Consider the following 144,179-nt stretch of genomic DNA (forward strand, 5'->3'; position numbering starts at 1 on the left):
CCTTTAGCTCTAACCAAAGCACTTCACTTGGGGAAAGGGAAGACTGTAAATATACGCACTGATAGAAGATATTCTTTTGCCATGGCCCATGTTATTGGGGGCTCTATACAGGTAGAGAGGACTACCTTCATTAGAAAAAAGTAAAAAATAAGAATAATCTTAGCCATATTAGAAGTTTTCTGGTTACCTAAGAGGGTTGTCATTGACCATTGCAAAGACATCAAAAAGTCAGAGACAAAAAAGTCGTCTTAGTCACCCTTAACACAAGTTTTGGTAACCTTGCAGCACCCTAACTTACCCTACTCCCCAAAATGAAGGAATGTAACCCCAGGTCAAGACAAGAACTGCTCAAACAGGAGACAAAGGGATGATAGATCCTGCTGGAGGACAGACCCATCTTTAACTGAGTTTTGAAAGTCAATTGGTTAGGCATTTTCACCAAGCCACCTATCTAGGGAGGGCCCAAGAGAATTACTTTACTTCTCAGACAAAGGTATTATATTCCAAATTTGAAAAGCCAATTAAAGACAACATTAAGATGTGCCACATGTGCTCAGGCAAACCCCCAAAGGGGAAGGAAGATCCCAAAGAGACCCAAGCTAGAGGAAATAGGTCTGAGCAATATTGAGAGCTGGAATTTACCAAAAGTCTGTCTATTAGGAAGTATGGCCTTGTAGGTGTTGGTGTGACCTTGTTTGAAGAAGCGCGTCACTGTATGAGCAGGCTTTGAGGTCTCGTACATGCTCAAACTATGCCCAGTGTGGCAGTTTTTCCTTCTTACACTTGTGGGTCAAGATGCAGAACTCTCAGCTCCTTCTCCAGCACCATATCTGCCTTCTCATTGCCTTGCTTCATGTCATGATGATAATAGACTAAAACTCTGAAACTGTAAGCCACCCTCAACTAAATGCTTTCCTTTATAAGAGTTACCATGGTCAACAGTATCACTTCACATTGATAACACTAACTGAGACAGTAAGAAAAACAATCTCCATAGCTGCTACTCACAGACTTACTGCCAAGAAATTGCCATTATTAAAGACGAGATCATGGTAATGTAAATTAGGGTGGGTCGTCTTCTGTGGAATCTAAATAGTAAACAAGAAAGTTTAGCTATTGTGAAGGGTTTGAAAGGATGACAAAAAGATGAACTTTTGCTCTGCATTTGCAAATACACACACACACACACACACACACAGAGAGAGAGAGAGAGAGAGAGAGAGAGAGAGAGAGAGAGAGAGAGACAGACAGACAGACAGACAGTCACGAAGCAATGTGAAAGTAGCAAGACTGAGTCTAGGTAGAGTAAAAGGTAGACTCAGAAGCCCTTAGTGGTGGCAGTGGCTCTGGAAATGTTCAAGAACACACACAACCAAGTGAAGCTTAATGTTAACAAAGTGTGGTGTAACTAACTAACAACATCTCTGCCCTATGCAAATCTTATGTTATTGGTTTAGTTTAAAAAGAAGAGATAAGGCACCACAGTGATGCTTTAATGTCATGAGACGATGAAGGAATGACAAGATATCAGTAGCCGCCACTGTCCCTTCTACCCAGTAACCTGTAGAGAATATCTAATGCTGGTTTGGATTAAGTTTGTGTATGTACCCCAAAGGACTCAGACGATAACTGACACAAAGACTAGAAGACATACGATGAAAAGTTTGAAATTATTTCTATTTGTTCTATAAACCAGAAGACATTTTAGAATGGTTCTTATTGACTACTACAACCCATTGATTTTCTTAATGCACTTACATGTTTATTTACATTAGAAATAAAAAAAATGAATAAATGGTCAGCCAGGATAATTTATGCCTGTAATCCAGCACTTGAGAGACTGAGTCGGGAGGATTGCCATAGGTTTTGCAGAAACAAGCTGCAATGCCAAATGAAACAAAAGCCAGCCAGTATCCCATTTATATGTTCTATCAGCATTAGAAATCATGGTATAGATCTGTGAGGTGAAATGTTTTTGGGAGAAAGTAGCTTGTCCTGATGATTCTGTATACTGATTGACTAATTAGAACTTTCTGCTTGTGGAGGTTAGAGTGTTGCAAATTGAGAGCCATATTATTTTGTACTATCTTCCAGTTACCTTGTTGCTCTAATTTTTTAAATAGGGGCTCACTTTCTATCTCATATTGGCTAAGAACTTATTATATAGCCTTGGCTGGCTTGCAGATTAAGGTGATCCTTTTGCTTTAGCCTTCTGCGTAAGCGCTGGGACTGAGATTGGGAACAACCAAGTGTATTTGGGTTATAGTGATACACATTTGTAAGTCACCTTTGTATCGGACCTCATGCTGTTGAGTATCAGGTAAAAAGCTTACAATTTATTCTTAGACCACTAGCTTACAGTGAACAAAACTTCCAAGGATTTTATCAGATAGTCTCTGACGCTGTAACAGTTTTCCTTGACTTGCTGTAACTGCTGTCCCCACTCACGCTTCTTTGTAAATGCATTTGTGCATGAGTGTCTTTTGTTCTGAGATTACAAAAGTTTATGCAACCACTTCCATGGTGGAACATGTCATTCTGGTTACCTGAACACATATCCCCTATTGTGTTTCATCTCATTTGATTCAAAACACTATGTCTTCTTTATTTGTTTCTGGGTGAGAGTTGTTTGAAGTTGTTGACACTTTCACAGTTTTCTAAGAAGTTTCTGAAAACCTTTTAAGGCTTTTAAACCTAACAGCACAGATGGGGCTGATGAACACAGAGCTTTGTATGGGAAGTAGAAATTTACCCTGTAAATGTCGGGAACATCTGGGGAGACTCAGTTGGAAAGAGAATGCCACCGTCAGCTTATAACACAAGCTAGTGCAAATGGAAAGAGGCGAATCTCAAAAAGGAAACCCATTTTGAGAATAAAAGCATACTAAAAACCTACAATTTATTCCTAATGGTGCTTCATTTTTCATTTTTTTTTCATGGCTGTGTTCCAGCCAGGGGCAAATACTGACAGACTATTCCTTACTCCCTTAATTTTAGCTGTCCCCTTTATGATGACTCTGGGGCTAGAATGCACAAAGAGAACAATAAATCATACTTAACATAGATGGGAAATGCTGAAAACGTATGCTGAACAAAGTCTCCATACCTCCTTAATAATTAATAAAATGTATTTCATTTTCTGAATCCAGTAATATAATTTTCAAGGCACATATATTTTTTCCCGTGCTTTTCCTTGCTTCTCTTTTAGAATAGGCAGTAGTATACTTCATGAAGTCATGCTGATGCTATTCTCTCGTCAATTTATTTAGAATGGGAATGAAATGGATTTGGTTTTAGAACTTCAGGCGATGAAAGGAGACAGAGACAGAGACCCACATTGGAGCACCGGACTGAAATCCCAAGGTCCAAATCAGGAGCAGAAGGAGAGAGAGCACGAGCAAGGAACTCAGGACCGCGAGGGGTGCGCCCACACACTGAGACAATGGGGATGTTCTACTGGGAACTCACCAAGACCAGCTGGCCTGGGTCTGGAAAAGCCTGGGATAAAACCGGACTCTCTGAACATAGCGGACAATGAGGACTACTGAGAACTCAAGAACAATGGCAATGGATTTTTGATCCTACTGCACGCACTGGCTTTGTGGGAGCCTAGGCAGTTTGGATGCTCAACTTACTAGACCTGGATGGAGGTGGGGGTTCCTTGGACTTCCCACAGGACAGGGAACCCTGATTGCTTTTCGGGCTGAAGGGGGGGGGGGACTTAATTGGGGGAGGGGGAGGGAAATGGGAGGCGGTAGCGGGGAAGAGACAGAAATCTTTAATAATTATATAAATTTAAAGAAAAGAAAAAAAAGAACTATTCATGCTTGCTATGTCCTCTGCACATTGGAAACAACGCATGACTTGCTAGACTTGAAGCAAGTCCTGCACTGCTGCATTAGCCAATAAGATTGTGAACTTCAGATTCCTGGCTGGATAAATCTGTAATTTTTAAGGAAAGCTTCATTCACCTTCTCTGACATCATCGTTTTTTTTTTTTCAGATTCTTGGATTACTTTGGGTTATATCTCTCTTAATTTTTTTTATATCGAAAGGCAAAATTGTAACCTATTTAGTTTAAAAACTCTTAATTAATTTAGACCCACAGTTCTAGAATAGAACAGTCTTTGTATCATTTGTCCAGATTCAAACACCTCTAGGGCTAAGAGGTCACGTGATATTTTAGACAGTCGATAAAAATGACATGTCCTCAGCATAATTGCCTACACATGGGTGTGTGCTCTGTTGAAATCAATCTAAGGTGGGTCCACGCTCAGCTACTATGACTAACACTCAACTCTGTGTGCCATTACTTTGCAGTCTAATATGTATCCATGCAGTCTGTCTACATAGTTACACAGGGAACTTGAGGCTTCAACTTAATATCTTTCTTAAATGTTTGATACTTTAACTGGAGAATCATGTCTTATATTTGGACAATGTCTTTCACATAAGTAGAAAGCGACCTTTTACCTAACAGTAGAACCCAATATAGGTAAGTTAGATACCAGGCATAGAAGCACTTATTACTGGACATTTTATTTCTGTTTTTCTATTTCTGTTAATTTTATTTATTTAAAAGTTAAGTCATAAAGAAAGCACCAGTGGGAGCTACCTAACAAGGTTTGAACTCACAAACTGGTCTGGTAGTTTCTTTTCTCATGTATCAGTATATTTATATGCCTTTGGTTTGGATTAAGCTTCTGTCTAACAGATAGTAGCAGAATGGAGTTCCCTGCTGAAGGTTTCTCCACCAAGCGGTACCCATTTGTTTGAGTTTCTAAAACATCAGGAGAGAGAAGGAGCTTGTAAAACATGTGTTTCCATGTGGTGATTTGCAAACTTTGAGACTTCATCTCACCTCAGTAGAATGGCCAAGATGAACAAAGTAGTGGTCAACAAGTTCTGGTGAGGTTGTGGAGGGAACAATTCCTGAGCTCACTACTGGGGAATGCAAACTGATACAGTCACTCTGGAAATCAGGATGGAGGACTCTCAAAAACTAAAAATAAATCTATGCATGACCCAGTTCTACCACTTCTTGGCATATGACAAAACAACTCAACATTCTACTCCACAGACACTTGCTCAGCCATGTTCATTGCTCCCTTATTCACAAGAGCTAGCAAATGGAAACAACCTAAATGCCCTTCAACTGAAGAATGGACAAAGAAAATGTGTACAAATACACAATGGGTTACCATTAGGCTGTAAATAAAATGAAGTCATGAAATTTTCAGGTAAATGCATGGACCTAGAGAATATTACACTGCGTGAGGTAAACTAGACCTAGAAAGACAAACAATACATGCTATTTTTTTGTTGTTGTTGTTCCTTGCTCCAAATCATGAGGTAGGAGTGTATAAGGTGGGGTAACTTCTGTTTTTCTTAATTTTCTTAGAAGGTAACTCATAATTTTTTAACTTTACTCATATCCTGTTAATATTGTAGCACTTATATATTAATAAATAATAAAAATATACGGAATAAGGAATGTATTTTTATTATCATCATTCATATTTTCTTTGAGCAAAATGAAAAAAAGTTATTTCAGAAATTTCCCTGTCATCTGTCTGTATTATTTCCTTTCTGAAAGCTTCTGATCACATTTTGCAGTCACGAAACATTTTTCTTTTTCTGTAATCAGTTTCCCCATCTTCACTCAACAATGGCCATTCTGTTTCCAGATGTGGTGCCTCAAAAGAGAATTGCTCTGCCTCTCATTTAGAGTGGGAAGAGTTTATTTATCTTTAACAGTTTCGAGGCAACTTCAAATGAAACACCGATGATGGGTATGGTAATTGAAAAGTGAAGCAAAGATGTTTTCTCTTTTCTCATCTATGTAGGCATTGGCCATGATTCTGCAGAATTTAACCTGGCCGTATTTCAGGTAAAGTACTCTCTGTGTCTTTCATATATTAAAAAAATAGATCACAGCTTCCCAATGAAGTACATGCTAACTCGTAACATACACATGGTTAAGGAAAGGACTAAGGAGTCTGACACATCTCTTCCTGACCTTGTCCCTGGAGATGCTGACACCTACTGTTCCCATCTCACCAGGAAGCACAGCTGAGGTTCTCTGGAAAATCCGTCTGCAGAGCCCAGAAGCAGGTGGAGTGGGCAGTGTGTTCACATGGCTGAACCCAGCACAGATGGGCCAAATATAACAACAGGCACAGCTTGAAAATGATGAGGAGTTTAAAAAAGAGTTGTAAAGAAATTGTCCAGCCAATGTGCAGAGTGAGATTTTGGTGCATTTTATTTTATTTGGAATGTCTTCATCAAACCCCTCCCCTCATGACTTGGGAATCCATGTAAAAGAGGAAAATAAAAGTTTATAATATCAAGAGTACTAATACATATGAACCCAGAGTCTGTGACAGTGTGCTGTTGAAGACCTGTACAAGTTCAAACCAGACAAAGTCTCATTACTGTAAAGGGTCAGTAAACAAAAGCCCCACCACTAACCAAGAGGCTATTTGCAATTGATAGTTGCTGGGAAAGGAAAAGTCTTTTTTTCTCCAAAAGAGTGTCACTGAGTATATAAACCCCACTCCAGGGCAGGTCCCAGGCCCAGAAGTAGATAGCCAGCACAAAACAAACTCCATGAGTTTTTTATGTGTGCATGCCTTTTCTTCATTGTTGTTCTGTTCATAAGAGCCAGAAATTAGATGCTCCTCAACAGAAGAGTGGATAATGAAAATGTGATGCATTTACACAATGGACTATTACTTAATTCTTTAAAAAATGACATCATGAAATTTTCAGGCAAATGGAAAGCACTAGAAAAAAATCATCCTGGATGAGGTAACCCAGACTCAGAATGATAGATATGATATGTATTCACTTATATCTTGATATTAGCCATTAAATAAATGATAACTAAGCTACCATACATAGATTTAGAGGGGTTAGGCATAGAGGAAGGGATCAGGGGACACTCATGGATCTTCCTTGGACAGGGAAGAAAAGTAGATTTTATACGTGAACTGGAACTGGGACAAGAGTCATGATAAAGGAGGGCAGGTAGGAAGGAAGAGGGAAGATGTGGTTGGGGGAGAGAATATGGGCACAGACAGCTAGATTGGAAAAGCATTTCAAGGGAGATATAGAAACCTTGTGCAGTAGAAACTTCCTATAATATGTGAAGGCAATACTAAAGAAATCTCCAAATAATGAAGGAGACAGAATGTCTATTGGCCATCATTTGTCACCAAAGCTTCGAGAGCCAGGATTGAGATGCTGGCCAAGAGGGTTCCATGGAAGTCTCAAAACAACCCAGGCTGCTACCAAGACAATAGATTGAACAAGGAGAGGTCAAACTGGTGCCTACATAGAATCTTCACCTCCATGTTCTAGTGTCTATAAAATGGAAAGGTACTCCGCAAGCTACAAAAACTAAACACTAACACAACTGTAAAACCCTTGATTTATAATCCATCCTGCCTGCAAAATATGCTGGGGGCAAAAGTGGCACAAATATTATGGGAGTAACCAATCAATATTTGATTTGACTTAAGGCCCACTCCATGAGATTGAACACATACCTGACACTTCTCGGTTGACCAAGAACCAGAGACTGGATATGATAGAAACCTAGGATAAAAACCAAATACTACTGGTTTAAAAGGAAAAGATTATTATAATGACTCCTAAGGATACTCTGCTGCATTCATAGCTCAGTGTCTTATTCAACTATCATCAGAGAAGCTTTCTCCTGCAGGAGACAGAGTGAGATACAGAATATAGAGACCTGGAGCCAGACATTTTGTGGAGAGAGACGGAGACCTTAGAACCCACAGTTCTAAATGATATTTCTCCATCAATCTTGTTTTCCCATCCCCTGCAGAGCTCAGGAAACCCAAGGAAGAGGAGGCAGAAGAACTGGGGAAGACAGAGGGAGAGGAGGCAGAAGAACTGGGGAAGACAGAGGGGATGGAGAAGACCAGGAGAAAAAAGGCCCTCTAAAATAGTTGAGCAAAGCTCATATAAGCTCAAAGAGACTGAAGCAGCACACATAGGACCTATGCAGGTCTGCACTAAGCCCTCCATATATGTACCATAGCTTTCAGTTTAGTACTATTATGGGACTCCTGAATGTGTAAACAATTGGATCTTGATTCTTGTGCTGTTTTCTTGGACTGCTCTAAATTTTGTTGGCTTGGCTTGTCTAATTTCAATATGATGATTTTGGTTTTATCCTATTATGTTATTTTTGTTATGTTTTGCTGTTATCTCCTAGGTGCCTGTTCTTTTCTAATGAGAGGAAGGAAAGTACATCCATATGTTAGAGGTGGAGAAGAACCGAAAGGAGCAGAGGGAAAGTAAGCTGTATTCAGATTATATTTTAGGAGAAAAGGATATCTGCTTTATGAACGGGAGGGGGGAATGGGAAGAAAGATTGCTTCCCAAAGACTTGTTCTTACTATGAGTTGATGATCATATATCATCTGGTTTGTTGGTCTCCAAGAATGTTGCTTTATTCCAGAATACTGCACACAGCTCAAATAAACTTAATAGTGCATTTTAATTCTGCCACTTAAGTGAAAAAAATATTGATTAATATTGCCATATTAGTGGCTCAGTCCTTTGAATGCCTTAGAATTTTCAGTGAAAGATGCTCTTCAAGCTTAATAAAAATGCTAGCTGTGTTTTTATTTATGCCCATAAGTTTATATAGATATGAGCTTTCTGCTTGAATTGTTCAGCTATATTATTAATTATGTAATAAAGGAGAACTTTAAACACTAAAACTAATGCATGCAAAACCATGTCATTTTGATTCCAAAGTCTATATATTTTTCTCCTACCAATTATCTGTTCTAATGATATCAGAAATATAGCTTAATGATGTTCGTCATGGTTAAAAAAAATACCAGCCTGTAACTGATACTTGTCTAGTTTGGCCCCACAGGAAAACCAAGTAATTAATCTCTGGGTTTATTAGCAACTTCTTTTCATTTAAATAGCACAGTTCCTAAGCTTAAGACTTTAAGAAAACTAGTGTCTTTATGTTTGAATATAATTTTACCCATCTCAAACTAAAATTTTATACAAATAACATTAATATATAATATCCATTGTTTCCATTAAGTAAAGCAGTGTAGTTTGTTTTTCTGTTTTATTTGGTTTGTTTGCTTTTCAATTCATCTTATTCAGAATGTTTCTAATTTTATAATTTCATAAAGACTCTGCTGAAGCTATAGTCACTTTAGAAGGGGGACCCTCAGTTGAGAAAATGCTCCCACTGTATTGGTCTATGGGCAAGCCTGTGGTAAGTTTTCTTTCTTGATTGATTGATATGGATGGGCACACCCCACAAGGTGTGGTACCAATCTTGTTTGGGTGGTCCTAAATGGTGTAAGAAAACAGACTAAGCAGTCCAGAAGGAGAAAGCTAGTAATCAAGACCCCTCAATGGCTTCTGTTTCAACTGAAGCCTTTAACTCCCTTTAAGTTTCTACCCTCTATGAGTTCTTGCCCTGACTCCCTTCAGTGGTGGCCTAAGAAGTGAAACTGCAAGCTGAAATTAACTCTTTCCTCCCAGATTCCTTTTGGGTATGCTGTTTTATCATAGCAACCAAACACCAATCAAAAGTGTAGTTGTTACTAAAGACCCCGGGGTTGGGGTCAGAGGACAAAGAGAAAGAAAAAGTGCAAAACTAATTTAAGACCCTGGTAAGATTAGAGCTATAACTCAGTGATGTGTCTGCTTCCTGGAACACAATGCTTTGAGCTCAATGCCCTCTCCTTCCATATGTATATATGTATATATATATATATATATATATATATATATATATATATCTCCCAGCTAAGTTCCACCCAAAATACCCACACAGAAATTGTATTTATTAAATAACTGCCTGGCTCTTTAGCTCTAGCCTTTTATTGGCTAACTCTCACATGTTGATTTAACTCATTTCTACCAATCTGTGTAGAACCACGAGGTCGTGGCTTACCGGGAAAAATTCTAACCAGCATCAGTCTCAGGCAGAAGCTTCATGGCATCTGCCACTCTGCACTTCTTTCCAGCATTCAGTTCTGTCTACTCCACCTACCTAAGTGGTACCTATCAAAAGGCCAAGGCAGTTTCTTTATTCAAACAATAAAAGCAACACATAGACAAAAGGACCTCCTACACCACTACATTATTTATAAACTTGTTTGCCTATTAGCCCAGTTTTCTTATTAGCTAACCCTTACTTCTGAATCCACAGTTCTTGTCTGTTTTAGCCATTTGGCTTGGCACCTTTTATCAGTGAGGCATTCTCATCTTCCTTCCTCTCTTTCTGGGTGACAATTGCACACTGAACTTTTCCTCTTCCCAGAGTATTTCTGTTCTGGTGGCCCCACCAATACTTTCTGCCTGACTACTGGCCAACCAGCATTTTATTAAAATAATACAAGTGACAAATCTTTACAGGGTACAAGACCACTGTCCCACAGCAAGTTGTTCTCACTGTGGACCTGAATTTCATTCACAGAAACCATACTGTAGCTTTCAGCATCTGTAACTTCAAACTCATGGGATCTGATGGATTTTTCTGACTTCTCACACACCAGGCACCATCATAATGCACACACATACACACAGGCAAAACATTCATATAGATAAAATGATTTTAAAAATTAATAAGCAATACAGCTACATATAAAGTAGTAAGTGAAGTCTTCCCCATTTTCCATTGTCTCACAGTCCTATTCTCTTGAGATAGCCAACTTTAAAAGTTAACTATCCAGCCAGGCAATAGTGGCACACACCTTTAATTCCAGTACTCTTAGGAGGCAGAGGTAGGTGAATCTCTGTGAGCTCAAAGCCATTCTGTTATACAAGAGCTAGATCCAAGACAGCTAGGGCTGTTATAAAGAGAAACCCCAATCAATTGTGTTATAATTTGTGGTACTAGAAATTAAAGTTGGGTCCTTACACATACTTAAAATTTTTTGTTTCCTCACTAATGGTGAAAGTTTCCACGGATTGGAAACTGCACGGCATTGACAGCACTGAACCCAAATTGGATATGGACCTAAACTGGTCCACAATAAAAAATTACAAATCTTGAATTTAGTTTTCAGTTGTTAGCTCAATACTGGTAAATGTTAGATGAAGGATTTATAATATTATGACAGTTTTAATTCAAACAGCTGAATACTGACATTAAATAAATCTTATAAATAGTTCAGCCCAGAAATTGTAATATGGCAGCTTAAGTGTGCTTACTTTTCATGTACACATAATAAAAAATTTACTCAGTTTTCTTTTTAAAAAGTAATGAGTGGCAGTCATTTTAATTAACCGCAATGTGGCTTTTAAGAATAACTTGGGGCCTAATTAGCTAGAGGTGTACATGTATATTTTCATCATGAATGTTCTGTGGGATGCTACAAACTGGCTATTCATTTTTGCTTCGAGCGTGCTTGTCATGTTAGCAGTCCCTGAGGGAGGAAAGAGAGCATCTTCCTAGCAAGTCCTCTCACTGGTGCTTAGTAATAGAGACTGGCAGGGTTGTGTCTGCATTCACAAAGGACTCTCACAATGATTTGGAAATTCAATGCTTATTCACCTGGAAAGCAATGATAATGTAGAAAATTATTACAAATAACTGTAAGATTGTCTCATTTGAGTAGGACTGATAGGGACAGCTCTTGACTCTGTGTTCTTATAAGACTAACCCTTCAGACCTATGTTTGAAAGTTTTTATACCTATATTGAACATCTGCATTTGACTGTGGTCCATCTTCCTTCTTCTCTGTCCCCATGCTTTTCTTGATGCAACCTCACGGCTTTAGAGTACCCCATTCTTAGTGAACAGAGTCAAGCACACAACTCAATGACTATCTCAAAATGACCAATTTATGTGGGTAGTGCAAATTTACATCTTTTACAGCTTTTTTTGTCATTTATAGTGAGGGACTGAAAATGAAAGTGTTTCAAAACGTTTGCCTAGGAGTCAAAATTTTCTCAGCAAGCTCTGTGGTTGCATCATTGTTTTCTCCTAACTTAAATCAATCACCCTCAGTTCCTCTGAGCAAACTGCTTCCTACCATAGATGGAACAATCAGACTGTAAACTCATTGATATCATCTTTTTCATCTGTAATTATAATGTTTTGATAAGGTATTTATGCTTTATATAGAGAGACGGGTTTCAGTTGAAATCCAAAGAAAGTACTGACCTGTCTCAAGAAGAGATTTCAATTTTTTTCCTCTCACATCCCATAGTCCCCAGAAAATTCTAGTCATCAGAGGATCAACAGTGAGGACTGGTAGGGCACAGAACAGTCAGACAGTAGAGTTAAAGCATAACCCTTCTATTAATTCGGTCAATAAAGAACTGGCTACATGAATTAATTGACAGTTCTTGTTCCCTGATGATCCAAATTTGGTCCCTAGAATGTGAATTCAGCCAAGAATGTGCCTTTAGAAGTCATCAGAGCTGTAACCCAGGAAAGGACTTTAGCTTGAACAACGTGGAGACAAGACACTAAAGGAATAGCAGGAGTTTATGCTAAGTTCACAAAATAAAAAAGCAAAGTAGACAATTACAATAGCTTTTTACCATACTAGACAAGATGTATCACTGATGTGGTGAGGACAATTTAATTTGATACCATAACTTTTCACATATTTTATCTAGATCTATCATCACTTAAGTTGAAGAACAATGGATGAAGGTTTGGCTTGGTAAGCAAGGCCTTTTTAGCAGGTGTTAGACCTGCTGTGTGCCTAAAAATGGGGCTTTGAGCATGGTTCACACTAAACAGACCTCTGCCCTGCCATGTTGGACTGGGTGGAGCCAAAAAGCAAAGCAGACTTAAAAGTGCTTAACATTCACATTTCTGTCTCCTTGACAGAAAAGAATTACAGATGCACAATAGGACAGATTCAGACATAAAAGATTTAAAATGTTTCAAAAATTTAGGACTTTTCATGACAATGAGACACATCTGTCCTTGGCACCATCAATTACTTCAAGAGGATGATGTGCATTGAAGAGGCTCTTCATGGAGTTTGCTACCCATTTGGGCAAGAAAATGCTCTTGCCTGTACTGCTTGATGATATGCTATGTGAACTGGATATGCAGGACCCACAGAGAAATGACTGCTAAACTTGCCTAAAGGTGAGATGATCTTCTGGGGTTTCTGCTTTTATGAAAAGCTCTGCTAGACATTCTGCAGGATACAGAAGAAAGTGACTGACAAACTGCCAATACAGGCAGAACTGTCTTTGAAATTTCCTGTTTCATGGAAAAGTCTGATGGATACTATGGGCCTGTAGGCTGAAGGTTGGCTGTCCTAAAGATACAGAAGAATTTTGAGTTACTGTCCAGCAGTGAGATGTCTCTGTCAATTCTAGAGATTTGGAAGTTGCTTAAAATGCACTTCCTGTTTACTTAGGTAATATTATATCCTTCTGGAGTTTTTGGTGGAGTTGAAGAATATATAGTTATAGTTATAGTTTTCTTTAGCTATGATAAAATATAAAGTGCATATAAATATTATAATCACATTCTTACTTGATACCTGTTTTGTTATATGCAATTTTACTGTGGTAAAGCTTTCCTTTTTGCTTAAACAGAAAAAGGGGAGGTGACATGGAATTCCCCTCTTATGCTGTGATTACCATTGGTTAATAAAGAAACTGACTTGGCCTGATAGGGTAGAACAGAGCTAGGTGGGGAAATTTAAACTGAATGCTGGGAGAAAGGAGGTAAAGTCAAAGAGAAGCCATGCAGCCACCACCAGAGACAGACATATTGTAACTTTGCTGCCTTGTGGTAAAATATAAAATATTGAAGATGGGTTAATTCTAGATATAAGAGCTTGCTAGCAATATGTTTAAGTAATTAACCAAGCAGTGACTTAAATAATATAGTTTCTGTGTGATTGTTTTGGGAGTCTGGGCAGCCAGGAAACAAATAAGTGGCCTCTTTACTACAGATTATAATCTTTTTCAATGGCACCAGAAAATATGCATATTCTCAACTGTCTGGAGAATTGTCTGTTTTCTTTGATCAACATTTCCAAATTGACAAGACTGTGTAAGCCTCTGGTCATTTCAGCACATCACCGCATCTTTACATGAATGCAGTATCCCTTACTAGCACAATTGGAATTGTTAATTGCCAAAGCCTACAATTATCAGATAATCACTAGCTGTAATGGAGAAGACTAGGCTTGTAAATGATTTTCGTATTGAAAAATGTCATGTTTGCATTAAATGTTATTATCAAAGAGGTTGCCTTGTCCCTAGGATGCATACTGTGAGAACCGAGGTTCTGTAGCACCATCTGCAGGTCAAGTCTGCTAATTTCACTTCAACATAGAAACTACTTAAGGTTACAATGAAGATTTAAATGGTTTTAGAATGAGAGACATTGCTTTCTGTCTCTGTCTCAGTCTAGGTTTCTCTCTCTCTCTCTCTCTCTCTCCCTCCCTCCCTCCCTCCCTCCCTCTCTCACACACAAATTGGAATAACATCTAGTTTTCTCTTCTTTTTATCATATTGAAATATCTTCAGTGGATATTTAAAGAGTACTATGCAGAAAGGGCTTGAGTGTGTGACCACCTTAAACTTTGAGACACTTCCCAGAAAAATAACACACCACAACACCAAACAAAAGCTGCACAGTCTATGAAGCCATGTGCATAAGTCTACCTCAATCTTGCAGCAAGGCCCATCCTGATCAGCAGAGAGGAGCAGCATCTGTCACCCATGATTCTTTAAAGGGCCTTGGGAAGTAGAAGAATCGAACTTTAGGTGTGGTCTTCTAACATAACACTGATACACTCATTTTTATATCAACCTGACTCTAAAACTTAATTTTGTTTACTTTTGGTGCTGGGAATTAGAACCACATGATCCTGAATGGTAAGTATGTACACTCCCTTTGAGCCCCCGACCCAGGATTAATATTTAATCTTTTTAAATAGAGAACACATGTTCACCAAATGTGCTAAAGGCCCAGTAAGCCGCACAGGCCTTGCAGTTCAAATACTAGATGCTGAGAAGCTACACAGGAAGCCTCATGGTTCCATCAACTGAACACTTGTCAACTACACAGAACAGCTCAGTACACATTGAGTTCTACAGTTTTCCTCCTTATATGCCAGCCCTTGTTAGCCTCTTTTGCCATCTAGTTCCTAAGAACTATTGTGGGGAAATCCTTCTGTACACTTTAAAGATGTGTCTCTGCCTAAGGCACCTTCTGATTGGTTTAAGCAGGATTTCCAGGCAGAGAGAGAGGAACTCTGGGAAGATGACCAGAGGAAAGACACCAGCAAGATGCAGAACAAGTAGGACGTACAGAATGGGAGACAGGTAAAAGCCACATGGCCAAATATAGATTAATAGAAACAGAGCAATTTAAGTTATAAGAGCTAGTTGGTAACAGGCCTAAGCAAAAGGCCAATATTTCATATTAATAATAAGTCTCTGTGTCACTGTTTGGGACCTGGAAACTGACTAACAAGAAAGACTAGCTACAAAGAATTGTATGTTTGAGTTGAGTTAAAGTTTATGTTATCTGGTTTTACTTGCTTAACTCACACATTGCTGACTTGGTGCTTTTAATGAGTAAATACTTAAACATGGCAACAAACCAGATCTACCAAATGTAGTAATCACTGGAAAATATAAAACCAGATATGGCATCTACTGATGCCCCAGCTTGTTTATCTGATACATTCCAGTAGTAATAGTATCAATAACAGACTAAGATTCATATTCTAGGCTTTGTTTTTCCTTTTTAGTGCTGAGGATTGAACCACGAGGTCCATGAATGATAGACCAGAGTTTTCTCCTGAGCTATACTCTAGCACTATGCTCGGTCTTTGTTCAGTTAAAGAATGTTAGTCCCTTTAAAAATTTACAATTACCACAATTTAATTTTAAAATTACCCAGCAGTCCTGGAAAATAAGTATGCTCAAAATTATGCTATAAATGAAGGGATTCAGGAACATAAGGAGGTAACATTTTCTGCATAAGTCTACATGCATGGAATGAGGTAGAGCCAGGATTTGGAGCTGAATTGCAACTGTGGTTTGCCTGTCTCAGGCTTCAGCTGGGTGTGTGTCTTTCACGGCTCTCTTGTCTCAGCCCCGTGCCTACACTGTGCTCTTATTAATACCTCTCCAGGTGTGCAAAGGTATTCTGCATCTACCCCCACTTAGACTTTCCAACTCCCAACATTCTTCCAAAAAAGCTCCCCCAACAACTTTCCATCTTCTTGTTTGTTTTGGATAGCCCAATCTACTTAGCACTACCGGTGTGTTCTCGAGTCTGGAACCATCCAGCAGGAGACCGGTGATGATATCCATGGAAAAAAAAATGATTCCCTAGCAACTATCTACTGCCAATAGCTAAACAGAGGTGGGGTCCAGAAACCACCCAGTCCATTCATGCTGGAATTTGGGCTATCTTGTTCTTATGTAGCTTGTGTGCAGTGACTGCAGTTGCTCTGAGTTCACAGATGTGATACCAATGTCATGTCCAGAAGGCAGCATTGGACATCCTCCCCAGGCTACAGCTTTTGTGTTCTTTTCCACCACCCTTTCCCTGGTGTTCCATGATCCAAGCTACAATTTTTTCCACTGATATTTATACCTGAGTGATGGATCATTGAAAGCCTGGTGGCAGCATTATAGTATATGTTTAAGAATAACCTACTGTATCTGAGAATTGTTGCTAGAGTTTGAGGAGTATTTAAGACTGAAACAGCAACAGCAACGCTTCTGGAAATGACTGGGTTGGTGCTTTATGCTGAAATCTTCTGTATCAACCTCGCAGACCATCGGTAGATGCTTTTCCAAACTCTCACTCCCTGTCTTCATGTGCAGTTCTTATAAAAAGCTTTGACAATTTCCAATTGTGTATTAAATATTGTGCATCTGGGAGACATCAAATGGCATGTCATTCTGACTGGCCTCTGATGCAGACATAGTCACAGCTGGAACTGAGAAAAACACAATTGCAAATATGACATAGTATCAGAAATCCCAACTTAATGTGTAAAGGTCAAACCACACTCCAAAGCCAGATTCAATTACTGAAAGTTCTTATTTTGCTTTTCTCTAGTACTGATAACTTAGATCATTCCATATTTTATTAGTTATTTCAGTCTTGATAATATTTTTAAGCAATGTTCAAATAAACTTTATTTAAACTTCACCATTTTCTGAATCAACTTTCATCTCCAATGACAGAGGCGTGTAAGCAGCGCTTATACCTCAGTGATGTTTCATCTGGAATAGAAAAAAAAAGTCAAGTTCCTGTAAACAGTTTGACCTTTATTAGCTTTTTATTTTTTCTTCTCTGACCTGACACAAAACGCCCTTTCAGTTCTGCTAGCTGCTATATTCAACACTGCTTTCATAAAATAGATGTAAACATGATCAGATGTAAAGCCAAGCTGACATACATAATGTGACCAGTTCTAAAACAGTATACTATTAAAACACTCAATGTCCAGTAAAGATGACTTTTATATCATTTGGGAAGGACTACATATTCAGAATATTTTACACATTTCTCTCAAGCCTCATTCCACAAACTTTTCTTTCCCCACCACCCTTCTCGCCTCTATTCAAGGTCATATACAATAGTGGACTCACATAGTCCACATACTCATATCTACCAGCTCAGCACTGAACAACTTCGCTTTCTGAATTTCGCATGATGGCTCTATTTTGCCCCTCCTCTTTTCAAGATGGGACCATATTCTGGTGCCAGGAGAAGAGCATACAGAAATTGATTTTTCACCCAACACAGACTGATTCAATTTCAAATTTCAAGAATAAAATTTCATATCATGTAAAGCATTATAATATTTCAGCATATTTAGATCTTCATGACCTCTAGCCTATTTTGTTTTGATATAGTTTCTCAGTTCACTACGAAGCTAAAGATGAACTTGAACCTCTGATCCTCACACCCTCACATCTTGAGTGTTTTCCCCTCCAGCCTTTTGAAGTGCTAAGTAGCATATGATAGCTTTATATTAAAAATCATACTGTAAGGTATTTGGGGGGCATACATATATGTGTATACCTGTGTTTTGTCACTATACATCTCTAATATGTATATAAATCAGATCCAAACATCTTGATAATCTGGAATTTGAGAGGTGACTGAAGAGGAATAATGCAAACTTTCACAGAGAAGCTTGGAACAAATGTGTTACAGAACCTGCCTTACAAGTCAGTGTGAGGTCAGTCTTCATATTGCAAGGAACCCTGTCTGTCCATGCCTTGGCTCTTTGGCTTTCAAAACACAAATTTCAGTGACTCTCGAATGTCAGATTATAGTGATAGGCATATTTCTTTTCCTAGAAGTGAATTTTAATAAACAACAAAAAAAGAGAAAGAATTTTGGTCAGGGAAAATTATGAAAATGTATTTTTTGTGGTATGCGGCCATGAAAAATGTATAGGGCTGTACTTTAATCAGTGAGGTAATGACAACTTAATTTAAAGTGATGGTTATGTTGAGAGAGGTGAGGCTGGCTTTTCGACTGCATTTGACCAGAGCATAAGTTGGTTGTATCCTATGCCTTACTGTGGAGTAGCTGCACTCTGGTGTCTTGGAACCCAGCATCCCGCTGTACAATGGGACATAAACATTGCATTCAATTAGGTGTACATAAGACATTTGTGTAAGTGTAAAATGATTTAAGCTATAGTTTGGAGGCAAATGTTGAATCCATGTATGTTCCCCTTTGGAAATAAATATTAACAGTAGTCAGTTGCCAAGGAGAAGCCTTTACACACAGGGAAGCCTGTATCTATTATTTGTACTATCGGGTACCTGTATCTTCTTTTCACATTTTACTCCAGAGTATCCAGAGCGGCAAGAGCATACACCGGGAAATGCACATCTTCCTCCATGAAGACACTTCTGGGTGCAGACGGCTGCAAAATGCAAATGATTTCATTCACGTCGGCTTGGAATAGAATCCTGCCATGCACAGTATTCCATTGGCCTGGAGCTATTTTTTGATTGGAGCCTTTACTGTGATTCTCGGAGCCATTACTTCCTATCACACACACATATGAACTGAAATACCACACAAAGGTATGTACAGTATCTGTGACATATGAAAATAAGTTATAATTGACCATAGGAAAGAAGGGCCATGGAAACAAATGCGAAACTTAAATTTTCTGGTAGTTGCATTAGAGTAGAAAAGAAGCAGGTAATAGAAAGAATCTGCCAGTGATCCGCCTATGGGCAGATCTCATCTCTGTGCTCTCATACTTTAGAATCCACACACCCAACTCAATGCATAATTTATTAAACTAAAAATGTATTCATTATGTTTTAAGCTATTCGATGTACATATTTTTAAAGGATTCCATATCTCATCTATGTGCTCTCGTACTTTAGAATCCACATACCCAACTCAATGGATAATTTATTAAATTAAACTAAAATTGTATTCGTTATGTTTTAAGCTATTCGAAGTACATATTTTTTAAAGGATTCCAAAGAGACCACTGGTTGTGGCATGTTTGTGAAGCAATTTATATCCTACTTTGGACAGTCTCTAATTGGAAACCCACTGACTCCTTCCCTTCCATTTCTGTTCTTTATGGAGACAGGAACTCGCCAAGAGCCCTGAGTAGCACTGTGTTCCCTGTGTAGCTTGCACTGGCTCAAACTCTTTGCTGTCCTCCCAGGCCAGTCTTTTAAGTACTTAGATTATGGATGTGCACCACCATGCCCAGCTCATTTAGGAACTTCCTAAACATATTTTCTCTGTCCATATCAGAAAGATTTTCATAGAAATACATCTCAAGGTAATCTAAAATAATCTAAATGTATCTCAGTAACTATTTGTGCATCGTCATCTGTAAAAAATGCTTGTAATAAAATAATTATTTGTTACTACATAAAATGGCCACCGCAGGGGAAAGGCCATTGCATTAAATATAAATATCGTGCAGCGGCATTACAAAATTTAATGTAATACTTAAAATAATGTTTTAAGGGCAGGTCATATGTTTTTAAGTAATACCGAGTGAAAATAAGCATACCATATAATTTTATATATGTAGTTATTTTTCACAGTAATCACATTGGTGTAGCATATAATTTTGAAAGTTCATATAATTCAAGAATTGACAAGCTATGTTTTTTTTATCAGGTCTGCTATATGTGGTTGGCTGGGAATATAACACTCACAGCTTCTAGACTAAGAAAATTCTATTATCTAGATATAATAAAATTGATTGAGCATTATCAGCATTTCCCTTTAGATAGCAGTAACATTTATGTTCAGTTGGCATTGTCAGTACATTAGATAGTTTCTGGACAATAGGAAAGAAAGCACTTTGAGGAAGAAGGTTTGCTTTTTGATTCACATAAAGGTCCTTCAGGGTGCAGAAACCGTATTTCCAGCTTCAGGCTATATTTAGAGAACATCAGGCTACAACTATGGGAGAAACTTCCAAGTTCATGGCAGATCATGAGGCACAGAGGAGATGAATGGAGGTGAATATGATCAGAAGATATTACACATGTGTGAAAATCTCTTAATGAAACCACTATTTGTATAATAAGTATACTATTTTAAAACTTTAAAAGAAATTAAGAGAAATAAACCATCAAATGAACTTCTCACTTTTTTGAAATGTGCAAAAAATTGGCTAACATTTATTTTTACTTGTAAATTCGTAAGTATATTTATTTATATTTATTTTATTTAACTATATTTATTTATTTTTATGTGGGAAAGTTTTTAATGTCACTCTGACACAGCCTAGGACCGCTTTGGAAGGAAGCTATAATGAAATTTTGCTTAGATCAGGTTGTCTTTTATACATTTCTATAGGGGGGTTGTCCTGAAGACATCTTTATGATGTGAGAACAATCAGCCTGACTGAAAGCAGATGGCACCATTCCCAGATTTAGGGCCCTAGAATGTAGAAGAGTGAAGAAAGTTATCCACGTACTGGAGTATTGATTTCTCTCTTTTATTTACTGTGGATGGATACAATCTTAAAGCTCCTGTCATTGTGACTACCAGATAACAATAAAACATGGCTTGTAATTGTAAATTAAGACAAATTATTCCTTCCTTCAGTAGCTTTTTATCAGGATATTTTTTAGAGTGATACAATAAGATTAGGAGAGTAGATGGGGAGGGGCAGGACACACCCATGCCATGGCACATATGTGGAAGTCTTCTAGTGTTCTCTTCGGTCTTGGGGAGAAGCATCTTGACTCACTGAGCCGTCTTGTGGATCCATCTTTTCATTTACAAAGGGATCAATAATCTATAATTCTATTTTACTGTGGATTTCTCAATGAGCTACAGGTCAATTATTTCCACAGGTTCATACTCAGGCCATCAAGTAGAGAAAGGCTCCTTACGTTTCTCGCACTGTACCCCTTCCCAGGAGGAAGGGCAATGGCACATGCTGGGAGCTACGCATTCACCGCCATTCATACATTTCTGAAGGCAGATTGCTGCAAGCACAAGGATGAACAAATTAACATTTTAAACTGCTAGTCAAAGTTTAACATAAACCACACAAAGCAATTTTCAAAAAGGAAAATCGGTAAATCAAGAATTAAAAGATCTTTCCTCAGCTGGGAAAAATGAAACACATCTGTAATCCCACCATTTTGGAGTCTAAGGCAGTAGGATCAGAAGTTCAAATCCATCCTCAGCCACACAGCAAGTTCAAAGACAACCTGGGTGATATGAGACCCTGACTCAAGTAAAAGAAAATAAAATTAGAAGGAAAAGAAAACATTTTATCAATTAATCATATTCTTGAAAAAAGTGTCACCAACATGTCTAGCTAAACAAAAACTGAAAAAGGAAATAATTGACATGCCGAACTAGATGGGAGAAAGACCTGGGGCCTGAACTGTACGTAAAAAGCTATAGTCAACTAAGGAATGTGGAATTTCTCTGGGAGAAATAGTCTTCCCCAGAGAAGAGCACACCAATTTGTTATCAATAGTAAATGGCCATTCATTGAAAACATACATAAAAGAAACATTATATAGACAGAACAGGTTGTATTTAGAAATCTATCTATCTATCTATCTATCTATCTATCTATCTATCATCTATCATCTATCTATCATCTATCTATCTATCTATCTATCTGTCTGTCTGTCTATGTCTATCTGTCTGTCTACACACACATACATACACACACACAGAGAGAGGGGGAGATAATCAATGAAAAACGTCATGAATTTGAAAAAAAGCAAGGAGCATACATATGGGAGAGTTTGCAGGGAGGAAAGAGGAGAGAAATGATACAATTATATTCTCAAAAATGGGGAAGAAAAAGAAAAATCATGATTTTAATGATTTTCAGAGCATCATGGGTCATCCTAACTTCTTACCCAACTGTTGAGGTTCTACAATTATTTTCATGTTAAGCAATATACTATAATAGCTGTTAATACAAAAAAATATTTTAGTTTTTTAGTTTTTTAGGGAGAGAGTCTCATTATGTAGTCCTGCCTAGCCTGAAACTCATTATTCACAGATTCACAGATATCTGCCTGCCTCTGTTTCTGTTTCTGTGCTGAGATTAAAGGCATGTATCATACCCAGATTAAATAACAGTTTTATACAAAGAATAAAGAAAACATTTGAGTGAAAGGAGTCAACACCATCTCTGCAGTTAATCTGTTGGAATGGAGTATCCCACCCTGGAAAGGTCTGAACTCCTGAACTCAAAAGGAGCAAAGAAATCAGTGCTTCTTTTCATACCTTCCTTTGAACCTAACTTCAGATTACAAATCCAGATTTGGAGTTTGTGCTAGCATTTGTGGTTGCCAAACTGAAAAACACTGCACACTCTCTTCAGATGACTGTCTTTCACTATTTCCAAATGGTACCTCCTAAAGCAGGAATGAATCAGCAGAAGTGAAATAGAAAGAATGAAAACAAAGAGACTCTCTTTGTCTTAAATTTTGCTGTACACCTTCAGGAAGGCAGACCTTCACACTCTGAGAGTCATAGTCTTTGCTTTACTTACGTGTGTTACACTGTTTCCCACTCCAACCAGAAGCACAGGAGCAAATATTTGGTCCAACACATTTTCCTCCATTCATGCACATAGGTTCACAGATGCCTTAAGGTTAAAATAAAAGAAAAAAAAAATAGATGTGTTACAAAGCAAAGATTCAGTTTTACCTGTAGGATGCAAAAATTTTACTGGTGTCTTACTTTTTTGGCATCTTTTTCCGGTGTACCCACCACGACAGGTGCACACATTATTTCTCATACAGTGGCCACCATTCTTGCAGGGAGGGTGACAAACAGCTAAAAGAATACATGAGAGTAATGTGTGAACAGTACATATTCAATTATTATATATTACATATTGCTTTATAAGCTTGTTATCTATGGGGCCATAAGATAGAGAAATGTGCTACAAAAATAAAAGATCAAAACTGCAAGTCATTGCTACTGTCCTTTCTAAATAATAAAATGCAGAACTCAGAGCCATCCGTTGCTAGCAGGTTAACAGCCTTGGAGTCTTCATTATAATCCTGCATGATTATGAACCTTAACTTACATTTCCCTTGCATGCAAAGCAAATCATGAATTGATGTAGACAGAACCAGGAAAGTGAGTCAAAGTTTAGCTCAAGTTTATAATATATTCCCTTCTGTGCAAATTAGAATGACCCTTATTATTTGCTACGTTAATTCATAAAATTATGAGGAAATACTTTAAAATGGCTTCAATATGGTCATGAGGCAACTTTATATGACTAGTTCCTATGAATGCTGGGTAAAAATCTTTCACTCGATGTCTTTTGCTTTATTGGGAAATTTTGTTAGCTGTTTGGTGTTCATTTTCCTGGTATTGACCACACAGGGGTGTCTATTCTAGGAAACAAACCGGAATGTTTGTCATTTTAATGAGATGATGGTTATTGCTTTGTGTTTCTTCCATATATTAAAATTTAATGATATTTTATTTCTTATCCACTGCTGAGGATTAAGATGGGGCTCTGTAAATGCTAACCCAGCTACACTATAGACATTAAATATTGGGTTTTCTTTTGCTGTTTAATTGTTTTGTTTAATTGTGCCCAAGCTAGCTTGTGCGGAAATTTTAAAATTTAATTCCTCACTTCACACACTTCCTGCCACAAGGCCATACCTACTCCAACAAAGCCACACCTCCTAATAGTGCCACTCCTTTTGGGAGCCATTTTCTTTCAAACAACATTCCACTCCTTGGCTGCCAAAGGCTTGTAGCCATATTCCAATGCAAAAATAAATTCAGTCCAATTTCAAAAGTCACCATAGTCTATAACAGTCTTAAACTTATTGGAAAGTCTAAATTTCAATGTCTTTTCTAAGATTCATGCAATCCCTTAACTGTAATTTGCTGTAAAATCAAAATGAAAAAGAAGATCATAAACTTCTGACATATAATGGCACAGGATATACATTACCATTCCAAAAGGGAGGAAAAGGAGGATATTAAGGAAATACTGGACTAAAGAAAGACAGAAAAATGACCTGGGCAAACTTCAAACTCTGCTTCACCATATCTGATGTCAAAATACTCTTCCAATCTCAAACTTATTTCATCTTTTTTGACTGCAACATGCTTCTCTTTCTTGGGCTGGTCCTGCACCTTGATCCAGTTTTCCTTGAGAGGTGTCCCACCACTTTGGCATCTCCATCATCTTGGGGTCTCCAAGACAATCCAGGCTTCAACTTCACAGCTTCAAAATGGCCTCACTAGGCCTCCATTTAGGGACATTTCTAATACAGGCCTGATCTCAGCAGCTTACCTTAGTCACAAAGGAAGATTCTATAACCCTTTTCTTCTATCCTTGATTCTAAAGCCAGAACCATTTGACCAAAGCTGCCAAATCTTACTGTTTCTTGGGGCTGGAACATCAGCTAAATGTTCACCCAACTAAAATTTCACCAGTTTTCTATTTTCAATAATTTTCTTCACTGACTAAGCTTGTATGTCCTGAAACTGGATCTAAAGAGTAGGCTGGCCTCATACTCAGAGCTCTTCTTGCCTCTGTCTCTGGAGTACTAGGATTAAAGGTGTCTACCACCACACCTGGTACTATTCTATAATTCCTTTTCAAAAGTTGGAATCATGGCTTAGTGGTATCTAGCCTTGAGGTCACCACTCCCTTTATTCCAATTCTTAATCTGTTTATTTCCTTGAAAATAGGACTTAGTTCCATTCTCCTTTCAGGGGCTCCTTTTCTCATCAAATTGTACATTTTGTATTTTTTTCCTTATTCACTTTGCTCCTTTTCACTATAAATCTTCACTAAAGTTACCACAAACAGAATCTAAACCAGTTTGTTTCGAAATTTCCTCTGACTACAGGATTAATCTAAATCCCTCCACTTTAGTTTCAGGCAGACCTTTTGAACAAGGGTAAAAAGCAGCCACATTTGTTACCAAAATATCACAAGAATGATCTTTAGGCATCATACTAAAATTCTTCTTTGAAATCTGTTTGGGGAAGGGTCACTTGTTTGTTCCTGGCCTCCCAGAACCAAAATAATCACACAGAAAGTATATTAAATAAAACACTGCTTGGCCCATTAGCTCTAGCTTCTTTTTGGCCAACTCTTACATCTTAATTTAACCCATGTCCATTAATCTGTTTATCAGCACGAGGTCGTGGCCTATGAGCAAAGTTTCAGCACATCTATCTCCAGCGGCAGATCCATGGCATCCCCACACTCTGCCTTCCTTCTCCCAGCATTCAGTCCAATTTTTCCCGCCTACCTAAAGTCTGCCCTATCAACAGGCCAAGGTAGTTTCTTTATTCATTAACCAATAAAAGCAACACATAGGCAGAAAAACCTCCCATACCATTTCCCTTTTTCTGTTTAAACAGAAAGGAAGGTTTTAACACAGTAAAATTACATATAACAAAACAGTTATCGCTGGGCAGTGGTGGTGCACGCCTTTAATCCCAGCACTCAGGAGGCAGAGGCAGGCAGATCTCTGTGAGTTCGAGGTCAGCCTGGTCTACAAGAGCTAGTTACAGGACAGGAACCAAAAGCTACAAAGAAACCCTGTCTCGAAAATTCAAAAAAAAAAAACAGTTATCAAGCAACAATTACAATTACAATATTTATATCTGCTTTATCATAATTGAGGAAAACTATAATAATATCTATTCTTCAACTCCACCAATGACTCCAGAAGGATATAATATTATGTAAGTAAACAAGAAGTGCATTATAAGCAACTTCTAAACCTCTAAAATTGACAGACATTTTGCTGCCTGGATAGTTACCCAAAGATTTTTGTACTTTTGGGGCATCCATCTTCAGCCTACAGGCCCATAGTATCCAGCAGACATTTCTATAAAGCAGAAAATTTTAAAGACAGTTCTGTCCATATTGGCAGTTTGCCAGTCACTTTCTTTTGTATTCTGCAGAATGTCTAGTAGAGTCTTTTATGAAGCCGAAACCCAGAAGGACCATCTCAGCTTTAGGCAATTTCAGCAGTCGTTTTTCTGTGGGTGCTGCATGTCCAGGTAAGCAGTCCAGGCAAGAGCATTTTTTTTTTTGGCAAAATGTCTAGCAAACTCTATAAGGAGCCTCTTTGATGCCCATCTTCCTCTTGAAATAGCTTATGCTCCCAGGAGCAGATGTGTCTTACTGTTATGAAAAGTTTTAAGTTCTTAAACATTTTAAATGCCATATTCTGAAGGTCTCTGAGTTATTTGAATACCTATCTAAATGAAATATATCTCTATGCATCTAGAAAATCTAACTAACATGACTACAAGCTTTACAATTATAGATGAGTATCTATTAACCTATATTTCTAAATTATACATTACATTTTTAAATGAGGCACACAAACACAGTACCTTAATCAAGATCAGAAATAATATACATATAACAAAATTGACCTTAAATTTGTATCAATAAACCAAGGTTCATACAAATACAAATCTCTATAGCATATCCCCCTTTAAATGTAAAGAAATATTTACAAACAATATTTGGCAATATGGGCATAGTTTTTCTCCAAATTTTTTCCTGCTGTTTATTGGGTGAAGAATTTTCTTTGTAGGGGTGTTTACAACAACCTTTCAGGGGGTCTTGTTCCATAAAACCATATTGGTCTAGAAGCAATTCACAGGTTCTCATTGTCTGTGAAACAAAAGAAGAAACTCTTTCCAAAGCAACATATCCTTACACTCAAATTTTTGAATCAAGAAACCTTTATGTTGGTTTAACTTAGTAGTCCTTACTATGAAATGTGTCTCTGTACTTAGCTCCTTTACAATCAAAAAATTCAAATATAACACATTAATATATATTATCCAGACTATCTGTGAATTTTCCATTTTCATGTGGGTTATTTTTCTTTACTTTTTTAATCTATGACTATCTATACTCTGTCTCTTTAAAGACTCTACCCTTTTTTAAAGCATTAACTTTATTTTCTGACTCTTTATAATCTTTTTCTTCTCTCTCCCAAGGCTATGTATATTTATCCAACACTATGGCTCATCTGGATTTGTCTTAATTGCATATCTGTAATTATTTACTGTCCAGGAACAATTTTATAATGGTAAGCCTTTTTAAAACTTAAGTTGCACCATTATTAGGGTTTATATGGTACTTTCGGGTTGCCCACCCAGTCTAAAACTTAAACTCCACCACTATTATGATATATATATATATATATATATGGTATTCTGGCTTGTTTCTCACAGTTCAGTATGGCAGAGCCACTTGCTACCTCTGAGTGCCACCATGCACACTGCTCAACTTCCAGGCACATAGCTGGTCCACGTTGCCATCAAGCAAGCCACAACACTCTGCTCACAAACCCCATTCAAATACTTGGTCTTCTGAAAGAGCCGGAGGTCACGCTGGCAGAACGTCCCAGAAAGCCTACATTTCAAAATGGCACAGCTATTTTTTCTGGTGCTGTTGTTGAGTCAGGAGAACCTATCTTAAAGGAGTTGCAACACACTGCCAGCAAACGGCAAAAAAGCTGTGTTAAACTCTGTACTTTTTTTTTTTGTCTAGAATTCCTTTTCAAGCCCTCTCAATTTTTACATGGATTTAGTTGGCCATGTGGGCACCAGAAATCTTGATCCCGGCCCCCACAGTTTATCAGATCACACTCAGCATCACTCTCTTCCATGCTGCTACTAGGATGGCCCAATAGACAGTACTGAAAGTATTCCACTGCTTTCCTAGTCCAAACATCTAGATTCCAAATTCCTCCAAACAAAAAGCATGGTCAGGCCTATCACAGTAATACTTGAATCCCTGGTACAAATTCTGTCTTATGGTTTCTATTGCTGTGAAGTGACACCATGACCACAGCAATTCTTTTAAAGAACATATAATTGGGGCTAACTTATAGTTCAGAGGTTTAGTTCATTATCAGGCCAGGTGGCATATAGGCAGTCATGGTGCTGGAAAAGGAGTTGAGAGTTCTATATCCTGATCCTCAGACAATAGGAAGAAAACTGTGACACCGGACATGGCTTGAGCTTTTATGAGGCCTGAAAATCTGCCTCCACAGTGACATACTTACTCTATCAAGGTCATACAAACTTCAACAAAGCCACAACTCCTAATAGTGCCATGCCCCATGGGAGCCATTTTCATTCAAACTACACTGGTTGATAGATTATGAAGTGAACTTTAGTTTGTATCAAAAATTAATTTCAAATAATGTGTTTGGGGGAAAGAACTGTGTATCCTGCCAGTATTAGATCCCCATTAACAACTGCTTTCTATATTTCCAGCCCCTCTAAAAACAGAATTGTTTTTAACAAGATTGAAAAATGAAAATAGCACTTTCAGTACAAAAGCTGAAACTGGATATTTTAGTGAATAGACAGCTTATACTACACTAGGTTGAACCTCTTCTGGTTCATGCTGAGTCTACTCTTTGATCCATGCACACATGTATATGTGTGTGTGTGTGTGATGTGTGTGCTTGTGTATGTGCATGAATTTGCAGGGTATGCATGTTGTAGGGCATGCAGATCAGAGAAGACAAGTTTCAGGAGGCAGTTGTCTCCTTCCACTATGTAAACTCTGAAAATTGAACTCTGTTGTGAGGTTGGATAGCAAGCACCTGTACTCTGAGATCCATCTTATTGGCCCTACTGATAAATTATCTTCTAAATATGTACCCAACATAATTTGTTTGTTATGGAAAAGAAAGTTATAAATTATGCTTGTACATCTGTAGTGGTTTTAAAAAAATGACCCACTTAGGCTTGTATATTTGAATGCTTCATCATCAGGGAGTGGAACTCTTTGGTGGGATTAGAAGGATTAGGAGGTGTGGTCTTGTTGGAGGAAGTGTTCCACAAGGGGTGGGCTTTGAGGTTTCAAGAGCTCATGACAGTTCCCCCCCTCCCCGGATTAGAATGTAGCTCCTAACTTCTTCTCGAGCACCATGGTTATTGCCTGTGTGCCACCATGCTCCCTACTATAATATATAATAGATATTATGAAATGGTAAGCAAGGCCCAGTTAAAAGATTTCTTTTAAAAAGTTGCCTTCAGCATGATGTTTCCTCACAGCAATAGAACAGTGACTAAGATGATATCTCTCCCACCATATATTTGAAACCATGCTTATTAAGAAAGTAATTTTATGAGATATTTACTGTGGTGAAATTTTGTTTGTTATCTAACAAAGTTTGTGTAACAATCAGAGTACAGAGCTAGCCACATTAGTTAATCATAGAGGCCAGGCCATGCTGGCACAAACTTTTATTTTATTTATTTATTTTTTTTTACATTTCTTTTAATTTATTTATTTATTAAAGATTTCTGCCTCCTCCCTGCCACCGCCTCCCATTTCCCTCCCTCTCTCCCGACAAAGTCCCCCTCCCTCATCAATTCGAAGAGCAATCAGGGTTCCCTGACCTGTGGGAAGTCCAAGGACCACCCACCTCCATCTAGTAAGTTGAGCATCCAAACTGCCTAGGCTCCCCCAAAGCCAGTACGTGCAGTAGGATCAAAAACCCATTGCCATTGTTCTTGAGTTCTCAGTAGTCCTCATTGTCCGCTATATTCAGCAAGTCCGGTTTTATCCCATGCTTTTTCAGACCCAGGCCAGCTGGCCTTAGTGGGTTACCGATAGAACATCCCCATCGTCTCAGTGTGTGGGTGCACCCCTCGCGGTCCTGAGATCCTTGCTCGTGCTCTCTCTCCTTCTGCTCCTGATTTGGACCTTGAGATTTCAGTCCTGTGCTCCAATGTGGGTCTCTGTCTCTTTCTCCTTTCATCTCCTGATGAAGGTTAATATTCCGGAGGATGCCTATATGTTTGTCTTTGGATTCACCTTCTTATTTAGCTTCTCTAGGATCACGAATTATAAGCTCAATGTCCTTTATTTATGGCTAGAAACCAAATATGAGTGAGTACATCCCATGTTCCTCTTTTTGGGTCTGGCTTACCTCACTCAGGATAGTGTTTTCTATTTCCATCCATTTGTATGCAAAATTCAAAAAGTCCTTGTTTTTTACTGCTGAGTAATACTCTAATATGCATATATTCCATACTTTCTTCATCCATTCTTCCATTGAAGGGCATCCAGGTTGTTTCCGGTTCTGGCTATTACAAACAATGCTGCTATGAACATAGTTGAGCATATACTTTTGTTGTTCAAACTCTATTACAGAGCTACAGTATTGAAAACAGCTTGGTATTGGCATAAAAACAGAGAAGTCGACCAATGGAATCGTATAGAAGACCCTGACTTTAACCCACAAACCTATGAACACCTGATTTTCAATAAAGGAGCTAAAAGTATACAATGGAAAAAAGAGAGCATCTTTGAAGTCAGGGATGGTAATGCCTCCAGACAATCCTTTATTGTATATGATTGTTTTGGCTATCCTGGAGGTTCTTTACCACCCAGCATTTTATCAGGGCATTTTCTTTTCTTTTATGGGATTTCTGTGTGTGTCTGCATCTATGTGTATTTATTGTCCTTTTTTAAAAAAAAAACTCTTTTCCTTTTATTTTTTGTTTATTTTGTTCCATTCAAGTTTATTTTTATTTTATAATTATGCTTTAGATACCTGTTTGTTTTCTAATAAGAGAAAAAAGTATGAATTTGGGTGTGAGGGGAAATAGGGAGGACCAGGAGGAGATGGGGAAGGAAAACTGTAATCAGAATATATTGAATCAAAATACTATTTTCTTCAAAAATAAATCAAATTGTATCACATAATAGTGTTAATTTTGTAAATCTAATTATGAAGATGTTCAAACATGTTCTAAAATATATTTGGTATAGTTCTAAGAATAAAGATACAGGTAATATTTCATGCATTTAATTTGCTGGAATTAGTTCCTAGTTCTTATCAATAAGCTCATGTCTGAGATATTTCTATTAATCTCTAAGAGAGAGAGGGAGGGAGGGAGGGAAGGGATGGAGGGAGAAAGAGAGAGAGAGAGAGAGAGAGAGAGAGAGAGAGAGGAGAAATTGCTATAGCAGTGGTTCTAAACCTGTGGGTCACAGCCCCTATTGTGTCAAATGACACTTTTACAGAGAGTGCATGTCAGATTTCCTGCATCAGATATTTACATTACAATTCATAACAGTAGTAATGTGTATTTATGAAGGAGTAACAAAAATAATTTTATGGTTGAGGGTCACCACAGCATGAAGAACTGTTTGTATTAAAGGGCCACAGCATTACAAAGGTTGAGAAACACTGCCCTAATAGAGTTAACTACATGGGGAAAGATATTAAAACATGGTGCAGAAAAGGAAAATGATGCTTGTGTCTCCACATCATCTTGCATAGAGTTGTACCCAGGTGCACTTCCCAAATGTTTAAGGAAACTAAAGTTAAGAAAGATCATGGGAAAACATTAGATGACATTAAATAAAATGTCTCTAGTCATTGAACTGAAAGCAATGGGAACACCACCATTCATTATGATCTCCACTAGCATGTTATACAATTTACATCTTGCCTTGACAAAACTTCACAAATAGTGCCCATGCTGTTGACCTAACATACGTTGATTGACAACTCTGGTACATTTGTATGAGTTAGATTTTGTGGCCATATCTACATAATCATAAGAAACAGATCGGAAACAATCTTTTTTTTTTTTTGCCATTTCGAACACTTTAATTAGTACATTTGCCAGAAGAGCAGAGGCCTTATTCAGAACAAATCAGCAGCACCATTTACTTCCCCTGCGCTCCTTCACGCGGCTGTTCTCAAGGCTTCGTGCTTTCTTTTTTTTTTATTTTTATTTTTTAAATTTATTTATTTATTAAGGATTTCTGCCTCGTCCCTGCCACTGCTTCCCATTTCCCTCCCCCTCCCCCGATCAAGTCCCCCTCCCTCATCTGCTCGAAGAGCAATCAGGGTTCCCTGACCTGTGGGAAGTCCAAGGACTGCCCACCTCTATCCAGGTCTCGTAAGGTGAGCATCGAAACTGCCTAGGCTCCCACAAAGCCAGTACGTGCAGTAGGATCAAAAACCCGCTGCAATTGTTCTTGAATTCTCAGTATTCTTCATTGTCCGCTATGTTCAGCTAGTCCGGATAATGAGGAATACTGGGAAACAATCTTTTTCTGAAACTTGATATGTTTCTACAAAGCTCACTTTCCTAACTTGTATTCCTAGTTTCCCAGTAGCCTTTTTCATTATGCAGAAAGAAGACTTACCATTCTGGCACTGTGCACCAAAGAATCCATCAGGGCAGAGACAAGTATTTGGTTTATAACAGGAACCACCATTGAGGCAAACAGGCTCACACAGAGCTAATACGCAACAGGAAAAAGGGATCACAAAGTATGGTTATTTTAAACTGAATGTGGCACAGATGTCTGGAAGGAAACACAATGATATATTTTAACAACAAGTAAAAATAGCCTATATTTTAGGCTTCAAAAAACAAAAATTAGCAAAATAACTTTGTAATTGCTTTGAAAGTATTTTCATTTGTTCCATTCGTAATATTAATAATAAAGCTGAGAATGTGGAGTGACTGTGATTAAAATTCAGAATGTTTTAGTTAATTATCACAGGCTAAGAAAGGGCAACGCAACTCAACAACATTGACCGCTGGATGTGGCTATGCATAGACCTTTATCCCTTTGCAAATAAAATAGGGCTGCTTTACTCAAGCCCTTCCATGTCCAAAATGGCTGATGTTTCATCACTGCTTTGATTTTACTTCTAACTCTATTTTCAGCCTAGATTTCATCCAGTCTCCAAAGTATACTACAAATAGTTTTCATCCAAATTCAACTTGCTGGAATTAATTGGTGTTTTTACTTCTTGTAATATGTGGTTTATTTACATTTTATATCATAAAACAACTTGCTTTATGGTCTTATTTTTTTACAAAATAATTGTATCCCATGTCTTTTTCACTAATGATATTAAACCTGAAATAAGGGAAAAAATCAACTTAATCTTTGTTTTCCTTTGTAGCAGGCTTCACGTATAACTAGCACATTATTAATGGTGTGCTATTTTTATTGAGAAAAGTCATTTGATCAGAGTAAATTAGAATAAACAAACTGCAAACATTTCTGCTGAGGTAGCATGCTGTGGGACAATGGTCTTGTACCCTGTAAAGATTTTTCACTTGGGGCTGGAGAGATGGCTCAGTGGTTAAGAGCACTGACTGCTCTTCCAGAGGTCCTGAGTTCAATTCCCAGCCACCACATGGTGGCTCACAGCCATATATAATGTGACCCGGCGCCCCCTTCTAGCATGCGGGCACACATGGAAGGCTGTACACATAATAAATAAATCAAAAAAAAATTTTCTTTTGTACTTCTTTAATAAAACATTGATTCCCCAGTAGCCAGGCTGGAAGTACAGGTGGGGCAACTAGAATAGGAGTATTCTGGGAAGAGTAAAAGCTCAGTCTGCAGTGGTCACCCAGACACAGAGAAAGAAAGATGAGAATGCCTTGGTGATAAAAGGTACCAAGCCACATGACTAAGACAGACAAGAATTATGGATTAGTGTATAATGTAAAAGTTAATAAGAAACCTTTGCTAATAGGCCAACCAGTTTATAATTAATGTAGACCTCTGTGTGTTTCTTTGGGATTGAATGGCCGTGGAACCTGGTGGGGTAGAAGCCTCTGTCATCAGAAGCACATCTGATACTGATAAATGCATTGATGTGGTGGCTGTGCTTAACATCCAGAATTGAATAGATGTTTAATAAAGTAGAATGTCTATATCCTGATGAGAGAAAAGAGAGAAAAATTTAAATGGAGAAATTAAAACAAAGACGGGTATTCTGTGTCCATACCAGGTAAGTGAATGATGGACATACAAAAGGAAGGCAATACCGAATAGGAAACATCACATGTAAGGCAGCATAAGATTCCAGATAACAGAAAAACATGAAGACAAAGGTAAGAATTTTTAAAATGTATTATATGTAACTATCTCATATCTTTCTCATCAGTTCAATTTTGTTTTTTTAGGTGTGACTTTCTGGGATATTTGAGTATTTTGTTGTTATTGTTGATACGTTTATTGTACACAGTTCTGAATTTTACCTGTACTACAGGTGGGTCCATACCAGCCAGACTTGCACTGGCAAATATCTGGTGCAACACATTTGCCTCCGTTTTCACAGTGCTTGTTACAGACCACTAAGATCACAGAACAAAGACAAAAGAAAGTCAAATTTAGCTCATAACGGTCAAATACTGCTGGTAATAAGTTCTACCAGAGAAGGACCAGGATGATTCACACTCTGGCTTATATGCACTTCAGTTCTCATGTTCAGTTATTTTCTTACTGATAAAGATGACAAAAGTAGAAAATTATTAACATTGGATGAGGATTAGTTACTAATGAAATTATTAGTAACTGGTGAACATAATAAAAAATAAATAAAATAAACTTATGCGCAAATTAATACGTATTATTCTCACTTATTTCAAAGAACAGATAAGTTACTATTGAAACTTCTATATCCACTTTTTCATGAGACAGGGTTTCACTGTATGTAACTCAGACTACTTCTCAATTCATGATTCTTCTGTCTCATCTTCCCAAACAGCAGGATTACAACCATGTCCATTTGAACTTCTTTACCTCATTTCTGGACACTCCTAGTTCCTCTAGTGCATCAACTTTTTTTAGGGGTGGGTTTGTTTTATTTATCACTAAACCATCAACTCATCAAAGGAGAAGCTTATTACAGCAGATCACACGGGAGCTGTACTTACATGTTTCACACCTTGGGCCTACAAATCCATAAGCGCAAGTGCAGAGATTGCCAGGCAAGCATGTGCCCCCATGTTGGCAAGGAGGGCTACAACGTTCTGCAGACACAGATACTATTAAGTCAGGTTTAATAATCCATACATATGCACTCATAAAGAATGGCTACAATAAAGCCCCCCATAAGAACAATTTGGGATAAACTCTATTCCCTCTTACTGTGTAGTTACTTTTCTGTGGGAATTTACCACATGATTCACTAATACAAAGCAAACATCAATCAGCACCATGTTTTGGTTTATGAATGAAATTCATAAAACACAATGTAGGTGGCTGAAAAGTTTGTTAAAGCTTCAGTTAATTGGATGACAATACTTGACCTTCAGCTTTTTCTAAAATGTGAGCATAGACTTATGAATTACTGTCCTCCTAAAAACAGGTTTTTTTTTACTTCCATAATTATTTTCATTTGTTATTAGTGTTGAAGATTTCTGTTAGTTCCGGATTTATTTTGTTACTTTGTGGCTTTCTTGGTTTTTAGGCAATTAACATGGCTCTTAGATCCTTCAAAATTATATGTATCACTTGCTCAAATTTAGTGTCAAAAACGTTTTAAAATAGCAAATTAATTTTAAAAATTATTACTTACTTTTATCAATTCTATCTTGTAGATTCTTTCTTCACTTAATATTTCAGCCTAAACCATGCAATGTGTATATGGCTACAGGTATGTTTTTAAAACAACTTTTTATGTTTCTTCTTACTACACAAAAGTCATTTAATAATTATCTTTTGCCAAAAATATTTGAAGGGATGTGTTACCTTGTACCTAACTCTCAAAAACAAAAATTTTGGAAGACAAACATTTGTTTTTTGGATCTCTAATTTCTGAAGTTTGAGAGTTTAAAATTCCAAAATTAAGGGCTGAAGAGGTGGCTCAACGGTTAAGAGCCAGCCACCGACTGCTTTCTAGATAACCCGAATACTGGATATCCCAGTACACCTGGCACCTTATAACGGTCTACAAATCTAGTCCTAAGGTATATGTCACCATCTTCTGGCTTTTATGGGAACTGCATGTACATGGTGCCCAAACACACATTCTGGCAAAACACTAGGCGGTTAAAACTCTGAAATGAATTATTATAGTGAATATTTTTAAAACGGTAAACTTTTATCCAAGCATTGGTAAGTACTCATTAGCATAAACAGCAAAAAATTATCTTTTAAAATATTTTCAAGGAAATAACACTGTATTTAGGCTCATTTTTGATATTTTAATTGGAATTATCACCTTCATCACAGGTTGCTCCATCCTGCCCTGGAGGACATTCACAGATGTTAGGCTTAATGCATTTTCCATGTTTTTTGCAAATAGGGTGACAGATGGCTACATAAAAATAAAGCCCATGGCTTAGAAATATTGATTATCAAAGAAAATTTATTATATGAAATAATGAATCGTGTACCTACCAGTTTGGCAGTTGGAACCAGTGTAACCGGGTTTACATTTGCATATATTTGGTGCAACACATTCCCTGTTTCTTCCACATGAGTGTCTACAAAATGCTGCAAAAATCAAGGAAGAATGTCAGAACTGGAGATGTACTAAAATTTATATATATATATATATATATATATATATACACACACACACACAAACACACACACACACATATATGGCATTTTATATAAATGACTTCAGATTTATATAAAAAAATAAAGTTTTTAAAAACTTCCCTAGTGTGAACATTTTAATGAATTCTTAAACCACAGCTACTATATCTACTATCTTTAATTCTAATTCTTTTTTTTTTTTTGATTTTTCGAGACAGGGTTTCTCTGTACTCTTTCAAGATTAGAGTGATTGAGAAAAATTATTACGAGACTAAGAAAGTATACTGTGTGGCATTTATTCCAATAGCACTAGCTCACAGCGTAGGAAGCAGGCAGCCATGCACTCATGTTACAGAGTGTGAGGTTTCTGATGCTGTACAGCTAAATGTTCATAATAGCACAGTGATGGTCAGAATCCCAAAGAGCAAGGTTCCAGGAAGTCAAAAGATAATGCGGCTGGATTCCTTGAGCATCTTCAGCTACCTGACATATTCCAGTGGGCACATAACACCTCTTGTGTAGCCATATTACGTGAGATGGCTGCATTTTATTTGTTAATAATAAGCAATTTGGGGTTATATACATACAGGCACTGAAACTTTATATTCTTACAGAAAAAGAGTGCTCATTTTTTATTTTGCTTTTGTTTTTTTTTTGTTGTTGTTGTTATATTTTGTTGTTGTAATACCAAGAACATAGAAGTACTAAAATGTTTCTTTTGCTTAATTTTATTCTCAATCCAAAATGCACAACAACAATAAAAGTAACAAAGATATAGCAGGAACATTGAAAAAAGACCTAAAAAACAGTTTCTCAGTTTTAGGACTAAAATTTTTATTTTTATTAAACAAAAACAATGACTATACAGGGAAAAGATATAAACAACACTTGTAAAACTGACAGAAAAAAAAACTGTTTAAATGCTGAAAGAATTTGAGGAATTACAGAAAATCACAGTTTGTGAAAATAAGCAAGTATGTCAGAGTCAGTAATTTGAGGTGTTAACTGCCAACTGTGTTCTGAAAAGAAACTGGGCCACAATACTGACCAGGTTTGCATTCACAGCTGTGACTCGTCTCTTTAGCCGCTTGATTCTAGACAACCAGACTCACAAAGCTCTGCTCCCTCGTCTGTACACACAGAAAATAATACTAAATATGTGAGGTTGTTGTGCACTATAGGATGGTTAAAATAGAATGTTGTGTAGAACTTAGACTAGAGCAGGTATCACTGTATTAATAATTCTTATGGAGCAATGATATTTTCTAGCAGTAACAGTATTTCAAAAAGAGCATTTCAGAAAATCCACTTTTCGAAACTGTATTAAGCAGAATGAATATAAATCATCAGATAGAGAAGTATAACTGTTTAATTGTCTATGCTCTATATTTTCACTCTATGTTCCAAAATATTTCACAGTACCTCTGCAGTTGGTCCCATCTCCATAATTCCCAATGGGGCAGGGTCCACACTTGAAGTGACCATCGATGGTTGGCACGCAGGAAACACCCAGGAAACAAGATGATTCTGTGCAATTCGATATTTTGGTTGATCCATAGCTCTCTGGCAAGACAGTGCTCTCTTCAGTAGTCAATGATGCAAACTCATACGGAGTAAAACCTTGGAAAGGTTTGCTAATTTGAGCATTACCCCTTCTCACGTCTGTTTGAACAGTGCCCTGGATATCATCTCTTATTTGCCCAAGAGATCGGCTAGGATTGTTACTTAAAGAAGCACCACTTTTTGCAGAAACTTGTGACTCATTGAGAGTAAGATTTGTACTGAGAATGTGATCCGCATGCTCATAAGCAGGTGTCTGATGAGAAATGGCCTTCTTTGTATTATCCATTTGAGTTGTAACTGATTTTATAGACAAGTGAGAAGTGCCTGTTGAGTTTAGGAATTCATTGGTAGTTGTTCCAGGACTTTCAGTAAAGCTTGGCCTTGAAAGTAAGCGCTCCTCTGATGGTGATTGAAAACTCAAATCTAGAAAACAACAAAAAATGAATAGAAATGTGCATCACAATTAAATATTTGTTATCAATCAATTAATAATAAATTAATAATCAAGTATAATGATTTAATTAATAATAAATTAAAATTTCATTAAGAAATAATTCATTATTAATGTTCTGTAATATTCACAGTTTGGTGCCAAGGTATTCATTCTTTTATGTGGGGTTTACAATATGTAAGACTAAGAATCATAAAGTAATGAAAAGTCGTAATAGTGTTACAGCCTTCAAGGACATTGTAGCCTATTTGACTACACAAGGTAACACAGAAAATAAGCTAACTTGAAAGTGAACATTCACTAATAAGCATCCCTGAAATTCCTTTTGTTCATTTTTCTATAATAGATATCCAAGAATTAAGAAGATTAGCAAGGATAATGTATTACAAGTTGCATTATATAACCCTTTTGTTATCTTTCTAAAAGTAAAAATGCCTGAGGTGCAACTTGTTAGTCTTAGCAAAAACAATTGGGAAGTATTCTACATTAGACTTGAACCAAGACCATGACCTACTAGGGGATATTTCCATCTATTGGCCTAGCAAGATTTTTATGTGTTTGGCAGTTTTACCAACCTTTTCTTCAAGTGACGCTTTTATCAAGCCTCGTGAGAATCATAATTTTTGTAGTAAAGTCATTGAAAAAACTGTTTCAACTGTAAATCAGTACAAGAAAGTTCAACTACTGCAAACCAAACTCAATGAATCATTATCTAGGATTCAAAAGTTACTTGAAATTAATTCTTTTTAAATTAGATCAAAGATTCAATTAAGATATTCTTTTTTTTTTCACCAAATACTCAGATACAGAGTAACCTGTGTTTCTGAAAATTTATCTGTAAAAGTGTAAATCCTAACGATGTCTATCTTTGGAGAGGGGGTCTTTGTTAAAGGAATTCTGGATGTGTTCGGTGAGAAGAGTTATCTCTGATCTCAGAAGATGAAGACAGTCATCCTAAGGGGGGGTGAGGATACCAGGAGAGTTCATGCACACACACAGACACACACACACACACACACACACACACACACACACACACACACACGCGCGCGCAACGCAAGGCCCAGTGATGATACTGCTGTCTACCAGCCAAGAAGACCAGTTTCCCTAAAGCCAGCCAGACTAGGTCCTTGCTCTTGAGCTTCCTGATGCCAGAATTAAAATTATCATGAAATTTTGTGTGACATTATACAATCCTTACTATTCCACAGAATAAAAATACCCCAGGAGTAATTATTTCAGTCTTATGGAAAACCAGTTGGTTGGTACTTACTCACTTGTTACCCTGAAAGAGAGGCCCAGGATGATATAGTGACCGAGTGATCAAATTTCCATCAAAAGCATATCTTTATTCACCTAATTGTACCACAAAAATCATTCTTTGATGCTGTTTTCTGGAGCTCACTTTTAAAATACTAATGTCCCTCAGTTTCTTTAGTCCCCTTTCCTCTAAAATCTCTGTGTCCCTGGATAATAACCATAAGAGTTGCGTCTGTCACTCACTCCTCCCTCAGTCTTTACACAGATATTATGTAGCCTCTTTCTATCTAGACGAGAAGTGTGATAGAAAGACTTTAAATGTCTTCCATTGTTCTGCCTGGGAGGAAAGAGGCCCTGCATAGCAATCTTGTGTCCCTCAGGCACATCTATCAAAATACAAAAAACGTCTTTTCGGCACCATGGAGCTCTACCACATGGTGATCTATTAAGTGGAAAACAGATGTGGCACACTTCTGTATGCTGTGCTTCTAGTACTCCATGCAGCGTGATGCATAGATACTGAAGGAACAAGTGAATAGAAGATCATGCAAGGAAGTGACCCGAATTAGTTAAATGCAACACAAAGCATAGCAACAAGCAGGAGCTTTTTACCATGGCATATGTTCCCATCCCCATGAAATCCTTTTGGACATGAGCCACAATGGTAGGAGCCAAAGACATTGATGCACTCCACACCTGGGACACAGGGCCAAGATTCACACTCATCAACATCTTCCTCACAGTTCTTGCCTATAGGAAAAACAGACCAATCAATCAAATTATTTATTTTGAAATCCAGTATATGTTTAACATCCCACTCTTTGGTTACTTACACTCCCATTTTATTTTGCTGAAAATTTAGACAGAGCTTAGTATGTGTATCTCATGTTAACCTAAAATGTGTGATACTCCTGCTTCTTGGGTTCTGGGATTGCAAACACATGCCACCACTCCTGTAAGGTTCTCCTACTCTTTCTTTAGAGAATCCAAGCATCTGCCAAGGAAATAATTCACTCTTTTTTTAAAAACTGCTATGAAATCTAGTATAAACCCATTCACACTTCTTTTAATAGCAAACTCAGGTATTCATACAAACAAATTTGTTTTTCTATACAAAAGACAAGTATTCTCATCACGAGAGAAGACCAGGTAGGTGGACCCGGAATGGTTAGCATAAGTAACATAACCAGATGGGTCTCAAGAAACAGTCTATTAATATTTGAGCTAAGAATTACAGTATATAACATAATTCTATACTATATATACTTTTCTTTTAAAACTCTAACTTTTGGAACATTGCTCACTTAGGCTAAAAATATCTTATTCAGTCAAATGACAGAATTTTGAAATTTTTAATTATACATGCTAAAATGTAAAAAGTTTCTCAATGAGGTATTTTGAAATGATATAGTGCCCTCTGATAAGCTTAACATCTTATTTGAATGAATAAATCCATATTATGAGTAGATACAATCCCTTGTTACACATATATTTCTGAGACAATATTTGAACATTTTCAAATACAGTCTGTAACAAAACACAAAAGAAATATCTACTTTCATATGTCTAAGTGATAATTTTTAAATTATAAAAAATTAAAAGACAAGTAAATATTTTGCTCTTTTCATATAGTTTAAAACTGATATATTTTGGAAAAATCAGTTTAATGACTATATTAATCTAGTAATTACATCTACATAAATGCAAAGCTATTTATATAAGTAAGACCTTTGGCTATTTGATAAAATAAAGGCTTATTAAGTTTATGTGTTATTTCTGGAACCAGACATTTTAGGACAAGTAAAGAATTAGGGGATATGCTAGCATTTCATTTGTTTCCATTTCTGATTTAACCATGATATCTCTAAGTAAGTTATTAATGGAGCATTTGTTACATGATAATATTTGTATTCTCCATGAAATAATTGTTATTAACAAAATAAATTACAATAAGATAAAACAAAACCCTATAAGCAGTGTGTCTTATGTGATACTTTTGGCCAGACTTTAAAAATATGCATCAAAATCTTAAGAACATAGATTTGCATGGCTCCACAAATAATATTCCAAGGAGCGTGTCCTTCATTCACATTTTCATTTGGTTCACAATGAACCCACACTGACCTGTGAGCCCAGGAGGACAGACACACGAGTAACTGTTTAAGTCTCTAATACATTTGCCAGGGCCACAGGGGTTTGGCTGGCACCCACTGGCATCAACTTCACAAAGGCGGCCATGGAAACCAGGCAAGCAGACACACAGGTATGCTCCACTTCCTGGAGGAAATTTCCTATCAGACTCACAGGAGCCTCCATTCACGCAGTTGCAAGGCTTCACAGTCACCTATAAAAGACAAATAACAAATGCTTTATTTCTAGTGGAATTATGTTTAGCTAATGCTAAACATAAAATCATGACAGGCATGAGGGCCTATGTACAGGTATAATCAAATTACATATTTCTGCAAAATGCTTGTTTAAAAGTTATGTCCACTCTTGAGAGTACAACTAAAATATATGTGCCGGGGGGAGTACTTTTAGAAAATTCCAAGTAGAACAATTTATTTTTACTTTCTAATTTTTCAGAGTGACCTTTAACCTCCTTCCTCAGCTTTCCAAGTACAGATATTTTTAGGCATGTAATAGCATACTCCATAGCTAGAATGATCAGTTTCTATAATGCAAACAGAACTCTAGGAAACAAAATCAGAAACATTAAAGACAGTTAGCACCCACGTATATCCAGTTTAAGAGCAGACCATAACTTCAGTTTCCAAGTTACTATGACCAAACACAATTACTTTTCATCACGTGTCTATGTGAAAGTGTACATGACAAACTTCAAACCCACATGCACAAGACAAAGAGTTTATAAGCCTTATGACTGGAATTCTACATATATCAATAAAAAAAGTTGTCAATTAGTTCTTTCATGCATTTTTTCTATATCTTTGGTTTCTAAATCAGCGTCCAAGAATCTTTCTTTTGAAGGAAAAAAGTATAATTATCAATCTCATTTTATTCAGGACTTTTCTGGGAGTGGCAATGAGTGAGATTCTCATCCTTGTCTATCATGGACAGAGTACAATGTCTGCTTTCAGTTTAGACCCATAAGAATGTCTCTAAGATGCTATGCTGGTACAAGCAACACTCAAAGATGCACCATTTAGTGATTTCATTGCTCTTTGACATTAAGACTATGTCTTAGGTTTGAATTTAAGATGAAATGGTGGTATTTGTAAAAGAGGCAGTGACGTATATAATTACGGCATGACCTCCATTGTGACAGTAGTTTCAGCCTCGCAGTCATCCTTAAGATGGACAGTGAATCTCTGAGGAGTCAGTGCCTCTGTTTTCCATGTAAGAAGTCCTTCGGAGGAGATGCTTGCTCCATCAGGACCAGAATCCAGTGTAAAATGTATCTCAGAACCTTCCGGATCCCAGGCCATGAACTGGTATTCAAAGTCTTCTCCGTAAAATACCTGTAATGTGCCTTGCAGTTCCTGTATCACAGGGGGCTGGTTATCTGCAACAGAGAAAGTCAGAAGGGAAAGAAGCTTGATTGTGATCGTTCCCACAGAGACAAGTATCTAATAAGATACTTAACTCTGGTTAAAGTTTTATTAACTGCTCTGTTGGTGATGTTGTTATTTAAATGTTATTCCATTCTTTGTAAATATAAAAGTAACCAGCAGGTTTATGGTCAGTTTAGCAAAGAAAATCTGTAAATACGTTGGATACTGCATAAGACATACAGGCAGCTTTCCACTCTTTCGGTTGGAGACATTCCTCTTTTGTCTTAAATAACTCTGTGTTGACCGTTCCACTCTTTAGGGATCCCGGGTGCTCTTAGACCGTCACTCTGTGTGCATTCACTCTTTCAACTTCACTTTCTCTCTTGGCACCGCCCATTACTTCCTGTGATTATATCCTTCAATCTGGACCTTAAGTTTTCTTTATTCTCCATGCTACCCTACTTGTAACCATTGGGAGCAAACAGTCAGACTAAACTCCTGTTCCTCTGAGCCTCTTCTAGTGGCCTAACTCACACTCCAGTGGAGTTGTGTCAGGAATAGGGAATGTTTCCTTTACATGCTGAAAAAAAATCTCAAAATGTTGTTTAAGCTGTCTTATATTTTAGTGTGTGTACTTTCCTCATCTGCTAGCTAAGCAGAAGTAAGAGAGCAACTTCACCATGGCATCTGGGTTTGCAAGCACATCATGTGTACACAGGACACACCGATGCCAAGAAACCCCAGTTCCGACTCCCCATCTTTCCCTGTATTCTTCAAAAGCAGCCTCATAGTGATCTTATTCCCCTCATCCTCCACATGAGATTTATTTTAAGACTCCTTATGTCATTGAACACTATGGCTTATTCACAAATCTGTCATTAAAAGCCATTAAAAGACAGTCTCCAACTCAGAAGGTTGTCTCCATTTTCTTTATCTCTTTCACCATTTTCCCTCAAATTTTCATTGGCTTTGGCTTTAAATCATGTTCCTAGGTGGTGAATATGATGTTATCTAACAAAGCAATGAGGTTTACATTTATAGTGACATGTATAATATCACAGACTACTGTGTAAATATAAAGTTTATTACCTATATAAAAAGCATATGGTCTCTGAGAATCTTGTCTTACTACATCTTACTAATAATTTCTGATCACCACATGAGGAAAGAACTCACTGATACAGAACTACCATAGTACTTGGTAGAGTGAAGAAGCTGTGCCATATGACTACAATTTGAACGGAAGAGTGTACTCTAAATGTATCTGTACACAGGACTATAGTCGTAGAATCACATAAGAAGGGCACTGAAAGGCACGCTACAGAGGACTGAGTCTAAATACCATAAATAATAAAAGATAAATTCATATATGTTGGAACTGAAATAGCTGAATTCCTTGTCTTAAAACTGAAGAGAGGGGCTGGAGGAATGGCTCAGCGGTTAAGAGCACTGACTGCTCTTCCAGAGGTCCTGAGTTCAATTCCCAGCAACCACATGGTGGCTCACAACCATCTATGATGAGACCTGGCGCCCCCTTCTGGCCTGCGGGCACACATGGAAGGAATGCTGTACACATAATAAATAAATAAATAAATATTTAAAAAACACAAAAAAAAACTGAACAGAGTAAAGCCAGACTTAGAGAATGTTGTGTACCTGAAATAAAAATTCCCATTTCTTTCTTCCGTGAACAATTATTGCTTCACTATTAAACATTAAAATATTTCATATAATATACAACATGATATAAATTATATATCGTCATGTATCATTTAACATTAAAACAAGTTCTAAGAAATACATTGTTAATCAGTTTTATCGTGGTACCATCACGGAATGTATAGTCACAAATTATGACAGCTATGAAATCACTTGGTGATATAAACACATGTCAACTCTATTGTTAACAAAGATAATATTTGGTGTTTGGGGTCTCATATAAAAACATACTCCTGCCTTTTGTTTTCTTAAAGCAAAGAAATCTATAAAGTAACAAAAGATGTTAAATTAAATACATTGTTCGTCTATCTGAAATCCATCAGTATCTATTATGGTCGAAAATCACCTTTAAACTTTTGGGTAAGAAATAGTAGAATTAATAAAGAACTTACTTTCCAAAAATGACCAGGTTGAATTTGATATTTGGGGTCTACAAACCAAACAAGAGCTGGTAGGGTTTTTATCCCCTTCATTGTAGCAGAGACCATTAATAACACAAACATTATCCTAGTGGAATTTGAAAAAAGAAAATATTAATAAGACATCCCATGGCTAACACATAGAAACTAGAAACAGAAAGACAGCAGCATGTATATTTGGATTAGGAAAGAGTTTTCATAAACTCAACACAAACACATCTTCGAAAATTGTTCATTGTATTAAAAAACAATGGAACTGATTAATTTAAAGGAATAAGAAAATGCAGGCAAGCCAGGCAGTGGTGGCTCACACCTTAAATCATAGTATTCAGTAAGCAGAGGCAGGCAGATCTCTCTCTCTATGAGTTCGAGGCCAGCGTGGTCTACAAGAGCTAATTCCACGACATGCTCCAAAGCTACAGAGAAACCCAGTCTTGAAAAACAAACAAACAAAAAAAAAAAAGAAAAGAAAAAAAGAAAAGAAAAAGAAAAAATGCAGGTAAGCCATGAAATACTATCACAAGGCTTATAAGTAACAAACAGGGAGTACAGTCACCACTTTTGTCTATCAGCTCCTCCTGGCAGTATTTTATTATTAAAGATGGCATTTTTCTGTACATCTGAAAACAGTTCTCTTCTGTTTCCCTTTGTAGCCAACTTTGTCCTTTAAATTCTACTATTAGCCCAGATTCATGGCATAATTACCTCCACTTCATAATAGATACATACAGGTCAAGACATCCCTGAAAGGGAACCTGCCACAGGGAGAAAACAGGAGGTGCAGTCATCCCTTAACTCAGTCAAAAGATTCATATAAAAATGATTACTTATCAGTTTTGCTCATTTTGTACCAATTCTATTGATACTACTTACAATGCTGTACAAAACAGAACAAATAGCTGAAAGGACATGACAATCTTGAAAGTCATCATTGAAAGCACTTTCAAACAAGCAGAGACAAAATATTTTAGATAAAATAAAAAATATTCACTTTTCTACAACTAAAATTTTTGTTGGCATAATCTGAATGCTTATCTCAAGAAAAAATAAAATGTATAAATTATTTTATCTTCGTATGTGTGGTTACTAGTTTTATGTTCTTTGATTTTGAAGAGGTGAATGATATTAGGTCAATGGTGTTCATTAAGTCATCTATTTTTATGTGAGAAAGCCTTCTAGGCAATGAAAGGGGAAAAAACAGAAAACAAACAAAAACAGCACAACTTTTGGTAAAAGCATTAGATATATTTTATAAACCCTTTTCAAATATTTGCTACAATAAGGACTAGCTAATCACAAAGACAAATCTTACTGAAAAAATATTATTACTACAGTGGAAATGATGTATATAGGACCACATTAGTCAATGATTCAACATGACTTTCCTTCTCTGATTCTTTGTGAGAAGTACAGAGAAGAGGGGCTGGGACTCATGCAGTCCAGGCTTTTCTCCTTGATGGGACAACCTTAAACTTCTGATATTCCCACCTCCATCTCCCAAGTGATAGAGTTACAGCTATTTGCTACTCGCACATAACTTCTTTAGTGTTTCATGGAGAAAATATTCTGCCATTTAAGATGCTAAAAGAAGCAACATTTTCCTTGTTACATCTACAAGAGTTATGGGAAGATATCAATTTCAGTTAGACTCATGCAAATGTGAGGTAGGAATTTTCTGATGCCATTCTAGCAGAAAGTTGGAAAGGTACCATATTATGCCAAACACATGTGAATGCATGCATTATATACTATGAAAATAAGACATATACCTTCATAATGCATGAGTCATTCTCCTGGAGTTCACAAATTTGACAAGCACCATCATATATAGTCATTATCTTGGGATTACTGAATGCATAACCATCGTTAGATACCTGTGGGATATAGTTTTACAGTAAGATTAATTCTTCTTCTAAACATTGCCTCATCAATCCACCAGGAAATTTTGTTTATACATAAATGACAACTTGTATTTGTTACCTTTAATTGCAACTTTGCAAAGAACTTCTCCCCCATGAGATCCATAGTATCAAAATGCTGGCTATCAGTGGGTAGTTGACAATCAACTGTACTGCTGTCTTGAAAGATTGTCTGTGTGTAGACACTTGCTCCAAGCACCCATTCACTGCCTTTATACTGAAGGTGTAATGAAAAGTCAATTAACTGCTTCTAAATCGTAGAAGTACTTTTGTTACTAAATTACATATGGTCAACATAGAAATTGAAATATATATATACACATATACAATGGGATATATAATTAGAAAATCATCACATTAAAATAAGTTTTTCAGAATAGTAAAAATATATACATCATATAATTTGATAAATGAAAAAACCTTCCCTAGTATTTTATGTACTGTAAAATGTTTTTGTGTGTGAAGAGGAAGAGACAGAATAATTTTCTGAACACTGATAACTATACTAAAATCTAGAAGGATGTATTTTGTTGACAATACCTGAATTCATATTTATAAAATACATTTTGATTGCATGAAGATTTTCAAACATGTGGTATTGGTTGCACAACTTAATAGTGCCTCAGCATTTAGGTCTGAAGAAAAGGACAAGGACAGAGACAATACCCCAGTTTGTGTGAAATAGTCTACCTAGGTTTGAAGACTTGGTGATTGACTTGAAGTTGTACAGATATCTATAGTCATGGAGGAACAGTCTGTTAGTTCTGTCAGTGGTTCCTCTAGCAGAGGAAGAATGAAAGGAATGTCTCAAGACTGTCATTCTAGCTATCCTTAAGGAATGTAAGCAACACAGAGAAACCCTGTCTGAGGAGGGGGGATTGTAGAATATCTTGATTTCTTGTGTGAAACCAGGCTGCAGCCAATGACTCATCCTTAAGATAAAAGTTCTACCCCTCTACAAAAAATGTAGACCCAAAGTGATGACTAAATATGCTTCTACATACTTCATATTCTATATTTTGTGTCTATTATGTGCTGAGGATATTCTTTTTAATTTAAATAGTTTAACTTTTGAGACTTTCTTGCATGTGTACTGTATTTAAACCATATCCATCCAATCCTATGTGTTAAACTCTATACATATACACATAAACACACTGGTATTCTAATGAAGAAAAACACAACAGAAAAGACATAGAATATAACATTTTGTAATGATAACTGAGATTGAAATAAGGTATACTAAAAAAGCCCCACATCTAATCTAGTCAAGGATGACAAAATAGGTTTATATATTGGGGATGTAAAACTGGGTTTTATTTGTGAAGAAAAAATAGGTAGGGAAAGGGTACTAGAGTGAACCCATGCTATTCCATTAGGATCAGAGACACTACTGTCAGCTCCTGAACATGGTAGATTAAAGAGATGCTAAGTAGATAGATGGAGATGATGAAGGTAGATGATAGATACATAGATGACAGACAAATAGATGGATAGATGATAAAAAGATGATAGATGATTGAAAGATATGTGTGCATGCTCTATACATTGGCAGCATTTAGGAGCAGTGACTAGCAGTAACAAAGGAGAAGACATCAGCTTAGGGGAAACATAATATCATCCATTCAAATGAAGCCTGCAGCTTTCAACAAATCCCAAAGACTATAGCTGCATGATTTTTCAATTGTTCCAAATTATGCCGGATAAACAGTAAGTCAAGAAAGCCTTTAAAACCTACTTTGGACAGGATTTATGCTTGGAGGTTAAGATAAGGTCTAGTTAGTTGTTTTCCAGCACCCAGTGGTCAACCATATAAACATATATGTACAAGCAACATTAAATGAACTCTTATTTGATTGCTATGTAACAACAGTTATTAAAAATAAGAGACGAGAAATTTGAGGAACAGAGAGAGTCATATAGGAAAGGTTTAATATAGGAGAAGGAGAGCAAAGCTATGTAACTATATTTCAATTTTTAAAATTAGGGAGAGCAGAGACTGATTCAACTTCAGTATAACATAAATATTTCTTACATAGGACAACCTTGGGTTTGACAATTAAATTTACTTCTTTTCTCCTACAAGCTACTATAATGTTTAGGGAATTCAAAAATTCCATGTCAGATGTTTGAAAGGGAATGACATGAAAATCATAGCACATAAAATACATCTCAAAGTAAGCACAAGAAGTACTTTCCAAGAGACTATAAATTTGTAAAGTTTTCTGTTCAATCATTATGGTTACATGATCTCATGTTATCAATTCTGTCAAGGCCATGTGTTACTCCTCTGGTACTGAAACCCTAGAGGAGCTATGCATGACAGAATGGCGTGAGCATCCTTGTGCAATAACTACGTAAGTAAAACATATGCAACAATTGTTTCCTTCAGTAAATTCTCAGTGTCAGATACACTTCACTTTAGCACCTTAGAGATAAGGTAAGAATGCAAAAATATGATGGACTCTTTTATGTTTTCAACTTGTCCAAATGAACACCCAAATTTAAAAACATGTCCTTATCATGAGTTTTACTTGAATAAAGAAGAGGAAGATCATATAATTCACAAAAAGTTGCATAAGGATATGCTCGCATTCAACAGAATAATGTTCTGCTTCTGTAGCCTTGAGAAACAAACACTGATGGGGGATGGACTGGGAGTATGGTAAAGTCTGAAATCCATAGTGAGGGATATGAGCAGTGAGCATAGTTATCCCCATGTCCGTATTGTAAAGGCATATTCAGGGAGCTCCATTGCCTACACGCCCTGCCAGATACAGTGCCTGAAAACCATGGCCCTCCACTGTGTTTTCCAGCTCAAAAAAGGAAGACACTTCCATAGAACAAATTTGATATTCTTTTAGTTTTTATCAATCATTACTGAAAATCATGACTCAATGCCCCCCCCCAAAGATATAAAACACTTAGTAAAGTGCTCAGGGTAGTTTTTCTGAAAAAGCAACTTAGCCATTTTCCCAATTTTTTTCCCAGTGGGTTGAACACCCTGGGATCATGTTGGTATTTTGTAAACAAAAATTAACCTAAAGAAATCATAACTAAATTATTTTAAACACTGCACCTGTAGTCTGTGCTTATCATACCTCTAGCTTAGTAACTTCACACTTGATGTAGGGTGATTCTTTGAAGCCTTGACCCAAAACTCTCACTGTAACACAATTCTGCTTCTGAATATCACAGAATCCGGCATTCTCAAGCTCTGTAATTTCAGGAGCTATATCTTTAGAAAAGAAAATGACAATAAGCAGTGCTTGCTTTGTGAATTACAGTAAAAAACCTCTGCATTATTATCTTGAAAGTCTAAATTAAAAGCATTGGTCAAATAACATTTCAAAATAAACTCAAAACATTATTTATAGTAATTAATTACTTAAACATTTAATAACATTGTTTTAAAGAGCTATCATTAACCATTGAAAGAATAGAATTTTCATACTGATAACTCTTAGACACAAATTTCACTGGTTCAATCATATTTGTTATCAATAAAAGGTGGATGTTAATAAATTACTACTATCATAAAATAGACCTCCTGGTTTTGTCACATTGGTTTGCGAGAAATAGATGGATTGCACGAAAAAACATGGTGCTGTAATAAAATAGCTTAGTTAGTGAAGCAATATTTACATTTCGAAAATTATTTCAGTATTAGAAAAAATACCAAAGGGTGTATACACTCCTATTCCAGTATCACCCATATTTTTTGTTGTCTGATGAACATACCTGTGAGTTTATTAATCACTGGCAGGGAATACCTCTCTTAGCACTCAGAGGTCATTGGATTTCATGTGGCCTTTCTCTGACTGTGGCCTTAGGGAACACATCTCACCAGCCTCAGACAGAGCTGCTTGTTAAAATGGAAGTGTGCATGGGAAGCAGCTCAGTCTTCTGCCTAAGTCCTGGCAAAACCTACGTGAATCTAACAGCTAGCCGTAGGGGACAAATTGTAAGCATATGAACTCAGAATTGTCAAAATCCTCATAAAAATTGCATTAGTTTATTCTGTCACATCTGTAACAAATGTCTATTGACTGATATATTTGCATACAGTGTCATTACATGAAGCACGGGAATAAACCAAATGAAGCCCCTATATAACTTAAATTTTATCATGGAAAGATTGTTCTAAAAAGTAAAAAAAAAAATAAAATGTATAAATGTGTGTTTTCAGTAATGTACAGAAATTTTGTATTAACTGTATTGTAGGAGATTTAAAATATGCGGCTGTGTGAGAAAAACTTCTAGGAATTTTTTTAAAGTAAATACTGAGACAAAAGAGGTCCCAAAATGGATCTAAAGAAAAACAATTTTAAGAAAATTAATATACTTAGTAGAACAACATAAAACAGTGCTTAGGATATACTAAATGATGAAGTCTAGGAAAAAGGTTATTCTCTGAAGACAGGAGCACCTTCTGTGTACAAAGACCCTGCGCCTGGGTGGGCCTGGCGGTTTCGGGGAATAGCAACGGAGATGAAAGTGGTTGCAAAGGATCAAGAGCTGTCAGAAGAGGCCATCAAATGGCAGGGTGCTGGTGGAGCAGTTGCAGGGACATCTGCCTTGACTTTGAATAGGATGAACCACTTGGGGGAAATCATTAAGATATTAACTGACATACTTTTCACTGTAGACAAAGACACTTCCATAATCAGATGCCCACTTCAGTATCAAAGCTTCAGAGCATTTGCCTACCGTAGGAGTCACTGCAGTCGTAGGAACTGTAGCCTGGGAAGCAGGCACAGCCCCAGTCCGTACACTGGCCATGGCCGCTGCATAGATTGGGGCATTTTAACACTTCGAGAATGCCTCCTATTGACTTCCTGTATTCTTCTGTGCCGTGATTTCCTTCCTCTAGAACCCTTCTCTCACATTCATTCTCTAACAAGGCCACTCCTGCTTCTGCCCACCTCACGTCGTCCTTCAGCAGAATGTCATTCACACACATGTCTATAGCACGGTTTAGTGTACTGCCAAGAAAGGGAAGGCAGAGCCTCCCGATGCTGGAGTTGACTAGAGTCTGCTGACAGAGAGCCAAGATGCTCAGTTCAGTGAGGCCCGAGGCTGTGGGCCATGAGGGCACAAATTCCTGCTGGCTGCCCTCAGTGTGGTCCTCGGGGAAAAAGTAAGAAAACTCTTCCAAGTTGGTTTGTCCGAGACCCTGGAAATCGAACATGGGAAACAAGTCCTTCAAGTTTCGTCGTTTCCGTCTGTTTTGTGGATTGCTCCTGATCTCCCAGGCCTCTGTGTGCCTCTCATTACTGAAAAATTTCAGTGGGATTTGTGTCTCATTTTCAGGATGCTGCAAATGTAACTCCAGTTTGGTTAGGTTTGTATGGGCTTTTTCTTGGAGTAAGAAATTCAAATTATTTTCTTCCTCGGGTGCATGAGTGCTTTTTTTTCTAACAAGAGCTTCTGTGTCGATATATTCAGAGGTGATATCTAGGCCTGGTATCAAGGAAGAGAACTGGATGTCCTTGTGGTCTTTGCAGCTGGAAGCCATTTCTAAGAAAGAGCCGCTGCCCAGATGCTGCGAGGCGGTACCCACCAAGCAGCTACAGTAGGATAGTTTCGCCAGAAACTGCTGGGAAGCTGGGCTTTTGTCAAACATGCTTCTTCCTGGTAAAAGCCTTCCAGATGAAAAACAGGATAGTTATTTGAACAAGAATATTTTCTCCACAAATATATTGTGGAAAAGGCAGAATGTTGAGTGACCACTGTTCAAACTTCATAGTAACAGAATAATAAATGAAAAAATAGCGTAATTCTCACCTCCATTCATTGATAAAAGCAAGAAAATTGTTGGCGTCATGACCAATTGTGATGCCGTTTTTGTCATGGAAATCGTTTTCTGGGTTTTCATCGAAAGTTCCACAGAGCCCTAGTGTGTTTCCGTAGTCTAAACTAGGGGCCCTAAGTGTTAGACTCATACCCCACACACTGAGGTCAGCACGGATGAATGCTCCCGAGGTGAACCAAACCTGAAAGCAATGAAACGGATACTGGAATGGAAGATGCTGAATTCAGTGGGTTGAGATGTACATAAGATATAAGAGGGCTGGAGAGATGGCTCAGAACACTGGCTGCTCTTACAAACACCCTGAGTTCAATCCCAGCAACCATATGGTAGGGGAAAAAAAGATATAAGAAAGTTATTTGTCCATACATACAAAGAAAGAAACACTGGTATTATTTTACATGAAAACTTTCATTTAATATTACATTTCAAAGCAATGTATTTTTATAATATGCTGATTTGAAATTTGGTCAAAATTTTAATTTTTTTAAAATTTTATTTTCATGAACATGTATGTTTTGCCAGCGTGTGTCTGTGCACCATGTGTGTGCCTGGTACCCTCACAGGAAAAATAGGGTGTCAGATCCTCTGAGACTGGACTTGTAGACAGTTGTGACCTGTAGGGGCTGGGAGTTGAATCTGGGTCCTCTGGAAGTGCAGCCAGTGCTCTTAACTATGGAGCCCTCTCTCCAGAGCACATCATTGGAACAAATGATTGGTGACTTCTTTAATAATTTAAATGTGATATTTTATGTGATCAAAGCAGTTAAAACTAGTCAGGGTAAAGTTCCTATATTTCAGAGAATAGGAATGTAATATAGAACAGCATTGCCAAGTCATTCATTCACAGTAATAAGCATACTTGAGAGGAACACAAGGCCTTGCAGCAAATCAACATTCTTTTGCTGCCTGTAAGTTACAAAGGTTACCAGGGAAAGTGGCAACAGAGCAAGCAGAGATCAAATGATCCTAAGAGCCTGTGCCATCTGATTATGAACAACTGTTCCTGGACCCAACAGTGTCTTGAGGGCAACCACCTGGAAGAATAACTGACAAAATGACTTTTTTAAAAAGCACTGAAGATACATAACCCATGTTTCTTTTTCAGTTTAAACATACTCCTTGTCCCCTTATAAAAATAATGCGGGCAGTGGTGGCACACACCTTTAATCCTAGCACTTTGGAGGCAGAGGCAGGTGAATCTCCATGAGTTCGAGGCCAATCTGTTCTACAAGAGCTAGTTCCAGGACAGGCTCCAAAAGATATAGAGAAACCCCATCTCGAAAAAACAAATCAAATAATAATAATAATAATAATGTGCACGCATTATGAAAATTTCTCTTAAAGTATAAACAAATTTTCCATTCCTACTCACTAAGATAGTTAAAATTATTCTAAATTCTGCACTTTGCATTTTTGCCTAACAATCAACAAATGCCCACTCCCTCATTTTCTTGATCATAATGTTTTCAACTACGTGTCTCATTTGATTTAGCTTTCGTTAAATTCTCCTCACAGGGAGAGATGCAATGAGCATCACTGGAGTTGACCACATCCTGAACAACAAGCTCCCAGAGTGGAAATTTGATCAGATACACATAGAGTCCCTCAGAAAGGATGAAATTCTCTTTCATTATCTCTACTCTTGAAAATATTATAGAAAAGGTAGAGCTATTTATTTATTCAAATGCTGATGACATATGTTAATGTTTTGTTGATTTTTGTACATTTAGGCATATCTTCAGTGTTATTCTTCTGTAAATTATCTTTTTGTTTTTATTTCCTTATTTCCTTGAGACTGAGTTTTGCTACGGAAACCAGACTCATTTTGAGTTCACCTTACCTTCTCTTACCTTGGCTTCCAAAGTGTTGGGATAAGAGGCATGTGCCACACCTCATGTTTTTTGATGTTATTCAGCTTTCTAATTGACTACTGATTTTATACACACACACACACACACACACACAAACATATATAATACAAATGTTCTACATACTTACTGTGCTATACGTATAGCAAATGTTTTTCTGATCCCTGATTCACATTTGGTTTTGAATGACAGAATTCAGTTAATTAATGCTTTGTTTGCAAGTTATTATTCAGTAAGTATTATAAAATTTTAACACATTTAAATTTTTATTTAAATTCAAATATAGTTACCAAGAATTTACTTTTTGAGAGATGAGAAAGTGAGCATGACCTTAAGATATAAATATCTTGCTCTCTGGTCTGAAATAATATCTTTGTAAATACTAGTGATAAAACATTTATAAAACAAAATTTGGGGCCTTTTGCCTGGTCATTTTTATGATTATCTCTTTCATTTATCTACCAGCTTCTGGAGTAGTAACAGACTGTATTCATCCAAAAATCACTTAACTCTTCTTGAATATTGATTTTTAATTGTCATTTTACCTAACATACATCTATCAGACACTGCCAAATAGTTTTGTGAATCAATCCACAAAACTGTAACATTAATATGTTTTAAAGGGCCAATTTAGAACTGTTAAAAATGTGTACCATTCTGAATAGCACGTTAGAAAAGAAGGTTTCTTCCAATATCTGAGTTAATTTAAAGTTGTTTTCTTTCCTTTTTCATATCAGTGAGCAAGATATTCTCATATATCTTGTATATATATACATGTATATACTGTGTTTTAGCCATACTCATCCATTACCTCTGTATGCTGTTTTCTTCAACAAACTAATATTAAAACATAACAGTGCTTGATTTGTAAATGATAAAGAGAAAACTATTTTGAATATTAAACTTTGACCTTTGTTCACATACCGTGATTTTTCTTCGTAAATAAGATTCAGTTATTCTAATGTTGCTTGATGATGAATCTTGGCTCTTTACAAATAAATATTGTGGAGATTCATACAAGTGGGCACTGCACATATCAAAAGTAACGATGTCAGCTTCTTCTTTTGCAACAAAACCACAGTTACATGACCCAGGATACTGAAGACTCCCGCAGTCCCACTGCCGTACGTGTATTTCAAAATCACGTGACACACTCTTATAAAGTACAAATGTTCCCATCTTGAAGTTATCATATACCCTAGTATGAATAAAAGTCAACTACATTAAAAATCAGGATAAAGTATTATAATGATATAAACGTAACATAAAAAGTTCTTAAATGTATAAGTAGTCAATATATTTGATATGAGACTAAAAAATTTGTATTTTCAGCACCTTCATAATTCTGTAGATTGATTTGTGTTCATGAATAACACAAAGTGACCATACATAACTTAATTCTTTCCAACAACTTTTTTTCTCTCTGCCCACCCATCAGACTTCCTAATTAAAGGCAAACATGTTTGCTGTGTATGCATACATTTAACTGTTTTTCTTACCAGAAACATTTGTCCAACATGAGCACTACTTAATGGCTTTTGATAATCAGACTCTTTTAATTAAGCATGCACTCTACCTCCATTCTTTTCTACCTGTTTTAATTTTCTTCCTGGCCTGTATTTGCTTCCAACACTGCTTTATTACTGTTGTTATTATTGCTCATTTTTGTATTTCTTCTTCTATCCAAAGTTCATCACCAGGGCAGAGAGCATTACTCTTCATTCACTTCCTAACTTCATTCACTGCCTAACCCTCAGCACTCAGAACATGCTTGTTACCTGGATCTTTTACAACTAATATTATGGAATGAACACAGATCAAGTACATCACACTGTGCTTTCTTGAGGATTCCTCACTGAGGCTGTAACTCTCCAAAGACAGCCATGAAAGATTTCTGCATACAATATCAGTCCTGACAGTTTTAAATACTCACCGAAATTTGTGCAGTGCTATTTATAATAGAGGGTTCTACAACTCTTCACTCAGGAATCATTTCACTGACAACTATCATAGTAAGTTTAAAACACCTGTCAGCATGAAGAAAGTTTTACTAGACAAGGAATTGTCTTCTTCTTAAAAATACCTTAGCTTCATGAGTTCCTCAGAGGAGCATCCCCATATTTAAATCTTTCTATTCAGACATTAAAAGCAGTATCATCTTGATCCCTTTTTCATTATTTTTGCCATTTACTACAAAGTCCAGAAATAACTATAAAGAATTTATCATCAATTAAGAGGAATTAATATTAAGAAAAATAATTTAAAGATTATTCTGCTATTATTTAAACATACAGCACAGTAAATATTCTCAGTGAAAAGTGATTCATTATCAAATATAAGTAGATGGCCAAACAAAAAAGATTATAGATTATATAGTTGTAACTATGGTCATTCCATCTGCACTTGTAATAGTCCAAATATCCAGGCTCACTAGTTGTGTACATTATTCACCCAGGACTGAAGTTAAGGCAAAATTATTTAACACAAATACAATAATGTCTAGAGGCAAATCACTGAATGTGCAAATCACAGACAAAGACAAAGAAGTGATAAAGAGTGTGACATTTAAAACAAAACAGCATAACTAAAGAAAATAAAGCGTATGAAAAGAGAAAAATTAGAACATTACCTGCCATCAAAGGTAATTATGTGTGGGTCAGTAAATGAATAGCAGTAAGCTGATGGGACATCCTTGACTTTTATCTTCAGAAGAAAAATATGTTTAAAAGTTAACATTGGTTATTGGTTAGTAATATGCAGTAAATTATTGAGCAAGTGCAATTAATGATAAATTAATTCTTACTTTTATTGTTTCTAAAAATGAAATTATTTTAAAAATAAAAATATCAAGTAATTTTAAAAGGTTTATTTATATATGTAATCAGAATGTATATATACATGTATATATATGCCAAGTAGGAATAGGTGATGACAGAGACCAGAAGGAGATGTCACAGGCAGTTGTTAGATGTCCTGCATGGTGCTATGAACCAAATTTGGGCCTGCTAGGAGAAAATAGAGCTCTTGAGCCATCCCTTCAGCCCCACCAAACAATTAAAGAAAACATCGTGGCACAAACATATCTTTTAAAATATTAAGTTATGAAGGTTATTTTTCTGATTAGTCACCTGGATGCTGTCTGGAATGTATTTGTCCCACAGGAAATGCTCACTGACTATGGGTTCCACAGTGATGTCTGTGACTCTGTCTCCATCCCGGGAGAAGTCTGTCATAGCAGTGTAGTACACGGTAGCATGGCTACATATTCCATTGCTACAAGAAGAATTCTGGTGAAGGTCCACATGGCAGGAAGATAACGCCAAATTTAAGCCTAGATGTTCTTTACCTACTTAGGGAAAAAAACATTTAATTTTTTTTGCAGATATGTACAAATCAAATTCAGTTACTTGATTAATACGAAACATTAAGATTAAAATAATATTCTTAAATAATTTAACAAATATGTTGCAATGTTAGTCTAAATTAAAATAAAGCTACTGAATTTGCTTAATCTTTATAGATAAATATTAGTTTTAAATATGTTTACACATATATAAACACAATTATTTTCAATAAGTTATTAATATATGTGTATTAGATAAAATTCAAAAGCAATTAATAATAAAGTCAGGATAAGTTAATAAATATGTTAGTACTATGGCTTCATCAACATTAGTTGTATACATATCCTGATCTATAAATATGCATATTAGGAAGAACACGATATGGGTTTGTTGATCATGAGTTATAATCTTATTCCTCTCATAGGTATCTAATATATTCAGAAACTCAAAATGATCCTGTGCTTAAGTAACAAAGAAAAAGGAAAAGAATTTTGAGAAGAAATAGTTACAGAAAATGAAAACAGAACTTTAAAAAGAGAGATGGCAATCAATCAGGCAGTGGTGGTGCATACTTTTAAGTGCAAGACTCAGGAGAATTCTGCAAGTTTCAGGCCAGCCTGGTCTACAAAGCAAGTTCCAAGACAGCCAGAGCTGTTACATAGAGAAAAACTCTCTCAAAAAACAAAACAAACAAATACAAGTTATAGTTAACTTGCGTAATTTCTATTCTTAACAAAAAAAAAAAAAAACAGTCCCAAAGTCAATATAAAGAAGGGGGTTTTCAAATCCAACTCAGAACAGAAAAGCCATCCTGAGACTCAAGAAGAAATGAATTCTTAGAATTGTCTTGTCACCCACATAGACTCTACAAGTATGAAATTACAGTAGTCACATAAAAGTAAACTGTGCTCAATTCAAAATCTTGGGGAAAATGTTTTCCTTTTTATTTTCCTGGTAACACATTTTTCTCATACACATTAAAAAAAAAAGTGGAAACATCCAAATTCCTTAGCCAGCTCTCTGAGGGGAAGGTGGAATATGGCTCACTTAGGCACAGTTTATGACTTCATTTCAAAAGTTTACAGTGTAAGGGCCATGAACCATGATACTCATTTAATCATTTAAATGGAAGAATAGTAAGACCCAATATTCCACATGAAGCTTACACTGGGGAGAGAAGTGTGAAGAATTCATTGTGAGACCTGTGTTTCATAAGCTTGAACTCTTGGAAAATGTAAAGAACTGGTTGCCCATCTCTGAAAACAAAGCAAAGAGAATAAATGGGAGGCAGAGAAGAAGGGAGATGAGTGATCACGAAGAGAAGGTGATTCAATAGTGTGCTTGAAGCCAGGAAGAAAAATCATGAACCACATTGCCAATCAACTCGACCTTACATGAGATTATTGATACACTTGAGCTATTGCTTGATATAAGCATGGAACATTTTCTTATCTGAGTACAACCCATAGACATACTATGAAGGAGGATGGGGATCAGTTAGTATTGAAAATGTAATAAATTGAATGGAACGCAGTGTGGTACCTTGTTCGATGGTTCTCAGTCTTAATGAGATTTTGCAACCTTGATCACTAAATTCAGAGCAAACAATAGGAATTGTACTCTCTACCCTTAGCTGGTATTCCTTCCCATCTTCTGATATAGTGCTCAGTTCAGGTTTTAACTAATAAGAGAAAAAAATACATGTGTCAGTGATGTTCAAATAGAACATATTCCTAAAGATCAATTTTGAAAACAATTTTTCTCAACAGATTGTCTTTCACTTAGTGAGCTGTTAAAAACTCAATCATTGAGTTTTATTTAACTAAATGCAGCCAATTAACATCAAACCAGTAAATATATATATGAAACATTCATAGCCATTCGGAGAGTTTCAGCACCACACTGAATTTAGGCTGAATCATTTCCTCAACATAGGTTGGACAGCCTTGTGGCCAAGATGGATTCATTGACTCTGGGAGGATGGAGGAAGAAAGATTTTGCTATCCAGCCCATTTCTTGGCTGATGCCTACTGACACAACCAGAGAAGAACCTGGTTACTTTCAAGGATTTCATGTCACCATTGAGATTTATGTATTACTTAATATATGAATCAAAATAGTGTTGTCACCCACAATATCTAACTCCTCAGCTTGTTTCTGAGTTTTGTCTTCTAAGTTACATTTCCTGTGATGTATTGATGTATCTTTTGTTGTTCTCACAGCCTCGAGTCCTAGCTGTCTCTCCAAAGAATTGCTTCTTACTGCTATTTCTCTGTTAATCTAATGAGAAACAGTGGCTGACCACCAATGTTATTTAACTATGTGTACCAATGCAGAACAAAAGGCTCCTGTGTTCCCAGGGTCAAAGCTCTGCTTGCTCTCCCACCACTAGTTCATCGGACAATGTAATCCAGTCTTCTTGCACTCTACCCAAGTGCACATAAACTTTAGCTTGTCAAAGGCTTTTATCCTATCTCCGAGTCCTGTTCTCACAATTGGCCAATTTCTTATATTGTCTTTGAACAGGAAATGAATCCAATGCATCCTCAAATTCTATGAGTGAGATCCCCCCCAGTGTTGCTCTCCTACTTCCACCTCTTGATGGTATTCAGTACTTTCCACGGATCACAGTCTCCTGTCACTTCTTCTTACCCGTTGGGATAAGTCATCACTCTGATCCAGTGAGACCAGCAGCAACCAAAAGAATTATGTGGCTTAGTTAGCAGAGTTATGGCAAAGCATAAAGCCCAGAACTGCGAGTCATTTCTGCTGAATCCTAGGTTCTAGACCTTCGTCTAGTATTTGTCTTCAAGCAGGCACAATAACCAAACAGTAGCCTGCTTATTATTTGTAATAGAGTATCTTGTAGAATGACTTACAAAAATAGATCCTTTAGCTTATTCTGATTTGAGGTATTTTTTTTAGTTCCTTCTTCTCACAAGTCCATTAATTATGATGGCTTGGCTTATGAAGTTTTACCTTATCACTGTGTGCAATTTTACATTCAGTAGAATTTATATTTTGATATTCGTCTTTCCTGAAACAAGCAATGTTCTGCAGCATACTTTCTCATAGTATTAGTATAATATTAGCTACCATCTATAACAGTCAGCCATGGTTCACAAAGGGTCAAGATCCAATATTCCACAGTGTGCTCATTGCTAAGATATGATGCCAGGAACTTAGATGCATTGAATGATTTTTGATTTTCACTATTTTCAATTTGTGACGAGTTTACTGGGATACAAAGCCATTATGATGCTTTGTATCCCAGTGTTTGATAAGGGTGTTCCTTATGAGCCAAGGAACACCCCAAATTCAACCTATTTACATGTGTCTTCAAGCTTTGTTATATAGGAGGATTATTCAGTTTTTCTTCAAAAATGCTGATTATTTAGTCCAGACTTTCTGATAAGGTTCAAGAACCATCATGAGAAAATCACAGCAAATAACCTTTCTCATTCATACTTACTACTACATACCCTAATTCCTGCAAAAAATCCCTGGCTTTCAACAGCAATGCTTTGAACATCTGGTTTCTCCAATAAAAAGATGGAAGCACTGCAGAATATCTATGAATACAGTTAAGAAAAATCTTTTAATAGTGACATTATAAAGAAACATGAAGATTATTATCCTTAAATCATTTATTAAATTGTTAGTAAATGATCAAATTAAGAAACGGGGACTAGAGATAGGGCCAACAGTTAAGATCACTTGTTATTATGGGGACTCAGCTTCTAATCTTAGCACTCACATGGTGGTTCATATCACTCAAAAATTCCAGATTCAGAGGATCCAATAAACTCTTTGAGCTGCATGGCCATCAAATGCATACATAGTACACACACATGCAGACAAAACACTCACAAATAAAATAAAATGAAATAAATTAAATTAAAAATGTAAAGAACCACCTGGCCAGAAGGTTCTTGGAAGGGAGTGGAGGAAACCTCCAGCTCCTGCTGCAGGGGCTTCTTTGTTCCACACTACCCTGCCCCCTCCAAGTTTGCCCTTTTGTCTGTGGGGTCCTTGGACCAGGAACAGATCCTGCTGCTGCACTGAGAAAATACAGCCAGAGGGCATTCATTTTCATCTGTGGGGGTCCTTAGATCCACCAGCATGACTGGCTTCAGTGCTGAGGGTCCCTAGGAGAGGCCAGACCAAGAAAATTCCCCAAGTACACAGTCAGTCCCAGCAAAGATTAGACAAAGACGACAAGACTCTCCTGGCACCATTTTAAGCAAGAGATAGGCAGGCACCAATGCAAGAATTCCTCCAACAACCTAAAAGGCAACATGACAACACCAGAACCCAGGGATCACGCAACAAGAAGACTTGACCACCCTATTCCAGAAGAAGTAGAAGAAATCTACTTTAAACATAACATTATCAAAACAAAAGAAGACCTTAAATAGGATGTGGAAAACTCCTTTAAAGAAATGGAGAAAACAAACAAAAAGGTACAAAAAAATGAATAAATCTCTCAAAGATACCCAAGAAAACCAAGAAAAAGCAATCAAACAGGTAATGGAAACAGCTCAAGACTTGAAAAATGATATGGAAGTAATTAAGAAAACACAAACCGAGGGAAGGCTGGATATGAAAAATTTGGGTAACCAAACAGGAACTACAGAGACAAGTGTAACCAACAGAATACAAGAGATAGAAGAAAAAAATCTCAGACGCTGAAGATACCATAGAGGAAATGAACTCATTAATTAAAGAAAACAACAAATCCAACAAATTCTTATCACAAAACATCCAGGAAATCTGGAACAACATGAAAAGACCACACCTAAGAATAATAGGGGTAGAAGAAGAAGAATTACAACTCAAAGGCCCAGAAAATATAGTCAACAAAATTATAGAGGAAAACTTTCCCAACCTAAAGAAGGATATTCTTATGAAGGTACAAGAAGCATACAGACCACCAAATAGACTGGATCAAAAAAAAGCATCCCCTCATCATATAATAATAATCAAAACACAAAACATACAGAATAACGAGCAAATATTAAGAGCTGCAAGGGGAAAAGGTCAAGTACCACATAAACGGAAACCTACCAGAATTATGCCTGACTTCTCAAAGGAAACCATGAAAGCCAGAAGTTCTCGGATAGATGTACTGCAAACACTAAGAGACCATGGATGCAAGCCCAGACTACTATACCCAGCAAAGCTTGCATTCACCATCGATGGAGAAAACAAGATATTTCAGGACAAAAACAGATTTGAAATTACGTAGCCACAAACCCAGCCTTACAGAAAGTACTAGAAAGAAAACCACAAACTAAGGAAGCCAACAACACCCTTAATAACAGAGGCATCTGACCACCCTACACTAGCACAACTCAAAGAAGGGAAACACACAAACACTACCACCAGGAAAAATAACCAGAGTTAGCAGCCTCTGGTCATTAATATCACTTAATATCAATGGACTCAACTCACCTATAAAAAGGCACAGGTTAAGAGAATGGATATGGAAACAGGATCCAACATCCTGCTGTTTACAAGAAACACACCTCAACCTCAAAGACAGACACTAACTCAGAGTAAAGGGATGGGAAAAGGTTTTCCAATCAAATGGACCAAAGAAACAAGCAGGTGTGGCATTACAAATATATAACATAATTGATTTCAAACTAAAATCAATCAATCAATCAGAAGACATGTAAAGGACACGTCATACTCATAACAGATATAATTTATAAGGAGGAAGTCTCAATCCTGAACATCTACGCCCCTAGTATAAAAGCACAAACGAATGTAAAAGAAACATTACTAGAACTCAAAGAATACATCAAACCCCACACTCTAATAGTGGAAGATTTCAACACTCCTCTTTTACCAATGGACAGGTCAACCAGACAGAAACTTAACAGAGATTAGAACTAACAGATGTAATGAACCAAATGAACTTAACAGATATCTATAGAACATTCCACCCAAACAGAAAAGAATATACCTTCTTCTCAGCATCTCATGGAACCTTCTCAAAAATTGATCACATAATTGGTAACAAAGAAAACACCCATAGATACAAAGAAATTGTAGTAACCACCTGTATACTATCGGATCACCATGGAATAAAGTTTGAATTCAACAACAATTCTACCCCTAGAAAGCCTACAAACTCATGGAAACTGAATAGTCAACTACTGAACTACCCCTGGTTCAGGGAAGACATAAAGAAAGAAATTAAAATCTTCCTAGAATTCAGTGAAAATAAAGACACAACATACCCAAACCTATGGGACACTACGAAAGCAGTGCTAAGAGGAAAGTTCATAGCACTAAATGTCCACATAAAGAAAATGGAGAAAACTCATATTAGAGACTTAACAGCACACCTGAAAGCTCTAGAAAAAAAAAGAAGCAGACTCACCCAGGAGGAGTAGAAGACTGGGAATAATCAAACTGAGGGCTGAAATCAACAAAATAGAAACACAGGAAACAGTCCAAAGAATCAATGAAACAAAAAGCTGATTCTTGGAGAAAATCACCAAGATTAACAAACCCCTCTCCAAACTAATCAAGTGACAGAGAAAGAACATGCCAATTATTAAGATCAGAAATGAAAAGAGAGACATAACCACAGAAACAGAGGAAATTCAGAGAATCATTACTACAAAAGCCTGTATGCCACAAAATTGGAAAATGTAAAAGAAATCGACATTTTTTTAAGATAAGTATCATATACCAAAGTTAAATCAAGACCAGGTGAATAATTTAAATAGACGTGTAAGTCGCAAAGAATTAAAGCTGTTATCAAAAACCTCCCTACCAAAAAAAGCCCAGGTCCATATGGTTTCAATGCAGAATTCTACCAGAACTTCCAAGAAGAGCTAATACCTATACTCCTTAATGTATTTCACAATATAGAAACAGAAGAGTCATTGCCAAACTCCTTTTATGAAGCTACAGTTACCCTGATACCAAAACAACACAAAGAATCAACCAAGAAAGAGAATTACAGGCCAATCTCACTCATGAACATCGATGCAAAAATTCTCAGTAAAATACTGGCAAACCATATCCAAGAACACATTAGAAAAATTGTCCATTATGATCAAGTAGGCTTCATCCCAGAGTTGCAGGGCTGGTTCAACATAAGAAAATCTATTAATGTAATCCATCATATAAATAAACTGAAAGAAAAAACCATACAATCATTTCATTAGATGCTGAAAAAGCATTTGAAAAAATTCAACACCACTTTATGATAAAGGTCTTGGAGAGATTAGGGATACAAGGGTCATACCTAAATATAATAAAAGCTATTTACAGCAAGCCGACAGCTAACATCAAATTAAATGGAGAGAAACTTAAAGCCATTCCACTAAAATCAGGAACACGACAAGGCTGTCCACTCTCTCCATACCTCTTCAATATAGTACTTGAAGATCTAGTAATAACAATAAGACAACATAAGGAGATAAAGGGGATTTGAATTGGAAAGGAAGAAGTTAAACTTTCGTTATTTGCAGATGATATGCTAGTGTACATAAGCGACCCCAAAAACTCTACCAAAGAACTCCTACAGCTGATAAACACCTTTAGTAATGTGGCAGGATACAAGATCAACTCTAAAAATATCAGTAGCCCTACTATACACAAAGGATAAAGAAGCAGAGAGGGAAATCAGAGAAGCATCACCTTTCATGGTAGCAACAAATAACATAAAATATCTTGGGGTAACTCTAACCAAGGAAGTGAAAGATCTATTTGACAAGAATTTTAAGTCTTTGAAGAAAGAAATTGAAGAGGATACCAGAAAATGGAAGGATCTCCCTTGCTCTTGGATTGGGAGGATCAACATAGTAAAAATGGAAATTATACCAAAAGCAATCTATAGATGCAATGTAATCCCCATTAAAAACCCAACAAAATCCTTCACAGGCCTTGAGAGAACAATAATCAACTTTGTATGGAAAAACAAAAAACCCAGGATATCCAAAAGAATCCTATACAATAAAAGTACTTCTGGAGGCATTACCATCCCTGACTTCAAACTCTATTACATAGCTACAGTAATGAAAACAGTCTTGTATTGGCATAAAAACAGAGATGTTGACCAAAGGAATCAAATCGAAGACTTGTATAGTAACCTACAAACCTATGAACACCTGATTTTCGACAAAGGAGCTAAAATTATACAATGGAATAAAGAAAGCATCTTTAACAAATGGTGCTGGAACAACTGGATTTCAACATGTAGAATAATGAAAATAAATCCATATCTATCACCATGCACAAAACTCAAGTACAAATGGAATAAAGACCTCAATATAAAACTGACCATGCTGAACCTGATAGAAGAGAAAGTGGGAAGTAGTCTACAACATATTGGCACAGGAGACTACTTCCTACGTATAACCCCAGCAGCACAGACATTAAGGGCAACATTGAATAAATGGAACTTCCTGAACCTGAGAAGCTTCTGTAAAGCAAAGGACACTGTCACTAATACAAAAAGGCAACCTACTGAATGGGAGAAGATCTTCACCAACCCCACATCAGACAAAGGTCTCATTTCTAAAATATATAAAGAACTCAAGAAACTAGACATTAACATCCTGAATAACCCAACTAAAAAATAGGGTACTGAACTGAACAGAGAATTCTCAATAGAAGAAGTTCAAATGGCCAAAAGACACTTGAGGTCATGCTCAACCTCCTTAGCAGTCAGGGAAATGCAAATCAAGACAACTTTGAGATACCATCTTACACCTGTCAGAATGGCTAAAATAAAAAACACCAATGATAGCCTATGCTGGAGAGGTTGTGGAGTAAGGGGAACACTCATCCATTGTCGGTGGGAATGCAAACTTGTGCAACCACTTTGGAAATCAGTTTGGCAGTTACTCAGGAAACTGGGAGTCAACCTACCTCAGGATCCAGCAATTTCACTCTTGGGAATATACCCAAGAGATGCCCAATCATACTACAAAAGCATTTGTTCAACTATTTTCATAGCAGCACTATTTGTAATAGCCAGAACCTGGAAACAACCTAGGTGCCCCTCAACAGAAGAATGAATAAAGACGGTGGGACACATATATACTTTAGTGTTCTACTCAGCGGTAAAAAACAATGATATCTTGAACTTTGCATGCAAATGCATGGAAATAGAAAACACTTTACTGAGTGAGATAACACAGTCCCCAAAAGAGGAATATGGTATGTACTCACTCATAAATGCATTCTAGCCATAAAGAACAATGAGCCTATAGTTCGTGATCCTAGAGAAGCTAAATAAGAAAGTGAACCCAAAGAAAAACAAATATTTATCCTCTTGAATATTGGAAGTTGACAAGGTCATCGGGCAAAAGTTGGGAGCAGGGGGGTGGGATGGATTGGGGGGAAGGGAAGATGGGGAGAAAGAAGGAGGAAGGGAAGGATTGGGGAGAGCTTGGGGGAATGGGATAATTGAGATGGAGGAAGGGTGGATTTAGGAGCAGAGAAGTTATGATAATCAAGGGAGCCATTTTAGGGTTGGCTAGAGTCTTGGCTCTAGAGGGGTTCCCAGGTGTCCAAGGGGATTTCCACAACTAGTTCCATGGGCAGCAGAGGAGAGGATGCCTGTATTGGCCTTATCCTATAGCCACATTGTTGAATATCTTGCATATCATCATAGAACTTTCATCCAGCGATGGATGGAGATAAAGACAAAGACCCACATTGGACCACTGGACTGAGCTCCCAAGGTCCAAATGAGGAGCAGAAGGACGGAGAACATGAGCAAGGAAGTCAAGATTGTGAGGGGTGTGCCCACCCACTGAGATAGTGGAGCTGATCTAATAGGAGCTCACCAAGGCCAGCTTGGCTGGGACTGATGGAGCATGTAATCAAACTGGACTCTCTGAATGTGGCTGACAATGAGGGCTGACTGAGAAGCCAAGGAAAATGGCACTGGGTTTTGACTCTACTGCATGGAATGGCCTTGTGGGAGACTAGTCTGTTTGGATGATCACCTTTCTAGACCTGGATGGATGGGGGAGGACCTTATATTTCCCACAGGGCAGGAAACCCTGTCTGCTCTTAGGACTGGGGACAAATAGGGAGAGGGAATGGAGGGAGTGGGAGGGAAATGGGAGAAGGTGGAAAATTTTAATTAATTAATTAAAATAAAAAAATAAAAATTAAAAAAAAAGAATGACCAAGATAAAAAACAATGATGACAGCTTATGCTGGAGGGGATATGGGGTACATGGAACACTATGTATAAACTCAACTATGTTCATAGCAGCATTATTTGTAATTGCCAGAACCTGGAAACAACCTAAATGCCCCTCAACCAAAGAATGGTTAAAGAAGATAAAGTACATTTCCACAATGGAGTACTACACAGCAGAAAAAAATAACGACATCTTGAAATTTGCAGGCAAATGGATGAATCTTGAAAACATCATATTGAGTGAGGTAACGCAGACTCAGAAACATTAATATCACTTATAAGTACTCACATATAAGTGTCCTTTAGACATAAAGCAAAGAAAAACTAGCCTACAAGTCACAATCCCAGAGAACCTAGACAACACAAAGAACCCTAAGAAAGACATCCACGGATCTAATCTACATGCAAAGTAGAAAAAGTTAAGATCTTCTAAGTAAATACAGAGTGTGGGGATCATCAGATCAGGTAGAAAGGGAGGGGAGAAGGAGGGCAGCAGATAAAAATATATAACTCGTTAAAACAATTTTAAATCATCCAGTTCTGAAAGTCAATACATTCATGTTAAGTATATACAAAGGGTTTTTTTTTTGTATAGCTTTACATACCTTATCTCCAAGTCTGAGATTTATGCCATCAAGTTCTAAGAGTGAAAATGCCTGAAGAGTGCTCTCTTGTCTCAGCTCTTCTTTGATTTCTTGGGAAGAAAATCTAGACCAGGCTATGAGGAATCCTACTGAGTTGTTCATTGGGGGGACATTGAAAGCACACCTACAAAACACCTTTGAGTCAACCAGCTCCACTGTCACCTTCGGACTGCCCGGAGGTGGAGGAGGTGATACTGTGGATAGCCAGCCTGGTGGGAGGAAAGCACAGAAAGGAAGGAGTCAGGCATCCTGAGGAAAGAAAACAACCTTACTAAAAAGGGAACTGAAGATAATAAATAAACTGATGTTAGCGTTGAGACTGACTTTAAACAGATAGGGAAACAAGTTTGGAAAAATGATTATTTTTTAGAAGGCAACAAAGGGAAACACTTGTGCTTAAACTATTATGCATATTGTCTGACAACATGGTAACTTAACTCAAACTTAGGTTAATTGTGCAGAATCTTTACAAAGTCTGGATTGTGAAAAGTGGTTCACATTCCTTAGGCAATCATCTTTTCTAAACTACAGAACAAATACAATTTAGTCACTAGACATTATAAGTTCTTATTTTAGATATAACTATTTACCATAGCAACATATCAAATATGTATTTTATAATTTGTTTTTAACTCAATCATCATAACTTGGGGTTCATTACACGGTGGTTATGCTGGCAGTGAAATCTGAAGCCCTAGACAACTCTCTGACTTTTACCATTTTTCTGAATTTTCTTCTAGGACCCAAATAAATAGTTCACAATTTGTTTTATAATTCTAGGCATTTGCAAAGTTAAATTGAAGAATTTGCAAGAATTTTGTTTAGTTTTAGAAATAGAAAAATATCCTACTGATAAAATCTTACTAGACACTTTAAAAAATATTCTGAGATACATGTTTTCCTATTACATTCATTATTATTTTGTGACAATTACAAAGTTATCGTTCCAGATCTGTGCTGCAGATTTTGGAAAGCTGTGTTAAGGTTTTTCTATAGAGAAAACATAATTCAGATTCTTTCAAGCATCATTTTGTCAGACACCATATCCCAATGACTAACAGCAAATGATTCCTTTACAATTAACAAAATTAATAACAACAAACATGTTGAAGTCTCTTGAAGAAGGGTCTTTGGGGGTTAGCTCAGGTTGGCCTGAAGCTTGGTCCTTCTGCCTCAGACTCCCAAATGTGGAGATTAAAGTAGGCCCAGATGCAAATATGTTAGCAATTCCTGAAGCGAAGTGACGATAGTCATAGGGAGTTTTTCACTCTTGTTGCTTTAAATTCTCTACAGTTTTGAATAGCTTGTTTTTTCTAAGTAATTGCACAAATGTTTTAAATATCGCAATTTGAAAAATAAGTAATTAAAGAAGATAAGTAAATGAGCTTGTCTGTTGTTTTCTGTGATTTTGGATTTGGAACCAGGACTTGAAAGTCTCTGTATCACTCAGTACACCTCCAGCACCAGCTGAAATGTATTTATTCAAAAAGGAAAAGAGTTTTATTTCTTTAATACTGATACCTAGTTAGGACATGACTAATATCCATGGTATATCAATAATCATATTATGTGCTTATTGTTACAATGATTAAGGGATACTGTCTTTTTTGTACTATTATAACCTAAAAACTAAAAGAAATAATAAACATTTAAATCACAGCCTCTAATGAGGCAGAGACTTTGAGACAGCATGATTATTTGATAGAATTACTGGGAAAGATGCCTGCGAACCAATCTGCAACCAGAAGAGAACAGAGAATCAACCCAGAGATATTAATTATAGTAACTAGATGAAACTCCTAATTTTAGGGAATCATATTTGTCTGTGGACACAATGAAATGACTAACTTTTGTCTGTTTGTTTTGAGGAGGGTTACTCTATGGAGCCAAAGCTGAACAGAAACTTACAGCAATCCTCCTGCTTCTACTGTGGTTGAAGATGCACACCAGTGTGCTAGCTATTTTACAGGGTTTTTTTTTTATTTTTCCATATTATAAAAGAATATGAGCCAGTGGTTGGTGGGTTAGGCCTTTAATTCCAGCCCTTGGAAGGCAGAGGCCAGCAAACCTTTGTTAGTTCAAGCTCAGCATGGTCTACAGAGCGAGTTCCAGGACAGCCAGGGTTACACACAGGCTTTAATTAAATTAGAGCCTGTCATGAAAACCACACACATATACAAAAAAAATGAAAAGAAAAAATATTGTTTTAACTATTGTGTTTCACATGTCCTTGAATAGTTCTAGAAGGTAGATTTTTTTAAAGTAAAATGGTAGGTACATATACATTAATATTTTTATGAAACTAAGTTTAATTGACAAATTTTCTTGTGAATAAATCTGCCAATATTTCCAATTGTTTTTAACTCTGTGCTTCTGGCAGCCTCAGGGATGTGTTCTACACACATAATAAATAAGCTACTGTTATTGGTGATTTCTACCAGGCTGGTGGTGCTCGCATAATTCAACATTAAATTAAAGCCACAGAACAAACTAATTCACAGAAGTCACTGTCTTATATACAATGTCACATTATATACAAACCAAAGCCATACACACCAATACAGTCACCTCCAATTTCTATTTCTCCAGGGCCACATGTGTGTAACTTCACATCAGAAATAGCTGCAAAAGGTTAAATTTTGTATATTTAATTAAATGACTATACATGTGTAAAAGCACATATATCCATGAACAGTTCTTTGGGAGAGTGTTTTTTAACATGGACATAGGATTTCCTAGTTGCTCTCTCTGGGATTTTTTGATAAGGGTTTTTCTCGTCTAAGGAATAGATCAAACAGAAATGATCAATGATCAGTGATTGTATTAAGTACTTGTAGCTTTCACACCTCCTTTGGGGTCTGCATTATTAAATATCAGAGCACACTTATAATTTCAAATTCTTTGGCTGCAGGAGTCTTTATTTCTTATTGAAACACAAAGTGACAAGTCACTTCATTTTGTTGGACAATTTGGCATTTTCATTTGATACTAAACATACTCTTAACATAATGCAGATACTTCTTTTCCTGATAATTACCCAAAGGACTTTAGAGAGACTTCCTTGACGAAAATGTACACATATATTTATAAAAGTTTTAGTCATGATTGTTCAGTTTATAGGTACTCTATGGCTCTTACCTCGACCTCAGTCTTAAATGGTGATCCTGCCTCCTGGAATCTCAGAAGGAGAGTGTATCTGAGAGCTGTCCCTCTCCTCCCCTACCCAATTTTTGTTTTATATTCCTCTCTAGGGCTGGGATCAAAGGTGTGCATCACTGGGATTAAAAATATGCATTGCCTGGTTGTTATGGCAACTAGAGTGGCTACTGGGATTAAGGGTGTGTGTTATCATAACCTGTGACCTTCAATTGGTATGTTCACTTCCTGTATCATGCTAATGCAGTTTTTTGTCTTACTCCTATCTTGGAAGGTCAGGGGTATTTAAAGTAATTGGAAGGGTGAATTCCAGTACTCACTGGAATTTCTTCCCGATACTTTAGGGGAAATTTGCATGTGGAATATACAGCTATTTATTCTCTTCTTTGAGAGTTACAGCAAGCTTCTTTTTTATGACTTGTTTGAGGTTTTCCACTACAGAAAAGATTATACATACCTTGATCTGTACAGTAACCAACACCAGGGATTAAAGTAATTCCTGGATCTATATAAAGACTCATTAAGTTTTTCTAATTAAAAGTAAAATACTACTGAAGTCCAAATTTTCACACCTTTTCTTACTATCTGTCGTGTTTTAACTGGAGAGGAAAAGGGCAAGAAGAAACCACGTTTCTTAAGACCTTCAGGCATTATGTACGGTAAGTCTGCTTTAATGCGGTCACAGCAACATAAACTTTAGATCATATTAAGAGACCAATAAATATCTGAAAACAAACCTGTACAACTGAAGTCAGAATGTTAGCTTCATTTTAGCAATAATGATAGACCAAGTTTCCTGCTAACACTATCTCAGTACAGCCTGTCCAGAGTACAAATGCACTCACATTTCCACGATTAACAGTTGAAAGGATTGCTGCTGTTTCCTTACCTTCAGCACAGTAAGCCATGCATCCCTGAGTGGGTTGCAGGAAGTACACAAAAAAATCTCCACAGTTTCTAACAGACACGGGGATTCGAAAGAGGCAGCAGTCTTTTTCAGTGCTAAACAGAAACTGCCAAGTGGCACAAGCTGTCAGTTGCTTGATCTCTCCAGGAAGAGGCAGTTTTTCAGAACCGCTCAGAGATAGCCAGATGGGGGCCTGAGTTCCACAGTGGTTCATCTTTTATATCAAAGGAAAATAGAAGTTGAAAATCCAATTAATTTCATACAAATAAAAAACGTTACATTTTTAATAATATTCAAATCTAATATAATCTTCAAAGCAGTAAATTATCAATTAGTCTGGAGATGTGGCTTTGCAGTTAAGAACACTTGCTGTTCTCACAGAAGACATTGATTTGGAGCCTAGCATTCAAATTGTGACTCATAACCATTAACTACAAATCCAGGGGACCCAGAACCTTTTTTTAACTTCTCTGGGAGCCAGGCATGTATGTTGTATAAGTACATACATATAGATGAACCCAGCATGCATGTTGTATAAGTAAATACATAACAAGCAAAACACTTATACTCATAAATAAATCTTTTAAGAAAACCAAACCACTTATATATCTACTGCATGAGATTGTAAATTGAGAAAACACTAAAAAAAATATTAATTAATACTTATATGACATATTCAATGTATATACTTTTATTTTACATTTGTTTTATAAATGAGAAATTCAACTTCAAATAATTTTATTCAAATAATTATTATGAGCGCATCATAAAACAAGGCAAGTTAAACTGACAGTGTATTAATATATAGCACTTATACCAGCTGATCTGAGAGATTTTTGCACAATTGCCAGAGATAATGTATATTTGATATTCATTCAGAGTGAAGATGCAATAACCAACAGTGGAGAAAAAAGATATTATTTATAATCCATTATAGAAAAATTATTTAGCAACTTGTAAAATGGAATTAAAGCATTGTTTGAGGCCTACTATCAACATTATTTCCAGGTAGAAAAATGTAATTCAATATCAAATTAAGTTGGGTAAAAAACTCAATTTTGAAAAGAGCCAAAAGGTACATGACTTAGGGCAAGGTTACCAAAATCCTTCTCTGGTAGGAATAGAGGTCTTAAAAAGCTCAGATAAAATGTAAATGAAAATGTAACATCTAGGTAGAAATAAGCAAGAATCACTATCTAGGTATGCTTGTTAATCATATTATCTCAATGACTAAAAGCAAAGGAAATTTTTAAAGTAAAGGTTGATAGATACAATTAAATAATAATCCCAAAATATAAACTAAATCAGAATTAAATAAGAAAAACATTTTAAATAGTATTTTTACTATTCTGTGATTCATTCTTATATTATCTATATTATTATATTTATTTTATTCATGTAATTTTATTCATTTACAAATTCTAATACCACAAATTCATAATTCTCAGAAGAAATACAAATGTCTAATAGATGTATGAGATTATGCAGTATCAAAAGATGTATTTTTTATCTATTGCTATATATCATCAATTCTAATAGATTAAACAGAGGCTTCAAAGTCTTAAAAGATGTCTTCATTAACTTTACTTATAAAAAATTTATTAAACATTCTAAATCATTAATACTATGGTTATGTGTTATTTCTAAAATAACATGAAATAATTTACAATATAGGAACATGTTAATAGTGTATTTATCTACAAAAGTATGTTGCGAACAAAACAAATAAGAGGAAAGAGTAGGAAGATGTTAATGATGAAAAACACTGCTATAATGCCTATCCTTTCTTTGCTCTGTTTCCTAGGATTCGTGTGTATTACTTTACACCAAATGAACAGAAATGTATTTCAACAGGTTTATATCATCCTGTGGGGTGGGGTGTGGGACCACTTGACAGTTGAGACCATATAGACAGTGGACACTTCTTCACCACAGACAGCGTGATGACATGTACTCATGTGCTGAACTTCAGGAAACCCAAGCAAAACCAGTTTCATCTTCACATGTCTGTAAGGTTCTAGAATCAACTAAATGAGCTAAAGAAAGAGAGCAAAAATATTTAATAATGTTGTGATTACTCCCAAATTTTTCCTCAAACTTTACTTTCAAATTCTAATGACTTTTAGCTTCTTTCCAATAAAATGTCACAAAAGTGATTTTTTAAAAAGGTAAATAAAGAAAAAAGGAAAAAATAAGATAGCCCTGATGTAAATTTACATTAAAATTGTTTTAAAAAAGTGAATGCTTTTTTTGAGTTTTTTTTCATTAGTGTTGAGAAAGAAAAACATCTAAATAGCCCTTGATATATATATGATAATAAGATAAACAATATTCTGCTAAGATGTCTTTTTGTGTAATGTATTCTCACTGCAGGTCTTATATATAGCTGTGTCTTCTAGGTTAAAAATTAAGACTAGTACAATACAGAGCAATACAGAGCATAGTCATTAGTGATGATTGTCAACGTGAGCATATTTATTCAAGGTTACAATACTAATTTAAAGATACATATTTCACCCAAAAGTTGCTTGTACCTGGACAGTACACGGAACTTTCTGTGGAAGCTAGTGGAGGTTTGTGATAAGTCAAAGAACTCATCTCGGGCAATATTGCATGTTGTTCTGTTCCTATTTGTAATGACTTTGGTTACATGACTCAAATTTTACATTCGCATTTTTATAAAGAGGTGCATTAGCTACCTCAAACTCTCACTGTGAAATCAAATAAGGCTATCTACCTATAATATTCACAGTGAAGGAACATGTTAGTTGCCAAATAAATGTCATGTCCGAATACTTTCTCACCATTTTCATAGCACAGAGGTTCTGAAAAAATAGGTTTTTACGATATTTAGAGTTAAGTCATATTCTGTAGATTATGTGGATAGGATTATAATAGCAATAACAGGGGTGAATAAAACCCTAACTGGTCACAAATAACCTGCCTATAAATGGCAGCACTGAGTATTTAGAGACAGAATGATCTCTGGGGATTTCTGACTCATCAGTCAAGCTTCACTTGAGGTCCTGATTCAGTAAGAGATCCTACTTCAAAACCTAAGTAGAAAACAATTGAAGAAGGCATCTAATATCATAATATCAACTGGCTTCTTCACACACACACACACACACACACACACACACACACACACACACCATGCAAATCATATATGCTGCATTGAAAGACACTGAAACTTCACTGACAATCTGTTTTCCTTAGTTATGGAATAGAAGGTGATGGGCTTGTAGGTTTTGAGATACATAAGAGTCCATAGTAAAGAAAGGAATTGCCTGGTGGCAACTAAGAGGCACTGAAGAAAAAATTCAACAGTATTCCTTAATGGCATTTTCCTGCAATTATATACCTGGGTCTATGTTCAGATTTAACTCTTTGGCCTTCTAATAGGTAACCAGGAATGTATCTGTTGCACATAATTTGGTGGAGAATGATTTCTATTACATTGTGTTCCACAGATGTGGAAATTATCTAAGATATTATGTTTCAAAACACTGTGGACTAAATGGAGCATAACATTTCTATTATAGCCATTACCATTCAACTAGGTATTACAGGAATATTTCAAATTAAATCAATCCACCAAGAATGAAGGTAACACTTCAGTCAGGGAAAAACCTACCTCAACACATTTGGTTGGCATCTCAGCGGGTCTGTCAAAGATGAGAAATCGGTACCATCCAGGGATGAGAGAATGGTCACAGATCAGGTCTTGAGCAGCGGAATGCTGGAGGTACACCGAGTCAAAGTGGACACTTCTGTAAGGACTTCGAAGAAACTGGTGGCCCCCAGGAGAGCATTCTGGAGCTAGACAGAAAATTTCCATGCCATGCGTTTACTAGCATAGTAAGTCTTCAAATAAAAGTTGATTCTCTTTCCCAAAGAAAGAAAATAAACTCACTATTGCACACACCAAAAAAAAAAAAAAGGCCATCAAAGTATCAGGGATGTCTAGCAAGTCAAAGATGACTTAGCTTGCACTCTCTGTAGCTATAACAAGCAACTCAAGGCCCGTCACAGTGTATGTTTGAGACACTTAAGCACTGAGGTCTTTATTTTCATTCGATTTGAGCAGAGAGAATAACAGAGCTGTATGCTCTTGAATTAAAATGTGTTCATTGTGACCACAAATCACCAGTGCTGAAAGGATTCCTCTTGGGTCAAGCGCTCTAGATGTCAATGTCATTACTGGCCTTCCTTGAACAAATTTTCTCTAAAGCAAGCACTAAAATCCTACCTCTGTTGGACAGCAGAATGCAATATGCTCAACTAATCTTTGAATGACATTCTTATTTTGCAACTGTGAAATGCCTAAGTTTCCTGTATTTACTACGAGATTTTAAAATCACCACAAGTGTCTTGCTCCTCTATAGATGCATATTTTTAGGAAGAATTTCACCTCCAAAATTCCAATAACTTTGATAATTATCATAAATATTAATGATAAATATTTTAATAAGCATATGCACCATAATTTAATTTACTCTTTTAAAAATTCTAATACCTTTCAATGAAGAACATGCACATGATTAAAAATTAAAGGCATTGTTCTAAAGGGCAATAGTAATGGGATTTACATGAATTACAGAAATATGTTTACTGATCTATTACCTTCAATATGATTTTCTTTAGGAAAAAGTCAGTAAGTTTATTTTCTTTCTCACGTACATGGAAATGTGATGCGTGTACTCATGTTTGCAAGTGTGTGCAGGCTGCTTGTAGGTATTTACATGGGCCTTGGACATCTAAACTCAGGTCTTTACTCTTGCATAGCAAGTAGTCTAACCACATAGCAATTTTCCCAACACATAAGTCTATTTTAATTCTATGTGTTATTTCTCCTTCAGTTTCTTTATACCCCTCACATTTCTTTTTATGCTGGTTTGAATAATATTCCCTATTCCAAAGCAGCAGAAGGGATAATTGCAGGGGACATTACTATGTAACATTATCAATGTTGGAGAAATGTATACTATTTAAATAAGAATTTTATTTCCCTTTATTTTATTGAAAAAATCTTAGCAAATAGTGTTAACAGTAGTTCCTATTTTTAGATAATTTTATAATTTATTTATTAAAATGTACTTGTCTCTTACAGAATGTGGAGTAGAAATTTTTTTTAAAAAACACTCGTAATGAAAAAGCCACCCTGCAAAAGCCTTAGTACAGCCTTGGCTCTAGAATCTATCCACAGCATATATCAACCAAGCATCGTGATGGTGTCTAGATTCTTGTGTAAGGGCAAGCTGATCCTGGTCAAGTACGGAATGAATAGCTCTGCAAATCTTTCATAGTCATCAGTGGCCTGACTTGACTGACACACTCTCCAGAAGATCCTCAGTGAATTTTGCTGGAAACAGAAGTTCGTATAAGTTTACAGTCCTCTTTCTTCCTCTACTTTCTGATGTTATTTAGGTCAGTTAAACAATTTTATAATGAGATCTTCAATACTTAGTTTTCAAATACTTTAAGAGAATGTGTCAGATTATAAATGGTAGGTACCCAATGGGAGAATATGCAAATAGACTTTTGATATATTTGATACTTATCATAGATTGTACTCTGGCTTACTACAAAAGCCAAGATCATGATTATCGAAAACTGAGAGTTATTTCAGAAATATATTACAAAGGGCTGGAGAGATGGCTCAGTGGTTAAGAGCACTGCCTGCTCTTCCAAAGGTCCTGAGTTCAATTCCCAGCAACCACATGGTAGCTTACAACCCTCTGTAGTGAGTCTGATGAGCTCTCTTCTGGCCTTCAGGCATACACAGACAGAATATTGTATACAAAATAAATAACTAAATAAATATTTTTATGAAAAAATATGTCAATAAATGGAAATCAAAATTCATTAAAAATTTAAACTCCATAGAGTGGTATATGTCATATGGTGGTGCATACTTCTAACACCAACTTGCTAAAGATGACGAGGAAAGGAGTTAGAGTTTTAGGCAAGCATGGGCTAGCATACACACACACACACACACACACACACACACACACACAATTGCTTGTGTACTCCAAAGCATGCAGAAAACAAAAAGATTATCCACTAGACATAATCGGCCAAATAATTGCATATTATATAGGTAGTAAAAGTGCAAAATATGCCAACAACTCATATAAGTCATCAAAAAGGTCAAGACATTGTTTGTTTATTTATTTATTTTTAGGGAGAAATATCTAAGTAGGGTTCTTCTCAAAGAACATATGAAATATCAATATAAATATGAATAAGACATGCTTGAAATCACTAATCAGGGAAATCCAAATGAAGCCACAATAAGATATACCAGCTAACATCCACTAGGTTAGCTAAAATCAAAATGTCAGGTAATGTTAAGTGTTAGCAGGTATGTGAACAAATTGAAACCTTCATATGCTATAGGAATACAAAACAGTGCAGCCACTTTGGAGAGGCATTAACTATTCTAAAAATGGTCAATCGTTGCTAAGTATGATTCAGTAAATCTCCTTCTAGGAAAATATAAAATATGTGTACATATAAACACTTGTACAGGGATGCTCATAGCAGCATTATCTATAAGAGCAGAAAGACAGAAGAAACACAAATACATCAATAGAAAAATACACACACACAATGTACTTCCTCCTAGCAGTGGAATGTTTTTCAAACTCAAAGACAAAGTTCTGACCCTTAGTGTAACAAGCTAGAGCTGTAAAATAATGTATTATATGAAAAATGATACCTTTAATATGATCCTATTTATGTAAAATGTACAGATTCGACAAACACTTAAACAGAATCGTGATGGCCTACGATGGGGGAGACAGAAAGGTAGATGGGGATAATAGTTTTCATATCCAAAGGCACGGTTTTCCATTTTGACTCTAATCCTGACTATAGCTGTACGTATCTCTAGTTATGTGGATGCCATGCCCACGTGCACTTTAGGTGAGTGGTATGTCTGGTCTATGACACGCCCCAATAGAGCTGTTAATGTGATTTACAGTAAACTTAGAAGCATCTTTCTAAATATTTGAATGTATTACTAGATATGTTTACAGACATTTTCTAGAGATATAATGGCTGCGTATTTAGTACTTATTCATGAGTTTTAAAAGTTATTTGTAGCACTTCTTCTATGGGCTAGAAAGGGTGAGGGGGGAAGGAAAAGTTGATTAAATAATTGCCTTGGAAATATCGACAAGGAATAGGTTATGATGTTCTGCAGCACAGTAAGATGACTACAGTTGACACAAATGTGTCATATACTTTATAAAGAACTGGAAAGAGAAGAATTCAAAGGTCCCTAGCAACAATGATAAAAACAGCTTTAATAAGACTGAAATGGTATTGACTGATTTGCCCTTTGCCCACTGTGTACCTGGATGCAATCACACAGTTCTGTGCCGATGAATATGTACAAATATCATGCTAATTTAAGAAAAGCCTTTTCTTTTTTTTTAACTTTTTTTTTATTGAGAAAAGAGAAAAAAAAAACAAATTTCCTCCTCCTCCCAGCCTCCCATTTCCCTCCCCCTCCTCCCACCCTTCTCCCCCTCCCCCCACTCCTCTCCCCCTCCCTCTCCAGCCCAAAGAGCAGTCAGATTTCCCTGCCCTGTGGTAAGTCCTAGGTCCTCCCCCCTCCGTGCATTGTGACTGAAAAAGCATGGGATAAAACTGGACTCTCTGAGCATTGCAAACAATGAGGGCTGATGAGAACCCAAGGACAATGGCACGGGGTTTTGAACCTACGTAATGTGCTGGCTTTGTGGGAGCCTAGCCAGTTTGGATGTTCACCTTCCTAGAAAAGCCTTTTCTTAACACCTGCTAAATCCAGGAAACCTAAGAAGTCACAGATGAATGACACCTGGTTAAGGAAATGCACTTCTAGAAATAAATTAAGCGTTGATGATATTTTTAGAAAGAAATCCACGTGGGGGAAGTGCCTGCTTTTCCCTCAGCCCTGCTCTTTCAAACCAAATTTGCATTAATAAAAGTGCTCAAGATTGACACAATGACGCAAAGACAATTTTATCTTCAACCTTTAGAGTTGTGCACGTGGCTCTTCTTCAAGTTGCAGGTAGTTGAATGTGTCATTTACTTCTTAAAAAGAATAAGCAACTTACAAGACCAAGTGACGTTTTGTGTAAAATATTCTTATAGGTAGGAGCACAAAGAAGCTCAGACAGGCTGAGGAACGTGGCTCTGTTTTGTGTCATTAAGGTCATGACTTTCTGTCATGGTTTGACGAAGGGGGAGAGTTCGCTTTAGCAGCAGCAAACTGACTGTACCAGCCGATGCGAAAGCTAACATACACAAAACTAGCCCAGTGGACTACGTGAAGATGCAGCTTTCTCCAATTGTTTCCAGAGGTGGCCTGGGAGTGGAGCTCATTAGTCTTTTCACTAATTCGGACCCTCTTTCCTGTATAGTACCCGGCAGATTCGGCAAAGGTTCTTGCAGCAAATTAAACGGAATTTAAATATCAAGAGATCCGCAGGGAATTAAGAAAAATAAAAACAAAATAACGAAAGCCACAACAATAAATGACCAAGACGTTTCAGGAAGAGGACGCTCCCGGCTGCTGAGAGAAAAAGTAAATGCAGGGAGAAGTTGGCTGTGAAAGGCGCCCAGATGGTGCCAAGTCAGGAGCACACCGTTGAGTCAGCACAAAAGTCCGTTCTCATGCACAGCTACAGGCGGCCTCTGTGGTACCCTCTCCAGTCACCTACCTTGCTGGTCTTCCCCCAGGACCAGGAGCATCAGCGCGGTCACCAGACATGCCCATGCTCCGCCCGGCATCACGTGCGTCCCAGCGCGTCCCACAGATGGGGAGAACCTGGCCTCAGCCCTCCACTCCCTGAACTGTCTCAAGGTCTGTTTCCGCTCAGCCTTCAGCGGAGCTGCAAGACCTCTGTCTGCAATAAGCCAGTCCTATGTGATACTTCTGGACCGGGCGCCAGCCCCAGACTCCTCCTCCCAACCCTGGCTAAGCTCCTCTCTGAAAGCCACTCCCAAACGGTCCCAGCGGACCTGCAGCATCCAGCAGGGAGTTGATGTCACTTTACCTAGGATGTCACCTGCATTACCATAGCCTGCCAGGATCTCTGGGATGTAGCTCTGACAGAGGGTTTTGCTGTCCTAAATTACTGAGAAAGTCCTCCCGTGTATTCTTTCCAAGAAGGCTTGACTGTTCTGTTAAGGTCTGGAATTTTTATTTTTTATTTATTTATTTTTTTGTTCTTTGGTGTCACGGTGCCACAACTTAACTCAGGTTGCCTTTGAACTCACAATGCTCTGCTTCAGCCTCTTGAGTTGTGGGCTTACAGGAAAGAGACATCAGCATCTGGTTATAAATGCATTCTTTTTAAAAAGTTTATTGATTTCTATTGAGCTCCACGTTTTTTTCTGCTCCCCTCCTTGCCTCTTCACTCCAATTCAGCCATCTCTCAAGGTCCCAATGCTCCTAATTTACTCAGGAGTTCTTGTTCTTTATTTACTTCCCATGTAGATTAGATCTATGTATGTCTCTCTTAGGGTCCTCATTGTTGTCTAGATTCTCTGGGATTGTGATTTCTAGGCTGGTTTTCTTTGTTTTATGTTTAAAAACCACTCGTGAATGTGGTTCACATGTGATAATTGTCTTTCTGGGTTTGGGTTACCTCACTCAAAGTGATGTTTTCTAACTCCATCCATTTTCCTGCATAATTCAAGATGTCATTATTTTTCTGCCATGTAGTTCTCTATTGTGTAAATGTACCACATTTTCTTTATCCATTCTTTGGTCAAGGAGCATTTAGGTTGTTTCCAGTTTCTGGCTATGACAAACAATGCTGCTATGAACACAGTTGAGCACATGTCCTTGTGGCACGATTGAGCATCCTTTGGATATATACCCAAAAGTGGTATTTCTGGGTCTTGAGGAATGTTGTTTCCTAATTTTCAGAGAGATCACCACAGTGACCTCCAAAGGAGCAGTTCCCATCAGCAATGCAGGAGTGTTCCCTTTACCCCACAACCTCTCCAGCAAAAGTTGTCATCAGTGTTTTTGATCTTGGCTATTCTTACAGGTATAAGATGGAATCTCAGAGTTGTTTTGATTTACATTTCTCTGATGACTAAGGATGTTGAACATTTCCTTAAGTGTCTTTCAGCTATTTTACATCCCTCTGTTGATAGTTCTCTGTTTTATTCTGTATTCCATTTATTATTGGATTAGTTGTTCTATTTGATGACTAATTTCTCGAATTCTTTGTATATTTTGGAGATCAGTCCTCTGTCTGATGTGGGGTTGGTGAAGATCTTTTCCCATTCTGTAGGCTGACAGTATGTCTTGTTGACCATGTCCTTTGCTTTACAGAGACTTGTCAATTTCAGGAAGTCCCATTTATTAGTTGTTTCTCTCAGTGTCTCTGCTACTGGGGTTATATTTAGGAAGTGGTCTCCTGTGCCAATGTGTTCAAGGGTAGTTCCCACTTTCTCTTCTATGAGGTTCAGTGTGGCTGGCTTTATGTTGAAGTCTTTGATCCATTTGGATTTGAGTTTTGAGCATGATGATAGATATGGATCTATTTTCATTCTTCTACATGTTGATATGAAGTTATGCCAGCACCATTTGTTAAATATGCTTTCTCTTTTCCATTTGATATTTTTTTTTACTTCTTTGTCAAAAAATCAGGTATTCAAAGGTGTGTGGATTAATATCCAGCTCTTCCATTCGATTCTATTGGTCCTCCTCTCCGTTTATTATGCCAATATCAGACTGTTTTCAGTACTGTAGCTCTGTAGTACAGTTTGAGGTCAGGGATTGTGATGCCTCCAGAAGTTGTTTTATTGTACAAGATTGTTTCAGAAATCCTGAGGTTATTTGATTTAGGTCCATATACAGTTGAGTTTTGTTATTTTGAGATCTGTGAAATTTTTTCTGGGATTTTAACAGGCATTGCATTGAATCTGTAGATTGCTTTTAGTAAGATTGCCATTTTTACTATGTTAATTCTACATACCCAAGAGCATAGGAGATCTTTCCACTTTCTGGTGTCTTCTTCAATTTCTGTCTTCAAAGATTTAAAGTTCTTGTCATACAAGTCTTCCACTTGTTCTATTAGAGTTACCTGAAGTCATTTTATGATATTTGTGGCTATTGTCAAGGGTGATGTTTCTTTGATTTCTTTCTCAGCCCATTTATCATCTGTGTACAAGAGGGCTACTGATTTTATAGTTAATCTTATATCCTGCTACATTACTGAAAGTGTTTATGAGTTGTAGAAGTTCCTTGGTAAAATTTTTGGGGTCACTTATGTAAACTATCATATCATCAGCAAATAGTGAGAGTTTGACTTCTTATTTTCCTATTTGTATCCCCTTGATCTCCTTTTGTTGTCCTATTGCTCTTGCTAGGACCTCAAGTACTATATTGAATAGATATGGAGAGAGTGAAAAACCTTGTCTTGTTCCTGATTTCAGTGGGATCACTGGGAATTTCTTTCCATTTAGTTTGACATTAGCTGTTGGCTTGCTATATATTCCCTTTATTATGTTTAGGTATGTTTCTTGTATCCCTGCTCTCCTCAAGATCTTTATCATGAAGGGATGTTGTATTTTATCAAAAGCTTTTTTGGCATCTAATGAGATGATCATTGGTTTTTATTTTTTAGTTTGTTTATATGGTGGATTACATTGACAGATTTTTGTATGTTGAACTATCCCTGCATCTCTGGGTTGAAGCCGACTTAATTATGGTGGATGAAAGTTCTGATGTGTCTTTGGATTTGATTTGCCAGTATTTTATTTAGTATTTTTGCATCAATGTCCATGAGTGAGATTGGTCTGTAATTCTCTTTCTTAATAATATTTTTGTGTGGTTTAGGTATCAGGGTAATTGTAGATTGATAAAAAGAGTTTGGCAATGTTTCTTCTGTTTCTATTGTGTGGAACAATTTGGGGAGTATTGGTATTAGTTCTTTGAAAATCTTGTAGAATTCTGAGTTGAAACTATCTGGTCCTGGGCTTTTATTGGGGGGGGGGGGCTTTCAATGACTGTTTCTATTTCTTCAGCAGTTATAGGTCTGTTTAATTTGCTTATCTGATCTAGATTTAATTTTGGTAAGTGATAGTTATCTAGAAAGTTGCCCATTTCCTTTAAGTTTTCCAATTTTGTGGAGTACAGGTTTTTGAAATATAACCTGATGATTCTTCTCTGTATTTCCTCCACATGTGTTGCTTTGGCCCCTTTTTCATTTTTGATTTTGTTAATTTGTATATTCTCTCTCTGTCTTTTGATTGGTTTGGATAAAGGTTTATCTATTTTGTTGATTTTGTCAAAGAACCAACTTTTTGTCTCGTTGATTCTTTGTATTGCTTTCTTTGTTTCTATTTTGTTGACTTCAGCTCTCAATTTGATTATTTCCTGCTGTCTAATTCTCTTGGGTGAGTTTGCTTCTTTTTGTTCTGAAGTTTTCAAATATCCTGTTAATTCACTAGTGTGGAATTTTTCCAGCTTTTTTATGTAGCCATTTAGTGCATCTGTTAGTTCCCGTATTTCTCTGTTAATTTTTTGTTTGACTGACCTGTCCAATGGTAAGAGTGAAGTGTGGAACTCTCCCACTATTAGTATGTGAGGGTTAATGTATGATTTAAGATTTAAAAGTGTTTCTTTTACATATGAGGGTGCTTTTGTATGTGGGGTATAGATGTTCTGTATTGAGATTTTCTCTTGATGGATCTTTTTATGACTAGTATGAAATGTCCTTTTTTGTCTCTTTTGATTGATTTTAGTTTGAAGTCTATTTTGTCAGATGTTAGGATAGCTATACCAGCTTGTTTCTTAGGTCCATTTGAATGGAAATTTTTTCTCAACTTTTTACTTTGAGGTGATGTCTGTCTTTGAGGTTGAGGTGTGTTTCTTGTATGCAGCATACAACGGATTATATCCAATCTGTTAGTCTTTATCTTTTTTAAGTGAGTTGAGTCCATTTATATTAAGGAATATTAATGACCAGTGATAAATGAATCCTAGAGCTGACTCAGTTGTCCGTAAAGGACCACAACCCTGTGAGTTTTTAGAAGTGTAGTTGCAACAACTAAAAAAAATAAAATAAAATAAACAAACAAAACAAAAAAAGAAGTGTAGTTGCCTCTGTAAACAAAGCAGATTTCTCTCCTCTCTCTCTCTCTCTCTCTCTCTCTCTCTCTCTCTCTGTGTGTGTGTGTGTGTGTGTGTGTGTGTGTGTTAATGTTTTGAAATAAATCCTCACTCTCCAGAGATTTTTCCTAGAAGGCTGAGACCAGTGTCCCATGATCCCTCACCTAGAACTTTATCCTAGGAAAAGGAGACACTGGTGAACAGGTGTTTTGAAGGAGCCTGCTGGACCCCAGGCACAGATCACATTCTCCCTGAAGAACTGTGTAGTCTAGATGGTGAAGACAAACAATGCCACAAACATTAAGAAATTTTGTTTTAGGCTGCAGGGCGGTGGTGTCGCACGCCTTTAATCCCAGCACTCAGGAGGCAGAGGCAGGCAGATCTCTGGGAGTTCGAGGCCAGCCTGGTCTACAAGAGCTAGTTCCGGGATAGGCACCAAAGCTACAGAGAAACCCTGTCTGGAAAACACCAAAAAAAAAAAAAAAAAAAAAAACGAAAGAAAGAAAGAAATTCTGTTATAAATGGTGTACGCCCTTTATATATATATATATATATATATATATATATATATATATATATATATATATTTGAAAGAAAAGTGGTCTCAAAAATGTTTAAAAATATTTCTCAAAACTGAAAGCAATTGAAAACAAACCTTTGGGGAAGAAAGTTATCTTTGGCACACCAAACTTGCTTATAAGTTTTTTTCTATGCCAAAGGGGCACCAAATCTTACAAAACAAAGCATAAAACCTAATTTCTTATTTAGTCTATTATGATTTGCAGGCTAAGTCTTAATATAGATAGAAGAAACTCAGAGATTTCCTTAATTTGTGATTTTTTGCTGTTTCATTTTACAAATAAATTTGAGAAAGAAAAACAAAAACAAATGACTGATCATCTGCTTTGTAAATTAAAATAGAAATATCTGTAAAATAAACTGATAACTTTCTTGAAGAAAAATGCCACTTACATTATTCTCAGTAAGTATACAGTTTATGCTATAGTAGGCTTTTATTTTCCTCAGTGAAAGATTAACAGTTCCCAGTCTGTGAGTTTTCACTAGCTTTTTACCAAAAACCAATTACCCTCCAATTACATGAGCTAACATGCAACACACTAAACATTACTTAGCAATGTCTCTCACTCCTCAGTGAAAATGAATCTTGGAAACTTCAAGCATTTATAGAAGGGTATATATTGAAAGAAATGAAAGAACAATAAAATATTTTGTCACGTGCCATGATATTGATAAAACTCAGTAAAATATTCAATTTTTAAAATTTTATTGTTGAAAAGATGAAAAAATAATGTAAGTATAACACCTTAATTAATACTCATGCAACTTGTAAAATTTATTAAATATCACGGAGAGAGAAAGAATAATAGGTGGACTGTCACAATGACTGTGGGATTACAGGACACCTGGACTCTGATTCCAGGTCTAATACATACTTCTTGTCTTCATAGCATCAAAAACCATGCTCATGTCCACTTAACTTCATTTTTTCCTGTGTGACAACAATGAAAATAATGCCACATAGAGTTTAAGAATTAAAAGAGTTTGTAGGCTTGTGCATGGGCAAAGGGGTAGGAGAAAGGGGCACTTTGACTAGCACCTGGCTCAGAGTAGCTATTATGAATAGACATGATAATTTACTGTCATTAAAATAATGGATAAAGTCTATGTAATTATGTCTTTCCTTATCTCTTATTGTATAAAGACATGTAGTTTCTCTTTATTACTCTATTACAGTATACTGCATCATTCAGGACACAGTGAAATTGTTTATATAATACAAATTCCACCTTTTACTAAATAAGAGCACTCTTGTTTTTTGCCAAAGTCATGTTAGCCACTGTACTGTCAAACAAAGATGAAAGATTCTCTTGCTACAGAATGGATAGGGTTGCTTGTGTGGGTCATTGTAGCTGAATATATGGGATTTCAAAAGCAGATATAAAGTCATATTTACTCTGGGAGTTGTCAAATAGTGAAGGCTGAGGAGAGGAGAAAGGGCACAGTGAGTGTTCAATGAGGACAAAAGACGAGGAAGAGCCTGCAAAGGAAATGTCCCATAAATCACACTCCTGAAAAATGTTCAGGAAAGTACGTGATCCCGGAAAGAGGAAAACAGAAACAATCAGAACAACACAGGCAGAGAATCCTCTCATAATTCCTTGGAGTATCCATCTCTATCATTCTGGGATATTCCCTATATGTTGTCCATGGACTTGGTTGTGAGTTTGTACATTGTGGTAGCATGAATGTAATGTAAATTCATAGGGGGTGATATCATTAGAAGGTGTGGTTTTGTTGGAGGAAGTATGTAACTGTGAGGGTGGGTTTTGAAGTCTCCTATACTCGAGCTATACCCAGTGACACAGATCATTTCCTGTTGCCTGTGGGTCAAGGTGTAGAGCTGTCAGATTCTTCTCCTGCACCATGTCTGCCCTGTGTGCCACCATATCTCATCATAATGATAAGGCATTGAACCTCTGAAAATATGAGCCACTCCAGTTAAATGTTTATTTTATCCTTTATAAGAGGTGCCTTAGTCATGGTGTCCCCTTACAGCAACAGAAACTGTAATTAAGACAGATATTTTGTTTCTGTTGCTATTCTTTAACCTAAAAAAAATATTGTTGGAAGTCAGGAGAAAATATAAATGATACAATTGTTAACTTGTATCATTTAAAATATAAATGATACAATTGTTAACTTGTATCATTTATATTTTATTGCTCATGCATTTTTCTAGTGAAAGAATGGGAAAATACTGTCATGTGTAATATTTAAATAGTCACCTACTGAGGGTCAGCTAGACTAGTTATGAGGCCACAGAGAAATTACCCAAAAAAATAATTTCTGAGAGAAGAAGTCTGGGTCTTTGCCGAGTAAATTGTGATGACGATAAATTATTATAATGATATATCGCTAATAATGGTGTTAGAGAAGGTAACTGAGACACCGTAGGAGAAATGGCCCAGCAAACTCTCACTCACTAGGCTAGGCATCTTCTTAATCCTTTCCCCACATTAAAAACAGCTCCTCTTTGTTCATTCCTTAAAATTTGATGAGAAAAATGTGGATGAATAAAAAGGAGACCAGCTTTCTTCCACTAAAATGCATTGAGGAAGAAAAGCAGTTGTTAGCTAAAATGAGAATGTCCTCAAACCTACATTAAAAAATGTTTCAGTCGTAACATTTCTGCTCTGTGTAGACCTGGAATCATGTAATGCTTATTTTTAAAAGGAAAACGCTAAAGCCATTACTTGCTCCCCCCGCCCCAAATTTTTATTTGGATCCTCTTCTTGTTTTTTCTTTGCTGGTTAGGAAAACGGTAATACTTACTATTCCTTCTCATAAACTAAAAACGACTCAGTCACTGGCTCCTCCCTGCTATGTTCAGTCCTTGACAAGGTTTGGCAAGAAACTTAAAGATACCTATTGTGTTGTTGCTCCACTGGTCCAGGACACCCCTACAAGCCCTGTGAGCCACTGCAGGAAATATCACCCTTGGGTCAAATGTGTCATTTTTAGAATTAAAAGCAAACTCTGTATTTATTCTATATCCAGGACAATGTTCTTCCAGGGAGTAAAGTCCATGCATTCGGAAACAGGGGTCTTTATATCTGCATCTCTACTGAAAGCACATCTAACAACAGAAATTTTTGATTTACTTGACATACACACAAACATATATTTATTTATAGATGCACACATGCGTATGTGTGTATGAAAGAAAGAGAGAGAGAGAGTTTGTCTGCATTTGTTCTCAGAGGAGCACACCAATGTGTTGCCCTGCTCTGTCAGAGCCAATATTATTGGCATTTGTGGTGAGTCTCACTTGTTAAGTGAATGCTGGGATCTGATCTTGAGTCTTCATGATTATGCAGTAATCTCCCTAAAGAGCTGGACAATTTTAATTGCCCCTAGCGTAAAGATCTTTCAAGAATAGCTCATGTATGGTATTCACATGGGGTGAAATTATGCTCTGAGTGTCGTTTTGTTTACTTAAATCAATATCTACTCATTCAAATACTTCCAAATGGCTTGTACCATTTTATTCATATTTTTAAAAATAAGAGCAATAATTCTTAGCATTTCAAACATTGTTGGATCTCAGTTGTTTAACAAGTTACAAATTTAGTGTCTTAAAATAAAAGAAAGTTTTAATATAATTATTTGAAAATGGAAATATAAAACCAGTTGCTCTATATTTGACCTTGTTGACATTCATTCTTTACAGAGTATTTTTCTCTCCCCACCCCATCTGTAAAAGCTTACAATTGAAAAATCAAAATACATAGTAACTATAGTTTCGTGGATTTTTATTGCATGTATTAATTGAGATAGGTATGTATGTGGTATAGCAAAATTGTGACTGTCAGAGGACTACTTGTAATTCTCTTTTTCCAGGAGTCTCTAATTCAGGTGGTCATGCAAAGGTACCTGTTTCCATCTCTCAGGCTCAACACATGTTTACTTTGATGAACATAAACCTTATGAAGTGACTATACTATTAGCTTGGCTACTATATCTATTATTTTCCATAGTTGCGTTTTTTCTCACAGGAGGGTATTTAAGATGCACTCATAGTGAGTTTCAAGCAAGTTGTACCGTGTAATCGATGTCAGTGGTCACACCAACATTAACTCTTCTAAGCTTTCCCAGCCCACCTAGCTGAGACTTTACATCCTTTGACCAACAGCTTCTTTGTTAGTCAGACCAGGGTTGGCAATCATCCTTCTGCTTCCTCATTATATCAGTTAGGCTGGCATTTTAGATGTTTACATGGAAGTGGGATCAGAATTGCTGTCCTCTTTTGTGTTTGACTTCTGTTTCTTTAAATGATGCCATCTAGACTTAATCATGTTGATATAAATGGCAGTTTCCTTCTTTTATGGTTGAATAATACATACGGACATAATATATTTTATTCATTCACCCTCAGCTACTATGACTATTATGGCAATGACCATGGAAATACAGATCTCTCCTTTAAGTTTTGATTTCATTTCATATTGATACACCCACTAGTGGCATTTCTAAGTTATATGAGAAACCTTTTTTGAGAAACCTCTATAGCATTTTCCACAATGGCTGTGTCAATACTGTATGAATTTCATTTTCTCCACATTTATGCCAAATGTGTCAATCTTTGTCCTTTTGATAACAGACATTCTAATAGATATGAGATGCTAGCTAGTTATTGTGGTTTAGATTTGCATGATGTTGGAATTCTTCTATATGCTTTCATATATATTTTAATGTCTTATTTTAAGACATACATATTAATGAATGGGATCAAACTCAAAGAACTAATTTTTAAAACGGTTGCTTATTCTCTTCCGTGATTACTTTGGATTCTCAGAATGACAGAACGGATCAGGTAACATCATTATGACAAGTGTTTGGAACTAAGCAAAGGGACACCTCACAGGACAAATTACTGCACGATGGAGGCAATGGTCTCAAGGAACTAGAGTAGTCACCCCTGGGAACTACACTGTTTCTTGAAAAGAGTGACAGCTGTGACCCCTCTAGAGTTTGTGAAAACAAAGCTGAAGCCGTGATTATTCTGACCACCGGTCTAACCTCTGACCATGGGTCTAACCAAAACTCTTAATCTGACTATGCATACCACTACCATCTCCTTTGTTTCCTTTTCCTATGGAACCTGAAAGTTCCTGCTAGACATTTTAGGACAGATTAGCCATAGTGGACATGTGCTACAGTGATTTAGTCCCTTTTCTTTGCCCTCACTACAACTCATCTCTTTGACTAGCATTTCTAGACTCGTAGAGCTCAGACCTTCGTCCTAAAAGTCCACTCACAGCCCCACCACTCAGAATGCTGAGGAGAAATATCATGACTTCAAGACCAGACTAGGTTGTGGTGTGAAACCTTTTTAATAGAAAAGCAGTGAAGAAAGGGAGAAACAGAAAAGAAAAAAAATTGTTTTAAAATCAACTTGGTTTCTAGAAGACCTGAATTCTTTCTGAAGATTAAAGGGGCGGGGGGAACTGTTTTGTGGGCTTTTTCCAGCTTGAAGAAACCACCTACATGTCCAGTTTCCGTGCTCTGCAGTTGCCCTGAGAGCCAAAGGGCCCAGCTTTTTTCTGTCTGACCCCTGATTCACTCCTTAAATATCTATTCATTCAACTTCCTTTTACAGTAGAGTTGAGATTACAAAGGGGTAATCAGAGTCACCTAAGATGATCTTCTGCATTAATTTAATCCCATTTACAAAGTTCCTTTATTATGGCAAATAACTTACATGTGAATTAATGTTCAAAATTCTGGGTTAGGATCTTGACATATGTCGGGGAGTCTTTAGGTACATCTGAGATTTCAAAACTTCAGCTATCTTTCTTAAACACACTAATATGTAACTAATAGCTAGTCCCAAAGTAGAAACATAATTTTTGCATTGGTAAAAATATTGATAGCAGTTTTAGGGTATTGTATTTTTCCTACAAACTACATCAGAGAATTGTACTATATAATTACTGTGAATTCTTTTACTATCAAATTTGAGCTTTTTAATGTGGAAGAGTAACTTAATTTTATGAAATAAATTCTGGAAGATCAGGAATTTACTTTTCAAAAGTCCAATTTTATCACGTTAACACATTAAAGGCAACTTTTAAAGTGTTTAATGCAGAAATTAAATTTGCTTCAACGGTATGATTTTAAAATGTGATTATAGTGCTACTGTTCTTTTGATTGAAATTGAAAAAGGTGTGTCATTTACTCTTTCAGCAGGTAATCATATACAAGAAGTGACACGGGACATCTCACATACATATTATAAAGTTCCTTTGAAATCACAGTGTCAGCTAGTAAAGGCGAGGGCTCTGCTTTAATGGATTCAGATTCATTCCGAAGCTGTAAATGAAATGCTGCAGCAGGTGGCGATGCTATGCGATACTTCTGGTGTTGTTTATGGGATTTCTGTATTCAGTTCTTTCTAAATAACAGAGCATTTGAGCCTCAAGATTATAAGTTGTAGCATAATGCACGGTTTGTATCTGGAAGTGGGTAGGTTTGGAAAACAGTCTAAAAGATGTTTGTAAATTTGGGTTTTGTCCAACTATTCTTGAGTCACAGTACTTCAGCTTGAAATATACCAGGTACAGTAGATACAAACTCACTTGAAGATATCTTGACTGAAGCATAGTTTAAATAGGATACAGTTAAACTATTTTTATTTATTTTTTAAGAATTCTATCCTCATGTTTATTTATACATAGTGTAGGTTCACCTACTTATAGCACATAGCTCGATGCATAGCAACATATTTACAGTTCTATCCAATCACCAACATCTAATTTGAAGACATTTCTATGACTCTGAAGCAGTGGTTCTTAACCTTCCTAATGTTGCAACCCTTAATAAAGTTCCTCATGTTTTAATGTCTCCCAACCATTGCAGTATTTTTGTTGCTACTTCTTAAGTGATTTTACTACCATTATGAATAATAATGTAAATATCTGATACGTAAGATATCTGACATGCCTTCTGTGAAAAGGCTGATTGACTCCCCAAAGGGGTTGGGAACCGCTGCACTGATGAGAAATGTCCTGCCAACTCATAACTAGTCTCCATTTCAACCCCAAGCCAACAGCACTACTGGGAGGTGATGAATGGACCTGTGGTAAGTGCAACCCCACGCCCATAGCGCTGTTGGGAGGTGATAAAACTTATTTATAGGTGGGAAGCATTGGAAAGAGATTGGATTACAGAGGAGATGCCCTTTCAGACACATTGGGACCCTGATCCCTTACTCTGTCCCTTTAATGTGGCTGCTCTGAAGGGAACGGGACCCTCTACCACCTGCTTGCACCATACTGATTGTATTACCATCAGCCCAACCTTGCAGGATGAGCGACCATGGACTGAAACCCCTCAAGCCAGGATGCAAATTCAGCCTTTCCTCCTCTTAAAAAAAATTGTCCCAGGTAGCTTTCCCAGGGATGCGTAGGGGGCCAGAAGACTGTGAAAATTAGTTCTTCCCATTTTTGATATTTAAATATTGTATAAATGTATATATGTTTATAATATTTTTAAAATTTCTATACTATCCAATTGATAGACACTATATATTATTTTCATTTTCTTGATAGTTTAAGGACATGTCTTGGTGTCAAATTTAAACCTGGTATAATGTAACAAGGTAGTAAGAATTCATGGAAGCATATCCTAAGAAGGGACCAAGATTTAAACATCTAGGAATGTTTGTTAGAAGTGATTCATTAGCTAAAATGTAAGACATGTGGCAGAAAAAGAAAGACATGGGGGGCCCGTCCCTAAATGTCCTGACAATTTGTTGAGACTCAGGTTGCCTGTCTTGTTGTATGGCATTTTCCTCCTAATTAAAACTTTCTCTCAGGGAGGGAAGGCTATGAGACCCCCAGAGGTAAACAAAAATGTCACACATCTAGAAAAACTGAAACTTCCAGAGCTTCTCTTTCGAATGGCATTTGTTCCTGTAAGTAACTCTCATTTCTAATAGTCACCTTAAAAATATTTCTGGTAGTCACTTCTATAAAGACTCACTCGTACATCAAGCTGAACTTTGGTGTAATTGTTACTTTTGTCTGTTATGTGTAGCTTTCCTGGGGTGAGTAGAGCTCTGTGTGTATGTGTATGCGTGTGTGTGTGTGTGTGTGTGTGTGTGTGTGTGTGTGTGTGTGTGAACTGACTGAATCTCCCTAGGAAAAAATATCTTACACAACAAATATACATTAAATCAACAAAGACACATTTATAGGGTAGTGAAAAATAATAACACTGTCAATAACAAGAATAAGTCCTATATGTCGTGTTTGGTAAGACCTCACAGATACTTGAAGACACAGAGGCACTCAGGTAACAATGTAATAGCAATGTTAAAACATATCAGTCTATTTTAAGAATGGTCTTGAGGTAAGTTGGTTTGATATTTATTTTTAATCCTCTGTATAATCTACCTGTCTTCTGTGTAATGAATTTCCATATCTGATTTTCAAATTGAAATTTGCTTCAAAACTACGCTTAAATGTCAATCATGACTCACAGTGAGCATCTAACCTGAAAGACACTTAGCTGTCTTGCTTTTTCACCACCGTGGTACTTAATTCGAAAGGAAAAGGGACAGTGCTGTAAAATAACCAAAGAGAAGAATATAATTTACTTCAAAAGGTTGCCAAAAACTGTCATGTTGAGGAAATACGCAGCCTTCATAATAGCCATGTTTAACATAGCCTTAATCATAGAGTGCAGGCAGATGAAAGCTTAGAAAAGAAGTCTCTTCGACAGCAGCAAAAGGAAAAGGCAACACCTTTAGACCCCAGGAATCCAAGCATCCTGGCTCTCACTTCTTAGACCCACAGAAATGTCTATTGAGTGGCAGTTTCTACTCTAGACAGTTATGAAAAAGATATATCCATCTAAGCAACTATAATAAAAGGATTTAGTAGAGAGGATGGAGGACATCATAGGAATTATATGAAGACTGCAGGAAATATAAATCACTGTGTTCATGTTTCACTTCCTTAGAACAGGTATATAATTCACTCTGCACAGGCTGCTCATGGCATGATTTCTAAAAGGATGTGGCAAAGCACCTTCGTTCAAAGGGTTTTCTTGAAACCTCAATTTCAAAAAAAATGATTAAATTCCTTTAACAAAAATTAATGTGATATAATTCCTATGATAATCTCTATAAACAGTGTGCTAGAGTAAAAACCAAACTGGAAATGGCTATGTTTCAGTCTCATAACATTAGCATTTAAAATGGCTATGAAATTGAAAACAAACATTTATTTGGGATAGGCATGATTTATTGGGTATATAGCCGAAACAAAGATGACATATGTATGAATGGAAATAGAAACCCTGTATTAGTCAGTGTATAGAAAGGGATTTAGTAGAGGAATTATACTTACATGATTTTATTTTAAGTTTTGTAAACAGACATTTCAGAATACAAAAGTCTGAACAGAAAATGAAGGTAGATGAGGAAGCTGCCCACGCCCCATGCTGAATGGAAAATGAAAACAAATGTATCCAGATCCTAATTAAGACACTCCTGGACACCCCAAACCAATGATTGGACTTTGGCATGAAGCACTGCTACTAGAAGCATGATTCACACTTTTCTCCTCGAAAGCAAAATAAAGGTGGTACAAAGCTAGATTTGCATGACTCTTGTCTTTCAAACCCCATAAGGAATGTCTCCCAGTAGGAATCAAATTCATAAGTAGGAAGCTACTTAGAGTGGTCTGTGGAAGAGTTGTTTGATTTTTTTTTCCTATTTATCAAGTATATGCTCAAGGAGATGAGATGAATATGATGTGCACAAACAGTTCCAAAGACAAAGTTAAGAAGTCGCTTAATTCTTTTAGGACAATATAAACCATATAGTCAGTCAGCTGTCCACACCCTTGTTTTGACAGGCTTTACATTTCTCCCATCCTAGCAACACTGTTCTCTGAAACGGTATATTATGACTGATCATTTAATTTTCAGCTCTGTTGATTCGTCTTCTAGTCTCTCCCCTCCTGTTCTCCTGTGGGACATACTCTGTAAAATAGTGCTCTGTGTCTATTCTAGGTCATTGTGAGAAGATGATTCAGTCGACCATGTTTGAAAACAATATTTTAGGGAGAATTGGAAGAAAACTTTCTACATTAAGTTTTTGAAAGACTTTTTAGTTAATAATATTTTAGGAATAATTGGAAAAAATTTTCACCCTAACTCAAAAGTCTTCTGAGTCCCTGGTCTCAACAAGCCAAATTACTCGTTTTCATGGATAACTTTCACCTACCTAACAGAGATGTGGTGAAGACCCTAACACAGAAGCAATGTCTGTGTCTGTCCATGGTCCTGAAACCTTTCTGGTTTAAGCTACAGAATCTTTACATTTCTAACTTTTCTAAACCCATAATCTTTTCCTTCACCCGTGCTCACCATCATCCTTCATTTCAGCAAAATGTAATATTGCACCTTTTCTGATGATCTGATATTTTAATTAATATATTATGAATAACCTTTGCTCTGGTACCATTTTTTTCTTATACCATTTTTTTTGTTGCTGTCTTTCAAAATGTTTTATTTGATAAATTTATATTCACTCCTGATCTCTTTTGTTCACTTTGGCATGGAAGTCTTCTTACAAAGTTGTAGTTTCAATACATCTGTGACATTGGTAATAGCAAAGAATCTGCTTTAGATTTCACATAATTATACAAGTTTTCAAGTCTGTTCTGTCAGTACCTGCTGTTCTTTAGAAAAGCTAAATATTTTATACTAAGTAGTTGCTAGTGAGAAACTGACTTCTGTTATTTTTTAGTCATTCTCTGCATACCATTGATTCCTTCATTACATCTTACTTTTGTGTTAATCTGATTTTGGGGTGTGTTTGAGGCTTTCTTCTATTTTCTATATTGTTTATTGTTTTCTGAGTGAATGCTCAAGAGATTAAATTAAAATATTGTTTTAATTAATGCCTTCTAGTTTCAATAGTACTTAAAACTTTGCCCCCATATAACCCATTCTTTGCTTGTTCTCCAGAGAGAGAACTAGGATAGAACCAAGCATGACTGGCAAAATAACAACAACAATAATAATAAGTCAAAGACATGATTTCTAACAATATTCTGCTATACTTGTAGAGTGGAGCCTAACACAACTGTCATCAGAAAAGCTCCTTCCAGACACTGATGGGAGCAGATATCCACAGCCAAACATTAGGGGGAGCTCGAGGAATCCTGTGGAAGTGGGCGAGGAAGAATTATAGGAGCCAGCACGGTATAGGACGGCACAAGAAAGCCCACAGAATGAAGTATCCAGGGCTCATAGCACTTTCAGAGAATGAACCAACTATGAGGGAGCCTGTTTGGGTCTGACCCAGGTTCTCTGCATATATGTAATGGCTGTGTAGCTCCGTGTTCTTGTGAGACATCTAACAGAGGGAGGGAGGGCTTTCTCTGACTTCTGCCTTCTTTTGGGCCCCTTTGCCTCCTATTGGGGCTCCTCATCCAGCCTTATGAGGGGTTGTGCCTAGCCATTTTGCAACACGATATGCCACATTTGGTTCATATCTCTGAGAGGCCTGTCCTTTTCTGAACATGAATGAGAGAGGAATGGATCTGGAGGAGAAGTGAGGTGGGAGGAGAGGAGGCAGGGGAAACTTCAGTGGGCTGTAATATATGAGAGAAGAATAAATTTTTAAAAAATTAAATGCAAGCAAAAATCCATCAAATTGTCCAATAAACATGACAGCAGAGTAACTTTTAGATTGTCAGAGAAGGGGGTAAGAAATCATCAGTGTAAAGAAAAATTAAGGAATGCAGCTTGTCAAGTGACCAATAAATATATCAAGGACAGGACAAATAGAGATCCAGACCAGATACCAAGTGCTGCCTTCAGGATGCACAGGCACACTCTTAAGTTATCCAGAGCTTCAACTTCTGAGCAACCCTTGGAACCATTTTCCCAACTCTGTACCTCACCGCCTTCTCTGTGGTCCAAGGGCATCATCATTACCCATGCACAGTGTGTGGTTGCTGAAGCCCTGGGGGCCCACACAGTCACGGAGCACCACAGCTCTTCTTCCTTCTGCTCTTCCTCCCTACCCTCCTCCTTTTTCCCCTGCTTCTCCCAAGCAGCAATGCAAGCTTCAAACAGCCCTCTCTCCTGTTAGAAGGCAAACCCCCTGATTACGCCTACAAAACAAATTGTTAACATGTCATGTGTGTATGCTCCAGAGGGTAAGCGTGCTTCCAAGAACAGTTGCACCAGATCATACCACAGCAAGGAAATACTATAAGGTGGGGGGGAGATACTAACATTTCAGTAGTCAGCTCAATCTCCCTTCCCCTGCTTCAGGACATGAGGGTAAAGAACTGACACATCACCAGATCCACAGTGCTACTGGTGAAATGAGCCTCACACGTGGCTCTTCAGCCTTTAGAACTGGTTTGCAGAAGGAATGAGGAGTGTTTAGAACTTCGGACTAAAGCAGCCCTAAAGAGCTGCAAGCAGAGCTTAGTGGGCCACTCTGGTGGGAGGTTAGAAGACAGTGGAGGCCTAACAATGACTCTAACTGGAACTCAGCTAGAGGTCACTGATGTGATATTCTAACAAAGAATCCAACCTCATCCTGTGTCCTGAGAAGGAGAGTGAAGCAGAATACAGGAGTGAAGGTCAGATGTGTTGGGTGGATGAAGCTTGAGGCCAGGAGAGCATCAAGAGGACAGCTCACATCTCTCATGCAAGCCACAGTGAAACAGTGAAAAGGGGAGCAGAAAAAAGGAAAAGGAGGCAGTTTAAAACTGTTAGAGATCGATACTTTTCTTTATTAACATTTCTGCCTCCTCCCCACCTCCTTTTCCCCCCTCCCCTACTCCCCACTCCTCACTCCCCTCCCCCTCCCTCTCCAGTCCGAAGAGCAGTCAGGGTTCCCTGCCCTGTGGGCAGTCCAAGGTCCTCCCCCCTCCATCCAGGTCTAGGAAGGTGAGCATCCAAACAGGCTAGGCTCCCACAAAGCCAGAACATGCAGTAGGATCAAAACCCAGTGCCATTGTCCTTGGCTTCTCAGCAGTCCTCATTGTCCACCAGACAGGTGAGAAGGGAAGGATGGGGAGAGCTTGGGGGAATGGGATGGTTGGGATAATGGAAGGATGGATATGGGAACAGGAAAGTATATATCTTAATTAAGGGAGCCATTTTAGGGTTGGCAAGAGCCTTGACTCTAGAGGGGTTCTCAGGGGTCCAGAGAGATGTCCCCAACTAGGTCCTTGGGCAGCTGAGAAGAGAGAGCCTGAAAAGGCCTGATCCTATAGCCATACTGATGAATATCTTGCATATCACCATAGAACCTTCATCTGGTGATGGATGGAGATAGAGACACAGACCCACACTGGAGCAATGGGCTGAGCTCCCAAGGTCCAAATGAGGAAAAAAAGGAGGGAGAACATGAGCAAGGAAGTCAAGACCGCGAGATCGATACTTTTAAAGAGAAACCTGTCACTCTGTCCTGGGTCAATTAGAATCGGTACCTGCCAACAAAATCCCCCACCCATCTAAGTCTGCATCTTGCAAATGCATTTGAAACTAGACATCCTGTGCTGACAATGTTGTTGAAGTGGTTTCCCGCTCAAAAGACACCGCCTAGGGAAGTGCTTCTACAGGGTCAGCTCTCTGATTTTTGGAATGCCGAGATACAGATGGCAATACCGCACACTTATCAGTAGGTGGCAGCAAGCTACTAAATTTAGGGGAACTGCTTAACACTGATAAAACTGACCAAAAAGGTTAAAATGACAGACTGAAGGGTGTTGCTCTTCGAGGGTCCCCACCACACACACCTCCTTCCAGCTCATCTTCAAAGGCTGCTGTGTTGCTACATTTTTGTTTGCTGGTCACTTCAAAACAACTGAATTGGGTGAATACTGTTTGGAGGATCATCTTTTTCTTTTAGTAGATGGCGTCGTCTCTCTAGCTGTTCCTCAAATATCTACGGCTCATTCCACATAACTTTCCTTGAAGTACTTACCAGCTAATGTCTAACAAATATTAGCTACTTTTGATAAACTGTTTTAGGCAGAAAGGTTAAAACGAACAAACAAAAAACAAATTGTATTCAGCTGCTCAAACCAATGGTTTTTCTTAACATTCTCACATAGGAGCAAAATAATATGTCTGCATCCTTCACAGTAAACAGTGTTGAGGTTCCCGTCCAGAATTTTGGTTCCCCTCATCTCTCAGTTCCTCTCACTCTCCCCTCAGTCCTGCACCTTCTTTCTCTTGTCAGAATTCCATTTGGAAAACAAGTTCCCTTCCTACTGCAAACTCCATGGTTCCAAAGTGAACTCAGGTGCAATGGAGGATAATCTAATTCTTTAGGACTGAGGTGAGTCAGGCACTTCTACAACACTTGTCTTTTCTGTTTGGAAATATGAAGACTCTTCCAGTGTACAGAACACTGAGGCATAACCCACGCTGCAGAGGGAACGTGGGCAGCTCTCCAGGGTGCCTAGCCGCTTTAGAAAACTACAAGAAGGGCCCCTACCGTATTGTCATAACGCCCACTCTACTGGTGACAATGTCCCGGAGAGAAGCAAACTGGCAGGAATAAGACTATTTTCTGAATGTCAGCACCGAATTCAGAAAAGAGGCCATATAAATACACTGAAAATAAAAAAAGCCAGCGGTAGAGAGACCCAGGAAAACCACCGAGCTGACCTGGCTCTACTCGTCTCACCATGACCACCTTTCAAGAACATCTCTGTTCATAAGTCCTGTGACAGAGCAGCGCACGGGACCGAGAGTCACATGTTTTCCAAGAGTTGTACAGGTTATTGAAAAACTCCTGGACAGTCAACGCCCCAAAGACACAACAAGGCGAAGGTAGATGTAAACCACCAGACCACTCACTATCCTATCAATCAGAGACAGAACCTGGAGTCAAGCAGAACACAGGGAATCCTGATGAAAAGGAGGAAGGCTCAAAGACCAAATGGAGAGAAGGTTGGGTGCCAGGAAGTAGGAAGTAAAGGACACAAAAGGGAAACAGGAACATGACGGAGGCTCGATGAAGGGAAAGCAGCATGGATATGGTCTCTATCCAGTGGGAGCTTGGCTGGCTGGTTCTTGATATGAGTCCCTATCTCATTTCCTCAGACAGGATGGGTGCATGGCATTCAGCAGCAAAACGGGGAGGGGGAGAGACGATATTTACAAAGAGACCTGGTGGGTGCATACTGAACAGAAATAGACCAAGGGTACCATTCTACCACGCCCTTTTTATTCACAAAAGGCAAGTCTATGTGGACAGGAGAAACTTCGGGTTGTCATGCAAGAGCAGTAGTATTCTGGGAAAAGGATATGGCAGGATAGGGGTGGGGTAGACAGACAGAAGGTAGTTCCAGTTCTTAAATATTAGAAAGCAAGAATAATTTAGTCCATGTCTTTTAGTGAAGAAACAGTATGCTCATTTTCTGTTCTACATTAACCTTCTCCAAAACCTTAAATTCTGTAAAGATTATGGCACTATCCCCATCCTGATCAGCCTCCTGGATGGTCCTGTCTGCAATGCTGCCCAGCTGCTCATCTGAGACATTCACTCCAACCAACATTTATAGTACCTGTAACAGCTCATCACGGGAGATATTGTCATCTTTATCCAAATCATATAGTCCAAAAGCGAAGTGTAGTTTGTTGTTTCGGCTGTTGAGTGGTTCAGGTCCATTCACATGTTTTCTGTTATCTTTGTTATCATCAGTGGGTCAGAAACATCTTTTTATTATCATCAGTGGGTCGGAAACGAGCCAAAGTTCTCATGAATCCTCGGAAGCTTATCTGGTCCTCTCCCTCTGAAAAGAAGGCATTGATGATCCAGTCCCCCAGTGGGTTAATGTCAAGTTCTGTAATCTTCTGGAAATCTTCCCAGCTGAGAGTCTCATTCTCCCCTTTGTCGAGGCTGGTGAACTGGCTGTACAGGAACGTGATCTGACTGTAGGAAAAGCCAGTCCCTTTCTTGATCTCCTTGAGCTCCTCATATGGTAGTAATGTGGAGGGCCAAGACCCCATCACCGTGGTGGGTGCTCCTCCAGGAGTGGCAGTCTAGAAACTACTGCAGCAAGAAGAAGGAGAGAGGGAAGGGCCATGGGTCAAGAAGGGAGAGGGCACTCAAAAGATCAGATTTTAAATAACTCTTTAAAGCACTTTTAGAATTTTTTCCTACAGTTTTTGAGCATGTACATTTTGAGGATCTTCTCTGATAACAATACTGTCGATGTGGTATTTTTATAAATTGAATAGTAAGATAATTCAAACTTCCAGGGTAATTGATAGAAATGCTTATTATTAACAATAATTTAGGAACATCTCTGTGGCTTCACAGATCATCATTAGTTCTGTGGAAAAAAAAACACTGGAAAGGTATGTCTTTAGAAACTGATGGATTAGGACTTCAGCATTGTGGAGAGATTGAGATATTACAGATCCAGAATTCATTCCTTTTTCTTGGGCTAGCTGAGAACCTCCTCCATCCCCTATGGCTATTCCTTTCCCATCTCTGCAGTCAGAGGCAATTCCTTCATTCCCAGCTGCTCAGACCCAAAATAATTACACAGAAACTATATTATTTAAAACACTGTTTGGCCAATAGCTTACTTGTATTTCTAGCTAGCTCTTATATATTAAATTTACCATTTCCTTGTGGCCGACTGGCAAAATTCCAGTGTCTGCCTCCTCTGGCAGCTACATGGCATCTCACTAACACCACCTTCTTTCTCCCAGCACTCAGTTTAGTTTTCCTGCCTAGCTATTCTGCCCTATCACAGGCCAAAGTAGCTTCTTTAGTCATTACCTATAAAAGCAACAAATATACAGAAGGACTTCCCATATCACAACTCTATGTCAGAATGGATGTCCTGTGACTAACAGGAAAAGAAATCTATGAACTTAGCAGACCACTAGCTCCAAACAAGCCAGAAGCTACAAGCATCTTCAGAGAGCATCTAAGTTCTTTAGAAAAGCCTCTTCCATCTTCCTGCACCACCTCTCACCACCTCTCTAATATCCTCACCAATGGATGTCAGATTTACCTTGATCTATGAAGTATAAAACTTCATGGAAAGGCTTCCACATTGGAATATGAAATTTGGAACAACTTAAATCTGTGAGTCCCAGGTCCCAGTCACCCAGAACAGCCTCAGAATCAACTCTCTTACCCCCATGAAGGTGAGAACTGTTTGTGTCAGGGTTCTATTGTGTTATCTTTAGGGCTATTGCTCCCTTAAGTGTCAGTAATATGACTTGGGCATGAGGGAGGAGGAATTGGATGGACTCCTTGATAGGCAGACAGACAAGGAGACTCACCAGATTTAAAAAAAAAAAGCAAACAAAACAAAGCAACAACAACAATGATGAACTTCCTAGATGGTTGCTTGGCCTCTTCTTCACCATCCTGACCTGAAACAAAATTCTGGCAGCTTAAAACAAAGGCCTTGTGGGCTTTTTCTTCTGCTGAATATGCTCCCTGCCTGCAGACCAGTCTAACAAGTTCAAGGCCAGACCAAGATGTCTTTATTCCACACTTTTGGACTTCTCTGTCTGTTCAAACTGACCACTTCTAGAAGGGGAGGAAGCCTCAAAGACCTCGACACCCACCACCCTGGAGAAGAGGCTGGGCCTCAGTTTCCTCAGGCCCTGTCTACTTTGCAGATCTCTCTGTGTGCAGGGTACGTATGTACAATGCCTCATCCTTTTTTTTTTAACTTTTTTTTTTATTGAGAAAAGAGAAAAAAAAACAAATTTCCTCCTCCTCCCAGCCTCCCATTTCCCTCCCCCTCCTCCCACCCTTCTCCCCCTCCCCCCACTCCTCTCCCCCTCCCTCTCCAGCCCAAAGAGCAGTCAGATTTCCCTGCCCTGTGGTAAGTCCTAGGTCCTCCAACCTCCGTGCATTTCTAGGAAGGTGAACATCCAAACTGGCTAGGCTCCCACAAAGCCAGCACATTACGTAGGTTCAAAACCCCGTGCCAATGTCCTTGGGTTCTCATCAGCCCTGATTGTTCGCCATGCTCAGAGAGTCCAGTTTTATCCCATGCTTTTTCAGTCACAGTCCAGCTGGCCTTGGTGAGCTCCCAATAGATCAGCTCCACTGTCTCAGTGGGTGGGTGCTCCCCTCGTGGTCCCGACTTCTTTGCTCATGTTCTCCCTCCTTCTGCTCCTCATCGGGACCTTGGGAGCTCAGTCCAGTGCTCCAGTGTGGGTCTCTGTCTCTGTCTCCATCCATCACCAGATGAAGGTTCTATGATGATATGCAAGATATTCATCAGTATTGCTCTAGGATAGGGTCATTTCAGGTTCCCCATCCTCAGCTGCCCAAGGAACTAACTGGGGACCTCGGCTTGGGCAGCTGGGAGCCACTCTAGGTTCAAGTCTCTTGCCAACCCTAAGGTGGCTCCCTTAACTAAGAACCGTGCTTCCGTGCTCCCCCATTCAACCTTCCTTCATCCCAACCCTCCCCCTTTCCCAAGCTCCCCCCCCCATTCTCCCCCTCTCCCCCCTCTCTCCCCATCTCCCCTTACCCCCATCCCACCCCACCCCCAAGATCTCAATTTTCTCCCCGGCAATTTTGTCTACTTCCCATAGCCAAGAGGACAACTATATGCTTTTCCTTTGGTTCACCTTCTTACTTAGCTTCTTTGGGATCACCAAGTGTAGACTCCGTGACCCTTGTTTATGGCTAGAAACCAATTATGAGTGAGTACATCCCATGTTCATCTTTTTGGCTCTGGGATACCTCACTCAGGATAGTGTTTTCTATTTCCATCCATTTGCATGCAAAATTTGAGAAGTCATTGTTTTTTAACGCAGCATAGTACTCTAATGTGTAGATATTCCACACTTTCTTCATCCATTCTTCCATTGAAGGGCATCTAGGTTGTTTCCAGGTTCTGGCTATTACAAATAATACTGCTATGAACATAATTGAACAAATGCTCTTGTCATGTGATAGGGCATCTCTTGGGTATATTCCCAGGAGTGGTATTGCTGGGTCCAGGGGTAAGTTGATCCCGAATTTCCTGAGAAACCGAAACACCGATTTCCAAAGTGGTTGCACAAGATTGCATTCCCACCAGCAATGGATGAGTGTTCCCCTTCCTCCACAGCCTCTCCAGCAAAGGCTATCATTGGAGTTTTTTATTTTAGCCATTCTGACAGGTGTAAGATGATATCTCAAAGTTGTTTTGATTTGCATTTCCCTGATTGCAAAGGAGGTTGAGCATGACCTTAAGTGTCTTTTGGCCATTTGAACTTCCTCTGCTGAGAATTCTCTGTTCAGTTCAGTGCCCCATTTTTTAATTGGGTTAATTAGCATTTTAAAGTCTAGTTTCCTGAGTTCTCTATATATTTTGGAGATCAGACCTTTGTCTGTTGCAGGGTTGGTGAAGATCTTCTCCCAGTCAGTAGGTTGCCTATTTGTCTTGGTGACAGTGTCCTTTGCTTTACAGAAGCTTCTCAGTTTTAGTACCTTTAGTAATGTGGCAGGATACAAGATAAACTCCAAAAAATCAATCGCCCTCTTATACACAAAGGATAGGGAAGCAGAGAGGGAAATCAGAGACGCTTCAACTTTCACAATAGCCACAAACAGCATAAAATATCTTGGGGTAACTCTAACCAAGGAAGTGAAAGATCTATTTGACAAGAACTTTAAGGCATTGAAGAAAGAAATTGAGGAGTATACCAGAAAATGGAAGGACCTTCCTTGCTCTTGGATTGGGAGGATCAACATAGTAAAAATGGCAATTCTACCAAAGGCAATTTATAGATTCAATGCAATCCCCATCAGGGTCCCATCAAAATTCTTCACAGATCTTGAGAGGACAATAATCAACTTTATATGGAAAAACAAAAAACCCAGGATAGCCAAAACAATCCTATACAATAAAGGATTGTCTGGAGGCATTCCCATCCCTGACTTCAAACTCTATTACAGAGCTACAGTGATGAAAACCGTGTGGTACTGGCATAAAAACAGAGAAGTTGATCAATGGAATCGAATAGAAGACCCTAATTTTAACCCACAAACCTATGAACACCTCATTTTTGATAAAGGAGCCAAAAGTATACAATGGAAGAAAGAAAGCATCTTCAACAAATGGTGCTGGCATAACTGGATGTCAACCTGTAGAAGAATGAAAATAGACCCATATCTATCACCATGCACAAAACTCAAGTCCAAATGGATTAAAGACCTCACTATCAGTCAGAACACAGTGAACCTGATAGAAGAGAAAGTGGGAAGTACCCTACAGGAGATGGGCACAGGAGATCGCTTCCTATGTGTAACCCCAACAGCACAGCCTTTAAGGGCAACATTGAATAAATGGGACCAATCCCTCATCCTTAAAAACCTTTCTTTATCAGCTGAGTCTGTCTTCTTTTGTTTGCTGCTATTTTCCCTGTTGCTGTCTGTTGCATTGTCCTTCTCTCCTGTCTTACAATTATTTAAATGACAGAGGAAATAAACCTGATGAAGACATCTAGAGGGTGACAGACAGTCCCCAGAGACCAGCATTTCCGTATGCCTATTGGTGATCAGTTTTTCCCCATTACACCTGGACTTTGCAGTCTGATGCTGCAGGACACATTTATAGAGTGGGTAACCCCCAGGCTCAGGTGCTGACATTCTCACCACATGAAATTCACCTACCGGAAATGAAAGGTGGCAGAAAACCCTTCCTCCACAAAGACCTCGGAATAACAGAAGTAGCCACTGTTAACATACAGGAACACCTGTCCCTGCCCCTTTGGGACCTGGTAGAGTGTGTCACCCCTGTGTGCATAGCAGGCAGTAGTACCCCGGCCTGCTGTGTCCACCCTGTCCCTTCTTCTTCCTCCTCTTTCTCTTCCTCTCTCCCATCTGAGTGTTTCTTTCTATCTCTATCTATCTATCTATCTATCTATCTATCTATCTATCTATCTACCTACCTATGCATCTATCTATCTATCTATCTATCTATCTATCTATCTATCCATTTCCCTCTCTCTCCCTGCCTGTCTCTCTGTCTCTTTGTCTCCCCCCTCCACAGTCTTCCCACAAGACCACTTTATACTCCCTTCTCTCTCCCTTTGTCCATCCCAACCACCACCAATAAAAACTGTCATGTGAGCGTGGTCTGCGTGGCATGCCTGTCTCTCACCGCAGTGGGTCTCCTTGAACCCAACCCATCTGACAAGGTCCATCTCGCGCTTACATACCCCATGAAGGACACTGAACTGCGTGACTATGTCAGACCTGATGGAATCTCAAATTTCCCTTTCATCTATTCTAGAAAACACCTATGGTAACTATAGAACCCGCAACAACTTTCTCACAGTAAAGTACAAGAAAAGCAAAGTGAAGAGACGTGCCTTAATTTATGTCACACCAAACCGTTACATTTGGGGAAAAAATAAAATAAAACCAGAAAACGTTACCCTGGCAAATGCAACAACGACACACACCACATTTCCAGGGCTCCTTGCAGGAACCGGGAGAACACCCTTAGGGGTAAGAAAAGGCATCCAACACTGAGCCAACTCAGTCTTTTGGTAGATGCATCTTTGCCTGGAAAATAGTGGCTTTTTGCTAAATGTTATATCTCCCTCTCCAAAGTCACCAACTCTTCCTGGACTTGGCTAAGGTCCTGCCACTTGGTGTTTTCACACAACTTGAGGGGTTTATTTTTCTCTGGACCAGAGACTACTTCAATATTCTATCAGTCTATCACTTTGTTACATTTCTATCATAAAGGCAAGGAGTAGCAATGAGTAACTCACCTATATAAATGTTTCTTCCTGCTTATATGGTATGTTTAAAGCTTCAATGTGAATTTCTACAAAGAACTATGGCTACTGACTATGTTTGCTGTTACCAATAAAAATCCAAAAAATACATGTAAATACGGATTAGTAAAAAGACTCATCATCTCGTTTATTTACATAGAGAAAACCTACATTTACCTACTGACTATGAGTCAATATGTAAGTAGGCATGGCAGGAACTGCAACCCACCCCCATGTAAATATGTATCATTGTGCATACACAAACTACCTCTACAACAAAATGAAGATTAACTGCGTGAACCTGAAAGCCACAGTACACTACTTTACCTCTGTAGAATGCCATTTAATTTATCTTGATACTTAAGATTTAGTGATTATTTTTATTGCCCCACTGATTTAGATTATATGATGACCCAGTTACTAGTAATAACAGTGAAAGTAACATCCTTATAATAATTAGGAAAAAACAAGAAAATAATTAATTTAAATGTATATCTTAATGATGTACTCAACTATAAAGATGCTTTAAATGTTTAAAAAGTATATTTATTTGTCCACTGACATTCAAAATATATTATAAAACTTCTCATAAAAATTTCGAACCTAAAAAATTTCCAACCTAGAAAATAATGAAATATAGAATATTTATTAACAAATTTACAACAAGTGTTCTGATTTTCATTTAATAGAAAATGATATGATAGTTAAACTGCATCAGTAATTATATTTTCTGGGTCTGCCTTACAAAAAATTTAATATAGTGGTTGGAGAGATGGTTCAGTAGGGTTTGGAGCACTTGCTGCTCTGGAAGAAGACCCAAGCTTGGGTCATAGTACCCACATCAGGCGACTCACACCCTCCCAAAACTCCAGTCCCACGGCATCTACCTCTCTGGCTACTGCAAGCATTGAACTGCATGTGATACACATAAAGTCACACAGTCACACATACATACATATAAATTTAAAATTAATTTGACCAGCCTGGTCTACAGAGCTAGTTCCAGGACAGGCTCCAAAAAACCACAGAGAAACCCTGTCTCGAAAAACCAAAAAAAAAAAAAAAAAAAAAAAAAAAAAAAAAAAAAAAATTCTAAGTAACATAAAATTATGCATGCAAAATTAAATACAATGTGAGCATGAGAATAACAAAATGAGTTATATTACTTGAAAGAGAAAACATAGGTATCGTAAAACAGATCAACTATGTATTAAATCAGCAAAAGAGTTTGAATTTCACTTAAGCTATAACAGAGGAAATGATAGACTGCCTATCTCAATACTTTCTGAAAAAAGAGCATAGACTAATGTTCTGAACCTACATGATCTGACACCAAGATGTATTTCTACTTACTCTATTACAGTAGATCTCAGATTAGGGATATACATTTAGAATTTTATATTCATCCTTGTTAGGTGTTTTGTCAACTACAAACCAAGGTCATCTGGGAAGAGGGAACTTCAGTTGAAAAGGTTTCTCTATTAGACTGGCCCATAGGCTACTCTGTAGGCATTTCCTTGATTAACTGGTAGGAGATGTCTAGGCCACTGTAAGCAGTGTTACCCAGGGACAGGTGGTCCTGGGTTGTATAAGAGATAGGTTGAGGAAACTGTGGGAACCAGTAAGGGAGCAGCATTCCTCCATAGCCTCTGTCTCCATTCCTCCCTCCAGATTCCTGACTTGAGTGTTGTCCTGACTTCCCTCAATGATGGACTATTACGTGGGCATGTAAGACGAAGTAAACCCCGTTCTTCCCAAGTTGGTTTGGGTCAGTGTTTTATCACAGCAACAGAAAGCTAACCAAGATAAATGTTACTATATTTTCTGCTTTCAACCTGTTTACCTGAGTCTATGCATGGTGCTATAGGCTCTTTTGCTCCTGGAGAAAAGCTACATTCTATTTCAAGTTGGTGCTGTAATAGGATGCATGTGGTGTCTTCGGTAGTTTAACATTCTAAATAGCAAGCACTGTATCATAAAATCCTCTTGATTCCTCCTAGATGAGACACAGATCCTGCAAGATACACCAGCCACTTCAAAACTTTGGCCGAATATCAGTCCCTCTTATGACAAAATCTGAAATGTAGATTTTTCTTGTTTGTTCATATACATTTGTTTTACCCCAGGAAAGGGAACTTTTCATGTTCTACTAGTATTTACCTACATCATCTGGAATAACTGGAATAACTCGTGTGCCCTTTGGAGTTCTCTATAGAGCTGTTCCATAAAGGGGACAAACAGTGACTGAATGTAAATCCTTTCTCTTAGGGGCACTCTGTAATGCTCATATATAACACTTACACTTCCGTATGAATTTGCTTGTGCCTTATTCTTCACAGATATGTTAAATGCATAATATTTGTTAAATTATGCCTGGGTTTTACTTCTATTCATTATGTTAGTCCCACAGCACTGATGAACAGCTGCATCCGCTAATAACCCAAGGCCAAGATCCTGGTTTGAACACTTTATAGACTTAGCCTCCTAGGAAATGTAGGTTAATTTCTTTCTGTTTCTCTACAAAGGGGGAAATCAATTACGGCAAATGTACTGTGATTCTCAATTGATTTTATGTGGGCTTTTCTTAAGGAAGTATTTCATTAAGAATGTACTGTGTCATTTTAGCCAACAGCATAGAAATCTGCTGGGGAAAAACACATTCATAACTATTCCTGGTTCTCCCAAAGATGTTTTCTTACAGGGAAATAGTCATCAGCTATAAACCACCACTTACTTTCCAGTCCTTCCTTATCCCATCTTCAAGTCCTTGCCTCCCACAGATTCTATAGTACAGGTCAGCTGCATAGTTTTCTACAAACAGTGAAGGGTTAGTTCCTGCATAGAAAAGTGGATTATATTTGCAGAAAACAATAACCACTTGACAACTGTGGTAGGTAAAGTAATGATCTATTATCAAACACAAATATCCATCATATTACTGATTTTATGACTAATTTTCCATGGAACAGTTAATATGAGCAGTATAACACATACATGAATAAAGATTTAGGTGGAACTCTGAGAGATCACTGTGCTTGGGTTCTCTTCACACCACCAGTACTTTTTGCTATTTCACAAACTCAGCGAGGAAAATAATGTCATCTCTCAGCTCAAAATCGATAAAGACAACCTACTAGAATTTTTCAATAAAGTCATAATTAAACACTTCACTGAACACAAAAGATATATATATATATATATATATATATATATATATATAGAGAGAGAGAGAGAGAGAGAGAGAGAGAGAGAGAGAGAGAAACTTCATCGAGGACACAGTAAGTGAAGTGATGACAAGATGTGGGTAGTGTATCTCCTTTAAGCCTGGTTACACCTCCTTTCATTTCCCAGAACTGCAAGATATGACCCAAAATTTTGATAAAATTTAGCTTCAGGTCTTACCAAATCAAAAACGAACAAATAACAACAGCAACAAAAAAATCAGTTTGAGTACTTTTACAGAATTAAACTTCTTGAATAAATTGAGTTTTACCAGAAAGGCCAATTCTTGCAAAACTTTGATAGTGGACCCAGGTTAGGTGGTGAATTATCAACAAAGGTCTTTTCAACATTAAGAATGGCCACAACCCCAGTCTTCTTCCATTGTCTGTAAAGCACCTAGCCTAATTAATGCTTTGTTGAAATAAACACAAACACATGCGTAATCATAATAAGTAAGAACTAGTCCAGCATATCCTGCTCCTGGGAATTGCTTGAAAATAATATTAATAATAAAAATACATCTTAAATTTCAAGTTTTGCTGTGGTTGTTTCTTACATGTATCTATGGATATATTTGCCTATCTGTCTCTTTGCCTCTCATCTATCTGTCCTTCTACCTATGTGTACGCGCCTATGTGCTTGAGTGGAAATCAGTGAGCAACTTTTCCAATTCAGTGCTCTCTTTCTCCCATGTGACTTCTGGGAGTTGAACCCAGGTCATCAGACTGTACGGCATCTTTACTCACTGAGCCATGCTGCCAGCACCCCACTCTAATTTCTCAATTAATTTATGTTCATTGCCTTAGAATCCAAAGACCCTGCTCAAACAATTCCACTAATTAGTAGTATACCAATTCTCAAGAACCCTATGGATAGCTATAAGAGTTTATATTTATTGAAACCAGAAAAGTAAATCTAGCTATAAATATCCAGTGTCCTCATAAATGTAATCTGTCATATTAAACATGCTATACATTTCTTAATTTTTTCTTTTTTCTTTTTTTTAAATTTATTTATTTATTAAAGATTTCTGCCTCCTCCCTGCCACCGCCTCCCATTTCCCTCCCCCTCCCCCGATCAAATCCCCCTCCCTCATCAGCCCTAAGAGCAGTCAGGGTTCCCTGACCTGTGGGAAGTCCAAGGACCACCCACCTTCATCCAGGTCTAGTAAAGTGAGCATCCAAACTGCCTAGGCTCCCACAAAGCCAGTACGTGCAGTCGGATCAAAAACCCACTGCCATTGTTTTTGAGTTCTCAATTTGAATAGCACTTCTCCCCATTTTGTCACTGCCTTTTTCTAAACTCATGAAGTCCCAGTGAGTTGTTCTTGGTAAGACTGTCTCAGTCACAATGAACTTTCTCTCTGCATGAGAGAGTGCTTCACTGAAACTCCATTTCCAAGATAGGGTTGGACTGGGTAAATGCAAACCAGTAGACATATGACAGGAAAATCACAAATGCAAATACTAACTAATTGGAGTTTAATGTCAATTATACATTTAGAACAGCTCTTGCAAAAGTCAATCATTCTCGTCAATTAAATTGTGTGCTTAAAGAGGCAAATGAGAGCCAGAATCCAGGATTTCACAATGAAATAAGTTCTGGAAATTCAAATCTCCAAGCAGAATCACCAGTCCCAGTCCATGAAAGCAGCCACACCAAGGTCAATGTGACAAAGGCAGGGTATGTTGAAACTCACTCAGCCAAAATATTTTAAAGCACTTCAGTGCTTAATGGAGATAAATACTAGCTGATTGATTGTGTATTTACCTAAGAAGTGACATTTAAAGAAGCTTCATAAAAATCATATTCATTCTTATGTAGGTATAAAAATGTAAGATCACAAAGATCATCAGAAAAATTCATATTTATTTCAATGATGATGATTTTTTTCAACAAGAATGTCTGTGTATTTTTGAATGCTAATGTTTCAGGAATAATTTAAAGAAGACTCTAGAACCAGACAAGTAGAGAACAAGGAAGAAAATACATAGATTGCTGGATACTCAAACACTGGTTTCTATGGGAAAGATATTTGACATATAATAAGACCTCCATTGCTGCACTAAAATATAAAATAAATAAAAGTATGTTGTTATGCATTTTATTATAGCTGTATGATCAAACATTATAGTTAAATCACATTGACTAAGTCATGATTTAATATAAAATACCCTAGAGTTGGTATATATTCCAAGATTTCAGTCTGACATTACATAATTAATAACTTATCATGTGTCTATAATCTGGATGATTATTTATATACAAACTGCTGCCCCTCATTGGTTCAATTATTTCTTCATGGGATGTGTTTATACAGTATATTAATATATTATATAATATATGTAATACATAATAATAGATTCAATATTAATACAATTATATTTTATATATTCTATTAGCATATAGCATATATTATCCTTTTCATAGGCTACAAATACAATATATATGTGTAAATATATAATATATGATAAAGTACATTACAAAAACAGATATTTAATATTTGTGGCATCTAACATTTGTCAAGTGTCTGCTGTTACTTATCCAGGATTCATGACATATTCTACAGTAATAGTTTATACATTTTGCATCTGGTGTGGGTTGAACAAGGTTATGTCCACGCTTCTTCTTAACCCAGAGAGGGAGCTGATTTTAACACAGTGATTATAAACTCTGCTGGCTGTTTAATATTTTTGAATCTTCTGTTTGATATGGCAGGATCACCTGTTACTATGTTTATATCTCTAGTTTTCTAGTCCTAAGGTCAACATTCTACCGAAACAAAAGCAAATGAAAACATTGCATGTTTCAACAAAAGGTGTGGCTTTTTTTTAAAGCACCATATTCCAGAAATTGCTATTGAAGTCTAATGCCACAATTCTCTTAAATAAAGGTTGGGCTCAAGGAAGGGAAAGTTTTGTCTTATTGTGTTTCAATATAATATTTTAAACTTATTCTTTGAGACTTTCATACATGTATATAATATATTTCTATCACACTCACCTCCCATTCCCTCCACTCTTTGGGGAACTTCCCCATTTACACTTCCTAACTTCATGCCTTCCTTTATGTTTTTATAATCTACTGAATCCACTTACATCCATGGACCATGGGGCCATCTACTGTGGTCTGGTAAGCCTACCAGTGACCATAGACCGAAAGAAAACTGATTCTCTCTTCCCTAGTAGCTATCAACTGACAAGAGGCCGTCAGCTCAAGGAGGCTTGCATGTGCTCCCCTGACTTCCATGCTGGAATGTTGACTAGCTTGATCTTGTGCAGCTCTTGTATTGGTACCCAGAAGTGGCAATGTTTTCAAAAGGCCAAGATGCCATGAGTTCTTGAATACAATAGTCTTATCACATCCAGAAGACACAGACACTCCCTGATTCTGGCTCTTAACTATTCTTGCCCTTCTATTACCTAAGCTTTGGAAGTGGAAAGGTAATATGATATACCGACAGGAATGTCCAGTTTATGGATGAGCACTCTACAGATGCTTGTTCTTAGACTTTTGACCAGCTGTGCATTTGTGTTTTAACTACTGTCCAACACACAGAAAAAGCTTCTCTGATGAAGACTGAAAGCTGCACAAATATGTGGGTAATAAAGTAAAGTATATGTTTAAAACTCAGTTTGATTCTATGTCCATTCGGCAACATAATAGTAGTAGGTTCACCCCTAGAGCCTATGAGCTCCCTAGTCACATGTTCTTCATCAGACCTGTGGAGTTCACCTTCAATTCCATTGGAAAGGAATGCTATTACTCCTACGATAGCCAAGTCATTATTGCACCTATGGGTATGTCTTTCCAGCCCCGTCTTTATTGTAGTTCACAGGGTTCACAGGCAGGATAAACCAATGAGGACTTTTTTCCTCCAGCATCCAGCATAGCATTTTCCAATACTATAAAATCTAGCCAGCATAGAGAAAGCTTCCAGATCACTACCAACTTTATCTCTCCAAATCCTGTGACCAAAGTAAGTGATATCTTCAGCAACAGCATCTTATCATCAAGGTCTGGCAGCAATGAATAGCAATAGCACTAACCTATATTGTTTGGTGGGTTCCTGTGGCCTGTACGACAAACAAGTCAAGGGAAGTTATTCACATCTAGAACTGGGGCTTTTAATTTTGTAATCTGATGCTTCTGGCAAGAACATTATCCCTGGATAGGGTTGACTCCATTTAAACTCAGCTGTATGTTCATACTTAAGTACATGCATTTGAAAGTTTATACACTAGTAGGTCTCCATATGACTTTTTTCAAACATCTTCAATGTTGTTTATCCTTCCCTGACTCCTTCCTCTGTCCTATCCTTGAATAAAGGAAAGAAAATTTATTAAGATTTTCTAGAAATACTATAAGTCAAAAATGTGCTGGGACGAGTAACATCTGAGATTGGACAGATCTACAATAAAGAGAAATAAACATATATTCTACCATTGTTGTCTTGGGTACTAGGAAAAAATGAAAGACAAAAACATAATAGCAGTAGTTGAAATAAAATATCTTTACAATCAGATTCTTTTTCACAAGACAAAATTATAAAACAGAATAATAGTTCAGCCATGGTAGTTCTTTTTGAAGTATATAATTAGAAGAATCAGCCAACATTCAAATGTTTAGATTTGCATTCTTAGTTTTACATGATAAGCACCCGGTTCAGAAAGTCAGCTAATTTTCTTCCTTATACTAGAGTATGCATAAGACTCTACTGAAATCCAAGTTCCAGCAGCCAGCCAGGTTGCTTGAGACTCTGGGTTCCTGTGTGCTGAGCAAGAGCCTTAGAAGGAAGGGCCTGAGGTCATCCAGAGAAACGCCGAGATTCATCATGTTCTTCTCTTTCCCAGCTATTCTGCACATGGTCATCATGACTACAGAGTTCCTCATAGGGACTACAGTGAATGGATTCCTTACCGTTGTGAATGGCTATGACTTGGCCAAGAGCGGAAAACTCCTGATACTGCAGATCCTCTTGATATGCACAGGGCTGTCCAGACTCGGGCTGCAGATGATGCTGATGACACAGAGTTTCTTCTCCGTGTTCTTCCCATTTGCATATGAGGAAAATATTTATGGTTCCAATATGATGTTCATTTGGATGTTCTTTAGCTCGATTGGCCTTTGGTTTGCCACCTGTCTTTCTGTCTTTTACTGCCTCAAGATTTCAAGCATCACTAAGTCCTGGTTTCTTTGGCTGAAATTCAGGATTTCAAAGTTCATATTTTGGCTGCTTCTGGGCAGCTTGCTGGCCTCTTTGGGCACTGCAACTGTGAGTATTGAGGTAGGTTTCCCTTTAATTGAGGATGGGTATGTCCTCAGAAACACAAATCTAAACATTAGTGATATGAAGTTAAGGAGAAATAACGACTTGCTCCTCGTTAACCTGGCCTTACTACTTCCCCTCGCTGTGTTTGTGAAGTGCACCTCTATGCTGTTCGTTTCTCTTTACAAGCACACGTGCCGGATGCAAGGCAGATCTCAGATGTCAAATGCCAGAACAGAAGCCCACATAAATGCATTAAAAACAGTAATGACATTCTTTTGCTTCTTTGTGTCTTACTTTGCTGCCTTCATGGCAAATATGACATTTAGAATTCCATACAGAAGTCATGAGTTCTTTGTGGTGAAGGAAGTCATGGCAGCATATCCAGCTGGCCATTCAGTCATAATCATTTTGAGTAATTCTAAGTTCAAAGACTTATTCAGGAGAATGATCTGCCTGAAGAAGGAAGAGTGAAGTGGGGACTGTCTTGTTTCCTGGCTATTAATCCAGTGGACTCTCGTTTTCCATGCCCTCTTTCCTTCTCATTTCCTCCCAGGCCTTACCCTGGATGCTCGAGACCATTATTTTATCTTGGATGGAAAGGTTATCACTCTTTCATGAACTGTGTACTGGAGACATTGTGATTTCTGTTAATAACTATTAATTTCTCTGCAGTACCACTTTTTATTTTAGAATTTAGAGCAAGACTTGAGGCTTCCTTGTGAAAATCAATATTTGGTGTTTGCTGTCTGTCTTTCCAGGTAATTGGGGTAATTGGGGATCTTCTGGTTGAGACAGGGAAAAACATTTGATTTCAGCTCAAGACCTGACAGATCAAAAAAAAACAGTTCTTTGTTTGATGCACTTAACTTTTTAAAAGAGATTCGTTAGCAGAATGCAGACAGTGTGATAATGCTGCCCACTAAAGGTGACGCCACGGCTCTCCTGGATGATATGGTAAATTCTCATCCACTTTGGACCTCAAGCGGATAGAGAGGGTCAGGTGCCATTTGAGCCGGTATAGATAAGCAAACAAGAACAAACAGGGATCTCTGTTTCTGTTTAGTCCTTAGCAAAATGAAGATGTGTTTTTCAAGCTTCTGAAGTATCAAACTCACTTCCATAGAGAAACCATGAAGGAGGATGTCGAATGAAAATCTCAGAAGGAGACAGTCCCTACAGGACCGGACCTGATCCCTGACTAGGACTCTGGTCTGGGTTGAGTAGCAGGAACTGAATTGGAGACCTAACATATAAATTTTGCAATTTGCTTTGAGGAGGAAAAATAATCTTTGAAACAACTTCCATGGCTTGGGACACCAGTTCAAAACTGAAAAATCCTCTTTGACTCCTAAACAAAAACTATATTTCTTACTTTGGTTGTAACAAATTGTAATTAGCTTTGATTGAAAGTTTTTGGGATGAAGAAAAACTTAGGTATGTATATGAACAATGGTTTACTGCCAGATAAAAAATTTGCATATATCCTAACAATATTGTCACTCTTCTTTGAAAAAAAGATTCTCATGTTTGAACAGACACTGGATTCTCAAAACATGTGTGTGAAGTCAGGTTGCCAGTCCCCGTACGAGGGCTCTGGTTCAGTGGGGCCAGGAAGCACTTGAGATTGGCAGTTCTCACAAGTCTCCATTGATTCCAAAGTGCTGGTGGCTTGGGAACACACACACCACTGCAGGCTTCAGAAAAGGGCAGGGTGACTTTTTGTTAAATTATATGATCAGACTGGAAAGGATATAAGCTTAACCGGGGTTGACAGATCAAATAATTGAAACTTATTAGAGAAATTAAAAAAGAAAGTTAGACTTGTATGGTAAAATCTCGCAACACATACACCAGTGGAACATCTAGGAGAACACTGCATCTGACAGGTCTCAGCCTCACTGTAACACAACCAGAACATTAAATCCTATTTTATGCACCTGCTAAGTTACAGAGGAGTTCATACAGTTACCTGTCATTTGATGAAAATTCGAGCTGCAAAGACTCTTCAGTACACTATCTCACTAGTACATGTGTGTGGTTTAATTGGTACTCAAGAGGAACCACATCACTTAAGGCCCAGAGATACAAACCTCAGTGCCATGGAGTTTCCACTTTCTACATGTTACTCTCCCAACTATGTTGGGAACTGCAAATAGAATATACATCCCATCTAATTCATGTGGAGAACAGTTTATTATACATGTACAACTATCTACATCGAAGGAGAGAGTCTTTGAGAATTTCATAATATTTCCATCTCAGAAGGCTGAAAGGAATTCTGAGCGGTTGCTTCTGTTGCTCACTGATGTTGATGTTCTTCATGCTTCCTTCAATGTTCTGAAGCATAATGTCGTTATCAACATCAGTGCCGCTCTTCTGTGTTCTAAGAAACCTTCAAAGACATCGTCAAACTCTATATATCTCTCGTCTGTTCCTTTCTCATTCTGGACATGAAAGCATTATCACGTGTTATTTTGTACATTGTCCTATAGTGTGTGCTTAGTTTTATCTTCACTAGACAAGTATTTCTAATTTCCCTGAAATAAGGAGCCATGATACAATGTAGTTCTAGTCCCAAATATATAATAGTAGTCAATTAATCACAAACGGGTACTTGAATACATACATTGGGTTAAGGGATCAAGAAACGTAGACCTCAGAGATAAAGTCAGATAATATGTTAATTCTATTAGCAAAACTAGTTGATACATTTTTGTTGACATCCCCCCCCCCCAAAAAAAAAAACCTCATTAAATTGAGTTTCAGGAACTAGAAGAGCAATTTTACTGGTTCTTCATGTATCAAGTAGGACAAAACTGAAAGTGTAGACTGCCACCTAGTGGTGAGCAGTCACACGACAGGAGATCTGTGTTAGAACATGAAGACTTCTGCAGCAAGAGATGTCTGACAAAGTAATTTTGTATTCCAGCAACAGCATGAAAAAGAGAAATGAATAAAAAGGTCAAACAAAAATTTGGAATAGATATTAGCAAATCATTACCTCCTTCAAATGCAATACAAATATGTATATTGAAAACAAAAGCATAGCATTTATAAAATAGGAAAGTCTTTTAATATAAACCAGATCATGTTATCAAAATATCACTGATCCTTTATTAAAGATGTTGTATTGTATGTATCCCCATGTTTTATTTTAAAACATCTTTTGGGGAAATAGTATGAAATAATTACTTATGAAATTATATGATACATTAAATATAATAACAAGTGGAATGGTGAAAGAAGACGGGAGTGAAGCAAGGTTGTGAGTGAGACAAGACTGGCCTGAGTTTGTGCTGTTTCAAGTTGTATGATGGTTTCCTGGAGATTCATTATATAATCCTACGTTGTGTGTTTTTGAAAAATTTTAATCTCGCCAAGACATGTGTTTAGTTATGTTCTCTAAATAGACAGACAGACAGATGATAGATAGATAGATAGATAGATAGATAGATAGATAGATAGATAGATAGATAGATGATAGATAGATAGGTAGATGATAGATAGATAGATAGATAGATAGATGATAGATAGATAGGTAGATGATAGATAGATAGATAGATAGATGATAGATAGATAGGTAGATGATAGATAGATAGATAGATAGATAGATAGATAGATAGATAGATAGATAATAAATGGATGAAAGATAGATGGATGGATGGATAGATAGATAGATAGATAGAAAATTAGAAAGATAAGCAGGCAGGTAGCCAGACAGACAGAATGGTAGATATTAAATTCTAAATTAATAATAATGCCAAATCACACCTCAGATGTTAAGAACAGGGTACTTGGAGTAGTCTCAGGATAGCTGTTTCTCATTGTCTGACTAGAGGAGTTTATGGTAGTTACTCAGTACACAGGGCAAGGCACTTCAGTCTGAGTCTGGCAATGCTGGGAGCTCAGAAAGGTCCAGAAGAGTCGCGGGTGGTCTCTCTTCCACGATGAGTGCTTAGAAACACTGGCTCTGCTATCAATGGAGGGAGCAGCAGCAACAACAGACAGGGCAAGTCAGATGGGAGCTTTTCGCTCTTTTTATTATTCCCTTGCTATGTAGCAGGTTTGGGGTTTGGTTTCAGTTTTTAATTTGATGTACTTTTGCCATTGCCTGTGCTAATATCTTGAAGCCTTCCTCTACGATGTTCTTAGTAGTTTCAGAGCACCTACAAAATGAAGCCAGATGTTCTTTTAATTTTATGTAGCCTGTGCATGTAAATGGGTGGGGAGGGGGGAGTCGGATACAGGAAGATCCCTTAGTTCGCTGGCCAGACAGCCTAGGCCAAGGCATTAGACCTAGGTTCAATGAGAGAATCTCTCTCAAGGTAATAAGGTAGAGAGAGGTAGAAGACATCCTATGCTACCATGTCTTAATAGGCACACATAGATAGTTCATTGCCACATATGAATGCATACGCTGAAACTACACACACACCTATGAATAATCATAAAATTGTTGCCTAGTTACACGAAAAATACTTCAAAACCCTGGAAAAAATGCCTGTCTCAAAGACTTGAGGCAAGAGAAAAAACTTGATTCTTTTTCCCTTTGAATGACTCCCACAGGCAGATATGGTTAATATGCTAACAAGCTACTGGATTCGGGAGATTAAAATGCTCATATCACCCACTTATGACTATATTTTGATGTTTATTAATACTCATGAAAGCAGAACAAAGTTCTAATGATGACAGTAGACCCTACAGTGCACAGGAGCTACAGTATCTCCCCTAAAGTGGGAACATTTCTGAAACCTTGGGCCCAACATTGTCAAACTTCTTCATGGTTGTGTTTTAAGGACTTGTTCTGTTAAAGCAGTGACCTAAGGGCTGATAGCTAGTGTACATTCAGATATGGATTCAGAATAAAGAACGACAATTTTTGCCACTGGGTGGCAGGATTTTGCCATGGTCTTGAGTCTCAGCTAAATTGGGAAGTAGAGAAAGAAATTTAATTAAAAAGAATTAAGTTTGCTATAGAAAATGACTCTATACCGCCACATATCAGTTCAATAGAGTTTGGGTTTTGGTATGAAATTTTATTTGATAAAATTGTTGAAGTAGGCTCCAGATAAAACAGTTCAAGAGTGTTCAAATTTCAGAAAAATAGTTTTCAGACATTTAAAAAATACTATTCAAATTAGTATGTATCCTATATCATGAATATATTTACATTTTGCATATTTCATGTTTTTTGTATATGTCACCCTTATTGAATTTTGCATTATCAAAGTATTTAGAATAGTACAGCAAAATTCACTAAAATTTCACTTTTTACTCTTTAAAGACGTATTGCAAGCCTCCATAAGACCTCTGTCCACTGACCATGAAATGCCTTCTTACGAGTTTGTTCATGCTTCAGTTGTCAGAATTTGCTATTTGACTAACAATTGTCTTTATACATTGATGTTTCAAGAATGAAGCCTCAGTTTTGGACAGAGAAACATCTCCGAAGTATTCTTTTCTGACAATACAGGTGCTGTTGAATCTACTTTCTGTTTAAGGGAATCTTACTTTGAATCTTTCGTCTCTCTTGTCTGATTGATTTGAACATTGTGTTGAGAGAGATCCTTGTTTTTAATCCAAGGAAAGCTAATGCTAACGCATTATCTGTAGCTCTAATCAGAAATAAAGTTGCATAAGATGGTTTTAGGCTTTTCTTTGACCGAGGAACTGTAGCACTTCCAAGCTTGTCTAGTTTCTCTGAAGAAAATATTGAGTTCTCTCTAAACAGGCTCCACTCTTCCTTATACGTTGATCTTGTTTCCATGCCCCTGGATGACACTCTTGCCCTTTTCCTTAGATCGTTTGAGCATCATAAAAACCCCTGTTGAAATCAGAATTCAACTCCACCCTTAGCAGGTTCGGATCAGGCTCCATGGTTAATAATTAATCCCATGCTTCAGATAAAGGTCAGTCAGATATTGTTTCTCTTCCTGAGTCCCTTTGTTTTCTGAACTCCACAGTATCATTTGCTACCTAGAGCATTACCCTAGGCCTCCTAACCCCCTTGATATCTGAGTATCTCTTCATATGCAGACCTTGTCTTCCTTTCATAAAAAATTCACAGACAGAATGTACATTTTATAATAGAACAGAGCTTGGGACTGTGTTAACCCTCATCTCCCCCAGCAGCAGCCCTTTCCTGTGAGGAGAGCGTGTCAGACGGGAGTATTCATCCAAAGCTGATGCTTCTAGAAGTCAGCATAGCACTCCCTTACTGAAGACATGTTGGACAGTCACTTTTTATGCCTGGCATTCTGCAAATAATTGAGAATACGGAGGCACATGAGATGAGTAGGATCTATACCTGCACTGGGTTAATAGCTAAATTGAGATAGGGATGGGTGAGCTGTGATGACAGTTTGTATGGGCATTCATATGAGAGATGCTCGAGAGAACCATGGGAATCCAGGGAATGGTAGGCGGCTCAGCACCTGGGTAATCAAGGAAGGTCTATAAATTACTGGTGCTGTGTAATAGCATGCCTTGGGAGTGATTTCACCACCTAGTTATGCTCAAGTATCTTGTGGGTTAGGGAATTGGAAAGGGCGCATTGAGGTCAGTTCTCTGATGCAGTGTCTGGGATCTCTGCCAATAACACTCAACCGGCTGGAAAATGGAATGGTGGGAGGTGTCCCACCTCACATGTCTGGCACCTGGGCAGAGGCTGTCAGCTGCAGCACCTACACATGGCCTCTCCATGTGACCTGAGGAACAACATGGAAAGCCCATCAACAGGCAGCAGAGGATTCCAAAAAACATGTGCAGTGAGAGATATTGTGGTCATCTTTGGAAAACTCAATATGTTACAGAATGTTTTCTGAATTATTTGGACCTAAAGGATGGGTTAAAGTTAGCTGTGCAAAATGTTTGTACATTATAGATATATGGAGTTAAAGAATGTATATAATTTAACTGTATAAAATGGAAGTGTTCCAGGGAGAAAGAATAGACAGGTTCATGTCTGAAGCCAATGGATGAACTGCAGTGAACAACTAGATGGAACTCAGAATCTCTGAGGCTTCAAGAATGAGGAGGAACTGGTAAGCGATGAGCCTAGAAAGGCAGGTGAGACGGTGCCTAGGCCGCAGTGCCTATAGAGCAGGAGGAATAATCGCGAGTCTTTAAGGAAGACATACAAGCTAAGACCTATGCTGCACCAAAAATAATCATGTTAGATGGCCTGTGAAGAAGGTCAGGTGAGTGCCAAGAGGAGACAAAAGACCAGCAAGCAGAAGACTGAAACCCTCTTCAGAGGCTTCTTATAAATTTCAAGTTCTAAGGGTGGGAATGGGCCACTCTGAGGTTTGATAATTAGCAAGAAGGACTTAAAGAAACCACTAACAGATGTAACGTTCAATTAATTCTTAAGGTTTATTGCAATGAAAAGATATAGATCAGGGGTTCTTGTGGGGTCATGAGCCCTTTGGGGATCAAACGACGCTTTCACAGGGTTGCATATCAGATGTTTACATTACAATTCTTATCAGCAACAAAATTACAGTTATGAAGTGGCAATGAAATGATTTTATGGTTGGGGTCACCACAACACGAGGAACTGTATTAAAGGGCCTTAGGACAGTTGAGAACCATTGAAATAGGTGAAAACCAGCCAGGAGAAAGTTAGGAATCAGAGTCCAATGAGGTCCAAGAAATGCCTTCCAGCTGTGCTTTTACAATGTGATCAAGGACAGTGGTAAGAACTGTCATAGATACTGTCAAGCAGGAAAGCTCACGGAACCCTTGTTGTCCATGGTTTTCTTTGAGGTCTGGTCCTGTAGATACAGTTGGGGGCATTCTATCATCCTGCAGGATGATTTAGTTAGTTTTTAGTCAATGAAACAAATTAATGTGGTTGAGATTTATTTCACATAGAATGGTATTTTTGCTCAATTTTAGTTCATAATCTCTCCCATCTCAATGGCATCTGCCACACAACTCAGTTTTTATCTGTATCTATGACATATAGGCCTCAGGTCAACTTGTTGCAGGAACTTGGTGAGGTGAGCTTCCTTAGCAGACCCACGAACTTCGCTTATTATCTATTACTTAACTTCAGCCTCAGTTTGCCTTTTGTTTTTTTCCTTTTATTGCTTTGGGGAATTAACAGAGCTAAGATGCCTCCCCTGGGTTGGTTTCTGCACTTTATGGTTCTCCCAGTGGGTGAAATTTCCAAGGCCCTAGCTCTGCCTCTACACAGTGATTGAGCTGCCATTGTTAGATCAGTCTCCTGATGACGGTAGCATAATGATAAGACAAGTAAGATCCACAACCAGGGATAGAAATGGAAATGTCACACTGCTACAGGCAGATGTTACCAGAGTTGGGAAAAGAAGTATGCCAACTTTTCAAATATCAGATATTTACATTACAGTAATTACAGTGATAACATGATGGCACCCCCATGGTGCTGGGCTCCAGCTTGGTGCATCACCCCACCCAGAACTAGTGGTCACTCTGTTACACTAGTCTGCCTCCCACACTTCTATAGGCCACTGGCACTTTTGACAGTCACGCTGTGTCCTATAAGGAGCTGTTATCTCCCCTCTGCTCTCTCCCAGTTGCCTAAATAAAAATTTCATCACTGGGCCCTATTCATTCCTGTAACTGATTATGAACATGTGCCACAGGCTTGGCTAGAACACACATTTACATGTATCTGGCCTGAAGCATATGGTGAAATTCCAATTATATATCTATTTGCCTCCATTTACATAACAAGGTCCCTGATAGTATTTCTTGAGACCATTTTGTTATTATTATTAATTAATTAATTTATCAATGTGTTTATTGTTTTGAGCACCTAGTGATCACACCCTTAGTGAGCAGGGTCACAAGGGACCAGATCTGTAATCTGAGCCAGTGACAGACCTCCTCAATAGCATATACCCGATAAGTCAAACTGTCTTCACTCTGCCCAAAGAGTGGGCGAACTTACTGTCTCACGTGGAAGAACTACCCTACCTCTTGGAGTTTAAAATCTGGGCAAGGGGAGAAAAGATAGGCTGACATAGGAAGCCATAAGGTGACATCCACCTGTTCTGAGAATCCAGATTTTTGTTTTGTTGGGCGCACTCAATACACTGTATTTTTACCAAGTGTTCATCACTAGGTCAAGGCCTGGGATACTTTGGGGCTCATGAGGTTCAGTAACTGAGTATAACCCAAAGAGAGGCTAACACTCTTTGTCTCTATCTTTCCCTTTGAAATCTAAATATTTATATTTTCACATAATATGCTTTGACTGTATTATTTATTTTCCCCTAGCTCCTCCCAGATCCTCCCCTTCTATCTCTCCATTTAACTTCACTTTCTTTCTAGTTCACTTTCTGAAAAAGCTCCACGAAAAGCCAAACAAACAAACTAAAAGACTAACAAAGCAAAGCATAGAGGCCATTTTGTGTTGGGCATCTGCTCTAGGCACAGGATTTGCCCTGGAGATGGATGGTATCCTAGTGACACTCCATTGATGAAAACTGGTTTTTCCTTTCCTAGTAGCTATCAATTATAATAGTTTCTTAGTTAGGGACGGAACTCTATGCCCATTTTCCCTTCTCAGTGTTTGGGTCTTTTTTCCTTTCTGGTTTAAACCTGTGTGGGTCTTGTACATGCTTTCGCAGTCTCTTTAAGTTCATATGTATATCCACGCTGTTGTGTCTGGAAGACACTGTTGCTTGGAATCATCCATCATCTCTCCTCTAGCTTGTACAGTCTTTCCACCTCCTCTTTCAGGTCAATCCTTGTGCCTTTGGCGGGATACGGGGCAATTGTATCTGAGGACTCCAAAAACTCTCATTCTCTGCACATTTTCTAGTCATGGGTCTTTTAGCTAATTGCCATCTACTGCAAGAAGACACGCTCTGATGAGGGTTGGGTCTTGCTCTGCTCTATGGGCATAGCAATACTTCCTTAGGAGTCATTGTACTGCTGTCTTCCTCTAGCGGAATAACAGTAGTAGGTTTTCCCCAGAGCCGATGATCTATTTAGTCTCAGGTTCTTGGCCACTTTAGCATTGTTTTTGTGGGGTTCTTGCTCTCAGATAAAGGTCTAGAAAGCTGAGATAGATTCAGTCGTTGCCTTCTCATCATTTTCAATTTATTCCACTGCTTCAGGATCAGATTCCTGGCTTCAGGTGTTCTAGTCAGCCCTATAAGGCAAGACAAAATACAATAGACTACATAAGATAAATAACAGGAATTTATTTTTTCACTGTTTCAGACACAGTAATTACAAAATTAAGGTGCCAGCATGGAATAGGGTGAGAGTCCTTTCTCTGGTTTGTAGATGCCAACCTTCTCAGTATGTATTCACACAGAAGTGGGGCTGAGGACAGGGCAGAGTCTCCCATATTTCTTCTTAAAGTGGCCATAGTCCCATCACAGAGGCCCAACTGCATGGCCTTACCTAACCCAATTTTCCACCAAAGGCAGATAATTCAAATGGTGTCATAATGGAGTAGACTTTCAGTATGTGAGTTTTGGCAGACACAACTGAACTTACCACATTTGGGCTACTCAGAACCACCCCACTCAAACTCAGTCACCCTAGAAAGGTAAAAGTCCATTTGTCCTTGTATTGGTACGGACCAGCTTCCCGGGAAACTGATGAGTCCTATCCTGGGGATTCCAAACGTGTATGTATTTCAAATCTCTCTCTCTCTCTCTCTCTCTCTCTCTCTCTCTCTCTCTCTCTCATATATTTATAATATATATATATATTATTCTATAGAGAGATATATGTCTTCTTTCTAGACTTTTCTTGCAGCATTTGTCTACAGGATCTTCTGCATTTTCCTTGCTGCAGAGCGGCTCTCTGGGGACTGAGAAGATAACGAGTGAGGAGCTTACTTCAGCCCCTGCAGTTCTCCTCTCGCTGTTTCCAGGGGAGAATGAGTTTTCAGGCATTTTTAGTGTTTCTGTTGAGGTGGCAGTTAAGAGAGGCAGCAGCGCTGAAGAGGCCACCAGAGTACAGAGAGAACAGAGGCTGCCACCCACGGCCTGTTTAGCACCGCCAGCCGCCCACTCTGACGGGTCAGGGCTCCTCTGCTGAGCACTGGCGCTGAACAAAATATTAAACAAGCAGTAATGCAGAACAGATGTGGGCCATTAACCGTCAGTACATCCACACAGGTGCAAATAAGCTCGTGGAGGCGAGTGCTAGCTCTCCCACGGAAATTTTCAGCAAGAAGTATTCTCAAACAGAGGTGTTGAGTGCGCCGTGGGGTGGGTATGGCCTGAAGCGGGGCAGCCGTGTGTTTGTGTCTGTCTCTGTTCCCTCACTTCTGTTGTACCTCACTTCCTGCAGGGAAAGCTCTTGGTGTGGTAAGGAAGATAGTGAATGGAAACAAACAACCTTCCGGTTTAACTATCCCAGAAGCTCAGGTCTAAATGTTAAAAGGATAGTGTTAGAGTTAGGGTTAGAATCAGAGATTGGTCCACTTGAGGCCATGGGCCTATTCCTGGACTAATCACAGTTGACAAGAGAATAGGATCATGCCATGCAACATTAGTTAACTCTCTCTCCCCCTCCGTCTCTCCCTTCCTCTCTCCCCCTCTTTCTCTCCCTCTCCTTCCCCCTCTTGGTTTTATTAGATTACATCATTTGATTCATATGGAAGTGATAAGGCAGAGGCTCCTCCCCCACAAAAAATACAGAAGCCCTAGCAGACAAAAACAACTGTCCACATGTTGATGAACACTGAGAACTTCATTCTCCACAGCGTTGTGTAATGCTGTTTATTCAAGCCTGTCCTGAAGGCTGCTTCTGAAACAAGTTCTGGAAAATTCCAAAAGGGTGACTCACAGTGATTCCACGGAGGGAAGGAGGAGCTGCTGGGTGAAGTGAGTTTCCTTCCATGGATGTGCAGGTCAATGATCCGGGTCCTCCACCTCTGTCCAGGAGCCGTGCAATAGATACTTTTGCAGGGCAGAGAAGGCAATGGGACCAGGATCACTGCTCAGGAAGCTCTCCCTCTCGCTTTGCACATACAGGTTCACGCAGGGATGGGAACGGAACTCCTTTATTGCCATGGCGAGTGGTTGGATTATTATACCTCATTCTCCATTTGAAAGGCTTATTTTTGTCAGCTGTGGGAGGGTTAGGGTTAGAAGGGAATTGATGATATTTAGGTATGAGTGGGAAAAGCTGCCTCCAGGTTCCATTCACTGTCTTTATCTATAGATGGCTGTTCTGTGCATGTCGGGTGAGAGGGAATTTTAAAAATGGATGGGAAGCTGCAATGGGCGGTTACTCCAGCCAAAAACAGCCAGAGAGCAAGAACATTTGTTACTAACAGTGAATTCAGCCATAGGAAAGGCCAAGGAGGAAAAGACATTTTCCTTCTGAGTGAGGAGGTGGGTGCAAAGGGAAGAAGGTACCCAGTAAGCAAGGTGCAGCGAGAGAAGCTGCCGGATTTGAAAGTCAGGTGTGATTCAGAGAAGCAACGATATGCAGAGGAGGATGTGAGGGGAGCTATAGTGTTAGTGACTCAGTCATGCATCGGAATAACTCGAGGCACCATGATGGAAATGTCTATTGGAAGTCACTGAGCATGGGGGGAAAACCACGGGAGGGAAAAGGTTGCAGACAGATAGCCACAGCTTCCCTTCCTTGGCTAATTTCATCCTGCATCCTCTTAGTAGATAATTCATCTATTCTGAATGCTTACCATTTGCCAGGCATGAGGCTAACCACATCCTTAGCATAATCTCATTGGCCTCAGGGCAAACCTGCTTAGCAAGAGGTGCTATGCAAGCATCCTAATAATGCATGGGTAGATAAATAGGCTTGGAGAGTTGGCAAGCTGTCGCAGGCCTGACAGCTGGTCTTTGAACCATGGCAGCTGGATTCTAGTGCCTGGGGTCAAGTCTTGGCTATCCACCCAAGCTTTGTCTTTGGCCTAGTTGCATGAGTTTGCTAGGGGTACCAGGTCAAAGCACCAGGAACTAGGTGCTTAGAACAACCGGCATTTGTTGTCTCAGGGTTCAAGAGGCTAGAGTCTGAAATCAAGATGTCATCCAAGCCACACTGCCTCAGATGGTGCGAGGGGAAGATCTGCTCTAGGACTTGTTCCTGGCTGGCGCTGACTTCTCAGAGACCCACACTGGCACATCCCATTTTCCCTCTGTGTCCTTTTCTTTTTGTATTTTTGTATGTCTTTTTTTTTATTTTTATGGAGACGTACTGAGTGAGGATCCCCTTTAACTTCAGCATGACTTCTTAGCTAATTATATCTGCAGTGACCTTATTTCCAAATAAGGTCCTATTCTGAGACACAAGGAACATATGCATGAGGAGAGGCAGCAATGCAATGCATAGCACCCTGGAGCCCTGGATGAGATCCTGTGTTGGCAATGTTCTTGGGTCTTGGCACAGTCTCTTGTTTGGTGGGTGTCCTCTGGCTTTGCTGCTGTCTCTGGGGCTCAGCTGTGGCCACACACTGCAGTGATAGCCTTGGCTGGAGGGGCCAGAGGAGCTGCCAAGGGGCAGGTGCTCTGTCCTGCCAACATGACCAGCTGCATCTCTGCTGTCAACACCAACAGACTGGAAAAGCTGCTGTCAGCCCCTTTAAAACAAACCCACATCCTCCGTCTTTGTGTGTCTCCATATATGGTGCTGGTGTGTTTCATAAATGATTCTGAAAATCGGCTTTGTTTTCATTGAAAAGGCATCACAATTCATTCCCCCTTCCTGTATGTGGACCAAAACTGCAAAATATAAACTATATATGTGCCTAGGAATCCCCACTATTTTGGGAATAAGATTATCTCCATCCCTTTTCTCCTTTAGAGTATCTGCTAAAGCAAAGGCCTGTGAAACTACTTGCCTGGCAGCTTTCTATGCAGTGACTTGTTTGGTGGGAATCTGTAACTTGACTGATTCTAATAACTGCCCCTGAAGGCAAACCTCTTTGGTGTACCTCCTCTTTCTGTTTTGGAAGTCTGCAGAGGACACACATAGTCACATTCGCCTTTACAGTATAATGTTCCAATCAGCAGCCAGCATAATGAAATCCAATTAATGTGTTAGGCTGTTGTGATTCTAAAAATATTTCCCGTCCCCTGGAGGTGCTGAGGAAAATTGAAGGAATCAAGGTATTATAGCCAACCCATAATTTGCAGAAAGATTCTTCAATCATGTTGGGGGTGGTAGATTTGTTCCTGCGAAAACAAAAATAGATCATCTCTCCAGAATGAGGCTGTGGGGGTGTTCCAATGACCCTTGATGTAGATACCAGGTCTCGCATGCAAAGCTAATGATCCTTCAGTGGAGATACATATAAATTATTAAGGTCAGTTAATTAACACATTTTTCTTCTGCAGAAGTAATTAGATGAATAGAGCCCTTGCCCTCTTTTTTTTTTTTTTTCCTGGCAGTGACTCTGAGCTGCACAGAAGTGGTAAACATATTGCTCCACAGATGCTAACCAGAGAAGTGATTTTCTGGTTTCTGTTTGATTTTTGAAGTGTCATCCTGCAAGCCAAAGCTGCCTTCACTTGAGGTGAGGAGGGGAGGGCGGTGGGAATGAGAGGGGGGAGTACAGCAATGAGCCCGTGTGCAGAGCTTCCAGAAGCATCTCCTAATGTTCACTCACCATTCCTCCTGGGCTTGGGCTTTGCAGTTTATAATTTTACACTTCGCCTGCAGGTTTCCAACGTCATCCACACAAAGATGAATAAATAGTGAGTAGTTATTATCACTGTTTGGATTGTCATTCCAAGGTCACTTGCCCTCTAACCCCAGTGCAGTTACAAAATTTTAGATTGCCAGAAATCAAAGCGACTGGTCCATCCTTTGTGTTTTCTGATTTTCTGGGTCAGTGGTCCCCATGAACACCTTTGTACCAGTTTCATCTGAACTGCATAATCAAGCACAGAGTTCTTAACATCTCTGGGGATGGAGCCCACAACTCTGTGCTTTAAGACTCTCCCATGTAAGTTAGTCAGGATGAGAAGACTGCTGGTCTCGGTAATAAAGAAAGCTATTTGCCTTTTATTGCCCATAAGGAGCATGTTGGCAATCTGTGTATGAGTCTGATGCGCAGCTCAGGAGGCAACCACCTAAAGCACATTGGTGCTCAGTTAAGGGGCGTCGTAAAAATTGCTGAGCCTTGCCCAGTGACTATGTTTCTAGGGTCTTCACTAAAAAGGCCACCAGAATTTTGCAGATTGCTGTGAAAATCTGACTGCCTTTCTAAGTAATGTGCAGTTGAAGAGAGGGTTAAAAACCCACGTTCCCATCGCCACTACCCAGAGCTCACTGCTTCACCTGTGAGATAGAATTAGTAATAATGACTCCATGGGACTTTGAGACAGAAGCAGTAAGTCATGCAAAAAAATGTCTAAATAAGTCTTATGGCAATGATTTCATGAAAGGATGGTGATGGTAATGAAGACTTGAACAGGGCCAATAGAAGCCAACAGGTAGAATAAGCTTGAGAAAATGAAGGCTTGAGAAAAGGGAATGGAACCCATGGGCTTTTCTTATGAGTGAACAGGAGGTCAGGAGGTCTACTGGATAGTATCCGGATAATAGCATATACTCAACAAAGTCTATTTCCTGATGGACCATTGCTTGGCAAGGTTCTCTCTCTCTCTCTCTCTCTCTCTCTCTCTCTCTCTCTCATGTGTAGGGTGTTTCTTCTGGAATTTTTCCTCTTATCACCAATTTTCTTATTTTTAACAATATTTTGTCTTAGAAAGTATTGTGAGGCTAGGGTGATGACTCAGCATGTCCATCGCTTTTCTTACAAGCCTGAGGGCCTGAGTTATGATCTCCAGAACTCACATAAAAGATAAGTACAGTGCTGTATGCCTATCACTCCAGGGCTGGGGGTGGGTTAAAGGAAGGCTGTGAATCCCTGGGTTTGGATCACAATCCAGCCTAGTCACACAGCAATAGTGATGTTACGTGAGAGAATCTTTTTAAAAAGTAAGATAGTAAGTCATTGAAGAAAGACACCCCAATGCTAATATATGCCCAAATGAGTAAGCACACTTGCACACAAGCACACACACACCCTTCATTCATTCACTCATGCATGTGTGCACACATGCACACAAACCCTCTTAAAATACTGTGAATGCAAGAAAAGTTCCCCTAAAGTATGGTAGACCCCCAATTCCACTTCTTCCTGAAAAAACCTTCAGAGGCAAGCCTAAGTGGCAAGTTGGGTACTATGGGGTGAACATGGTACATAACGCCTACCACAGGAAATTGGGATTTTATGTGAGGTCTTGTTTGTGTGACAAACTGCTAGAAATGTCAAGAAAATAGTGAAGGAAGTATTAAGAAGGAGTTACATAATACAACGATGAGAATCCTTGTGAAATGAGCAAGGAAGACAGACGCAACTATAGAACATCTTTTTGTGTCAGGGCCTTTGGGAGTCTTGGGCTTGGTAACTGAATCTTTCTGAGATTTAACAGATTTCAGTGCTTTATTATATTTTCCCACTTAATTCTCACAATTACAAAACATGCAGTATTATAAGATGGATGTAATCTTTCACCAGAAGTTTTGAAATACAAATATTTCTCTGTTGTTTTTCTTGTTTTTTTTTTGTTTGTTTGTTTGTTGATTTGTTTGTTTAGCACGGGGGACCGAATCTATGGGCTCATGCATCTCATGCATGTTAAACAATATTCATTATCTGTATTCTCATCCTTTTTTAAATCTTGGCTTTGGAATATGGATTTCCTAAGTTTTCCAGGCTGGACTTTAGCTCATCTTATAGCCTTAAACTCAGTTCAGCCTCCTGCAAAGCTTGTATTACAGATTTGTGTCAATTGACCAACCTTCACTCTAACAGACATTTTTAGATAAAAATTTAAGGTAAATGGAAAAGGAACTGAGAATTCTATATCTTGATTCATAGGCAAGAGGAAGTGAACTGTGTCACTGGTCATAGTGTGAGCATAGGACACTTCAAAGCCCACCCCCACCACCACCCAATCCCATCATCCCCCACCCGTGTTGTAATAGGAGCAGCGGGGCTGCGTCCCCGGCACCCGGCCACCCACATGGCTAGCTTATGCCCCAAAATAATTACACGGAAACTGTATTCTTTTAAACACTGCCTGGCCCGTTAGTTTCAGCCTCTTATTGGCTAGCTCTTACGTATTGATCTAACCCATTTCTAATATCCCTGTGTAACACCATGAGGTGTCTTACTTGGGAAGATCTTAACCTGCGTCTGTGTCTGGTGGGAGAATCATGGCGACTTCTGACTGGGCTTCTTTCTCCCAGCATTCTGTCTGTTTACTCCACTACCTAATTTTATGTCCTATTAAAGGGCCAAGGCAGTTTCTTTATTTAACCAATGAAATTAACACAAAACAGAAGACTCTCCCCCATCACACCCGCCATTATACACTTCCTTCAACAATGTCACACCTACTCTAATTGAGTCACCCTTCCTAATAGTGCCACTACCCATGGGGGCCATATTCTTTCAAACTAGCACAGAGGGAGGGCTATCACGAAATGTTATATATATTTGTTTTGTGTTGGTTTTGAGACAGAATCTTTTATAACTTACCTAGGTTGGCCTCAATTTGAAATGTAGCTGATGCTGGCCTTGAACTCCTACTCTCCTGCCTCAAAATCATAAGTTCTGGGATTACTAACATATGGCACCACACCAAGGTATAGTTTGAATTTATCCTTATGTTAATGTCCCTATGTTTTACTATAAAAATCACAGGATGATTATAAAGGATGATGCCTTACTTTTATTGTGAAGTATCCACTATAGAAGACCACTAGAACATGGGTCCTTGTCACTAGAAAGTCTTTATTAGCCAGTCAGTAACTACTTCATAGAGTGAGTGTATAAGGAGACTGTTCTTTAATTTTCTGACTACCCAGACCCGAAAAATCATACAGAAACTATATTAATTACAACACTGTTTGCCCAATGACTCTAGCATATTATTAGCTGACTCTTACATCACAAATTAAGCCTTTTTTTTAAATGTGTGTATTGCCACAAGGCTGTGGGCTACCAGTAAGGTTCCTAAAGTTCTGGCATGCCCTTCTCCTTTGGCAGCTACATGGCATCTCCTTGACTCTGCCTGTTCTCTATATATCTCAGGTTTGCTCTGCTAAACCATTGGCTTAAACAGCTTTATTCATAATAAAACATATCACATCAGACAGAGGGAAATTCCACATCAGGTGAGGTCATCAAGATTGTAATATCTACCACTCTTGGACATATACCCAAAGGAATCTCAACCATACCACAGACACTTGCTCAACAATGTTCATAGCAGCATTATTTGTAACAGCCAGAACCTGAAAACAACTTTGATGCCTCTCAACAGAAAAGTGAATAAAGAAAATGTGGTACATTTATACAATGGAGTATTTATTACTCACTGGAAAAAAAAATAACGTCATGAAATTTGCAGGTAAATGGATGGATGTAGAAACAATCATCCTGAGTGAGGTAACCCAGACTCAGAAAGACAAACAGGGTATGTATTCACTCATAAGATAATACTAGATATGAAACAAAGAATAACCAGGCTACAGTCCACAATGCCCAGAGAAACTAGGTAACAAGGACGACCCTAAAAGGGACACATGGAGTCTCCCTGGGAAGAGGGAATGTATGAGAAGGTTTGAGTGAACTGGGAGTCAGGAGAAGTAGAAGGAATGGGTTGGGGGAATGTGCACATGAAGGATCAGGATGGTTTAGTTGGAGCAGGATGGAAGGCGAGAGAAATGAAAGAGATATCTTGAAAGAAGGGCCTATTATGGGGTTAGGAAAACCTGGTGCTAGGGAAACTCCCAGGAATTCACAATGATGACCCCAGCTAACACTGCTAGCAATAGTGAAGTGGGTGCCTGAATTGGCTCCCTTGTAGTCAGGTTGGTGAATGGCCTAACTGTCATCATAGAACCTTCATCCAGTAAGTGATGGAAGTAGATGCAAAGATCCACTGCCAAGCACTGGGCCAAGTTTTGGGAATCCAGTTGAAAAGAAGGTGGAGGGATTTTATGAGCAAGGTGGGGTCAAAATCATGAAGGGGAAACCCACAGAGACAGCTGACCTGAGCTTGTAGGAACTCACTGAACTCTAGATGAATAACCAGGGAGCATGCATGGAGCTTACCTAAGCCCTCTGCTTCTGAGTGACATTTTTATAGCTTGGTCTTTTGTGTGGTCCTTAGCAGTGGGAACAGGACTTGTAGTTGATGCATGAACTGGCTCTCTGGAACGTATTACCTATGGTGGGATGTCTTGTTCAGCCTTGATACAGAGGGGGACAACCTTGGTCCTGCCTCAACTTGGTATGCCATGCTGTGGTGATTCCCATGTGAGGCCTTACCCTATCTCAACAGAGACTGAAGAAGAGTGCATGTAGGAGAGAAAGGAGGCTGGGTGAGGGAACAAAAGGAAAAGAAGGAGGGGAAACTGGTTTGTAAGTGTATAAAGGCATGTAAAGTAAATAAAAAAGAGATAAATAAAAAAATATAAAAGTAAAAAAAAATGATGGTGGTATTCATATTATACACATTGCTGAAGTGTTACTGTTTGACCTGTGAAGATATTTGATTATGCATGTCCATGGTTTCTCATAAGTGGAATTGTGGCGCTAGATTAAATGGTACCATTTCTCCTCTGCTGGCCCTCCGTAGAGGCATGGTCTGGACAAATCACTTCTCTTTGTCTGAACCTGAGAATGATAGTGCTATCCATCGCTGCTGCGGTGAGGAAGGAATGATTGTGATAGGACACTTAGACTTGTTTGTGCAGTGAGCACTCAAGTAATGCTGCCTGATTTCCTGTCTCCTCCCCTCACCCACCATGCTCTTCCTGTCTCTCCTGAGCACTGGCGGTTGTCTCCTGCTCACCTTACACATGAATTTTCTCTGTTTTTCTTATTGCCAATCTAGCAAATATTCCCTTGTTTTTCACAGCTCAGGTCGGACACTGTCTTCTCCTTGGAACCATTTACAATGCACTGTCCTGTAGTAATAAGGAGCGGCGGGGCTGCGTCCCCAGCACCTCAGCTGCCTGCTAGCTTATGCCCGAAAAAGCAACACACAAACTGTATTCATTTAAACACTGCTTGGCCCTTTAGCTCTAGCCCTTACTGGCTAATTCTGATATCCCGATCAACCCATCTCTAATAATCTGTGAGCACCGGTCTTACCGGGAAAGATTCTAGCCTACGTCCATCCTGGGTCGGAGCTTCATCGTGTGCGTCTGCCCGGGAGACGGGAGCATGGCGTCTCTCTGAGGCATCTGTCCCCGAGAGGAGAGCTGTGGAGTCTGAGCTCACTTCCTCTTCCTCCCAGCATTCTGTTCTGTTTACTCCTCCCACCTATGTTTTAACCTATGAGGGCCAGCCAAGCAGTTTCTTTATTACTTAACCAATGAAATCAACAGATTGATATATGACACTCCCACATCACTGTCCTCCCTTGTCCATTGCAACTCCATGATGCCAAAGCAGTATTCTTACTGGTTTCTAGTCTTTTTCCTTGAATTTTAAGCCTCTTGAGAACAAGTTCCAATGAGTCTTCAGTTCCCAGAAGAGTCTAAGGCAAGACTTAGATTTTGATATGTGTGGGCAAATGCCACAGAATGAACAGCAACTTGAGTGGGAATTTCTACTATGAATACTATTTATAAGTAGCTGAACTCACAGTTGCTAATCTGAGCTAAAATTGAATTTGTTGACTAGTAACTCACAGTACAAGAAGTTCTTCCATCCTGGGCTTATGCTTGGGTGTTCATTGCTGATGTGAGGCATGAGGTGTTACCTCTAGATCAAAACCAGTGTTGTCTCTGGAAGGAAAATATCTCTTGTAAGACCTGGGTGTTGCATTTGAATTATAACACAGTTTTCCAAATCACAATCTCCTATGAGTGCACCTGACTTAGGGTGCTGTTGGGCACTTGTCTGTTCAGTCTTGTACATAGACTACAAGGAAGGTAGCAGGAAAGAGTGTGTTTTGACACTGCAATAAGAGTAGCCTATTGCAGGCAGATGTTCAGAGGAACTGAATGGGCAGAATACAGTACTGGGAAGAATTGAAGCCTGTTGCAATGCTGGCAGACATTGAGCAAGGCTATCATATGTTAGAGACGAGCCAGCTTGCTATGCAACAAGAGAACTTTAAAGTGTGTTTGTGCATGTGGGTGTGTGGGGGGGTGCACACATGCTACAGTGTACACGTGGATGTTAGAGCACAACCTCGGGTATTAGTTCTCACCTTCCGTCTAGTTTTTCTTCTGTGAATGTCCAATTAGCTGGATCACAAGACTCCAGCGATTCTCTCGACTCTGCCTCCCACCATGTTGTAGGAGTACCGGCATTACAAATGCTCATATACATGTTTGTCTTTTGTGTGTCCTGTGTATTCAAACATGGGTCTTCACAATTTCACAGCTATCGCTTTTACCCTCATACAGACAGTTGCTAATCTATCTGATATTGCAGGTCAGGATACACTGACCTGTGAAAAAAACAAAAAGGATCTCTAAAATTTTTACATTTTGAAAATATGCTGCTGGGTGTGGTAATACCTGGTTTTGATGCCAGAATTTGGGAGACAGAAACGTGTGCTTGCATAGTACATAAAACATTCTAGGCCAATCAGTGCCACATAGTGAGACCCTGTCTTAACAAAGAAAGGGAAAAAGGGACCTAGGGAGGTTAGAAACAGATCATGGACTATCATATAACCAATCAAGTATTTCTAGTTTACAAATAAAATTATTTTTTCCTGGCACTGATGAGACGGCTCAGAGGATAAGAACACTGGCTGCTCTTACAGAGGTCCTGTGTTCAATTCCCAGAAACCGCATGGTGGCTCACAACCATCTCTAATGAGATCCGGTGCCCTCTTCTTGCCCACAGGGATACATGAAGGCAGAATATTGTATATATATAATAAATAAATAAATCTTTAAAAAATATTTCCTCTTCCCTTTTCTTTTATTAATACATATTAGAAAACATCCCATTATGATGGTTCCTGCATATGTATAATGTACTAATTATGTGCACTCTCTTTGCCTTTTATTCCCTTTTATACTGGCTTCTCTTTTCCATCCAGCATTTCGTCATAGGAGAGCTTACCTGTTCCCTATTCCTGAAACAGGCTGGTCATCTTCCACATCCAGGTTGCAGTCTGTAGTGTGAGGAGCGGGCTGCGTCCTGCCACCCTGCTATTTAACCCCTGAAATAAGAAGAACCTCCTATACCAGCTGTCTCTCCCCACTGTGGTGCTGGACTTTTCCCCCAATCAGAGGGCATGCTTAGCCCTTCCTCCAGGTTCTAGTGAACAAAGGCTCTGCTATTTTTTTTTTAATTCAGTAAGCATTTGGTGATGTAAACAACTTTTATCATATTGTAATTTGCACTTCCTGTCCTTCAAGACTCTTTTTTCTGTAAATTAACTGTTTCAAGGTCTTCTTTTCTTTGTGCTGTTACAGTGTCCTCACTAAGAAATTTTATGTGACTTATTTCTTCTTGGAAGAGTTTTTCAACATGACTTTTAGTTCCCTATACAAACAGAACAGAATGAGGTCTGCCCCTGCTGGTCCTTCTTTGTATCCAAACTTTTTTTTTTTTTTTTAACTTTTTTTTTTTATTGAGAAAAGAGAAAAAAAAAATTTCCTCCTCCTCCCAGCCTCCCATTTCCCTCCCCCTCCTCCCACCCTTCTCCCCCTCCCCCCACTCCTCTCCCCCTCCCTCTCCAGCCCAAAGAGCAGTCAGATTTCCCTGCCCTGTGGTAAGTCCTAGGTCCTCCCCCCTCCCTCCATATCTAGGAAGGTGAACATCCAAACTGGCTAGGCTCCCACAAAGCCAGCACATTACGTAGGTTCAAAACCCCGTGCCATTGTCCTTGGGTTCTCATCAGCCCTGATTGTTCGCCATGCTCAGAGAGTCCAGTTTTATCCCATGCTTTTTCAGTTACAGTCCAGCTGGCCTTGGTGAGCTCCCAATAGATCAGCCCCACTGTCTCTGTGGGTGGGTGCTCCCCTCGTGGTCCCGACTTCTTTGCTCATGTTCTCCCTCCTTCTGCTCCTCATCGGGACCTTGGGAGCTCAGTCCAGTACTCCAGTGTGGGTCTCTGTCTCTGTCTCCATCCATCACCAGATGAAGGTTCTATGATGATATGCAAGATATTCGTCAGTATTGCTATATGATAGGGTCATTTCAGGTTCCCCATCCTCAGCTGCCCAAGGAACTAACTGGGGACCTCGGCTTGGGTATCTGGGAGCCACTCTAGGTTCAAGTCTCTTGCCAACCCTAAGGTGGCTCCCTTAACTAAGAACCGTGCTTCCGTGCTCCCCCATCCAAGCTTCCTTCATCCCAATCCTCCCCCTTTCCCAAGCTCCCCCCCATTCTCCCCCTCTCCCCCCTCTCTCCCCATCTCCTCTTACCCCCATCCCACCCCACCCCCAAGATCTCAATTTTCTCCCCGGCAATTTTGTCTACTTCCCATCTTCACCAACCCCGCAACAGACAAAGGTCTGATCTCCAAAATATATAGAGAACTCAGGAAACTAGACTTTAAAATGCTAATTAACCCAATTAAAAAATGGGGCACTGAACTGAACAGAGAATTCTCAGCAGAGGAAGTTCAAATGGCCAAAAGACACTTAAGGTCATGCTCAACCTCCTTAGCAATCAGGGAAATGCAAATCAAAACAACTTTGAGATATCATCTTACACCTGTCAGAATGGCTAAAATCAAAAACTCCAATGATAGCCTTTGCTGGAGAGGCTGTGGAGGAAGGGGAACACTCATCCATTGCTGGTGGGAATGCAATCTTGTGCAACCACTTTGGAAATCGGTGTTTCGGTTTCTCAGGAAATTCGGGATCAACTTACCCCTGGACCCAGCAATACCACTCCTGGGAATATACCCAAGAGATGTATCCAAACTTTTATACTGACTCAAAAGTCTTTAGAGTGGGTGTGTGTGGTGTGTGTGTATGGTATGTTTGTGTGTATATGTGGTATGTATGTGTTGTGTGTGGTGTATATGTGTTTTCAGAAACCAGCTTCAACAAAGATATGACTTACCAGTGTAGGAATATGGGGAACAGGAAATAAGTAAAGAATATGATGACATGAGTAAAAGTAATAAAACAGAAACAGAGGATAGTATTGGCAAGAAGTGCCAGTAAATACTGAAATTCTGGTGTGTAATTTTCCATACACTTTTATACCCCAATACAAAAGGGGGAAGAAGGCAACAAAAGACTTCTTTAACATAATACAAAGGAAAACTCGGACAGTTAATTGCTTCAATACTTTGAGCCATCAAGCCATTAATCCATTTATTAGCATTCTGTTTTTTAGGCAGTGAACCCACCCTAGAACAAGTAACCTGAGGGCAGTCACTCCCAAGGTCAAACCTCTTAATTCAAAAGAAGGAGTAGGAGTACGCTAGCCTATTTGTGACCATTTGTCGGGGTGGAGTGGACCTACCTGAAAGGGCCATCTTAATGTTAAAAGAACCAAGTAAGCACACCCTAGGTCAATACGTGTAGCCCTGATTGTTTTCAACAGTTTTGAGCAACCTCAAACTCTCTGACCATCAGACAAGGTGAAAATAGACTCACATTTTTGGGCCTCCACAATGTGTGTGGTGTGTCTGTGTGTGTGTATGTGTGTGTGTGTGTGTGGTGTGATTGAATGTGGTGTGGATGAGTGTGTATATGTGTCCTGTGTGTTGGTATGTGTCTCTCTGTGTGTTTTTACTTGTGTTGCATCATAAAATAGCTGTAATTGTTTTAAGGACTCGTTTTGTTACTTGCTTTCTGTCCTGAGAATGAATATCATTGCACAAGGGTAGAAGACATAGATTTCTTCTCCCAGCTATTGAAAACCAAAGATCCCTGGGTCCTTAGATATGTGTTCGTTAGACATTGCTGACTTTTTGCCTAAAAAGAGCCATGTCTTGACCCACACTAGCATCAGAGGACAGCATCTTTGAAGGTAGCACTGACTTTCCACTGTATTTTCTTGTCCATCAGTACCAGCCACCTCACGACAGGGAACATGGAGCCAGCACAGGTTGTCAAAAGTACTGATCCTTGAAGCACAGTTATACATGACCCCTGCCTTAATTACTCATCACAAAGCTGCGTGGACAGATGAAGGCAATTTTAGGTTTTTACTTATAATCATCTTGTTGTGTAGCAAAACCAGTGTGCAGTTATAGCCATATGGTTTTAAAGATCAATAAACAAAAAAAGATTTGAGTATTAAGTGTAGTGTGTACCTTTCAAATGTGAAATGGCAAGAACAGAGTCCAAAAACACATTTAATGAGAAATATTTTCTGCAATAGTTCTCTTTTACTACATAGGCCCAAGAAGTAATGCAAATAATTAATAATTTAGACTTTCATTTTATCAGATTCTCTGCCAGTTTAACCAAAGATCACTCTCTTTATTAGATGATCTGATTTTCACCTAAGGTATCTTAAACAGTTTTACAATTTTGTATAGTAGATAGATAGCCATGCCTTCTCTTTCCAGTATGATTAAAGAAAGACATATTCTTAACCTCTGGAGGTGAATATGAGAGGTTTGCAAATGCAGAACCTAAAAGCAGAACCTACCTCAGGTTTCCTAGAACTCAGGATGGCTATGCAGTGCCACAGTGAATGTTCAAATGTGTCATCCCTAGGTTTTTTTATTCTCCCCAAAGCAAACGTTTTCAAGCTCAACTGCACAAAAGAATCGTCCAGAAGACCATCACAAATACAGTTTCTTAGTGCATTTGGGGACATCAGACTCAGTAGGCTAGGGCAGAGAAGAGGACTTAGCTCTCCTTCAGAGAATTGCCTTGCCTTGAGAGACTGCCTAGGAGCACACCAGATGAAGATGCCTTACACTTTTTTATTAAACTCACCAAAGAACCATTGCCACTTTGCAGCTCAAACCTCAGTGCTATTTCTTTGGAGGGACCCGTGACAGCTTTCCATCGTGTCTTGAATTGCCTTAGAGAGCCTAGTTCAAATTTGTTGTTCAAATTTATTGCTTGTTTGGCAGACTCTCAGTAGTTCCTTTTTGGCTACTCTGAAGTCCTCATGATTACTGACAACGATTATAATTTTTAATTGCTTCCACTTTCAGTCAGCTTGATGTTTGATATGAATTGTGTATTGTTGTCAGAATAGTACCAGTTTTTTAGAGAAGTCAAATTCCCTTTGGCTCTTGTTTACAATATGTTGCTATTTATTCCATATATATTTTAGTACTTGTTCTATATAATAAGCATATTATTTCAAATATTCCAAACATGCTTATCAGTATGTATTTTTATAAGTGGATAAAACTTATCCATCGATTTTTGTTTCCATAAATGGTCTACAAAGTTTTAAAGATGCAATATCAATACTATTTTCATATTTTCGGAAATGGCTTGGCAATCAGGATTTTTAGATACTAGATTCAAGTAAGATTATTTGCATTATTATAAATATTTCCTAGTTTGAAATCTACATGTTGTCATCATGTGTCTTAAAGAGTGATTAGAGGAGACAGAGTCACCTATGTTTAAGGCAAAAGCAGCTTGGGATTTTACCAATTTGATTTTTTTGCTACTATGAAGTAGATTTGAATAATCCATTTTCTGCTTTGTAATAAC

At 38.2% G+C, this 144,179-nt stretch overlaps 2 protein-coding genes and 1 pseudogene across 2 annotated transcripts; 1 reads left to right on the forward strand and 2 right to left on the reverse strand.

Moving 5' to 3' along the window:
- Window positions 1-17,188: 17,188 nt before the first annotated feature.
- On the reverse strand, window positions 17,189-82,374 carry Vwde (von Willebrand factor D and EGF domains). Its single transcript, XM_041675372.1, has 30 exons — window positions 82,305-82,374; window positions 77,225-77,409; window positions 73,570-73,801; window positions 72,081-72,146; window positions 69,486-69,733; window positions 62,180-62,269; window positions 60,240-60,378; window positions 58,482-58,699; window positions 57,983-58,056; window positions 56,278-56,551; window positions 53,458-53,666; window positions 52,381-53,315; window positions 50,772-50,908; window positions 47,732-47,887; window positions 47,521-47,625; window positions 45,725-45,839; window positions 43,374-43,624; window positions 42,223-42,442; window positions 40,711-40,848; window positions 38,247-38,810; window positions 36,681-36,776; window positions 36,502-36,597; window positions 35,213-35,308; window positions 34,535-34,630; window positions 32,673-32,768; window positions 23,204-23,299; window positions 23,013-23,108; window positions 21,379-21,474; window positions 18,801-18,914; window positions 17,189-17,250 (listed from the first exon to the last, which is right to left on the reverse strand). The coding sequence occupies exons 1-30, from the start codon at window positions 82,372-82,374 to the stop codon at window positions 17,189-17,191; spliced, it is 5,370 nt and encodes a 1,789-aa protein (XP_041531306.1).
- A 20,307-nt stretch (window positions 82,375-102,681) lies between these two features.
- On the reverse strand, window positions 102,682-103,300 carry LOC121463226 (annotated as a pseudogene).
- Window positions 103,301-117,107: 13,807 nt separating this feature from the next.
- LOC121463259 (taste receptor type 2 member 3-like) lies at window positions 117,108-118,016 on the forward strand. The gene has a single exon (XM_041675373.1). The coding sequence runs from the start codon at window positions 117,108-117,110 to the stop codon at window positions 118,014-118,016; it is 909 nt and encodes a 302-aa protein (XP_041531307.1).
- Window positions 118,017-144,179: the final 26,163 nt, after the last annotated feature.

The sequence above is a fragment of the Microtus oregoni genome, unplaced genomic scaffold (assembly GCF_018167655.1).
Source record: "Microtus oregoni isolate MIOR12 unplaced genomic scaffold, Mior012 000026F_ref0000081, whole genome shotgun sequence".
Lineage (NCBI taxonomy): Eukaryota > Metazoa > Chordata > Mammalia > Rodentia > Cricetidae > Microtus > Microtus oregoni.

What these genes read in the sequence shown, in the direction of transcription:
- Vwde (XM_041675372.1), bottom strand. Translation starts at nt 82,374, where the DNA reads ATGCCGGGCGGAGCATGGGCATGTCTGGTGACCGCGCTGATGCTCCTG. An exon ending in CGACTGCAGTGACTCCTACG is followed by an intron (nt 50,909 to 52,380) that starts GTAGGCAAATGC and finishes TCTTTTCTAAAG; the next exon opens with ATATAGCTCCTGAAATTACA. An exon ending in AGATGGGACCAACTGCAGAG is followed by an intron (nt 36,777 to 38,246) that starts GTACTGTGAAAT and finishes TGATTTTTGCAG; the next exon opens with CATTTTGTAGACACTCATGT.
- LOC121463259 (XM_041675373.1), top strand. Translation starts at nt 117,108, where the DNA reads ATGTTCTTCTCTTTCCCAGCTATTCTGCACATGGTCATCATGACTACA.